Raw genomic sequence first — 144,179 nt, 5'->3', positions numbered from 1 at the left:
AATGACCGATATAGCTCATTATCATATAAGACTAATCTTATATAAAAAGAAACGTTAGATTTTCCCCCTATTTAAAGGATCGATATAACTTTGTAAACAAAAGTGACATAAAAGTTATGCTTCGTTTTAGTCGCAAAGGTTTCCTTAAAAAATTAAGTTTTTCAGTGTCTTCAATTGTCTGTGACTATTGTCCACCTCTTAATTTGTTCGTATGGCTTAAATATGAGGTCAATTAAAATGCTGCTACTGAAAGGATTAGTGAAGGTAGGTCACTTGGCGCCTGGAGACTAGACAAAACTTTGGATTGATATGGCACATCAGTCTGGGAAGACAACTCATATAAGAGAAGAAAACCTTGATCTATAACCTTCACTCGTTTATGGCCATACCCATTATTATGAAAGGCTTCAGAAGTTAATCCTGAAGAAAAAAATCGATGTTCCCAAGGCATCCTTGCGAACTCCTTCAATAGTACAAGAACGATGTATATTGTATATTTTAGTCACACATGCTTCCATAAAAAAATAAACTTTGATCGTATTTACTAATACTTAAAATGATCCTCCTCCCCTCAAGACACAAAGTTTTGTACACTCAAGAAAGCAGAAAACGGGAAGAAAATTTCAAAATCTCGTAGTCTGAGGCAACTATCAGAGTAGAAGGCTTTCTCGACAGTGAAGGCGTGGGATTTTGCTGCTTGTCAGGTTAGTCAGGAGTATGTATAGTATATTTTTTCCTTCCCTTATTTGTTTATTATTTTCATGCTAACAGTCACCAGATTATCTTAATTACTCTATTCTAGGCTACCCTACTTAAAATATTCTCAATAGTTTGAATTAAATTTTATTTATTTATGCATTTATAATTGTGTACAATACCATTGGAGGTGTAGGGAGTAGGACAATTGAATCCATTCTCAAGATAAAAAGAGAAATAAAGTAAAAATAAATTTAATTAAAAAAACAGGTTATTACAACTCTTCTTATTTGTTCTAAAAAAACAGACAAACCACAGTTTTGCAAGTCGATCTCTAAATAGAAGTGGGACTATAGTGGGGGGAATAAAATAAAATAGGGGTGGTGTTTTATGCATGCATTTTGATATCTCGCTTGAATACATTTGATTTCTCATTAATATCTTACCAAATGGCTAAATATGCAAATGAGTCAGATTACCTGGCAAAGTTCTGCGATTTCAGGTGAGCTGCACCAAGCTGAAGGAGGCAGGTTACATCCTTTGCTGGACACGAAGCTGACGAACAGAGCGAGGATTAATGAAGTGATCATGGTGACAGGAAAGAAATGACAACTCTTTGCGAGGAACGAATGATTTTATATCGACCTCATTATCTATAATTATTATCTCTTAACTTTATCAAAACCGCAGGAGTTTAAGTACGTGGAACCAAATATCCAGTTTTCAGGATATTTGGTCACATGAGGTTGACCTTTCAGGCCTTACTTCCTCTTTTAGAGGCAGCGAAAAGTTTGTTGCCTTTTAGCTCCTCCTCTTTCTCACTTTTTCGAAACTGGTGAAAGGTCCATTGACTTTCGTTTCCCTATTTGATAGGAAGGGGAGTTATTATGGGCGGCTTGATGCGGCTCTTATTTGTGAGAGAATACCAACAGGACAGTCAACTATCTTGCTGCCAGAGCAAATGGAACACCCCTCTTTTTTGTGGTGGTGTTAATTTTCTGCTATAAACATACATTGTATCTAGCCATGCCGGTTTGAGAGATGGATAAACAATTCTGCCAGTCAGGCTGGGATCACCATATAGTATCTGTTCTGTCCTTGGGCAAAAGTAGCAAACATCCTTTAAAAGTGAGTTTAATTTTATTTTCGTACTTATCCATTATACTTTTTAGTAGGGACGTGCAGAGGGGAAGGTGCTAGGGGTGCCCAAGTACCTGCTCCTTTATTCGTGCTTTAAAAGTGCCCTTTTCAAAAGAATGTGTTACAGACCTGTGCCCCACTGAGACACCGTTTTTTTTTTCACTTGAGCACCTGCCCTGGAGAAGTTCTCTGCATGTCACTAATTTTTTGTGAGTAGGATTTCCCAACAATGAAAGCCAGGCATGTAGACCAGTAAATAGAAATGTGCAATTTTCGTTAATAAATCGCCTATTTATAATATTTGGTTTCATTCAGTATGTATACATGTACGCATTTGGTATACGCGCGTACACACACACACACACACACACACACACATATTAAAGAAGATCTGAACAGTATCGCTACTGTCAGTTTCAAATCCAACAAATGGCTTCCTTTACTGGACTAGGCAATCTGTCGGACGGACCAATACCCTTTTTTTGGAAGGAGTGAAATTCTAGCTATGCATACATAATATTACATATAAAGATACAGATATATCCTATTTCTATGAAATTTAAATCATAAGTATAAATATTGCTGAAAAAGACAATGGGTGTTATTCTGAATCCCTATGTACCCTTTTGAGACATCTATGGAGGCAAAAACACTGTTGGTTTCAATGATCTATAACACAGAAACTAAGTGTTTCCAGACTTACATACACATACCACCAATAGCAATGGCCGCTGACTCCCTGTCTGAGAGTACATCTTTCAAACTGCTTGGCCTAACGTTCACAGGAAACATGAGTTGGAACAATTATATTGAAAACATTGCAAGGGCCGCTGCGAAAAAGATAGGCTTTCTCTACTGTGCTAGAAAACTACTGACACCTGAAAGTATCCTGTACCTCTATAAGGCCACCATTCGCCCATGTATGGAGTATTGTTGTCATATTTGGGCTGGTGCATCTGCTGCTAGTCTCTCACTCCTAGACAAGGTTCAAAAGAGAGTCGCCAATCTGATAGGCCCTGAACTGACATCTAAGCTTCAGCCTCTGTCCCATCGACGAAACGTTGCATCCCTCTGCCTGTTCTACAAGTATTTTAATGGTGAATGCTCTGACGAACTGCAGACACTTGTGCCCCCATGGCGTAGACACTCTCGACAAACCTGACAGGCAGATAAATCCCACCCCTACACAGTAGATATCCCTAGATGTAAAAGATCTTTCTACTCCAGTAGTTTCTTCACCAGAACCGCTAGACTCTGAAATTCCATTCCAGGTCCCTGCTTCCATAACTGTACTGACATGCAGAAGTTCAAGTGTAACGTGAACCGACATCTAGCTGCCCAAATCCCAACATAATGCCCCAGTAGTTGCTGCCCCTGATAGTAGCCCCCTACACCAAAGTGGCAATGTGCCTTGTTTGGGATGAAAATGTAATAACAAAAAAACAAAAAACAAAAACATAATCCTAAACTTATGTCAATAATTTTTCAAACACCCCGTAGAGAGTGGCTTGGAAACCTCTGAGTGTCTGGCAATTCAATTATGATAGTATGTGTATGCTTGTGTGCGCGCGTGCATGTGTGTGTGAAACTTGGGTTTAAGTGACGGATGATAAGACGGAAAGTATAAATGCATCCGATTTAGAAAAAACAACTCAGTCACGAAGTGATGTTTGTTGGACACGGGTAGATCTAATGTACTCAACCGATCAACATAAACAGGACAAATGTTTAATAAGAACAGTAAGTGATAAGGCGACAGTGAACAAAAAGAAATCAGGCTAATTTGAGGTTGTAGTGTCAAGCGGATAATGAACCGAAGTTTGTCAGCTAACTGGAAAGAAATAGGTGCTTGGTGGACAAGCAGGTTGACAAGAGAAAAATAATGCAATGCCATGACACTCACAATATCTACGTTTTTCTATAAACAGACGCTGCATGATCTATACACGGAAAAGATATGAGGATTTCTTTTTGGAGATGGGCATTCAAATTTTACTTGGGACTGAGAGGTTTTGGAGAGAAGAAAAAACAATAGTCTATGTTGATTTAACAATTTTACTTAAACAAGTAATAAAGAATGATATCCAACAGAAAATGTGAATACATGGAATGCGATTTTGCAAATATATTATTTCGTTTTTGCAAAACTTATGCTTGCATCTGTCAGTTCTAGTTCTTTTCATGATGAAAGAAACAGCTTTTGCATGTGAACTATCTCCTGGCGGCTTCTGTCACAATCAAGCCAAAGCTTCTGTCAATGCAATCAAACCGACGCCAACCACGGCGATAAAGCTGGAGATTATATAAGCCGGTTCAAGTGATCTGTAAAGGAGAAGCAGGTGGTTTACCTGTTGGCCACGGAGTCCTTCAATAGACAAATGAGACAATCATGAATCAATTAATAAGTTAATTATAAATTTTAATAAACAATGCAATCAAGCCGACGCCAACCAAGTCGATAAAGCTAAAAATAGAGACACCAGTAGCATAAAATGTTATATAAGCTGGCTCAAGTGATGTATAAAGGAACAGTGATAGACTTACATGTTGACTAATCCGCAGGACCCTTAGAAGGGCAAGTGAATCAACCACTAACAAATTAATAAGTACATTATAAATTTCAATAAGCTAGAGAGGATGCTGGAGAAGACAAAACAGAAAATTTTTCATTCTTCATCATGTATACTTCATTACACTCACCCACATCCACAACAATTAAATAATGCTACCGACTTGTAGACACATTCTTCTATCTACGTACCTACTCCAAATTTAATTCTTTCACTAGTTCTATCGTCTGCAAAGATATAGAGCCACTGTTGTTCCATCTACCCATTCCAAATCTAACCCTTTTACTTATTTCACCGTCTTGTAAAACTCTTGACCATGTATAAAATAAAATGGCTAAACCAAAAATCCATGAACATTATGGAAGCACAAAGGATATTGTCAGTAGTGAGATCCAAGAACAATTATAGGATGCTCGAGGAGTACAGCGTTCAAGACAATGATAGAATACATGATTATGAAAAGATTTGTTTATTAAAAATTAACTTTCCTTCTATGGCTCATAGAAAGCTCAGCTCTAGTTGGAATAAAAATGACGCTTCGGTTAGCAACATTAAATATCGAAGGTCTGAGGCCGGAGTTGGTGTTGATACTTAATTTACTTAATATTATTTTATTTCCAATGACGATGAAGGTGTTCTGTTTCTGTTGTCTTCTGTTCAAACCATTGTTATAATTACTAGAAAGACAAGTTTTTCATTTGTTTAGCAGATCTGAAGGGCAGATTGTACATTCTAGAAGCTCTCATAAAAGGTAAAGCGTTGAAATTTATTGGAAATTTTGATCCCAATAAACCGATTCAGAATGAGACATTTTCTCGGTGAAATGATCCGCTCATGAATTTGTTTCATCAAATAATGTTCACCGGTGCTTAGAATGAGGTTATTAATCTATATTTAGATTGCAGGGCTAGTGTACTAATAACCAGGATATCAAACCATTTGGTGAGTTTTTCCACAGATTTGTGCACGTCGTCAAATTTAGGAATGAGAAACTAATGAACGTATTAAGACTTGAATTGCAAGACATGGTTTAATGTAGCATTACAGCCACATTGAACAGTTTTAAATTAGAAGAGTCGATGTATGAATTTGTAACAAAAAATAAAAGCACTGTAAATGATGGCCTAAAGCACAAAAAAGAGCTTTTTTTTCAGAAAAAAAACCCTGGATGATATAAAAATCCACTGTAACAAAATACTCTCCTAGAATGAAAATGAATTAGCCCACAGATGGCATCTGAGAAGAATCTGGTGGCATTAACAAATCAAATATCAATAAATCACACGTAAGGAACTAATGCAACTGAAATACCTGAAATACAACTTGCTTGATACGACGTTTCTGTAATAAAAAAAAAATACACGAATTTTATTTTGCTTAAAACGTCAATGGAACAAATAATTTACATACTCATTTATCGTCATCCTGACAAATATATTTACGGACAGATTTTCACACCAACCCTGCTAAAGTATTTTCCGTATTTCCTCAATGAATCACACGAAACGTGTAGTGTTTTGTGGGGCAGCTTATCTTTACTTTTAATAGACTTCTCCAGATTTATATAAACTTAAATAGCACTAATGTACATGGATTGGCTATTAGAAGTTCAACACTGTTGTTTGGTGTGAAGAACAGTTGGTTACTACCTCTGACGGAGAGGTTGTTCAAAATAGGTAGCAGATACCTTAAGGCACAGATTCAGTTGTTTCCATTTGATTACAGTCGCAGGTCTACCGAGAATCTAAAACATTTAAACAAAGAGTTTACATTAAATCACATGGTAAAGGCGTGATTACACGGTTGAGTGCAACGTAAGGATAGTTAAGATAGAAGTGTTTGACTCCTAACATAATCATCTATTCTATAAACATGATGCATCATAAGATAGAGTATTGTTGTCACATGTGGGGAGCTGCCGCTCAAGATACTCTTCTTTGTGTTCCAAATCAACTTCAAAATCTAGTGGGGGATGATCTATTCTGTTCTTGACAACCTTTTTTTTCTCACATAAAATATGTTACTAATCTTTCTTTTTCTTATCATTATTTCCATGACATGAAAGGTGCTCGACTGAGCTTCAATATCTGGTTCTTCTTTGTAAATTATTAACAGCAAGAACTCACTTTGCTACAACAAGGAACCATTTTATTTTCTTTCTGCTTGTGACTAGTATCAACTAAAGTTTCCACAGAGTTGAGTGCAAAGTAATGCTAGTTCAGTTAGAAGCAGTTCTGTATCTGTATAAGAGACAGATACTCCTAAGATGGTGTATTGCTGTCAAATCTGGGGAGCTGCTGCTCAAAACACTTTTTTGCTTAGACTAACTTCAAAATTTACTTAGCAATCTAGTGGGAGATAATCTATTATGTTCCTTACAGCCCCTTTCTCATGGAAGAGGAGTTACTTATCTCTCTTTTCTATGGAAAGTACTCGACTGAGGTTCAATATCCCGTTCTCGACAGTAAGGTAACAAAAAACCTTTCCTTTGTTCCTCCATTTATTAGCATCAGCTGAAATTTCCACAATCAGAGCTTCTCCTCAAAAGCGTCCCAACCATGGAACATGTTACCACAGGATTACTTGCCTACATATTTCAACATCCTCATCTTTAAATCCAATGTCAACAGGTTCCTGTTATTGAACATCCTGTCTGGTTCTTGTAAACGGATAAAACACTCCGCTTTTACTTTTAGTGTTTTTTTTTAAAATAACTTGTACCTAGATGAAATTCTTGGATATAAAAATATGAAAAATTAAAAATTAATGGTGATAATTCTGTTAGTTTGAGTGTGAAAGGCTGTATCTCTACGTGTACATTTTAGTTGGATAGACATTATTAAACTTATTATGGCCAAATTATTAAAATAACTGTCTTCGACTATTTGTTGGCAATTTTAGATAACAGATTTCATGAGAAGATAAGCTTGAAACGTTTAAAAATATAATTGATAGCCGTTTTTGTTCCTGAGAAAGGTCGCACCTGTTATACATCTCCTGTAACTTGAAAGAAAATAACAAAAAAAAAAAGAAGTAAAACAAGTACTTTTTAAAATCTCATAAAAAGTTTTGTCTGAATTTCATCCACACCAAACATATAGCCACTAACGTGTAATAAGATATTGTAATAAGGGGATAACCTGGATGAAGAGATAATGAATCAAGATGTTTGTGCACATCACATTTAAATTTCTGTATACTGATATGATTGATCGAGCAGGTAGGTATTTCTAAGAGCAAGTAGTTTAGAAACTATTATTATTTCAACATTTAGGTCCCTTTACAGTGAAGGGGTAGGATTTTGCTGAAAGTTTAGGTGATTTTATTGTTCAGGTATAAGTACAGTTCATTGGAGCACATTCCATGTAAGTACTTGCAAAACAAACACAAGAATGCACCACTGCAGCGATGCAACAGGGGACGAAGCTTGGCAGAGAGTGCAGGATTTCTTTTTGCACCCTGTGCAAACGAGAGACACTAGGGGTTGGTGCACTAACACAGATATTTTTTTTTTCAAAGGAATCACCACTTATCAAGGCCCAGAGGCCACTCTAGGATAAGGGTTAAAGAGTGTACAGTGGTCAAAAGAACAATATCATAGTAATCGTTAGAAGTGTAAATTTGGTAAATTGGATTACTTAAGGGAAACGGCTCATCAAGAACTTGTTTACATTGGACTTGAAGACGGCCATATTCTAGTTAGCTGGAAAGCAGGTAAACGGAAGAGAGTAACACAGGTGTGCAGTTCTTAGAAAGAAACTTTGTTCATGGAATCTACGTTTAGGTTTAGGCACAGATAAAGAATGGGGGAAATTATTGATAGTGTTTACAACCAAACGAGTGTTTCTCATGAATGTTTGGCGATGGGGGACCATAGATTGGAGCTCAGACGAACACTTGCCATGAAAATAACGATTAAACAGAGACAGGCTCGCAACGTCTCTTCTGTGACAAAGAGGTTGGAGGGAAGAGAAAAGAGCATCCCCCACTAGGCTACGAAGTCTATTCTGAACTCTGTCGAGGAAGGATAAGATCTTCCTAGCAGCTCCTGGCCAGATGTGACAGCAATACTCCACCCTTGGATGTACCTGGCTCTTATATAGGTAGAGAATTGCATCAGCAGATAGATATCTACTGAATCGATAGAAGGATCTCCTCATTTTTCCAGTGACCTTGGCAACGGATTTGATGTACATATTCCATTTTAGATCAGGAGTAAAGATCAAGCCCAGAAGCTTGTCAAAACATGGAGCCTCCCCAGACGAGAGCCATTCATTTCAATTGATGCCAGATGTGGATCAGAATGTTGATGATGCAAAGATAGAAAGTTGGTTTAAGATGCAGCCACTTTTTTTCCCCATTGAACCATATGCTCAAGATCAGAGGAGAGAGAATCAGAGATAACTTGGCCGTTTACGTCCTTTGATGTGCTGCCATAGATGGTAGTGTCGTCAGCAAAAATGTCAATGGATGATCAAAGATGTTGCAATAATACTCCATGCACGAGCGAATATTGGCTCTGTAGAGAGATAGGCTACTTGCATGCATAAAAACAACACTAGCGAATAAATACTGGGAACTCAAAGAAAGTGGACATTCGCCGGTAGTCGAATGGAAAATAATAAGACAAGCTACCACGTATAGGCATTTAGACGACCCATGTAAATTATGCCTTCATGAAAAATTTGCTATCCTGTACTTTAAAGAACCCCAAAATCTATTAAACTGTAGAAGAGAAATAGCAAATAACTGTGTTCACAAAATAAAATTTACTCTAGGATAGCGGTACAAAATAGTTTTAAAACTAACAAAAACAATAGAAAATAAACAAATAAATAAATTAAATAAACATGAATATACATAAACGATCACACATATATGTATGTATATATATATATGTATATATATGTGCATATATGTATGTACACATATGTATATTTATATATATAAAAAAAAAAAAGAAAGAAATGTCTTCCATAAACCACTAAACTAGTTTTAAAACAGATCCTTTGTTCGATAAAATGCATGCCAATTGGCTGATAAGAAGGAGCGCGGTGAATACTAGAAAGCTGATTGGCTAACTAAAACCCTCAACAGCAGAGAACCATATAAAAACAATAAACAACCACAGAATTCGCGCATAAGCCTGACGAATCCTAGAGTAGATGAAACGCCGAATATTCAGTGTAGCTTAATCACCATATATATTTTATAAATTAATAACTAGCTCTACCTACGTATTGAGCACTTTTGAAATAAATACTTAAGGTTTATGCATAAATCTATACTTTCGTATATTAATTTTATGTGAGTAAATGAAGTAGTTATATATATATATATATATATATATATATATATATATATATATATATATACGTTAGAAAAGCATTTCATCCAAGGCATAAAAATTGTTAAACAAAATGTTTTTACTATAGGCTTTAAAAATAAAGGTACAAGATTCAATTTCAAATTTATTTATCTTCAAAGTGCACTTTTATAATTTTACAAAGTAAGGTATAAAAATTTAATTTAAATTGAATAAAAAAATTACCTTGGATTTATTTTATATAATGTACATTCTGTTGCACTTAAAAAAATAATTGAAAATTTTATATCTATATCATTAATTGCTAGATGAAAGTTAAAGCCTATAGTAAAAACATGTTGTTTAACAATTTTCATGCGTTGGATGAAATGCTTTTCTAACTTGTATCTTATCTTTTTAAGATTATATTTTAAAACTCTCTTTCTCTCTATTTCACTTTGTATTTCTCCTCATACCACAACTCATTTTTGCAACCCCCTCTTTGTATTATTACAGGTCTGAATATTCTCTGTTTCAGTTTGTATTTCTCCTCACACCACAATTCATTTTTTGCAACCCCCTTTTTGTAATACAGGTCTGAATAATGAGAAAATCTTATTTTATTTTTAACAAAAACTTTAAAATAACTTTTTTAGATTAAATTTTTTAAAACTTCTTTCAGAATAGAAAATCTTTAAAATTTAATAAGGAACATATTTTATATAGGTTTCATGAACAAATACTCAGTACATAACGAGAAAAATAGAGATGAAAATTTCAAAAGGAGTGTATAACTGGTTTCAGTCAATAGTAGTCCTCGCCAGAAAAAGTCTTTGTTATTGTTATTCTATTATTATTATTTAAAATATTTTGTGTCCTGCTCTTTCGTGCAAGGACTAATATATATATATTATAAGATATGTTGACACCTTCCGGATATAAAAACTCATTTAATTCCGATCACACAAGGAGACAAAATACATTTGGTGCGCCATATTTGAATTAATATGACCTAGTTTATATATATATATATATATATATATATATATATATATATATATATATATATATATATATATATATATATATATATATATTTATATATATATAATTATTGTTTACTATAATAATTAAATATATATATATATATATATATATATATATATATATATATATATATAATTTTCATTGAGTATTGGTCAATATGTGAGAAACGGAGAAGAATGTATTAACGGGAAATTAATAGTATACTTAATAATAATAACAATAACAATAATTGTTAATAAATGTAATAGTAACATAATAATAATATGACTGAATTACTAATAAACATATGTAAATAATATAATAAATAAAACATCAATAAATAATAAATAATAATGAATCAATGTAATTGTAATATACTATTAATTTCTAATTTTCCGTTGACACATTCTTTTCAGTCTCTCATTTATTCTATGTTACCAGTTATGGGATTTTGTTCACCATTTTTAAGGAGGCGGTCATTAATTTTAATATATATATATATATATATATATATATATATATATATATATATTAGTGTTGGGATGATTAATCGAAATCAGGAATTGTAAGCATCAGGACTTTTCAAAGTATCAAAATCGTTATCAGAATCGCAAAAATTTAGTCTAATTTCCTATTCCAAAAACGATTCCTTGACAAACATGTTGAACTTAATTTTACATTGTTGTCATTAATGTAGATTAGCTATTGATAATTAATTTACACTAACTGTAAATTGTCTGGGGATCATAAATGTAAACCTATACAGGTAGTGTAGCCCATAAACCATTGGACACTAACCCTAAGTCTCAGTGACTACACTTTTAACTAGTGATGGACCCTTCAAGGATGACCAGACTCTCACTGGTCACTGTAAAATATTGCTCAGATGCTCAGAACGCACAAAACGTGCACGACCCTAAGTCTGTGTGGCAACACTGTTTACTTTGGCTGGTTGTATGTCACTTCGACGTCGTACTGAGTTCTCTTCTTACAATGGCTTGGTCCATGTCTTCATTGTCTGGGCGTCAAGATAGACCGGAAATTAATTGCACCTTCAATTCGAGAACAAATAAATATAAACTAGTAGTAATTTTTCTTATAAGCAAAAATATAATTATTCACTGAAAGTTACAAAACTGATCTTTCATAAATTTCTGACTCTAAATACTTTAGGACTGGTGGCTTCCATTAGTAAAGTTGGGGCTTGTCTCTTCACAGTGTAAATTCAGGGGCTTAAAATAGGGTGAGACTTAAGATCACAAACAGGGAAGAGAGGTAGAACCTATCTTTGTCGGGTACTTCTTCGAAGAGCAATGACGCGGGCCTCACTCTCATGTGTACTCTCATCTGTAGATCAGCTTTCAATAGACACCTCATCAGTTGGGAGGTTACAAGCATCACTGTCAAGTGGATCCGATTTCAAATAGATAATCCACTGTTCTCAGAATCACTTTTGTCACTTGATAAGTGCCTCTGTATTACTGGTCAAAGGTCTTTAACGTGCTGAGGTACCCCATCAACTTTCACAGACTGTGGGTTGATCACTTCAGTAACGTGACCCATGTTACATTTTGTTGTGTAATGCCACGTGGATTTTTAACCCAAACGACGTCTGCTCTTTCATACTTCACTCCAATTACTTCTGGTTTGAGCAGTGGGTTAGCTTCAACACCTTTGATTCAAACATGATATCCATGTAACATGTCAGCGGCGAAAGGTGAAACATCATCTTTTGGAGTGACGTTGTGACAGTAAACCGCCTCCAATATTGAACAATTCTTTCTGGCTGTGATGGTCTTAACGATCCTATGACTTCATTCCACTATCCTATCTCCACTCGGTGAGTAGACACATCAAAACCGCAGATGTACATCCTATCTACAAACTCATTCAATTCCCGGTAGTTCTGCTCCTGTATGAACACCATTAAGGGAATTAGACTCTTGGGTGGGCCAACTTCTTCTTTTGAATATGGCAACAACCATCCATTCTGCTGCCACTGCTGGATCTTGTTCTCATAGACATTCCTAGCATGACAAAGCACTGTGTACTGGTATGAATAAAAGTTGTTTTTTTTTTAATTTATCTCTGTCAACTAATATTTTATCATTATTCACTTCCGTTTGCCTTGCATATTGACATTTTATAATTTTGTAATGTATTTTTGGCTTACATGGCTTAATATTGAATTCCTCCAATAAAACTGAATACATAACAAAAGGGAAAATAACACTCATTTAAAATTAATTGAACATTCAATATACAACAAACTAGCAGTACCTGCTAACAGGCGTTGTCCGATGGAGGCATGCCCCCTCCTCCTCGAAAGTATGGTTGTTGTTGTTGTTGCTGTTGCTGCCCAACTCCCAACCTCCTCATGTTACGAACGGCTTTCGGAATAGACACTCCTAACTCCTCATAGTAAGAACGGCTATTGGAATGCCAAGAACGAGTGAAGAGAGGTGGTGTAGTAAGGGTATTGAGCAACCCCCAGCCTTATAAAAAAAAAAAATAGCAGTGAGGGGAAAAAGAGAAAAAAATTAGACACAGTAGGCAGCTCAGGTGGAGAAAGGTGAAAAAAAAAAAACATTCATCAGCCATTGAAGCTGTGGTAATGTTGACTGGTTTCTTACCGGCCTCTGCGACTAAAAATAGTTTGTCTCAGTTTTATTAAGAAGCAGAAATTTATTTAAGAATGAAAATATGGAATCCTATCCTAAGGAAATGAAACAAAACTTCTTCCGTGTATTTATCATTTATTATTTTTTTTATTTATTAATTACTGCAATACTTGGTTTCAATTATTTCACTTAATTCCGTAACAAAAAAAAAAATAAATAAATAAATAAAAATAAAAATAAACCCGAAAAACAAACAAAAAGAAAACATCCCAAAAACAAATGAAGGTTTTTCGTTTCATTTTGATAATAAAAAAAAACAAATAAAAAGGATTAAAAAAACAAACAAACAAATAAAACTGTTTGAATTCGATAAAACAAACTGAGAAAATGAAAAAAAAATGAAATGTTATATGTATTTATCGCAAGGCATATGATGACTTTAGATAGGTAAGGAGGGAGTGAGATTATGAGTACGTAATTTATGACAGGTTGAATTCGTTGTGCTTTCAATAACGAAAATAAGGCAAAATGTTATCTAGTTGGGGTTGTCCGGGTGTGTATATGGTAAGGATACTGAGCAAGGGAAAATAGGAAAAGAAAGAAACGAAAAAAAAAAAAATCACATAAATAACCCTGTTTAAATGTCAAAACTTTCTACAAAAAAAAAAAAAACCAAATCCGTTACATAGGCGCGCACGTGAAACCTACAGATTATGACACGACCCAGGTATCCACTGCTCCACGATGACATCATCAAAGTAACGTGTTTTTTCATCTTAAAAGAAAGAACGCTAAATGCACATGCATGGTTGTCGAAGTTGGTTAAAAAAGAACGATTTTTTGCGACCCTCGTTGAATTCATTGTGTTTTCAATACCGAAAATAAGGAAACACGTTATCATACATTTATAAATAATGACCCCCCCCCTAAAAAAAAAGAAACGAAAAATAAAAAAAACGTGGATTATATATTTTGTGTTAAGTAGTTATGAATGATTTTTAGTTGGTTAAAATGTAATTGTATTTGTGTAGCAGTAAGCGAGGACAATACTGTAAAGTTGTTGAAGTGTTCATTAAATGCCTGGATTAGTTTCATTCTGGAATAGGAGAATGACACATCAGCTAATCATAAAAACAAGAACAGTTCGGGGAGACCTTATTATTTTTTTGTTTTGATGAATGGAAAGTGAATGCTATGTCTATGAGTTTACAGATCAGTTATGAAGAGTGTGGTCTCAATAAAAGTATTCTGTGTGTAAAATTACGCGGTGTAGGTGGGGAATGGTGAGAGGACTTAGTGATTAGGGAGAAAATTGGGAACTACTTCGTTTGTAGGTGATTGCGATGATGATGATGTCATTCCTAGGATTAAATCTAGGGTTTTAATATAACGAATTAATGTGTCTAAAATGTCGTTCTATAGTAACATAAGATATTGGCTAGTAGTGTAGACATAATAAATTTGTATGTGCTATCTGTTGTTGTAGACCTACGGTATTTTGGTCCAGAGGGGAAAAACTGCGACATTTTTATTATGTATATTGGGATAATTCAAATAAAAGCATACAAAAGCATCTGAAAAAACTTTTTTGTGAGATTTTAAAAAGTAATCGTTTTACTTTTTTGTTCTTTCCTTTCAAGTTACAGGAGATGTAGAACAGGTGCAACCTTTCTCATGAACAAAAACGACTATCAATGCTATTTTGGAACGTTTCAAGCTTATCTCCTCACGAAATCTGTTATCTAAAATTGCCAACAAGTAATAGAAAACAGTTATTTTAATAATTTGGTCATAATAATTTTAATAATGTCTGTCCAATCAGAATGTACAGGAAGGGATACATCCTTCTACGCTACATCAAAATTATCACCAATTATCTTAGTCTCTGTCAGTTTCTCATTCTGTGTTATTTTTATATTGAAGAATTTTATCTAGGCATTATCCGAGCTGAAGTTTCCTATCCTATAACCACTGTATTTTTTCTTATACCTCTACTTAAGTACACTCCTTTTAAAGAACTGGAGAATACTCCCATTCTTAAAGTAGGAGTAAAAATTCAATGCCAATCTATCTCACTCACTATAACAACCCTATTAAAAATACACAAAATAAAGACACACTAAAATACAGAAATAAAGAGTATTTCTACTATCCCCAGTGTTTTTTAGAATATGCTTACTAATATCAGCTAAATAATTTCACCAAAAGAACACACTCTAACTCCTATGTCAACACCCCCTACCCTCCTCTCCTCAATAGATTGATTTCTTCATATCATACTTAATTCCACTCTAGTCGGCGAGAGAGAGAGAGAGAGAGAGAGAGAGAGAGAGAGAGAGAGAGACGACCATGAGTGACCTTGAAGGTCCAAGAGTTAAGTATATTTTATCTGTCCATTTTGTATGAAACCATTACGTAAATCTAACATTAATTTCTCTTGTTTCTTGTTTATATTTTTCTTATATTGTTTCAGGTATGTTTTTTTTTTTTTAATCGAATTTTCACTCCAAACAAGGCACAGTGCCACTTTGAAATAAGGGGCTACTGTCAGGGACGTAAGTTGCAGGGACATTATGAAGGGAGATGAGCAGCAAGATGTCTGTTCACATTACACTTGAACTTCTGCATGTCAGTACAGTTGGGGAAGCAAAATCCCGGAAGGAAGTTCCAAAGTCTAGCAGTTCTGGGGAAGAAACTATTAGAGTAGAAGGCTTTCTTACATCTTGGGATCTCTACTGTGTAGGGGTGAGATTTAGCTGCTTGTTGTGCTTGTCAGGGGTATTTACGTCGAGGGGGTACAAGTGCTTGTAGTTCGTCAGAACATTCACCATTAAAATACTTGTAGAACAAGCAGAGGGATGCAACTTCATCGATGGGACAGAGGTTGAAGTTTAGATGACAGTTCAGGACCTATCAGGTTGGCGACTCTCTTTTGAACCTTGTCTAGGAGTGAGAGACTAGCAGCAGATGCACCAGCCCAAATATGACAACAATACTCCATACATGGGCAAATGGTGGCCTTATAGAGGTACAGGATACTTTTGGGCGTTAGTAGCTTTCTAGCACCTACCTTTTTTGCAGCGGTCCTGGCAATGTTCTCAATGTAATTTTTCCAACTCATGTTTCCTGTGAATGTTAGGCCGAGGAGTTTAAAAGATGTACTTTCAGATAAAGAGTATTTGGCCATTGCTATTTTTGGTAGAGAAGGTTTATTGTAGTTATTGAAGGAAACCAGTTTAGTCTTGGCAGAATTGAATGTGACCATCAATTTGTGTCCCCATTCCACTTCAGATTGGAGGTCGTCCTCTAGTGTTTCTGTCATTTCCTTAGATATGTGTTCATTTGTTTTCCTGTCGTGTCTGTTATAGAGCATGGTGTCGTCAGCATATATACCCATCTCACAGACAATTTTGTCAGGGAGGTCATTTATGAATATTAGGAAAATAGAGGTCCAAGGATAGACCCCTGAGGCACTCCCGCATTTATATAATACTGTTTAGATGTACGACTGTCGAGGACAACCTGGATTTTTCTCTTATCTAAGAAGGATTTAATTATGTTAAGTATTCTTCCAGTGATACCAGGTGTTAAAGATTTTGTGTCTTATTTATTTACTTCTTCTACTTATTAAACGTTCCTGCTGCTATTCTCTTTTACTTTTAAGATTCTTTTGCTTTAGGTACTTTTAGAGTCTGAGTGTGTTTTTATATATGTGTTCTTACTTATACGTGTGTGTGTGTGTGTGTGTGTGTTCTATTCTTAAACAGTTTCTTGCCTTGAAGGGTCTCGACATGTATGCGCAAATATATAATGTGTACATACTTGCTTGCCTTGTCCAGCGGATGATATCTTTTTTTTGCTGGCTCCATCTCATGGGGAGTGGTACTTACGGCTGCGGATGCATCGATAACACAAGATGGATTTAAGCTTCAGTTTGTTTTATTAAAAAGGCAAGCCTATGTCTCGAACCCATGGTTGTCGGAGGAGAGACCCTAATGTCACGTCTGCTTCATCTGCAGTCCAAAACCAACTCTCATATGTGGTCGCCAACCGGAAATCTACGACCACAATTCCCGTTACCCCTAATTTCCGGTGCATCTAACTAGGTTGACAAAAGATGACTTGAGTTTGACGAGTGTCAAATCTAACCTTCTGTGACCCCATTAAACTCGCTGATGGGAATCGAAAATATACTTACATAACTTACTATTTCTCCAAACTATCTAGATATCATTTAAGCTAGGATTCCCAATACTACACATGAGTGAGACACTAGTTGGTGAATGGTGACCTTATAGAGGTACAGGATACTTTTAGGTGTAAATAACTTTGTGTAATGGTAGAGAAAGCCCACCTTCTTTACAGTAGCCTTGGTAATGCTCTCAATGTATCTGTTCCAACTTATGTTTCCTGTGAATGTTAGGCCGAGGAGTTTAAAAGAAGTATTTTCAGGTAATGTGTTTTTGGCCATTGCTATTGGTGGTAGAGAAGGTTTCTTGTAATTATTGAAGGAAACATGCTTAGTCTTGGAATTGAATGTAAACATCCATTTTTATTCCAATTCCACTACAGATTGGAGGTCTTCTTCTAGTGTTTCTGCCATTTCCTTAGATATGTGTTCATTTGTCTTCCCCTTGTGCCTGCTATAGAGTGTGGTATCATCAGCAAATATACCTATCTCAGAGACAATTTTATCAGGGAGTTAATTTATGAATATTAGGAATAATAGAGGTCCAATGATAGACCCCTGAGGTGCTCTTGCATTTATATCATATTGTTTAGATGTACGACCATCGAGGACAATCTGGATTCTTCTCTTACTTAAGAAGGGGTGCTTTTCAGATCATCTAGTGTGGCGTCTCTCCGCAAAGGAAAGTCAGGGAGGGAGTGGTTTGCTGGGTCCAATGTGGAGTTTGAAGCAAACCGATTGGCAAGCATGTTAGTCTTCTTGATTGCTGTGCAAACAACCTCGCATTTGTTTTATAGTGGGGGAATTGTTGATTGCCCGTTATTTACTGCACTGTTGTAGATTTTCCAAAATCATGGGTTCCTAATTTCTGTGCTTCGATGCATTTTCTGGTGATTTCAGTATATTCTCTCTTAGCTGTCACTATTTCTCTCTTACAATTACTTCTAGCTTCTATAAACATTTGTGAACTGGTTTTATGTCGGTTAAATCTGCGGTACGCATGCTGCCTTTGAGCAATGGCTGTTGCACTAGTAGAAGTAAACCATTGGGGAGATTCACCATACTTAAACGATAATGTCACTTCTAACTATGGTTAGAGGAAAATCTATCTTTAATTTTTATGCTAATTTATTTAGAAGTTGACAAAACTTTATTTAAGTAAGTTACTTATTATCTTTCCAGCCATGCGGGGGTGCTCGAATACCTGGTCTTGAACCCTGGTGCATGTTTTTGTGTGATGGATTTGTAGATCTTGTTAGGTCACCCATCTTAGAAAGGGAAGGCTCTGATATAAAGCCTATGCTTTTAACTCCATATCACGGTGCCGAAACACTAGGGGAGAGAGACCTCCTCAGTGATTATCGGCAACCTTCCTAGAACTGGTGACATGAACAAATTCTCTAGTTTGCAAACTTAAATTGCTTAAGGAGTAGGTAAACTCTATCGCTTAACTTCCATACCTATTCTTTGTCTATTAGCACAGATTTACAATATCAGGGGCTCACTTGAAGCATTCTGTGCTTGGTGCTGATTTCTAACAATGAACCATTTCCTGTTTGTTTCTCTCACAAACTGAGCAAATGATTGAGCTTGCATGCCACTTATGTTCATGTAACTGCTTTGAGAGAAAAAATACCTTCTCTAATGAATCGAAAAGGTGTAATGTTTCATCAGAGCAATGCACGACCCCACACAGCAAGCATGAACTTGGTTGGGAGAAAATTCTCCATCCACCCTATTCTCCTGACCTTGCTCCTTCAGATTTGTTTCGTAGCTTACAAAATCATTTGTAAGGAACCGCTTTTGTAAAATTGTTGCTTATTGTACTTTTATTTAATTTCCCATCTTTATTTCCTGATAACATATATTATAAAATAAAATATTAAATTAAAAAGCTTCACAAAAAGATCCTCCCCCTGATGAGATGCTGACCACAGGTTGAAAACGAATAGAAACTCATTTAATCTCACACCTAGCTGCCCATATCTAATGTACCAGCAAGTCTTGGGAACATCAACTTGAAAGAACTGTTTGAAATGACTTATATACCATACAATACGACCATGTAATCCCTAGACCCACCTATCTTGAAAATACTCTGTCAAAACTGGCATAGCTATATGGAATAAGTCAGAGATAGAGAATGGCAACCTTGGTTAAAGTGAGTGTCCCTAATGATAAAGGTCTGAACAGAGCTGAAAGGGAGAAACAAACCAAATATTAAGTATATCATGTATAATATGAAAAGAAATTGGAACCTTAGGGAGATATCAATCATACCAGTTATTATAGGTACCACAGGGCTTATGAAGAAGGACTACCTAACTAATATTTGTGAACCAAGTGCAAGAGAGATCCAGACAATTGCATTTAAGGGAACAACGAGGATACTAAAAGAGCTCTCGGCTGGTATAAATAAAAAGTAGAGGAATATTCAGCAGCTGGTTTGGCTGCCCCATACCCTGCATTACCATCTTCAAAGAAAAAAAAAAAAAAGACTGAACGCAAAGTGTAGTTGAAACATTCGTTAAAGACAAGCCACTCTCCTTACTTGCTTATTAAGTATTGTAAAGTTATTTAAGTATTGTAAAGTTATTTAAGTATTGTAAAGTTATTGCTTATTCACTTTTTTTGAAACTCTTAAATTACCATTCTGTGACTCAATGTAAGCTTAAATATAAGGCATATGCAAGCCGTATGTATATGGTTCCTTATGTCTGATACTAAAATAACTGGAACAATTCTTTCCTAAATGTCAAGTTAAAAAGGTTAGTTACTTTGCCTCCAAGTTTTGTATGATAAATATTATTATAACCCTTATTCCTGTATATCCTAAGGTATATTAATATATGTGGGGCTACCTCTCTCAGTACTGATGGACCTGTAGATCTCGTCAGGTCATCCATATAAGAGAAAAAAATTAAACTTGTGCCACTGACCTCATATGTCTTGGAACCAAACGGGAGGGGACATTCTCAGTCTTGGTCGACAATCTCCCTACAGTTGGTGACGCGATCAAATCACCGCTTTGCAAACCTAAACAGCTTAAAGGGTCCCTATTTACAATGCATTCCCACAGGACAGTTAGACACCCGGGTCGTTTTTTAACGTGTAGAGAAGGAACAAAAATAAAAATTGTCTCAGTCGTGAAGGATTTCTCCTCCACTGATAGAGAACATTATTGCTTATTGTCCGGCTTCCATACTCCTTCTTTGCCTATTAGCCAGGAGCAGAGGTGCAATCAAAGGAACTCATTAAAGATGCCTTGTTTCCTGAGTAGGGCAATGAACGTTGTTCCCCACTTCTGCCTCATTCCCATATGCCAGCCGTATGTATATGTTTCCTTATGTCTGATACTAGAATAACTAAATGTCGAGTTAAAAAGGCTACTTACTTTGCCTCCAAGACGATTGCCTGTGTCTGTTTTGCATGATAAACATTATTATAACCCTAATACCTGTATATCCTAATGTATATTAATACTGTATTCACGTAAGATCACCTCTTTTGTTCTAACTGGACAAAAGATCAATTGCTCTGCTCCTCATGCTGCTATTGTACTTTGCACATGCCATGGGAAAGGGGGTTTATCTTCTAGTCCTTAACCTTAGAAGGCACAACCCTAAAAATCGATACTTAACATCTATAGTTATCTACATTGAGTAGACAAACATTATGCTCTATATCTTATTTATATAAGATAGATACTTATTTGCCATAATTTATACTTATATTTAAAGTTATCTATATTAAGTACAAACTCTCTCTATTTTTTTTTCCTTCGATGGATCAAAGTACTGATGATTATCTTTACATGAAAACTAAAATCTGAAGTTCGAAGCTCATTTTGAATCATACGCTAACTTTTTATACTATACTTTTTCAATGTTTTATCAATCCATAAACCATATTTAATACTCTTTTAACTCTATTAGATACTAATCTAAAATCTATGCCCCATACTCATACCTCACTTTTCCACTCAACGTGTGAATAACCACATCTTTCAATCTTATCTTAATTCTATTTTGAGGAGTTTAACTTCATAGCAGATACCAATTATCTTTGAAATTAACTTGAAACTAACCTACTCATGTGGGGGCATAGAAATACCCGACTCTGAAACCAGGCGTGGGGCTACCTCTCTCAGTACTGATGGACCTGTAGATCTCGTCAGGTCATCCATATAGGAGAAGGAAAATTAAACTTGTGCCACTGATCTCATATGTCTTGGCACCAAACGGGAGGGGATATTCTCAGTCTTGGTCGACAATCTCCCTACAGTTGGTGACGCGATCAAATCACCGCTTTGCAAACCTAAACAGCTTAAAGAGTACCTATTTACAATGCCTCCCACAGGACAGAGTTAGACACCTGGGTCGTTTTTTAACGTGGAGAGAAGGAACACAAATAAAAATTGTCTCAGTCGTGAAGGATTTCTCCTCCACTGACAGAGAACAAGAAATTGAAGTGTAGCATGTTCTGCTTATTGTCCAGCTTCTATACTCCTTCTTTGCCTATTAGCCAGGAGCAGAGGTGTAATCACAGGGACTCATGAGAGATGCCTTGTTTCCTGACTAGGGCAATGATGTCGTTCCCCACTTCTGCCTCATTCCCTTTCCCTAAAACTGGGCATCTTGGGGGTGCTTGTTTACTATATATACTCACACAATTGGACTCGGCCACTCTTGTCTGACAGGGTACCGGTTTGACAGTCTGGTTGCTGTATTTTGACTGACAATACAGGAACCCTAACTTTTTGGTAGCTCTTAGAGTGACTGTGCTATCATTAGTTGTATAATATTGGGATGGTTGTAATACCATGTCACACATGGAAAGGGATCATGCACTGATCTTCGCTGGGCATTTCTCAGGTCACATTCCTGTGAATGAAGAGTCGGCTAATGGTCTACTTGTGTTGTGTGATGGAGGCTATACAAATCCACTTTGTCTAGCCCCTCTCACCCTAAACTGAAATTATTAATGAAATGGCAGCACAATCCAAAATAACGATCAAACCAGATGCACACTCAAACAACAATCCTCCATTGAGGCTTGCATTCACAAATATCCGCAGAATTAAAACTAACTTAGATGATATAGAATCATTTCTCCTAGCAAACTCCCCTGATATCTTAACTCTAAGTGAAACTAACTTACACTCTTCCATCCCCTCTACCCACTTTAACATGTCTGGTTATCTCCCGCTTTGCCGTAAGGACTCTGACAGACACATGCATGAACTTGGAGTCTATATTCGTAAAACCTTCCCCATAACTAGCGAATCTAAACTAGAATCAGATGACCAAGCCTTCATATGCTTTAGACTAATTTTACAACATAGTTTTAGCTACTTGTATTTTTTCTACTGCTCTCCCACAACCCAGAGATTCTAATCAATTACGTCTCTGACAGCATAAATGTAGCACTCTCCTTAGACACTAGCATCTAAGTAGATGTATTTGGTGACTTTAATGTCAACCACACTAATTGGTTTGGCTTCCCTAACTAAACAGACACAGCTGGTAACATCAGCCATAACTTTTCTATATCCCATTCCCTGACACAGTAATGTTCCCGATCCATCTCCAAGATTGTCAGAACCAGCGAGCCTTACTTCTAGACCTATTTCTGACCACAGTTCCTGAGGATTGTGTAACAAATGCCCATTGCCCTCTCAGGAATGCTGATATGCTGTGATAATAAACTCTCGACTCCAAGTTGAAGAGCCATTGCTCAAAATGACAAGGTACTATAATAAGGCTGACTGGGAAGCCATCAGGGATCACATCAGAGATGCTCAATGGGGAAATATTAGGTTGGTGCAAAAATAATGTTTTTTTTTGACAATTAACTTCAAGTAAAAAAACGACATTATTTTTACACCAACCGAATATTTTTCTCTATCAAATGATACCACTGAATGGTTCAAGCAGTTACTGAAGCTATGTTTCGACACAAGAATTCTATAAAAAACACAATCTCCCCAATGGTTTACTTCTATTTGCACAGCTGCTATTGCTCAAAGGTGATATGCACTCCACAGATTTATCCAACATAACTCCAGTATAAATAGACAAAAATTTATAGAAGCTGGAAGTAATTGTAAGAAAGGAATACTGAGAATATACCAAAACGAAAAAAAAAATGCAAAAATGTGCAGAAATAAGAAACTTGTGATTTCTGGAAAAATTATAACAATGTAGTAAATAATGGGCAATCAACAATTCCACCACTATCCAACAATCTTGAAATTGTTTGCATGGCAACTGAAAAGGCTAACCCTGCTTGCATCTAACTCTATTTTGGACCCAGCAAACCACTCCCTTCCAAATTTTCCTTTGTGGACATTAAATGATCTGAAAATCATCCCTTCTCAAGTATTTGATATCATAAAAACCTAGGACCTTAAAAGCATGTAAATCTGATCTCATATCGGCTCTACTAATAAAAAAAAATGTTTCACTGAAGTTGCTCCAGTTCTCTTCAAACTTTTCAACAAATGCCTTAACAAATCTTGTTTTCCTGACTGCTGGAAAACGGCTTCTATGGTACCAGTTTAGAAAAATTTTGACACAAGAACTGACTCATTAAATTATTGCCCCATTAACCTCCTCCCTCTTTTCATCAAAATCTTTGAGCTTTTAATTAATCAAGCTCTAGCCCACTAGCTTACAACTGCTGTCCAACCAATAGTATGGATTTAGGCAAGCCTGTTCTACTGTAGATATCCTTTTTTTTTCTACAAGGTGGTCACCACTTATCAAGGCCCGGAAGCCACTCAGGGATAAGGGTTATTGTAAGTACAGTACGTCAGTGTGGATATTTAAAGTGTGTCAGGAATTTGTTTACGTTGGACTTGAAGGCATCCAAGTTGTAGTCAGAAAGGAAGCAGGCAGACGGAACAGAGTTCCACAGGCGTGCAGTTCTAAGAAAGAAGCCTTGTTCATGGAATCTACATTTTGATTTAGGCATAGATAAAGAGTGGGGAAAGTTTTTGACAGTGGATTCAGCTAGACGGGTGTTTTTTGTAAAAGACTGGCGAGGGGGGGACCAGAGATTGGAGTTCAGACGAGCACCTGCTATGGAAATAACGATAAAACAAAGATAGGCTTGCAACGTCTCTTTTGTGGGAGAGAGGTTGCAGGGAAGAGAAAAGGGTATCCCCCACTAAGCCACCAAGTCTATTTTGTACTCTGTCAATGCAGGAGAGGCTGTTTTTAGCAGTTCCTGCCCAGATATGGCAGCAGTATTCCATCCTTGGGCGTACATGGCTTTTATATAGATAGAGAATTGCATCAGTAGTGAGATATCTTCTGGAGCGGTAAAAGGATCCCACCATCTTTCCAGCGACCTTGGCAACAGACTTGATGTATCTGTTCCATTTCAGATCAGGAGTGAAGGTCAAGCCCAGAAGCTTGTCAAAACATGGGGCTTCTCCTAGACGAGAGCCATCCATTTCAATTGATGCCAGATGGGGATCAGAGCGTTGATGATGTAAAGATAGGAGTTTGGTTTTAGATGCATTAAAGGAAACCAGCCACGTTTTTCCCCACTGAACCACTCGCTCGAGATCAGAGGAGAGAGAATCAGAGAGAGCTTTGTCATTTACAGCCTTTGATGTGTTGCCGTAGATGGTCATGTCATCAGCATAGATGTCAACGAATGATTTAAGTATGTGTTTAGGGAGTTCATTGATGTAGATCAGGAAGAGAGTTGGGCCCAGGATTGACCGTTGAGGGACTCCAGCATTAATACTGCAGGCCTCTGATTTTTGTCCATCGACCACTACTCTTATGAGCCTATCGGAGAGAAATGATTTAATGATTGAGAAAACATTTCCAGTTATACCGTAGCTGGAAATCTTGTGAAGTAGACCCTTATGTCATACCTTGTTGAAGGCATTTGATATGTAAAGAGCAATTGCCCTAGAAAGGAAGCCTTTGTCAAGAGATTCACTAATCCTATGAGATATAACCGTTAGCACATCTGTGGTAGATCTTGCAGAACGGAAACCATATTGCGTGTCACTAAGAAGGTTATTTCTGCTGAGGTGGTTGACTATTTCTCTATTTAATATGGATTCCAGCAACTTACTCATGACACACAGGAGACTTATTGGTCTGTACTGATAGGGAGATGACTTATCACCTGAGTTCTTAAATACAGGGCATACTGATGAGGTTTTCTAGGGTGGTGGAAAGCACTTCTCCTTAAGGCAACGTTTAAACAGTTTCGTAAGTATGGGAGCAAGTTCTGGTTGAAGCTTTTTCAACACTATAATTGGGATGCCGTCAGGGCCAGTAGCTTTACTGGAATCAAGGTTCTTGATTAGCTTGACGACCTCATGCACAGATATTTGTATGTTACCTATCGTGTTCTGTGTTATAGGAGGAAATATGGGGAGTTGATGGCCTTCGTCGCATAGGGTAGAATTAGCTGCAAAGTTCTTGGCAAATAGTTTGGCCTTGTCTGAAGCTGACGAGATGACGTCTGGTCCGTTGATAATGGTTGAGATAGAACGCACACTTCTGTTCAGGATCCTATTTGTTATTTGCCAAAACTGGTGGGAACCAAGCCGCTGACCAGCTACTTTGGATTTAACAGACTGGGCATATAGCTCTCTTGCATTTTTTATTACTCTTTTACAGTGGTTTCTGGCATTCCTGAAAGCAGCTTTAGTCTCAGTGCATCTGTTACGTTGATAACTATGGAAAAAGTGATTGCTGTGCGCGATGACTGCAGCACATTCTGGAGAGAACTATGGCTGGCTGGTAGGTTTTTGTTGGAATTTTTTAGATGGTATGAATCGGTCTATGCCTACAATTAACCATTCGGTGAGGTCTGATACTATAGAGGACACATCCTTTTTAAACATGGAATGCAGAGGTAGATCAGATATAAATGTACGGAAGCTATCCCAGTCAGCCATGGAGTATCGGTATACAGTACGGTGGAGGGGTACGTCTGAGGACTTATTACATTTCATTTTTATCTTAACTGATACGACGGAGTGGTCGGAGGATCCTAGAGGAGAATGAACGGAACATGAACATAGCTCAGGGGAAGTTGTGAGGAAAAGGTCTAGGAGGCTTGCATATTGACCTGTAGTATCGGGCACACAGGTGGGCTCGCGAACAATCTGAGTGAGGTCATAAGCAATGGCAAAATCATGACAGAACCTCCCCTCATCATTCGTCTTATTTGAGTGGGTCAGCCATTCCACATTATGGACGTTGAAGTCACCATAGATGTGGATGTTAGCCGAGGGGTGTGCAGACAGAATGTGGTCTACTTTCTCAGATATGCTCTTAAAGATAGTAACTTCGTTGCTGTGGGGCCGATAGAGGGCAAATATAAATGCAGTGGTGTAAGCAAGTGCAACCCGGAAGCACATATAAAGTAAATTAGGATCTTCTCTAGAGATATCCCTGCCACACGGGAAGCCGTCTTTAATGTAGGCACATATTCTATGCCCATGGCGATCTTGGGGGTCACCTATGTAAACGAGAAGCTCCCAAATTAAAATCTTGAATAATTATCTAAACTCAAATGTAAATTAATATTAAGCCGACTTCACAAATTGATAAAAGTTAATTATTGGATTTTAATTATCAGGTGAAGCTTGAAGATTTCAATCCCGATAGATACAGAAAAAAAAATAAATAAAAATAGACAAAGAAATAAAATAGAATAAAAAATAAATAAAAGCATTACTCCCCCCCCCGCCTCCAACATACACACAAAACGTCCACCATATCCTTATGTAGCTAGAATGAGTCTGCCAGATTCCCACTTCCGATATGACCCTAAAAATGGGTAGGTCGCGTTTTCCAAACTCTTCAGCTAAGGTTAAAAATGTTTCCAACTTTTGAACCTAATTTGTACTAAAAATCCTAACTGTAATTTCTGAATGTATATACCATGCACTGGATAAGGTAGGGGAGGTTAGGGCAGTAGGCCTAGATATATCTAAGGCCTTCTCATGACAATTAGATCATACGGTATCACTGGACGAATACTTAACATGATTAAATCCTTCTTAAATAAGAAAGAATACAGGTTGTCCCCAATGATCGTATTTCCAAACAATATGATATAAATGCGGGTGTACTTCAGGGGTCGATCCTTGGACATTTATTTTTTCTGATATTTATAAATGACCTCCATGATAAAAGTGTTTCCGAGATCGGTATATTTGCTGACAGCCTACTCTGCCCTGTTGACATTCTCTCAAGAAGAAGGAGCACCTCAAGCAAAATGCAATAGCCTCTACTCCTCTGAAGTTGGGAAAAGAATGCCAATAGTAATTTGAAAGGCAATAAACCCTTGATCGCCTCTGAAAGCGGAAATAATGACTGAAAGGTCATCCTCATGTGATGAAGTAACTCGAAGGCTGCATATTTCCTACACTTATATGTCTTAGGTTTTGATAAAGTTAACAGATAATAATTATAGATAATGAGGTCGATATAAAATCATTCGTTCCTCGCAAAGAGTTGTCATTTCTTTCCTGTCACTATGATCACTTCATTAATCCTCGCTCTGTTCGTCAGCTTCGTGTCCAGCAAAGGATGTAACCTGCCTCCTTCAGCTTGGTGCAGCTCACCTGAAATCGCAGAACTTTGCCAGGTAATCTGACTCATTTGCATATTTAGCCATTTGGTAAGACAATAATGAGAAATCAAATGTATTCAAGCGAGATATCAAAATGTATGCATAAAAATTCCATCCCTATTTCATTACCAACTATAGTCCCACTCCCATATAAAGATCAACCTGCTTGTTTTCAAATTGCGAAACTGTGATCTGTTTATTTTTTAGAACAAAGAGTCTTAATATGCTTTCTTTCTTCTTCTTCTTATTATTTTATTTTTTATTTTTATCTGGAGAATGGATTCATTTGTCCCACTCCCTACACCGCTAATGAAATTGTACACATTTATAAATGCATAAATAATAAATGAAAGTTAATTCAAACTATTGAGGATATTAAAAGTAGGGTAGCCCATAGAATAACACATCCCTATTTCTATTCCACCACTATAGTCCCACTTCTATTTAGAGATCGACCTGCTTGTTTTCGGTTCTAAACTAACTTCAAGACTGCGTTTGGACTATTTTTAGGACAGGTTTGGATAGTCTTAATACCCTGTTTTTCTTATTTATAAATGTATAAATAAATAAAGTTTAATTCAAACTATTGAGACTATTTTAAGTAGGGTAGCCTAGAATAGAATAATTAAGATAATCTGGAAGCTGTTGACATGAAAATAATAAACAAATAGGGAAAGGAAAAAATATACTATACATACTCCCGACTAATCTGACAAGCAGCAAAATCCCACGCCTTCACTGTTGAAGTTCCTAGATGCCAGAAAGTCTTCTATTCTAATAATTTTTTTCCTCAGATTTCTAGACTTTGGAATCCCCCCACTATGTTTTCTGCTTCCATGAGTGTACTAACCTGGAGAAGTTTAAATGTAATGTGAACAGACATCTCGTTTCTCAACTCCCCACAGTCATTTAGACACAGTTTAACATGATATTAAATAATATCTCCTTACATTCAAGTGGTAATATGCCTTCATCGAGGTGAAAAAGTGTAAAAAAAAAAGAAAAAAAAAGAAAGACATAGCTGGGGCGAATGAATGGGTCAAAATACATCACATTAAAGTAAGACAGGCTGAGGATGACCATCAACCGGATTACTCCTTACATTTTGATGGCCTTGTGTCTAACTCTTACATGAATTACATTTTTTATTCATTTTTTTTTTTTGCAAACATTTTTCATATTGTAGTCTTTACTTCAGGTGGGAACTGGCTGATGTGATAACCATAACTTTGATTTATCTAAGTAATTTCAAACCTTCTAGATTCATCTTCAGGGATTAATTAAACTGATTTGACTTTTACTATTTAGATTTATGGATGCTTAATTTTTATTGGTTAATAAATTGTTTTTTTTATAAACACTTCAAAAGGTTAAGGCTATTAGTAAAGTTTATTTTGTTAATGTTAGGGTTTTTTTTTTTAGTTTTTATTAGTATAGCTTCGAGTATTTCAAGTTTATGTTTATTGTTACATTGTATAAGAATGTTGGTATTATCAACTATGAGCTTTCTAAACTGGCACAACGGAACAAAATGCTGGTTTGCCAGGTGTTTAAAGATGTCACTTTGTTCAGAGCGATGTAATATTAGTCTCCCGGACAATGTCGTGGAAGTCATACCTATGTGTATGTTTCTGTCGGAGGTACAGTCTCCCAATTGGCCTGTGAATTCATATACAAGGTTAGTCTTACCAAGTGACTCTGTCAAAAGGGAAGAATTATTGCTAATGATAAGGCTGGAAGTTGTAAATTTGTCATAGTAAATAGTCAATTTTACTTTTTTTATTAGTGCTAATACAGTGTACATTTTTATTAATACTACTTTATAGAGATTTTTTATCTATCCTGTAATTATGATGCATTTGATTTTTGTAAAACAGTTTCATATATTTAGAGGATGTTGGCTTTAAATCTATCTTATTCTGATTAACAGTTTTAAATTTCGTGATTTGTTGATCGATAAAATGGTCAAGAAATTCATTATTAACTATGGTTTGTTTAATGTTATTGATTTCTTGTTGGAAAATAGTTGGGGAAGAGGAGATTAAGGTGGCTATGGTTAGTAAATTGTTAATTACAGCAGTTTTATATCGAAAGGAACATTCACTAAGATAATTTAGAGTAGAAGGATCTTTATTGGTCGTTTCTTATATATGGGAGTGGAAAATTCATAATTATTAGCATCGATAAGAACATCTAGGAAAGGAATTATGTTTAATGCATATGTGAATTTTAATATGGAATTATTTTGGAAAGTTGTTTGTAATGTGTTAATTTCTTCTTTATTGTTAATAAGTATTAAAATATCATCGACATATCGTAAATAGATTGAAGGCTTTTTTTATGGCGTTGAATATTTTATTTTCAAGGTTACACATATAAAAATTGCTGAAAGTTGGACCAAAAGCAGAGCCCATGGCAACACCATCTTTTTATAAAAAGATATTGCCATAGTGATAAAAAAAATATGACTTCAGTTGTACAGGCCACGTAGCTTACGTAGGGTATTAGGGTCAATTTTAAGTGAGCATGGATTTGGGTTATTATATATATTTTAATGTCTATAGTTTCTAGGACTGGAAAATTAGTGAAAAGATTCTCAACATCTAAGGAAACAATAATACCGTTTTAGGTTTCATGCTCCGTAGGGTCTGAATAAGTTCGTTAGTCGATTGAATGTTATATTTATAAGGCAAAAAAGGGGATATCAATATATATATATATATATATATATATATATATATATATATATATATATATATATATATATATATATATGCACACATATATAATAGAATATGTCATAAAGATAAAGAGTAAAGTTACATAGGAACTTTATTACATTATCAAGTCAATAAGGATCACAGAAAGGGAAATAATGTAGAAACCTCTTTAGGTCATGGCATTTCGAAGCATTATATAATATACAATATAATGCCGGCTTTTTCTCCTCTTCTGACGAGAAGCGTTTGTTTGCTCCTCTTAACTGAGTAAGCATTTTATCAAGATAGGTTTGTCTTATCAGTGAAAATATATTTGTCAGCTTAACCTTATTACTATATATATAAAAAAATAAATACAATACAAACTTTGCTCAAACTCATAAATTTATGTCAACCCTGAACGGGCATTTCAAATGAAATGAGGTATATATGCATATATATATATATATGCATATATATATATATATACATATATATATGCATATATATATATGCATATATATATATACATATATATATGCATATATATATATACATATATATATGCATATATATATGCATATATATATACATATATATATGCATATATATATATATATGCATATATATATACATATATATATATGCATATATATATATATATATACATATATATATGCATATATATATATATGCATATATATATACATATATATATATGCATATAATGCTAGCTTTTTTTTTTTTTTTTTTTTTTCTCGTCCATAAATGTTTATCTACCAAGTTGATCTTAAATATTGTATAATCAATCCATTATATTATTATTTTCAGTCCCCCACCCCTAATTTCTGGCTCCCATCTTATCTCGCAATTACTTATAACGTCACCAACTAACTTCGGAAGAACCCCCCCCCCCCCCATCCGATTTTGTTTTATATCATAAGTTGCTTAAAACGTGATTAGTTAAAGTTCAGAATAAAATCACGCTTTCTCTTAACGGTTAATTTAAAAAAAAAAAAAATCTTCTGAACGCTATTAAAAGTTAAATTCTTCACTAGTTTGGAGACGGAATGCGTTGTTGTGATAAGTGATTTTTTTCTCTACTAATTCGCACTTTTTATTTTAAGATTCAAATATTAATAACTACATTTTATTTCAGTATTTAATTTATGTATTTCTGTTGTATTAAATGCTAGCTTTTTTTTTTTTTTTTTTTTTTCTCGTCCATAAATGTTTATCTACCAAGTTGATCTTAAATATTGTATAATCAATCCATTATATTATTATTTTCAGTCCCCCACCCCTAATTTCTGGCTCCCATCTTATCTCGCAATTACTTATAACGTCACCAACTAACTTCGGAAGAACCCCCCCCCATCCGATTTTGTTTTATATCATAAGTTGCTTAAAACGTGATTAGTTAAAGTTCAGAATAAAATCACGCTTTCTCTTAACGGTTAATTTAAAAAAAAAAAAAATCTTCTGAACGCTATTAAAAGTTAAATTCTTCACTAGTTTGGAGACGGAATGCGTTGTTGTGATAAGTGATTTTTTTCTCTACTAATTCGCACTTTTTATTTTAAGATTCAAATATTAATAACTACATTTTATTTCAGTATTTAATTTATGTATTTCTGTTGTATTAAATGCTAGCTTTTTTTTTTTTTTTTTTTTTTTTTCTCGTCCATAAATGTTTATCTACCAAGTTGATCTTAAATATTGTATAATCAATCCATTATATTATCATTTTCAGTCCCCCACCCCTAATTTCTGGCTCCCATCTTATCTCGCAATTACTTATAACGTCACCAACTAACTCCGGAAGAACCCCCCCCCATCCGATTTTGTTTTATATCATAAGTTGCTTAAAACGTGATTAGTTAAAGTTCAGAATAAAATCACGCTTTCTCTTAACGGTTAATTAAAAAAAAAAAAAAAATCTTCTGAACGCTATTAAAAGTTAAATTCTTCACTAGATTGGAGACGGAATGCGTTCTTGTGATAAGTGATTTTTTTCTCTACTAATTCGCACTTTTTATTTTAAGATTCAAATATTAATAACTACATTTTATTTCAGTATTTAATTTATGTATTTCTGTTGTATTAAATGCTAGCTTTTTTTTTTTTTTTAATTTTTTTTATTTTTCTCGTCCATAAATGTTTATCTACCAAGTTGATCTTAAATATTGTATAATCAATCCATTATATTATTATTTTCAGTCCCCCACCCCTAATTTCTGGCTCCCATCTTATCTCGCAATTACTTATAACGTCACCAACTAACTTCGGAAGAACCCCCCCCCCATCCGATTTTGTTTTATATCATAAGTTGCTTAAAACGTGATTAGTTAAAGTTCAGAATAAAATCACGCTTTCTCTTAACGGTTAATTTAAAAAAAAAAAAATCTTCTGAACGCTATTAAAAGTTAAATTCTTCACTAGTTTGGAGACGGAATGCGTTGTTGTGATAAGTGATTTTTTTCTCTACTAATTCGCACTTTTTATTTTAAGATTCAAATATTAATAACTACATTTTATTTCAGTATTTAATTTATGTATTTCTGTTGTATTAAATGCTAGCTTCTTTTTTTTTTTTTTTTTTTTTTTTTTTTTTTCTCTCGTCCATAAATGTTTATTTATCTACCGAGTTGATTGCAAAAATAGATTACCTAATTGTACTCATTTTTAGTTCGTGAGAGGGGAATCTATCATCATACTTTCCCTTAAACACGTCTGTTGGACTTTTATTAAGTACAATACTTAATAGTTATTTTTTATTTTTTATTTATTTTTTATTTATTTTTTATTTTTTTTAATGGAGAGTAGAAAACGCATTGTGGATGCGTTATCGGCAGCTCCTGTTACTCTCGCTTCTTCTTATTTGTCCCTCAGTCCTCATTTTTTAAATGAGTGATTTTTCTGACAAAGGGAGAAGAAAAAGCTGTTTTCTAGGTTGGCAGTATTTTTGCGCGAACAGTTGGCAGAGTTGGTGAAAATTTTCTGTTTCTATGTCTATCCTTGTAGCCATGTCACTAGTAAGGGTGCTGGAGGTAAACGTTTTGTCTGGGCTGACGTTATCCGCCTGATAGTCAGGGACCCGAACCTTGGATTAACCACTAAGGAGGCTGTCCTATCAGCAGGTGCAAAGTACTGGGGCTGCTGTATTGCCATTTGGTGAATGGAATCTGGACCATGCAGTAGCTTCTGGTGGGGCCTCTCGATGCCATACTAGTGGGTAATTGTTACGGCTTTACCTTATCATGTGGTACAAAAAAAAAATTCTTCGTTTCTTTTTCTCTCTTAGTTTCCCCTCTCTGTCCTGCTCTAAGTAAATCTGTCGACCTAGTCCACAAATTCCAAAATTTCATCATGACAAGTTTCAAGAAAAAATACACGATTAAACCCGGTTCTCCAACTTCCAACGTAGACCCCTACTACCATGTCTCCTTCTCCAACATCAGGGGTCTACGTTCTAACCTTCCAGAGGTTGAAACCCAATTACAGGAGACTAAACCAGACCTTTTATTTTTAAGTGAAACTGGCATTGGACAGGCTATTTCCCTAGATGAGTTTGCAATTACAGGATACTCTAACTTAACTTCTAAATCTGACCCCCAAGATCGCCATGGGCATGGAATATGTGCCTATATTAAAGATAGCTTTCCATGTGGGAGGGACATCTCCAGGGAAGATCCTAACTTACCCTATATGTGCTTCCGGGTTGCTTTAGCTCACACTACTGCATTTATATTTACTCTCTATCGCCCCCACAACAGCGGAGTTACTATCTTTCAAAGCATATCTGAGAAAATTGACCAAGTCCTTTCTACTTATCCTTCAGCTAACATTCACGTATGTGGAGACTTCAATGTTCACAACGTCGAATGGTTGACCCACTCAAACAAGACCGATGATGAGGGGAGGTTCTGTCATGATTTCTCCATTGCCTATGACCTCACTCAGATTGTTCAGGAACCTACCCGTGTGCCCGATAATGACGGCCAGTATGCGAGCCTACTAGACCTTTTTCTCACAACTTGCCCTGAACTATGTTCAGTTTCTGTTCTGTCGCCTCTTGGATCTTCCGACCACTCTGTTGTATCAATTAAGATAAAAATGAAATGTAATAAGTCCCCAGACGTACCACTTCATCGTACAGTATATCGATACACTAAGGCTGACTGGGATAGCTTCCGTACATTTATATCTGATCTACCTCTGCATTCCATGTTTAAAAAGGATGTGTCCTCTATAGTATTAGACCTAACTGAATGGTTAATTGTAGGTATTGACCATTTCATACCCTCTAAAAAGTTTCAGCAAAAACCTAACAGCCAGCCATGGTTCTCTCCAGAATGTGCTGCTGCCATTGCGCACAGAAATCACTTTTTCCACTGCTTCAAACGTAATAGATGTATGGAAACTAAAGCCGTTTTCAGGACTGCCAGCAACCATTGTAAGAAAGTAATAAGGAACGCAAGAGAGTTGTATGCTCAATCTGTTAAGTCCAAAGTAGCTGAGCAGCGGCTTGGTTCCCACCAGTTTTGGCAAATAGCAAACAGAATCCTGAACAGAAGCGTGTGCTCCATCCCAACTATTATCAATGGACCTGAGGTAATCTCGTCAGCATCAGACAAAGCCAAACTCTTTGTCAAGAACTTTGCAGCTAATTCTACCCTTTGCGACCAAGACCGCCAACCCCCAATATTTCCTCCTGTATCAGAAAACATGCTATGTGATATACGTATATCTGTACATGATGTTGCCAAGCTAATCAAAAACCTTGATTCCAGTAAAGCAACTGGCCCTGATGGTATTCCAATTATAGTACTCAAAAAACTTCAACCTGAACTAGCGCCCATACTTACAAAACTGTTTAAACGTTGTCTTAAGGAGAATAGTTTCCCATCTCCCTGGAAAATCTCATCAGTATGCCCTGTATTTAAGAATTCAGGTGATCGCTCATCCCCCTCTCAGTACAGGCCAATAAGTCTCCTGTGCGTCATGAGTAAGTTGCTAGAATCTGTGTTAAATACAGAAGTAATCAAACATCTCAACAAAAATAACCTTCTTAGTGACACTCAATATGGTTTCCGTTCTGCTAGATCTACAGCAGATGTCCTTACAGTTATATCGCATAGGATTAGCAAATCTCTCGACGGTGGCAATCTTTCTAGGGCAATTGCTCTTGACATATCTAAAGCCTTTGATAGGGTATGGCATAAAGGTTTACTTCATAAGATCGCTAGCTATGGTATAGCTGGAAAAGTCTTCTCAATTATTAAATCATTTCTTTCTGATAGGTTCATAAGAGTAGTAGTTGAGGGGCAAAAATCAGAAGCTCTCAGTATTAATGCCGGTGTCCCTCAGGGATCCATCCTGGGCCCAACTCTTTTCCTGATCTACATTAATGATCTTCCAAATCATATCCTTACATCATTTGTAGACATTTATGCTGACGACACTACCATTTATGGTACCACATCTAAGACAGTAAACGAGCAAGTACTCTCCAATTCTCTCTCCTCTGATCTTGAGCATGTAGTACAATGGGGAAAGGAGTGGCTGGTTACTTTTAATGCATCTAAAACCAAGCTTCTCTCTTTACATCATCAACATTTTAATCCACATTTGTCATCAATTGAAATGAATGGCTCTCGTCTTCAGGAGGCCTCAAGTTTTGACAAGCTTCTGGGCTTGACCATTACTCCTGATCTTAAATGGAACACGTATATCAAATCTGTTGCCAAGGCCGCTGGAAAAATGGTGGGATCTTTCTATCGATCCAGTAGATATCTCACTGCTGATGCTATTCTCTATCTATATAAGAGCCAGGTACGTCCAAGGATGGAATACTGTTGCCACATCTGGGCAGGAGCTGCTAGAAAGGACTTGTCCTGCCTTGATAGAGTTCAAAATAGACTTCGTAGCCTCGTAGGAGATGTCCTTTTCTCCTCCTTACAACCTCTATCTCACAGAAGAGATGTTGCGAGTTTGTCTCTGCTTTATCGTTATTTTCATGGAAAGTGTTCAACTGAGCTTCAATCTATGGTCCCCCCTCGCCAAACTTTCACAAGAAACACTCGTCTAGCTGTAAACACTATCAATAATTTCCCCCACTCTTTATCTGTGCCTAAACCTAAACGTAGATTCCATGAACAAAGCTTCTTTCTTAGAACTGCACGCCTGTGGAATTGTCTTCCGTTTTCCTGCTTTCCGGCTGACTACAATATGGTTGTGTTCAAGTCTAAGGTAAATAAGTTCTTGATGAGCCGTTCCATATAAGTTATTAAATTTACCAAATTTTCATTACTAATGATTACTATATTGACCAACTTCTACTGTACACTCTTTAACCCTTATCCTTGAGTGGCCTCTGGGCCTTGATAATGTGGTGATGCCTTTGTAAAAAAAAAAAAAAAAAAAAAAAATATGCATATATATATGCATATATATATATGCATATATATATATATATGCATATATATATATATGCATATATATATATGCATATATATATATATGCATATATATATATATGCATATATATATATATGCATATATATATATATGCATATATATATATGCATATATATATATGCATATATATATGCATATATATATGCATATATATATATGCATATATATATGCATATATATATATGCATATATATATGCATATATATATATATATGCATATATATATATATATGCATATATATATATATATGCATATATATATATATGCATATATATATATATGCATATATATATATGCATATATATATATGCATATATATATATGCATATATATATATATATGCATATATATATATGCATATATATATATGCATATATATATATGCATATATATATATATATATATGCATATATATATATATGCATATATATATGCATATATATATATGCATATATATATGCATATATATATGCATATATATATATGCATATATATATGCATATATATATATATATATATATATGCATATATATATATATATATATATATATATGCATATATATAAATATGCATATATATATGCATATATATATATATATATATGCATATATATATATATATATATATATATATATATATGCATATATATATATATATATATATATATATATATATATATATATATATATATATATATAAAGCTGAACGTGTGTGCATGTGTGTGTGTGTGTCTGGTCACGAATAGGCTCCTATATGGTTGACTATTTTAAAAAACTGATTGCATATAATGATAGAAGATGTATCGAGACACAAGAATGGGTATGTTTGATCTAGCAGAACGGTGGTTCATTAAAATTGTGGGGTCTGCGTTCACGCCTGGTCCACAAAGTATAGAAATGAAAAATTTAAAAACTAAAAAAAAAAAAAACGTCTACAAGTGTTTTTGATATAGATGTACATAAGAATACTGTGATAAGTATGTTTTAACTTAAATAGGGATGGTATAATAAAATTGTGGGGTCTGCGTTCGCGCCTGGCCTCAATAGAATGGAAATAGACACAAACTTTAATAAAGACTTTTCGTATCTATCTGCGTAACTATACTTTGATAATTATGCTTGTGTTTCAAGAAATATGGTATAATAAAATTATGGGGTGTTCGTTCGTGCCTGACCTCCATAGAATGGAAATATGTCACAAAGTTTAACAAGGTTTTTTTAATATAGATCCACAGAATATTGTGATAAGTGTTTCAGTGTGAACAGGTATGGTATAATAAATTATGGGGTCTATCTATTTTATTTTTACTTTCATCATATTTTGCTTTGGTTTTGATACCCCCAAATTCGAAGCTATCTCTTTACAACCCTTCCTTTTCACAACCTATCATACTTTAATAAATCAGAGTCCATTTTTTGTAGGCTGCTTTTGAACCCAGTCAACGACGGTTACTTTTGCTAGTATATATATATATATATATATATATATATATATATATATATATATATATATATATAATTTAGATAGCATTATTCTGAATAATAATATTATTAGTGAAAAAGTAGGATTAAAGTCAGAAGAAAAAAACAAAAAAACTTCCATGTATATATTGGATACCTAAAATGTACAAAAATCCAGTTAGTGCTAGGTTTATTGTAGGTTCAAAGACGTGCATTACTAAACCTTTAAGTAAAGCTATATCTAAAATATTTAAATTAATTATAAATCAAATAAATAATTTCAACCAGAAAAGAAAATTCTATAGTAATATAAATCTATTTTGGGTGGTAAATAATTCACAACCAGGGGAAAAAGATTCAATGGATTGCACAGACGTAAATGAATTCAAATGTTAAGAATTTGGGATTTTCCACTATTGTCTAACGGAATGTATAATTTGACCCAGAAATATGTGAGCAGATATCGGTCAAATGCTGAGACAATAGGCATAGGAAATATTAAAAATTCCAATGGGAAAGAATGTGTTTATAAACAAAATCTTTACAGAGAAAAAGTCAGTCAGAAAGAGTGGGGAGAGAGAGAGACAGAGAAAAAGTCAGTCAGAGAGATACAGAGAGAGAAATGTGGGACGGGCCACCCATCTCTTCATCACCAGACAACCGTCGTGCCTTCCAGTAAATGTCAAAACAGAATAACAATTTGTCACAGAATTGTTGAAATTAAATAAAAATAATTTTTGTAGATCAACTGTGTTGTGACTTTTACTTCGCTGTCAGTGTTTGTATACATTTTGTACCAGCGACAAAAAAAGTACATGTAAACATTATAGAAACTGGCAAAGCAACCGATTAAAGCGATTACGTAACATGTGTATGCCTATATGTTTGTTAGTGTGAATATGTTTGCGTGAGTAATAGGCAGCGTGGCATTATGTGTATGGTCCTATTATTATTGAAAAATTCCAGGTTTTAAAATGTGTGATGTTTTATCTCTTTTAATTCGTCCAGGTGAAAGATGCATGCAAAAGGTACCTGTATCCAGCTGCCAATGCCCCGAACGTTAACATCGACATTCACTATGAATCATTGTGTCCTGACAGCATCAATTTCATCATTGGACAAGCAACAAGAGCCTACAATAATGTCGGGTCTATCATGAACTTGACCTTATATCCGTTTGGAAAGGCTAATGTAAGTTGCAAGCAAACATTCTCTCTCTCTCTCTCTCTCTCTCTCTCTCTCTCTCTCTCTCTCTCTCTCTCTCTCTCTCACACACACACACGTGCGTTATTTTTTAAAACTTTTTTCAATTATATTTCACTCTTTATGCATACCAGTTCTTTTGCTTAGAAGCTCAATGTATCTCAAATATAACAATAGAGTATATAAAAGAATAACAGTATAGTTACATTTACAAGATCTAAATATTTACTTTTCATTCAAAACTGCTCCTCCAGCATGTTAACATTTTGGTACATGGATACCGGAACAAAATACTCACGCTGAGATCGAAATCAAAACCTAAAGACATGGAGTTAAGTACGATGTTGAATCATCTGTGAACTTTTTCCTTCTTGCAGCATTATATTGTCATGCATTTTTTTCTATCTAAGCAAAGAATTTCTAATTTTTCTGAAGAGTATATGCACGAAAAGAGACGGTGTTGACATAATGAAACGGATCTGTAAAATGTGTACCGAAATTTTAACATGCTGAGGGAATGTAACCTTAATGTAATGAAGTTTTATATTTTTTTTCACAGATCACAGAAAATCCTGATGGATCAACTACATATAAATGTCAACATGGACCGTTGGAATGCGAAGGTAATCTTATTGAAGTAGGTATTAAATTACAAATGAAGAATTGCATCAATATATATATATATATATATATATATATATATATATATATATACATACTAGACTACCCGTAACCCATTAGGTCAGTATGTTATATTAGCTATGGAATTCATGTAGTATATATATATATATATATATATATATATATATACTAGACTACCCGTGATGCGTTGGGTCAGTATGTTATATTAGCTATGGAATTCATGTATGAGCATGACACTTGTGACGTAAAGAAAATAGTGGTTTTTGACATAACAGAAACATTTCTATGAAAGTATATTAAAATGAAAAATCACGGACGGATCACTCAAACATGAAAAAAAAAATCCTCCCTATTCGTGTAAAGTTACATATTTTTCCAAATAATCGCTCAAAAATCGAAAATTAAACAAGATTTTCCTACAAATCGAACGCTGACGAAAGTCATTTAGCAGCAAAAACGCACATGAACCAACCGATGAGAAATATAAGAATGAAAAACCCATATTGGAATCCTTCAACCAAGTTATAGAAACTTAAAATCTAAAAAAAATAATTAATAAAACCTGAAGCAAAAAAATAAAATCTAAATAAATGAAATAAAATAAAACTAATATTGAAACAGATTAGTATATGTGTTAACAAATTCACCGTTCTCACACAACTATTTTGTATCTAGAAATATAAACAAAAAATAAAAAAGAAAGAAGGAAGGAAGGAAGGAAAAGGGACGGATAGAGAGTAGTAGTAGTAGTCTTGGCTTTACTACAATTGTTCTTATGTTTGTCAATGGGTTAAAGTTGTTTAGTTGTAAGAAAATAGCGACAGTATAGTTGTAATAAAGAATAGTTGCAAAACACCCCCACTCTTCCCATATTAAATAATAATTTCGAAATAATAACATTAATATTTCAGTGTGCAGATCAAAATCTGCAAAAGAAGCAATTTGTGTTTATTTGTTTATGCTGTTATGGGTTAATGTTTATGTGCGCATGCACAACTGGATGTCGTAAACCGGAAAGTGGGTTGCATCACTCGTTACAAGGTCATTTGAGTTTTATAATTATATATATATTTGCGTAGGTTGAGAGCATATTATGTCATGTTTATAGCATTTTAAAATAGCATTTTTATTGTGAAACGTGCAGATTGAATGAATGCATTTGTTTTTTATTATCATTAGTGGGGATGGCACCCGGCTTTGCCCAGGTGTAAAATACGCTTAAATATGCTATTTTAATTTGTCCAGATTTCGTATATATTATTTTAGAGTCGTCATTTCGAAAGTAAAAAAAAAATGCTTGGACTTTTTCCACCCCAAAAGTGCTATAATGTACTTTTTAAAAATTTGACAATTCTATGTTCCAGGAAAAAACCCAATTAAATGACCCCCCTCCTCCCCAACTTCGAGTGCTTTCCTTTTCTTGTTTTATTTCTTTTTCAGCTAATTTTAAATTTTCCGCGGAGAAGGCAGTTTGCTAGGTAAAGCAAGCCATCATTTATGCTGCCACACGTGTAGCGTAAACGGAAGTTGTAAAATGGCGGAAAGTAGTTTGTGGGTTCAGGGGTTAATACCATGCAAACGGTAAATTTTCCCCCAGTTTGAGCATCAGATACGTTGTCACCGACCACGATTACCCCATAAAAAACAAATTAGAGCGGTCGGTGTTCTGTTGTTACATAACCCTATATTTACCAGAATTTCATGGATCTTATGTCTATAGAAACAATAAGTGTACAGTTTGATACCAGTGTGGAAATTGTACATGCAATTATTCGCAAGGCGAGGAACTGAAGATGCAGAAGATATGCATGGATGCACCAGACCTCAACTTCATCCTTGTCACAGACTATTTGATCAAGATGAGCATCAAGACAGTTCCTTACCCTCCTCTAGTCTAGACCTTGCTCCCTGTGAATTGCAGCTGGAGAAGATTACTTTAAAGATGACTAGAGTTTCATGTGTGTACTATCAATAAAAGTGCCCATTCGAAAAAAGTCTGGAAACTTATTGAAGTTACCCTGTACCATAAGAAAATTGACAAAAAGATACAAAAAGGAATATTTTACCTAAGGAATATAATAAAGAATAATCGATTACTAAATCGGTTCTTTTCTCTTACTAATCGATTTTATTTCTTTTTTTTTTCAGAATTGTGCACTGAATCTCCTTTCAGAATCAAAAGGATTCCCTTACGTCAGTTGCGTCTCCCGACAAATTAAAGGTCGATACACCTCGTACATGTCTTATCTAATTGTAAGATTTTTATATTGAAATCCATGCTATACATCCAGCAACGTTCTGTATTGCTCTCTCTCTCCCCTCCTTGTGCTAATAATTGGGACATGCCATAGTTTTTTGACAAAATGAATAGCGATCAGATCGATCGCAGATCCATGATTTCATTATAATATATTCATTTATTTATAAGAAATTATAGTTTCTGTAGATTAAATAATATATATGATGGACTCTCCCATCGATTTCGATATATGAGGTTCCGGCACAACAACTAAGTTGCTCGGAAATCCACACAGATGATTTTTTTATAGTGGTGAAGGTGTTGTGTAGAACCAACCACAAATTTTGCTATTACTGCTTGTCGGTGCAGATGACTGCTGCAAGACAAAGCACACAGTACAACGCAGGTTTTTACATCAGAGTTACCTTCTCCTAGATGCATGGCTTTATGAAGACTGGAGGTGCACCACTGTCAGTGAATTATGCGCCCCCAAATACCAACCTGGAAATTTCTATGACTCAGTACGGAACATACAACACTTAGTCTTCCCAAACGATCACCCATCTGGTACTGGCCATGCTCAACATTGCTTAACTTTGGTGATCTGGCGAGAACAGGTGTGTCAACGTGATTGTGCTGTTATATATATATATATATATATATATATATATATATATATATGTATATATAGTGATCCACAAAAATACTGTTTCACTGTATCACAGCTTTTTAGTATTGCTTGAAAAGCTTGGGATCAAACTCACAACCATTGAATTGCTAGCCAGTAGCTCTACCTAACAGGCCACAGGATCGGCACTGCTGCCAAAGATATCTAACAATGCAGATTACAAAAGTCCATATTCTAAATTTCAAGATGTTGACCATCTTACCGTTTATTTTTTTTAAGTATGCTGACATGCACAATTCTTGACAGCACCTGTTTCATAGCACAGAATCGTTCATGTAATTATTATGTCAATTCTTGAATTTATTCTGCCCTTAACTCATCAGAAGAATAAGAATTTATCATTTTAAGAGAAAATAAAGGCATATGGACATGATTACAAAATCCGAAAATTGGGAGAGAAATTGCAATTATTTTTCATTTTGTTATGCTACCTTTGAACTTTCAAATTTCGTAAAGTCACCAGCTTCAAATTCCCATATTAATAAATTGTATTCATTTTGATATATATTTAAATAAAAATATTTTATTAAGTTACTATTTATAATTCGTCTATATTTATTCACTTAGATAATATTGATAACTGTTAAATCTATACTGTATGTACTTATATTTATTTTTATATAAAACTAATTATCTAATCTATTAATTTATTCATCGTAATAACCTTTTGATTAATTAGACCTAAATTTTACATGGCTGTAAATCTAATTTTATTGCATGCTAGCATGGGCGCCCGGCGTTGCCCGGGTGTTTGGATTTGTATGTTGTGCAAAAAAAAAAAAAAAAGTGATAGTAGGAAGGCAGGCTCGAACCCGTACCGCAAAGGAGGAAAGGAACGAGGTAAAACCTAACGTTTATGCTGTTACGACCACCGCCAAACCGGAAGCGATATTTTTTAAAATTAAGGCTAGACAATCTAAAGCAGAAGATAACTTTAAAAAATATCGGCAAAAAAAGTGTAGAAAAGTGCCTAGTTGAAGGGGAAGGTATTAATGTTTTTAGCCAATTTTTCGATATTTGTCGTATGAAAGATCGAATTTTAAAACGATACTGATCTTGGTAAAATCCGTCGCCTCTATTGAAAGTTTCAGACAGACATGCAAACAGACATACATACATACATTTATATATTGGTAACTAAAACTTTTCGACCCAAACTGATGAAAAAGCTTGCCCTATCTCTGAATACCCTTTATGTAAAATTTCAAATATTTAGACCAGAAATTGTCTGAGTAATTTGGAAGAGACCGCAGAGGTCATTTTTGTAAAACTTTGACCCCTATTATGACTCCTTAAAATTTATTGTTTTGGGTTCAAATCAAGTTATTAAGTTAGATCCATGTCCAAGGAACCTATATCTAAAATTTCAAGTGCGTAGACCCAAAATTGTCAGAGGAGTTTGGTAGAGTTCTCAAAGGTCAAATTGTTGAACTTTGACCCCTTAATCGCCAAGTTTCTGGCCAAAAACCGATCACATCGATTTTTCCAAATCTCAGTAACCTGTATATCAAATTTCGAGTCTGTAGACTAAAAATTGACAAAGTTATTGTGTAGGGAAATGTACACAGACACACAGATACATAGACACACACACCCACCCACACACACACACACACACACACACAGACACACACACACACACACACACACACACACACTTTCACTTTTATATATATATATAGATATAAATATTTTATGACATTTATTTTTACTAAAAACGTTTAGTAAGTTTTAATCAACCACTTTTAACATTAATATGAGAGATCACCTTAAATTTTCCTATCATTTGTTTATAATGTGTTTAAGGGAGCTTCATAAATTAAAGGATTGTTATAAATAAAAGGTGAAATATTATTGAATAAAATAGTTCCTCATATGCTATATTATAAAATGGTCTTTAATTATCCATTTGTCTTTTTTTATTTCTTTTATTTAACAGTTTGTTTAACTCTTTATCAGGTCGTGAACATCTAGGGTATAAGTCTGTCTTAATGGCTTTGCTCATCTAGTCTCTGAGTGTGGGTGCATGTACATCAGAACATAGAAGAATACACGAACATGACATACCTGTCTTCTGCTGGTGCCTCTGGGAGATTCATCAATCATCTTGGGAGAGCTGGAACCTGTTTTAACAAAGACGCTCCAAGACAGGAACCAAAGACGCTGTAGTTTTTATATATATTCTTTATTCACTCCTAGGCGTTTCGTCACAGTAGAAATGGAGAGAATAACGATATTTGACTTGTTTTTTCTCTATATACATTTGGAAACCATCGCCCCTGTTTCACCCATCTTGTTTCTTCGACGTCTTGAAACCAACCCACTAAAATTAACTCAGTTTATTTAAACTGGAACCCCTGACACATCAGATTTGGTCGCCACTTGCATACTTTCCGGTGCAACTTAATCGGCCACAGAGTTTGATTTATGTCACAACATGACCCCTTGACCCTTTCTGCGCCTGCAGTGCTCACTCAACTTAATTATTTTCCATGATTCAATCTATTGTTTACGCTGCTAGATAGACAATTTGATAGATAAATAAATCGATTTTTGCCGCGTTTCGTCCTTGTGAGGATTCGTCAGGCAATGACATGTATCTTTCCCTCTTTCATCTAAGCTCCACCTACATGTTGAGCTTTTTTATATCGATAAGTTTCCATTTAAAGAATCCTTCTATACTTCTTATATATATATATATATATATATATATATATATATATATATATATATATATATATATATATATATATTCTTTAATGAAATAATAAGTGTTAAATTTGGATTATTTGTCTGAGTAATTTCGTAGAGACTGCAGAAGTCAATTTTTAAGACTTTGACCCCAATTTTGGCGCCTTAACATTTATTGTTTTCCTCTCAAATCAAAATACAAAATTTTACCCATGTCCAAGTTACTTAGATCTAAAATTTCAAGTCTTTAGATCCAAAATTAGCGGAGGAATTTGGTAGAATCTGCAAAGGTCAACTCTTTCAACTTTGACCTTTTGGCAGCCAAATTTCCGCCACAAAACTAATTAAAATGCTTGCCGCATGCCTGAATACCCGTTAAGTATAAATTTCAAATGTTTAGACCCAAAATTGACAGATTAGTTTGCTAGACACCGCAAAGGTCAATAAAAGTGTTAACCTTTAAAAGGAAAGAACTTTATTTGCCTTTTTACATTTTGGAGTGAGTACATCTCTTGTTAATAATGTTTACCGGCAATATATGTCTCGTTGGTTTCGGGGCTAAGAGTGTACTGCCTACTCGCCTGTCATTCTGGCTAGGGATTGGTTAAGGAGAGAGAGAGAGAGAGAGAGAGAGAGAGGGAGGGAGGGGGAGGGAGATGGTGAGGGACTCTGGATAGAAGTTTCTGGTTTGTGTTCGGTTTATGAGAAGAGAAAAAGAGAGGCTAAGAAACTATTATTTCTTGGGGAATAGTATTATTTTCGTCCTAATTCTTGGCTTTTAAGGGTGACTCAGGTCAGCCCTACAGAATAAAGGCCATATAAAAATATAACTCGTTGTGGGTTTCCTTTGATTACAGAACTTCATGACAAAAAAAAAGCTGAGAAAAAGAACCATGCAATAAATCATGTCTACTTTGTCCATATGCCAAGCGGACAAGGATGTATTGTCCCGTTTGTGAACTGTGTAATTGAATAACATTTGTTTCCCTAAGTACGAACATTACACATTATTTAGGTGAACGCTTTGTATACACACAAGTATATAACATGTACGTTTAGATTATTTATACAACACATACGTTAATTAAACACTAGAGAGACACTAGCCCATACGAACAAGAAAAGAGGAACATTATAATGACTAGACGATGCACGAGCCCACATGCATTCAAGACACACATATATACAGACCCTGGCTATCCAACAAATGTAAATTAATAACCAATGTATATTTAAATATGGGAAAAGCATCATCGGACATTAATGGTAAATACACAAGAAGAGGATAATACAGAGAAACGTTGTATAAATATCAATGTTGATTAAGACAATAGTCCGAAGAAAAACAGTATAAATAAATAAAAACTCATTATATAAAAAGAATTCATACGTTTCTTAACTATTATATATGCAAAAGTAGCAACTTTTAATAAAAACGATCAGTGTTCGAATCACTGATTGGAAATTACATGGATTGAAATAAAATAAAATATATTTTGTTAACGTTCCTTGTCACCCACAATCTGTAAACGTATAAAATGGTCTATGTGGAAACAAAATAGTGAAAATAAAATAAAAATGTCGACAATAGTTGAGGGCTACTAAATAAATATGTAGGAAGAGACACTATTCCCTTGATTCTCACCTTATAACGCTGAGTGTTTAACAAGATGCATAAAAACTCATTTTGCGTTATGGTATGTTTCAACCTTGTATTGAACCCTGGCATTCCGGGATATTCATCCTTTTCTTAACTATTATATGTTTACAATAGCAACTTTTAATAAAAATTATGTTTTCGAATCACTGATTAGAAGTTACATGGATTCAAATAAAATATATTCTGTTACTTGATCCTCCAATCTATAAAGTTATAGAATAATCTGTGGAAATAAACTGATGAAAATAAAATAAAGATATCGACAATAGTTGAGAGCAAGCCAAAGCTCTCTCCCTCTTCGTTATCTACTCCATTAAGATGTAGGGAGGTGTACCACCCATTTCCCAGGATCACTTCATTCACCCTGGATTTTCACCTTATAATGCTGAGTATTTAGCAACAGGTATTAAAGAGGCATCTTTTATTCTTGTTAGCTCCTTACATAAAGTAGCTTCTTGCCTTGTCTCGATTAATTTCCATAGAAAAAGTACAATTTTTTGTGCCTTTAGTAAAATTCGATGATGATGCTTTTGTTAGCATTTTTTTTTTACATGGTAGTCACCACTTATCAAGGTCTGAAGATCACTCGAGGATAAGGGTTACTGAGTGTACAGCAGTTACTGAGTCAACAGCATATTAACAATTATTGGTGGAAATAGGGTAAAAATAGATTATATAAGGGCAGATTAATAAGAACTTGTTTACATTGGACTTAAATACGACCATGTTGTCATCAGCTGGAAAGCAGGCCAGCGGAACAGAGTTCCATAGGCGAGCAGTTTTAAGAAAGAAGCTTTGTTCATGGAATCTGCATTTAGATTTAGGCACAGATAGAGAGTTGGGGAAACTGCTGATAATAGTTGTAACTAGACGAGTATTTTTTGTAAAGGTTTTGAGAGACCAAAGATTAAAGCTCAGACGAGCACTTGCCATGAAAATAACAATAGAATGGCGATAGACTTGCAACGTCTTTTTTGTGGGCGAAAGATTGCAGGGAATCTATAAACTATAAAAAGAAGGGCATCACCTACTAGGTTTCAAAGCCGGTTTTGAACTTTGTCAAGGCAGGATAAGGTACTTTGAGCAGCTCACGCCCAAATATGGCAACAGTACTTCATTTTAAGACGTATCTGGCTCTTATACTGGTAGAGGATTGCGTCGGGAGTTAGATATCTTCTGGAGCAGTAAAATGACGCAACCATTTTTCCGGCGACCTTGGCAACGGATTTTATGTAAGTCTTCGATTTTAGGTCAGGATTAAAGGTCAGGCTCAGAAGTTTGTCAAAACAGGAAGCCTCTTTTAGCCGAGAGCCAATTATATCAATTGGAGCCAAGTGTGTATCAGAGTGTTTATGGTGAAAAGACAAAAGTTTGGATTCGGATGCGTTAAAATTAACCACTTTTTACCCCATTACACCACATGCTTAAGGTCTGAGGAGAGAGACTCAGAGAGATCTTTGTCATTGTTGGCCTTTGGAGTGTTTCTATAGTGTCATTGTTGGCCTTTGGAGTGTTTCTATAGTGTCATTGTTGGCCTTTGGAGTGTTTCTATAGTGTCATTGTTGGCCTTTGGAGTGTTTCTATAGTGTCATTGTTGGCCTTTGGAGTGTTTCTATAGTGTCATTGTTGGCCTTTGGAGTGTTTCTATAGTGTCATTGTTGGCCTTTGGAGTGTTTCTATAGTGTCATTGTTGGCCTTTGGAGTGTTTCTATAGTGTCATTGTTGGCCTTTGGAGTGTTTCTATAGTGTCATTGTTGGCCTTTGGAGTGTTTCTATAGTGTCATTGTTGGCCTTTGGAGTGTTTCTATAGTGTCATTGTTGGCCTTTGGAGTGTTTCTATAATGTCATCTGCATATATCTTGACAAATCAACTTGGAATGTGGTTTGGGATTCGTTTCTCCAATATCTTTCTAAAGTGAATTTAGAACGTTTTCTAGAAGCATACAGGGTATTCATGAGAGAGACAACACAAAGGTTGCCAACGTTCCTAAGTGAAAGTGATTCTCTGGAACAAACTGGGTTCGAACTTGGAACACCCAGGTTATCAGCTCGTGTTATTAACCACTTGGCCATCGTCACCTCCCTGCTGCTGTAGGCTCCTTTTACACACACATAAAACATCAACATATGTATATTGAATGTATATATGTTGAATTCAACATATATACATGTACATTTCATGTGTAGTCCACTATCTTCTTCTTTTAAAGAATTTATTATGTTTTCTTTTTTTCTTTTACAGTGTGGAAACAAATTAAAAATTGATGTCGATAAACTCTTTGAGTGCAGCCATTCTTCAAAAGGAATGGAGTTGCAAAAAGCTGTAGCTGAGAAGACAGATAATTTGGATCCTCCAATGACTAGTGTACCCTGGATAGTTGTAAATGGGGTAAGTAAAACTATTGTCTACATAATTTAAAAAAAAAAATGAAAGCTAAATAAGACAACTTGATCTTTGAATATTATTTATTTATTTTTAAAACATACATTTAAATTTAAAATATTTCGAAATGTTGTGTATATCTTAAAACTGTCGTTAAATAAAATAAATCTCGCCTGTGTTTAAATGTATGTATGCATGTATGTATGTATTTGTGTGTGTGTATATGTGTATTGGGGTGGAGAGGGCTCCCGTAAGACGTAGTGAAGGCAATCTTTCTAGGAGAAGCAAATCTCTGATTTAAAAAACCATAAAGCGGGAGACCAGTACCCGCATTAAGCTGGTCTGCAGTTTAATTTGTTGCTGGCTATCTTGCTCTTGCTTGTTGCTGGATCTCAACATTTTGAACCGAGAGAGAGACTTAGCTGTCGTACAAAGCTAAGACTCTGTAACATCATATTTGTATAGATACTCCCTCAGGCATTTGGGCTCATGGATTTGAATTTGAAAGTCCTGCAAATCAACATCAACACATGGGAAGAACTTACTCTGCCAAGGTCGAAGTGGCGAAAGCTTGTACATGAAAGGTGTGATGCTCTAGAGAAAAGAAATCTGAATCTGAAGTGAGAGCTTGGAAATGCGACACTTATGAACGAGTGCTTTTGTCAAAAGCTGGTTATGTCATCCACCTTAAATCACACAAAACTCATGTTCAAGTCAAATTTGTACCTATTGGTCTGAGGCAAACAATCTGTTTAATATGCAGCAAAGTTTGCAAATCTACTGCTCGTTTAAGAAGACATATGAAACACTCTTCAACCTTCAAAGGAAGTACACTCAGTAGAACTTGCTCAATTTGTATGTCACATCTGCTTCAAAATGTGCAAATCTGCAGCAAGTGCAGAATCATCTGAGATGGCATGGACGACGAGATAGGGAGAACTCAATGTGACCATGATCATCTGGAAAGATGCAGCAATCATCATGTATGTATGTATGTATTATAATTATTTAATATATCCACATAGAAAGTTATAAAGAGATATAATATTTTATGTATCGATTATCAGTATTTACTTCAACAGTGCTCAATACATGAGTAGAGCTAGATAGTAGGTTATGGAAATATATCTGAAATAAGGCCATACCGAGTCTTCTGCCTTTAAAGACCATAGGGACTCGCCAGCTTAAAATATATGGGATTCATGGGTGTTTTGTATAAGTTTAGCTAGCACCCCTATCAGATTCATTGTTATTCCTGTCCATGAGTTAATGTTTACATTCGTTAATGGCAGAGCTTCTCTCATACAAAGGTTCGGCTGATTTTTACCTTCTACTTCCTTTGCTCTGTTTTGAAGAAGGGGTTGCCTCACTTTTTATAAATTTGATAAGTTAATAAGTAATCTTTTTTCTCATTTTTGTTTTAGGTGTTTGATCAGTTTATTTTTTATTCAATAATTTTTTATTCATTTTTTGTGCAGGATGCCATGATAAAGTTGTCAACTTAGAGAAAACAACAGCATTGCTTTATTTTAAAACGTTTATTGAAAAAATCAATTCAGGTAACTTGAGTATGTATTAGAGCTGATATCTATTCAATGTAACCGGCTTTAGCCTCAATCACTGCCTCGATATGGCTTCAGAACTGGGAGCATGCCTTTTTCCACAAGTGCCAGCAGGAGAGCTCAGCGAATACTCAACAAATACTCAGCGAATACTCAGCGAATACTTGTTGGATGGTGGCAATCAGACTGGCTTTGGTGTGGAATGTCATGTTGGTGATTTTCCTGACATATGACCAAACGAAATAGTCCATAAGGTTCAGGTCAGGGAAGGAGGGGGGCATTGAGAGTTTATTTAATATTTTCACAAGAAAGTTGAATAATGTTATGAATATTATAACAATATTTTGATAATCATATTTTACTCCTAATTTTATGATGCCATTTTATAATTGTTCTCTTTTGCATATGAAAGTACGATTATTAGCGTAAGATATATTTTTTAATCATGAGAAAAAGAAAATTGAGACAATGGGCAGTTGAAGTTTGAAGGGCGACTGAAAAATACAGTTGTAGATTAATTAGAACCTCTATCCAGTCATGGCTGACAGAATGAGTCCATGCTATCATAACAAAGTAAATAAAATGGTTCCGTTCGAAATTCCATCCAGATTCCAGAGTATGACAAAAGCATTCCTGAGTTTGACAAGATACACCTGAAGAAAGTCGGAGGTTACATCGACCAAAACGTTGTGCAAATGGCACTCAAGATGAGAACAGCCGTCTGAAGATTACAAATAATACGAATAACCAATGCTCATCTAAAAAATTCAGAAATGTAATGTTGTTAATTCTATTATGAAATAAATTTACGTTCATAAAGAAATTCAGATGATCTCGTCTTTTGTTGCAGGTACACACCGAAGATTTGCAAAGAGAAGCACTGAACGATTTAACCGGTTTGGTATGCAACACATATACGGTAAATCTTTTAATACCTATCTTGTGAATGCCGCTTTTTTTAACCCCCTTTTAATGAAATTTGAATTCAGTGTATGTTTGTGTCTGTGTAGGGGGAAAGTTGGAGTCTTTAAACTTTCTCTGCCACAAAAGTCAGATGATACCAACGTTTTTATTTAGACATTTAAATCCCACCAACAAGATATCCTCTAAATCCCAATCCCCAAAATAATTTATTTATGAAAGGAGTTGTGTTTGAAGGCTATATCAATACAATTCATAGGAAGCACCATATTCACAAGTTAGTATATAAAAAATAAAACCAATATTAGAAAGAATTTTCAATAATTTTCGATCATATTACGTTTATTTATCAACATAATGTGTTGTACAAGATAGCAGGTGTTGATGTCCCTAATTTTCGAGAGTAGTATCTCTTCTTCAGGAGAGAAAATAAAAATAAAATTATTTAACTGTTCAGCGAGCATTTCTTTTTATTTGCCCCCTGAAGAAGAGATAATACTCTTGAAAATTAGGGACATCAACATCTACTATTTTATATGACACAATATATTGGTAAATAAACGTAATATAATCTTGTCATTATTCTTTTATATACTAACTTGTATCCATGGTGTTTCCTCCGAACTGCATTGATATAGCCTTCAAACACAACTCCTTTTATACTATGCACAATGCTTCAAGTAAACTACAACAGCCTTTTCATGATTTATTGTTTTATAAAGGAGTCATCACTTATCAAGACCTGAAGGCTACTCAAAGACAAGAGTCAATAAGTAGTCACTGAGACAAGATCGTTGGTGGTGGAAATTGGGTAGAATTTGATTATTTAATTATTTAAGGGGATGGCTCGACAAAAACTTGTTTACATCGGACTTAAAAGCAACTAAATTGTAATCAGTTGGAAAGCAGCCCAGCAGAACAGAATTCCACATGCTGTGAAGGTTTATGCAAGTTGAAAGTTTGAAGAATAAGAAACCAACTGATGAATTCTTGAGATTTTCTTTCTCTATTAGCTTAATTGAGTAACATTTTAGATTCGTCAGTAAGCAGCAGTCGGGTCCCACATGGCGGAACCCCTCTAACATATGTATGTTGCTGGGATCTTGAGCTCACCTGGCATCTCTATCATTGTTTCCTTCGGCACCCCAGTTAAATTCTTTTTCTTGAAGACTGTGGTGACTAGCGATACTATCCTTCTCACCAGTCTATCCCCAGCTCTTGGCACGGCTTTTATAACATTACCGTCAGTCAACTCCTTGTATGTCAAGTTGAACAACTGACGGTAATCTTCTGGTGGCAGTGTTCTCTGCCCTGTGGAATAGTTGAGCTCATAGAATCTTGTGTTTTGGTCTGTGAACTCCCTGGCAGTGACGGTCAATCCGCCAGTTTTTCCATTGGGGATGACATCTGCTCCTTGCTGAGGGTGACACCAACTACCACACTCTTTTTGCTTAGCTGAGCGACCCCCATCTTTTTCCTGGAATGAGAAATTCTTGCTCCAACCTTCTGCGACGGTTTTTTGCTTCTGCTGTCTTTACTGCTGCCATACCTCAGGTCTTTGTCCAGTGATTGGTTGAAGTCAGTAACTAGCTCGTTTATTTCCATGGCCTGTTCCCAGTTGCCTGGCTCATTGACTGGTGGGTTGGTGGTTCTCAAAATGGAGAAATCAACGGAGCCGTTTGATTTCATTCCCGACCTTAGGAGTCCTGGCCTCATATGGGTGGGCAGGCTGACAGTTAAAGCCCTCCTCCATCGATCTCACCAAGCTGGATCACCTCTCCCAGCTGGCCTATTTCTATCACTGTGGTGGACAGCAGAGTCAAAACTACAGGAGTAGATGCCTAGTGCAGCAAACTCCTCTATCGTTATGGTGCAGGGGGAAGCAGCACTGGCAGAGGTCCCTGATCTCGTTTTCTAGCCTGTTCCAATGTTTGTATCAGAGACACAGGCAGCAGAACCTGTGCCAGACGCTATCGCGGAGCCTGGACCATACGATGGTGGTGGAGAATTTCTGGACCCTGATCTTGCCCCCAGATTGGGCTGAAGCTCCCTTTGGGAACAGGACCCCAGGCTAGGCATTTCTACACTGGAGCCTGGACCAACTACCCCCCTCTCCTTCTCCATCCTCTCTCTGGCTCAGACCTGCCGATTTGGCCTGACTAAAGATTCTGTTCGATTTGACTCTAACCACTTCAGATACAGACCGGCCAGCTGTTTAAGTCGAGCCTAAAAAGAGAACAACCTGAAATAAATCCAAAAAAAGAAACAATTAATGGGTCAACAGGGGGAAGCAAACCAGGGAAGCAAAAGAGATGCTCCCCCCCCCAAAAAAAAACAAAACGCTGGACACGCTAGTCTTTGGGGTTCGGCAAGGGAAAATGATCCCGCGCCACGTTAGGAGATTGTGGCCACAAATGCGCTGTATTTATGAAAGAATATTGTTGCATCAGACATAATTCTAAGAAAAAAAAAAATGAAAATAAATGAATAGAATTAATTCCCAATTGAATTTGTCATCATAAAAAGAGTCTCAGATGTAAACTGATTGTGTTTATATTTGATTCGATTTGGAATTAAAAGTCTATTGTTAATTAATCATTTGAAACAAATCACATTTTATGTTTTTTCGTTTGCAGATGAAATGAAAAAGTCAACATAACATCCACTCACAAACAACGCCTATGCGCATAGACACACATGAGTCACATGTGAATCACGTGTGCTGGTCACGTGACTAACATTTTTGGTGCGAAATGCTGCCATTGTGTGTTTTCTTTATTCGAGTGGAAAGTTTAGAAACTTTAAAAAATAAATATGCAAATGAGGAATATTAGGATTTGTTTGAGAGAGTTTGGAGATTACTATATGTACGGTATTTGGAAATATTAATGTATCCTTAGAATTAAATCAGCTTAATCAGTTTGATGTTAATACAGTTAGGAAAGATTGAAAAAACGTTTTGCTTGTACCAACAAACAAATATGAAATTCGAAAAACAGTCAAACAAAAGATGTGCAAATATGTTACCTTTATTTTTTTCATCTTCCACATTTTTTCAATGACTTAAATTTTTGCTTTTCTATTTTCACAGGGTTCTGACAAACCGAAAGCGTGTAAAAATATTTACAATGTCACCTTTGAATAAGATGTAAACTGAAATTCAATCAAATAAATGATTTATCAGGTTAATATGTGTTGTGTATATTTGTCAGAATTTAATTCTTCCAACTACCCTTCTTTCTTTCTTTCTTTCTTTCTTTTCTTCTTTCTTTAACCCGCCCCTCTATGCAAGTAGTTGTAGACTGCTACTGATAGCACGTGACTGTTTCTTTGTTGACGATTGGTCGAGAGATTTTTTGCTCGCCGATTTAAGTGAAAATGGAAGTGAAAAAAAAAAGGCAGTTGCTGCCTTGGCCTTTGGGAGTGAAAGGTCGTTGTTTGAAAATGTCGGACTTGGATATAGTTACCCATCGTGGCGAGACACCAGGAGGCTCTAGATGAAGGTCCTATTTCGTCAGTTAAATTTTCGTCTAGGTGACGAAAATGAAGAGAAAAATGCTGGCGGAGTTCAGACAGAAAAGTCTTTAAAAAATCAATTCAAAAGTCTTGTGTAGAGGAAAAGAAATAAGTGCAAAAGTTAAACATCAGACGAGTGAAAAAGTGATATTGCAAACAGCAATAATTTGCTTGTTACTCAGGAAATATTCGAAGTGAAAGGAAAGTGTATAACCTTCGATGGTGCAGCAAGAAGAAAGAGCCTTCTCTAATAAGAAAAGAGTTTTTGTTCAACTAAGCTGTCGAAGCTTCATCAGATCAAGTAATGTTTTTTTCCAAGTAAAAGCCGACAAATATGAATAAAAGAAAGTCGAAGATATTTGATAAAAAAGAAGAAAATCCAACGAGACATTTTTTATTTTTATGCTATCTCCAGCAGAAATGGCAATTCTTCTCTCTAAAATTGAATTCTGTATAAATTATCCTTGCTTCTAAAAAAAAAAAAATATTCTTAGCTCAAAGTAAGTTTTGCCTCTTTCTTAATCTTTTCTTATCTTTTAATTCTATTCTTTCTCTCTCCTGAACTGTTACTAGAACCTTTAAGGTTCGCTAAAAGGGGACATTTTTTGGCAGTCAAAATACAGTCTTTTATACGAGTAAAAGGTGAACTTCAGACTTGATTATTTTTTTTCTCTTTCCACTTTCAATTTATTTTTCCCTCTTTAAATAAAAGATTATAATTATTTCAAGTGGTTTTACTTCTTCTTCTTTCTCATTGTCTTACGTGTAAATGGTTTTATGGAATTGGTTTTTACGTGTATTTAAATGCGTCTAATTTGGCCGTTACTAAGTTAAATTCGGACACACTCTTACATAAAGAGGCTTCTTTATACACAGAGAATATAACCCTGACGTTATGCAACTTGGATTCAATTAATCGTATACAATGAACAGTTTTCAATAAACATGCTTCCGGAATTAAATAACCCCAAAAGCATTGATAAACCTTCAAGCCGATGTCAAACAGGAACTAGAAAAAAAAAAAAAATTGATTTAATCGCCAGGTAATTAATAAATAAACAATATATTTTTTAAACGAGAATTTGAACATCACATATTTTCTGATTAAGTTTAGTACATAGAATTCAAATTCTAGTTTAATATTATGAATATACTAGCAAGAATAACCGACTTTGCCCGAGATAGAACAAGGAACCTTATGTCCCTTTTCGCCCAGCTCATAACACCATATTACACTTTTTATTCTTTATTTTTACATTTTAAAATATTCAATTTTAAGGTGGGATATAAGAATGTACCTGTTGTGATATTAATGAGTGCGGATGGTTAGGGATTAGATAAGGACGTGAAGAGGATAATGAAACACGTTTTATTCACAGAGTCTACAAACTGGAACTGCTCAACCATGAGCCTGAAACCGGAAGAAAGGATATGGGAGAGGAGTGGAAGGAGGACTGGATGGGACTGTTAATACTAATACTAAAACATCCCCTTCTGTATCGAACAAGAAGTACATTGGACTGTAATGGCTGGAAGCAGTTTGCGGGGAAGGAAAGGGAGATAGTTCATTTGTTCTATATCACAAGTCGAGCCTCTGCATAGTTTTGCTCGTCCTGCTTGATCTACGCAGTTTGGAACTGGTGGATGGATGCTTGGAATGGTTGATAGGTGACCATCGGCTGACCTTGGGCCTTGCGCTGGCATAGTATTGTGAAGATAAGGAACTAGGTGTGTGTCACAACAAATTTTTCAGTTGGTGCTGCCACTTCATATTGTCTGCCTTGCCCTTTGTTGGCCTTAATGACAGCAAGTTTTACCAGGTGTGACCTTGGCTTATCAGTAATCCACACAATCTTTCCGGGTTCCAAGAGTCTGATTCTTTTGTTCTGAACATGAACCTGTTGATGGCCATTCTTTCGGTCATACCTTTTTTATTCAGCTCTACCTTTGTTTGTTCATCCCCTAGTTGTTGTTTCGATACCCTTGGGGTCCTCATGCATCTTCCATTCAGTAACTCTGCTGGAAGTTAAACACCTCCCTTATGGAGATACAAGACTTCCAAGACCAGTTAAGAGAATTAATTAAAAAGGCACTAGTAGGGGCGATTACCGGGAGCAAGTGGTGGTTAGGTCTAAAAGCCAACATTAGAAGCTTCTCCGTCAAGTATGCCTAGCGTCTCGCACTAGATAAGGCTAAGACAAAGGAGCAGCTAGAGCAAAAAGTAGCCCGGGCTACGGGGGAGGGTGATAGGGTTAGTCAGGAACTAGCTAGGCAGGACCTTCTGCGCAAGACTAGCGAGCACTATGAAGGTCAAGTAATCAGAGCTAGGCTTAGAAAAATAGGAAACAAAGCAGTCAACTCTGATGCTGTCACACATCGTGAGATTTCTTGGCATGGCTCGGACAAATACATTGCAAAAGTTAGACACCCGGATGGATGCATCCTTGAATCGACTCAGGAGATCTGCGAGGGGTTTCAAGAACATTTCGAGGAGCATTTTATGTAGCAGCCCGATCTTCCAGTCCTTGAGTTTAGCAACTATTTGGCCGACTCTCCCCGTCTTGATGTGGCTAAAGCGGCTAGTTGCGAGGGCCGGGTGATGGAGCGGGAGGTCTTTACTGCGCTGAAGCAGGTCAGCTGTGACAGATTGCCGGGACTTGATGGTCTGCCATACAAACTGTATTTGAGGCTGTCGCCCATGTTTCTGCCCATTCTGACGGATGTTTTCAACCATTGATTTGCTCAGGGATCCATCCCAGGGCAGGTAATCAAGGGAGTGATCACATTGCTGAGGAAAGGTGATGGACATGGCAGGAAGAGTCCTGTCGAATTGGCTGCAGGTTGTTATCGACGGGTTGGTTGAACCAGAACAGAACTACGCTGTGAAGGGGAGATCGATTCAGAACAACTTGCACCTGATCCGCACGATCCTTGAGAGGGGAATAGATGATGACACAGAAGCCACGCTGATCAACTTAGATCAGTCCAAAGCCTTCAATAGGGTCGACCATCGTTTCCTGGCATCTGTCTTAGAGGCCGCTGGTTTTAAACCTGACTTCTGCAAGTGGATCTCCATGATGTATCAACAGCTTACAGCTGTCGTGCAAGTCAACGGAAATCACTCAGAACCCTTTGTTATCTCTCGGTCAGCTCGTCAGGGTTGTCTGCTGTCGCCCCTGTTTCATGTCCTGGCCGCAAGCTGAGACGTGGGGAGGCAAATTCGGACCAGCATGGAATGGCTCTGCCGGGCGGCCCAGTTGCCAAGGTATCCGCGTTCACTGATGATGTCACGGTGTTCGTGTTGAGCTTCAGAGACATCGAGGTCATGTCGGAGGCACTTGCACAGTACCAAAAAATCACGGGGGCCCAGATAAACCGCAGTAAGTCGGTCGGACTGCGGTTAAGCGCCTGGAGTGGCAATGCAAACCTCCCAGTGCCCTTCAGCTGGATGGATGGCCTGGTTCGGATCCTTGGCATGTGGTTTGGATCGGGTCTCCAGCTTGATAAAAATTGGTCGGAGGTACGGTCAAAGGTGGAGGCTGCGGTCAACGCGTGGCTTCCTAGGAAACTTTCCTTAAAAGGTAGAGCTGAGGTGTGCATGGCATACATCTTCCCTCTTATCCTTTACTGACTGGCTGTACTTCCTCTGCCTGCACAATACCTAACAGCTCTTGTCGAACTCTTGTCCTCACTCCTTTGGGACAGAGGAAGACACTGGGTGAACAGACAGGTCTGTATTCAACGTCTGTGTGAGGGAGGTTTGGGAATGCCGGACTTGAAGTGTCATTGAGACGCCGAGAGGCTGGCCTTCCTTAGCCATTATCTTCAAGATGATCAACCGTGGCACCCCGCGATCACTGCTGCCTTTCCTGACCTCATTTTCGACCCCGCTATCGAGAGTCGTCGGAGGCTGCGGGGAGATTCAGCCTTCCTGAAAGAGTGCCAAGCCACGATAAAATGACTACCAGGGTTCAGCGACCTTGTGACTGCCACCTGTAGGGAACTCCACAGGGGGGCCGCCGATGACTCGCTATGCGCGCGTTTGGGTTGGCAGCAGAGTGAGATCCGCTCCACGTGGATCTGGGTGCTGGGTTTGAGTTATCTGAACAATTCGGAATTCTCTCTGATCTGGCAATTGGCCCAAAACGTGCTTCCCCTCAACAATATACAATGCAGTTCTGGTTTCTTGGAGTCGCCGGCCTGTCCCCGTTGCGGGACAATGGCTGCAGAAACAACTGATCACATATTTTTTGATTGCCGCAAACTCCACTAGTACTGGTCGTATGTTGGCAAGGTTATGGCTTGCATCGACCCTGAGCATCCTCGCTCGATTACTGTATCAAGCGTAGTGGACAACGTGAGGCTGCCGTGGGACCAGAGAGACAAATGGTCTACATTGCAATCCTGGCCGTGGTGAGAATGGTGATTTGGACGTCAAGACTGCAAGATGCCCAGGGTGCTGCCTTTTTCTGATCAGGATCTGATCGCTTTCTTTAAACATCAACTACGGGTAAATATCAGATGTGACAGAAGGAAGCTGCATTGTGTGGCTTTTGAAAGAAGATGGATACAGGTAGCAAGTCTGTGTGTACGAAGAGGGACCAAATTTGAATACGTCTTCCCCGCTTAGGTATGGAGTGTGCGGTTCTGGGGTTTCTGTCGCCCCCCCCCTCCCTTTCCAATTCTACTTCCTTCAGACTCTTGTTTCCCTTATTAGAAAGCCTCCAAGACTCCCAACCTCCAAAAACAACAATTTTTTCTTTTGCCCCCCCCCCTCCCTTCGTCTCGAAATTCAACCCAGCTTGGAGGAAATCAAATCAAACACTAACACTCCCTGCCTTCACCGCCAATTTTCTCTTTTCTCCCCTATTTAGGACACAACTTCTCTCCCCTCCATTTAGAGGCTGCCCGTGAAACCCTGGTTCCTTTACAAACCAGAGTGGAACGGGTGGCCTAGCATTTCAGATAGGGTTGGAAGGGCCTTACTAACCGGGTTTTTTTTTGTCTCTCGACACAAATGAAATTTTATTAATATTGTTATCTTTTTTGTATTTTTTGATATAAATAAAAAATGTTTTAAAATTGGGTTTAAGTAGGACCCCCCCCCCCCCACAACACACACATAAATACAAATTTAAAGGCCGAGAGAAAAATCATTTAAAATTTACAACAGAGACGAGATGAATCAACCAACCTCACCATCCCCTCTTCTTTTTGAGTTGGCCTTGTGCCTAAGTTTTTTGTTCATTTTCCCAATTGTATTTTTTTTCCTGTGAATAAAAAAGTTAATATCTCAAAGTGTAGTATCTGTTCTGATACCTACATCGTGCGAGGCAGTGCTGTTCTGGCGACACATTCTCGTGCCCGGAACATCTGACAAGCTTTTTAGGTCGCGTTCTGTCCGCACCCCCACTTTGTCTGTCTTTCTCTGCTCTCCCCCCTCACGGGGGGATCCAAACTCATCATTTCTCTTCACTATTTTTTGTGACGTCATCTCACATGCAGCACCAGAGGGGGGGGGGATCACGCACGTGCTGCTTGTATTATATAATTCTATGTCTACAAATTTATTTCACTGTCTGTAATATATTTATACATATTTAAAACACACACACGCGATATGATTTGGGAATCTTAGGAAAGATGATCCTGGTGGGCGAATGAGAACTTAAGCTAGGATCAACATAGATTAGCAAAGGTACAATGACGAGGATGACCATAGACACCCGCTCCCCAATTGTTGAGTGGTCTTTAGGCACTACCAAAAATCACCACAGAATTACCCCCCCCCACCATATGTAAAACGATGCAACTTTATTATCTCTCTATATAAATAAAATGAACTCATTTTTTCCCGTCGGATTTTGACATTAATAGGATTAAAAATCAAGATATTTCATGCAAATATAATATGCACAAACGGCAGAACAATATCTGAGGTGTGTTATAGGCTTATTATTTCTCAAATTCCTCGATAATCTTAGATTTCTATACTTTTTCTGCTGAGAAGTCACGGCCAAAATCGGTTAAGATCAATGGAAGTAGTAAATATTTTCTCTCTAATAAATTCCTCCTCCCCCTGCCACCACTTAACACCGTTTGGGGATCGTTCACAAGGAACAGTTGAGAAGAGAACACCGGTTTGGCTTCGTAGTTCTTTCATGTGAAGTTATTTAAAATCACTAAACTAAGCTGCAGTGCTCTGCGGCGTAGTGGTTAGTGTGCTGGACAATTCACATTATATTTTCACGTTCGCGCCGACCTACCGTAGTCGTTTTTTTTTTGTTTTTTTTTTCCTAAACAACTGGAATGGACTTTTCTTCGTGGCCGAACTGTTACCGTTGCAGATGTTTTTTTTTTTTTTTTTCACACTTTATTTTCCTACTTTTACTCATGACTCCGAGTTTGATCCTTCCTACTTACCTACCATAACATTTTTTAAAACTCCCCCCCGTCCCGGAAACAAACACTCGGGCAACGCCGGGTACTCCCGCTAGTAAATTAATATTATCAATATAACTTTTGTACCATTTAAAAGAAGAAAGGCAAAATAAACCAGTAATAGTTTTTTTTTTAAATTTTCATCAAACGAAAAGAATGAAATTGCGAGACGAAAATCGTGTTTACATAATTGGCGCTTTAAAATAACGTTCCCATGTAGTAAGCATTTCGAACTGAAAACATACCCGTGTTTAATAAATCTAGCAAAAATCAACTAATGGTCAGATTTTCGTGAAATTTTCGATACTTATCCATTTTAAAATGAAATTACATATAAAATGCAGTTTCTATGAGATATACAAGGGAAAATAGTTTTTATTAGTGCGTGTCCCCCTCCATATTTATTTTTTTCGAAATTTGAACAAAATATATTTAAATCTATCGAAATTTCTATTTATTATGAAACATAAGAGTTCAAATAAGTAAAACATATTTATTTTTAAAAAATTTAAATGCACATATTGAACAAAAAATTACCTTGAAGTTGTAATTAAAAAAATGATATAAATTTAATATTATTATGTTTTTTTTTTTTTTAAATAGCGTTTTTTTTTAAATTAATATATACTATTTTAGGGAATTGAGTTAGTGCTTTTCGGGCACTCCCTAATAAAATAATAATTCGACACAAGCTACTGGATAAACGAACAAACAACTTTGTAAAACTTCACAAGGAAAAGGTTTATTGAAGCGAGTCAGGGTAAGATGCCCAAAAGATATAACTCGGATAGAACTTGTCTGCCTTTGCCTGGTAGTTATTCCCAAGTGGGAATTGTCGATACCGGTGTAGGCAGAGAGGGAGAGTGAGGAAACATGTCCGCTCTCTTTGGCGTCTGGCTGGAAAAGGGTGGAGTTTTTCTCGTCTGGAACGGAAGCAGTTAGAGTTCCTTAGGGGATAAGGAAGGTCCCTGTGCTATGTCTCTGATTGGTCAGTATGTGCCATATCGCACAGTCAACGGAGGCACTGACACACAAGAAAAGAATTCTATTTGTTTCTGCTACACTATAATCAGTTGAATTGCCAATAAAAAGAAACTTTCTAAAAATTAATTAATTTTTAAAAGATTAAAACGATTAAAATTCCATTATTTCAAAATGTTTCATTACAACATAGATTTTTAATTAATTGTGTTTAATTTTTTTTTTTAAATATTAAGTTTTAATATAAACATGACCCTTGTCAGCTATTTTATTGCCAGATTAAAACCCGCCTCATATTTTGTATGTCTTGTTTTACCTAACAAAATATGGAACCCCGTAGGTAACCAAATGAACATTCAATAAAACCGTATTTCATATTTAATATACAAATGTTTATAATATTATTAATCGTTAAACTGTGTAAATCTTAAAACCTAACAGAATTATAACAAAGATTAATTATTAATTGCAGTTTGAAGAAGATAAACACAGGTTTTAAAAAAATCATTAAGTCGCTTCTGCTTTTCCATAGTTCGTATAGTTAACGCAAATCTGACGTCACGGAAACATGCGGTCCATTTTTCACAATCGTTTGGCAGTCCCTAGTGGTCTTATGCCTCATTTTTTGTTTATTACTGTTTTGTTGTGAACTTTTCATGGTAAATAAAAAATATATAACTCAAGAAATTATATGCTTACGGAAAATAAAAAAATATATAACTCCAGAAATTATTTAATGTTTCTTAAATTTTATTTTAATAAAGAAGTCACAATTTGGACAAATAAACCTTTGTATTCACGAAAAATATTTCTTGCGTATGTTTTATCAAGGGAGATAACTTATCTCTATATGAAAACAAAATCTGAAAATAAGTTTGATGGATTATCTCCCTTGATAAAAGCCATGTAAGTATTTTTCATAAATTCAATTTAAGTTAAATTGATCAAATAGTTAAATTATTTAACTATTTGTGCAATAAGCACCCCCAAAGCGTATCACAGAACTACCCCCCTTATAATATGTAACACAATGTAAGTTAATATTATCATAAGTTTTGTACCATTTAAAAGAAACCGGAAATAAACTAGTAATGATTAATTTTTTTTCTGCGTATGAAAATAATTAAAATGTTAGACTATAATCAACGAGACCTTAGAACAACGTCTGTTCCTACTACCTTTTTCTTCACGTGAAGCAGATATCGTTGGTGCTGTTCCGGCGACACATTCTCGTGCCTGGAACACACTGATGATTTTTCTCGCTTTTGTTGGGTTAGCGTTCTGTCCACAACCCTCACTTTGTCTATCTTTCTCTGCTCTCCCCCAGCAAGGGAGGGTCCGAGCTGTTACTTACCACTCTCTCTTCCGATTAACTCCCCACTCCTTCTCTCAGTTCTATCACCGCTTTTGGCGCCACTTCTTTTTGGCGCCAAAGTCAGCTCCTCACTTTCCACGTTGGTCAAAAGTGTGATGTTGGGTTTTACCTTTACCCTTGGACTGACCATGGAGACCTCAGACACTGGAAAAGATGTTAGATAATAGCAGGGTTAAAAGTGTTAATTATCTATCTATCTATCTATCTATCTATCTATCTATCTATCTATCTAGTGATAAGTGAACAACGCCAGTGACCTTGCTAGGCTAAGAATAGAAATATTGTTTTGGTTAAATAAGTTTAGCTGAAAGTTAATTACGTAAATAGTTAAGTGATATGTTTATAGATTTTGCTGTAGTTAGCTATAAACACAAGAATTTAGAAATCCAAAACAATAATTGATAAATGACATTGATCACACCACATTAAGAAAGGAGGTCACATTAAGGAGACGTGTCCTTTAATTGGCTACATTATTGGAATTGACAGGTCAAAAAGATTAGAGCAGAGAGTTTGGGTTTTGTCACCAAGGTGTGCGGACGTGCTCCAAGAAACTAAAAAAAGGAAGTAGCATACAGCTCGGAACAACAATAAAGGGGCAGGAGCCCAAAAGACTTTGCTTGGGAAGATGCTCTCACAAAAGCAGCTCCCCTAAAGAAAGAGCTAAATTAAGAACTGAAGAGGCAAATCTCACAGAACCCCTAAACCAAGTGACGTCAGCCCAAAAGACCTTCTCTGAGGAGATGCTCTTCATGAGGACGGCTCTCCCAAAAAGGGAGCCAAACAACCAAACTGCCCAGAATCGCCTGAAAAAGGGGCAGTAGACCTAAAAGACATTGCTAAGGGAGAGGCTCTCCTAGAGGCTAGCTCCCTCAAAGAGGGAACCAAATCCCAAACCGATGGAGCATACTGTCCAGAGTCACAAACCAAGTGGGCAGCAGCTCCAGAAAATACAACTGAGGGAGAGGCGCACCAAAAAGGAAGCTTCTCTCAAAAGGAAGCCAAAACGAAACCCAAACCCACAAAGATCACTCTCAACCCACCACCAGCAAAATCAGCATAGGGAAGGACCTCGGACTCTAAACTGACCCCCGAGAAGTATAGGATCCTCTACCTGACTAAATACAGGCAATACATCAAGGGAAATGTGCTCTAGTGAATACAAGAGTTGTGGAAGGCAATTGCAGACAGGGCTCTGTAGTTTGTAATGCCAGACATCTGAGCTTCACCATGTGGGACTTTCTCCTCCCCAACAAAGAGATGGCAGAGGAGCTGGTTCAGAAAGAGGTAAAGAGTGACAAGGAAAGAGGAGGACCCAGGTCCGCATCTACTACAAACTCTGCACCAAATACCTGGGCACATTATTTAGCCAGTTCGTTGAGGTATAGCAAGTGGACCTGATAAGATCTAGGGTTGTCGAAGGAGGAGATCTGCTCCCACTGGAGCTGGGCGCCAGGTTCGAGTCATCTCAACAACTCTGAGTTTTCCTTAGCCTGGCGATTGGCCCAAAACACGTTGCTCCTCAATGCCATAGTAAAAGTGCCGGACTAGTAAGGTCGTCCAGGTGTCCCCGTTGTAGGACCCCAGCTAAGGAAACGCCAGAACATGTGTTCTTTGAATGCAGCAGACTCAGACAGTACTAGGCCTATGTCAATGACTTACATCGATCCTAAGCAGCCTTGCCTGCTAGATGCGTCCTACGTCATCCACAGTGGGACAGAATGGTGATATGGAATTCTAGAGTGCAAGAGAAGCGCAGGGTTGAATCTTTTGCTGATCAAGATCTGGTCCCTTTCTTTAAGCACTAGCTGAAGGTAAAGATCAGATGTGATAGGAAAAGATTACATCTAGCAGACTGTGACTGAAGATGGATTAAGATAATGAATCTTTGCATGCGTAGAGGTAGCAAGTTGGAGTTTGTGTACCCTGCCTAGACATGGCGCGCATGGACCAGATCCTGCCAGACTCGAGACCCCTAAAACAAGTGTCTAGATTAGGTTCTTAGCTCGTCGAGTGAATAGACTCCTCCATCCCCAATAGAAAGTCTCCAAGATGGCCACACCTTGATTTTCCCCAATAAGTGATCTTGGAGACCCCCCCCCCCCAGTTTCTTTGATCCTGGCTAGAATTCAGCCCCATGTAGAGAGCAACCTGCTTGTTTTCGGCCCAGACCAAGCCGGAAAACAGTGGTCATTCTGTCACCTAGAAGAGGGTTGGGAGAGTCCTACGAACATTTTCACTTTTTTTTTTTTTTTACTTTTTCCCCAACCCCAAAACCAATGAAATAAAACAAATGATTTTTTTAATAGAATTTTATGTTTACAAATTTATTTTATTTTTTGTTATGATAAAAAAACAAAAACATAAAAACACACACACGCACACACACGATATGATTTGTGAATCTTAAGAAGGACGCCCCCCCCCCCGATGTGTTTAAAATATTGTGGTGAATAAGAACTTTAGCTGGGATTAAGCATAGACTAGCAAAGGTACAGTGATGAGGATGACCATAGACAATCCCTCCCCAATTTTCGAGGCCTTGTGCCTAATTTTTTGTTTATTACTGTTTTGTTCCTTTTCTAACTCTTCAGAGTAAATAATAAATAATTCAAACTATGATCAGATTTTCATGAAATTTTTAACATCAGTGGACGTTTTTTCCTAATAAAACGGTCATTAACCATCTTTTTCTATATTTTTTTTATGTTTAACATATTTCAAACTGATATTACTGAAACTAATTGAATTAAAATGAAAATAATTTTTCTTATTTCGAATTATTTAATCAAATAAAACTTCCATTTTTTACTTGATTACTAAATTTAAAAACTATTTTTTTCCTATTATTTTCAAGTTAAATTCAATTTTTACAATATTTTAGCTTATTAAATTGTTAGGTATTTTGCTAGAATAACTTTTAAAATTTAGTATTATTGAAATAAAATATAAAAAGATGACGTTAGTGAGATATATACAATAAAACATAACAAAATTATACAAATATAAATAACACAATTAGTCTTTATTTGCACTTTTATTAAAAAAATTTATAAAAATAAAGTTTTTATTTTAAATTTTATATTTATGCTTTCAATAATTCATAATAAAAAAAAGATTGCAAAAAGTGTTTTCAATAATTCTTAATAATAATAAAAAAAGTGTAATAAAAAAAGAGTCCATGCACAGCTGCAACAGAAAAATAGTGAAGGAACTATTTTTCCTCTTCATCGGTTCTAGTAGCAGCCATGCGGGAAATTAGGGAAGACGTTAGCTGACTATAACCTAAGAGATAGATAGAAAGACAGACTGACATTTTTAAAATTAACTTTTTTTTTCCGGACTAGTATATTTTAAATATTTTTTTTGTATTTTTTTCCATATTATTGTGGTAGATTAGACATTGAGATACGATCTGAACGAATACCAAAATGCAAATCATTTTAATTGCTACCCTCTGTCTTTCTTTGCTTCATTTTGGTACGCTCTCTTCATCACTTCCTAAAGCTAATTTATTTTTCTGATCATTTTGTTCTAGTTGGTGGTGGGGCATCTTACCTGATGCCAGACATTCACCTGCTATCTCATCGATTTTAACCGAGCGATCTTTTTAAGATTCTAACCGCCCCTTTAAGTGCAATTGTTTGAATCTCTTTTGCACGGTTTACCTGGTATATTTGCCATGGAGTTTTTGAAATAGTTTTTCACAAGTATATTACTGGAATGATCGAGATCTTCCTTAGATTCCAATTTCTTTTTAAGTCATACATAAGACCTTGATATTTTGTTATCTTTTTCCTCTCAGCTCTGTTTAACCCAGCATCATTGAAGATACTAACTTCTACTAAGGTTGCTTCTTTCTTGTTCTTATCCCATATCACTATGTCAGCTTCGTTTTCTAGGTATGTAGCTGTGGAAATCGCATAACCATAGTAGACAGTGTATGACTTATTTCCAACTGTTCTTTTCTGGTACATGCTTCCAGAACTTGCTGATGCATTCGATATTCAACTTTTTACATATGTTTTTTTTTTTTACAAGGTGGTCACCACTTATCAAGGCCCGCAAGCCACTCAGGGATAAGGGTTATTGTAAGTACAGTACGTTAGTGTGGATATTTAAAGTGTCTACTTAAGGGGGCGGTTCATCAGGAATCTGTTTACGTTGGACTTAAAGACATCCAAGCTGTAGTCAGGAGGGAAACAGGCAGACGGAACAGAGTTCCACAGGCGTGCAGTTCTAAGAAAGAAGCTTTGTTCATGGAATCTACGTTTTGATTTAGGCATAGATAAAGAGTGGGGAAAGTTTTTGACAGTGGATTCAGCTAGATGGGTGTTTTTTGTAAAAGATTGGCAAGGGGGGGGGGACCAGAGATTGGAGTTCAGACGAACACCTGGTTCAGTCGAGATATTTATTTATTTGTGTTGCATTGTATAGTAGCCGTCCCTCAGCAGAACCTTACGTCTGGATATCAGGTGACTTACACTGGTCACTTTTGTGTGGCAGAACTTGTACTTGTTGTCATTGTTGAGACCACTCATTTTCTTAAAAGTATTGGTCATGGGGACAGCTGTCTGTGTCATGACACCGTCAATATTCGTTCCTGGTACCCAACCCTAAATTACTACAATAGCCTTGAGATTAGTTAGTTTAAATTGAGATTAGTTAGTTTAATTTGAGATTAGTTAGTTTAATTTGAGATTAGTTAGTTTAAATTGAGATTAGTTAGTTTAAATTGAGATTAGTTAGTTAAAATTGAGATTAGTTAGTTAAAATTGAGATTAGTTAGTTAAAATTGAGATTAGTTAGTTTAATTTGAGATTAGTTAGTTTAAATTGAGATTAGTTAGTTTAAATTGAGATTAGTTAGTTTAAATTGAGATTAGTTAGTTTAATTTGAGATTAGTTAGTTTAAATTGAGATTAGTTAATTTAAATTGAGATTAGTTAGTTTAAATGCCCAATGATTGAGGACTGTCTTCAATGCTTACTATTTACAGGAGACCCACTTTATTCTTGGCTCGTTAAACAGACTCTAAATGCGTTGTGTGACTCAGTATTTGCAGATCCAAAAGGCAAAGTGTGTTACCATAAACGATGTGGCATCTCAACTTATTGGGGTTTATGCGCCTAATTATCATGCTGAGCTGTGCACTTTTTCAGTGGATCGAGCCTTTCATAAATTTAACTTGTCGGATAATTCTAGCGGGAGACTGGGATGCAGTCCTGGACCTTGTTTTAGATCATGAGGAAACTCTTCAAGGGCTACTAACTAAAGTGGTGATATAAAGACATTTCAGGATCTTATCAATAAGTTCTGGAATGACAAACCTCGTGATGTATGACTAACAGAATGAAAGCATGCTAATTCCGTGGATTAAATAAAGGATTCTGTTCAAAATTCTGTACAGAATATTGAGTTCAATCAGATACACCTGAAGAAGGTCGTAGTTTACATCGACTGAAACGTTGTAAAATAAGACTAAAAATGAGAACAGTAGTCCGAAGTATTCAAATAATACAAAGCATAGCAGATAGAATAAAATGTATCCAAGAATATATAAAAAAAAAAAAAAAAAATTAAGAGATCATTTTTGAGAATTATCGGATGATGTATTTAGAAAAGATTTAATCTTTGACATTCTATTAATACTGTAAATGTTCTTGGAGTTTTTTAAAGAGAAAAACATAAAAAGATCCTGCCTAAGGAACATAAAAAATAATCTTAATCGATTGATTCTTTTTTTTTTCTTTTTTTTTTTACCAATCGATTTTTCTTTCTTTTCAGACTTGTGCACTGATCTCTTACCAAAGTCAAAAGGATTTCTTTACGTCAGTTGAATCTCCGGACAAATTAAGGACAATTATACCGCGTACAAGTTTTATCTAATTGTAAGATTTTTATATTGAAATTTGTTATACAAATACTGGCTATTCATCAAGGTTCAGTATTGTTCTCTCTCTCTCTCTCTCTCTCTCTCTCTCTCTCTCTCTCTCTCTCTCTCTCTTGTATTAATAATCACGGCATACTAGTGACAACATATTTTTTGCACCAAATACGTACCGATCAGATAGAGAAAATAGCTCACAGATAAAAAAACAAATTATTTCAATGTGAATTTTGTTCTTTATATTTGCTGGTTTATCTACTTATGTATTATAAGTGTACAATTGTATTGATGTTCCATAAATAAACTGAGCCACTGTTAAGTAACAATCTTGATGATAACAATAGTCCAAAGACAATGTAAATAAACACCACCGCGAGAAAAATAATTCATGTTCTATTCAATTAAAAAGCACTCGTTAAGCTACAACCACTACCAACAATTTCCCTTACTTCTATCTGTGCCTAAATCTAAACGCAAATTCTATGAACAAAGCTTCTTTCCTAGAACTGTCCATTTGTGGAACTTTGTTCTACTGATTTGTTTCCCAGTTGACTACGACATGGTCATCTTCAAGTCCAATGTAAACAATCATCTTATTTTTTAAATAAATTTACTTTTAAATTTTGATGGGGAGATTTAACACATTTCAACATGTGGCATATATCTAATATATCTTATTAAATAGAAAAAAAAACAAACTTTTTACATACTTTTCCTTGAAACTATTAGTACATTTATTTTACATATACAAATTATTACATTTAGTCCGACCAAAACGCTCTGTGTTCCCATAAAGACGGTGGCAAAAACTTTCGTTCTCTGTCCATCAAATCCTCTCATTCTCCCCCAAAAAAAGAAAAGAAAAGAAATATCTCCTCCACATTTTTTTATGTCATTTTCTTGTTAAATTACATTTGAAACGTATCTTCTGTTTTTTTTTCTGTTGAAATAGTAACTTCAAAGTAAACCGATTCAATACACGATTTTAAAAAAGCTCACAAACAAACAGGCTGGTTCTGTATTATTTGAACCGAAAAATTTCTGTTGCATTTCAGTCATAGACGATTTTGAAAAATTATAATCATTTACTTTATTTTTAAAAGTTACAAACTTCGTTACATACATTTACAAAATATGTGTTAAATCCTGTTGTGACATAAATTACTGATTAGTATGTTTACAACGTTTACATTTCTAGTCCTTGTTTAATTTTCTGTCATAAAATAAATTATGAACTCATGTTTAAACCTCTCTATTTTTCCTTTCCGAAATATGTTACATTGTGTTATGAAGTAATTTATTGACTTGCGCATTTTAACACCATGCTTTTGTATTATTTCTGAAATGTGTTATATGGGGTTATAAAGCAAATTATTGTCGTGTATTTTTTTTTTTCATTCAAAGGAGTCGCCACTTATCAAGGTCCGGAGGCCACTCAAGGATAAATGTTAATGAGTGTATGGTAGCCAATGGAACAATATCGTAGTAATCATGAGTAGTGGAAATTTGGTAAATTGGATTAATTATGCGGATGACTCGTCAAGAACTTGTTTACGTTGGACTTGAAGACAACCATATTGTAGTCAGTTGGAAAGCAGAAAAACAGAAGTGAATTCCACAGGCGTGTAATTTTAAGAAAGAAGCTTTGTTCATGGAATCTACATTTAGGTTTAGGCATAGATAAAGAATGGGGCAAATTATTGATAGTGGTTTCAGCTAGATGAGTGTTTTTTGTGAAAGTTTGACAAGGAGAGACTGTAGCTTGGAGCTCAGACGAGCACACCATGAAAATAAAGATAAAGCAAAGACAGGCTCGCAATGTCTTCTGAGAAAGAGGTTGCTGGGAAAAGAAAAGGACATCCCCCACTAGGCTACAAAGTCTATTTTAAACTCTCTCAAGGCAGAGTTAGTGCTTCTGGCAGCTCCTGCCCAGATGTGGAAACAGTACTTGGACGTAATTGGCTCTTATACAGGTAGAGAATTGCATCAGCAGGTTGATATCTACTGGAATGGTAGAATGATCCTGTCATTTTTCCAGCGACCTTGACAACGGATTTGATATACGTGTTCCATTTCAGATTAAGACCCAGAAGCTTGTCCAAACATGGAACCTCCCCAAGACGAGAGCTGTTCATTTCAATTGATGCCAGGCAGTGATCAGAGCATTGATGATATAAAGATAGAAGCTTGGTTTTGGATGCATTAAAATTAACCAGTCATCTTTTTCCCTACTGCACCACATGCTGAAGAACAGAGGAGAGAGAATCAGAGAGAACTTGGTCATTTACGGCCTTTGAAGTGTTGCCATAGATAGAAGTGTCATCAGCATAAATGTTTATAAATGATCTTAGAATGTGATTTGGGAGATCATTGATATAGATCAGGAAGAGAATTGGGCCCAGGATGAACCCCTGACAGTCATTAATACTGTGAGCTTCTGATTTCTGCCCATCAACCACTACTCTTATGAACCTATCAGAGAGAAATGATTTAATAATTGAGAATACATTTCCAGCTATACCATAGCTGGAGATCCTGTGGAGTAGACCGTTATGATATACACTATCAAAGGTCTTTGATATGTCAAGAGCAATTGCCCTAAAAAGAAAACCTCTATTGAGAGATTCACTAATCCTATGAGATATAACTGTAAGCACATCTGCTGTAGATCTAGCAGAACGGAAACTATATTGCATGTCACTAAGAAGGTTATTTTTGCTGAGGTGGTTGACTATTTCTCTATTTAACACAGATTCCAGTAACTTACTCATGACATACAGTTGACTTATTAGTCTGTATTGAGAGGAAGATGACCGATCACTCGAATTTTCAAATACAGGACATACTGATGAGGTTTTCAAGGGTATTGGGAAGTAATTCTTATGACAATGCTTAAACAATTTTGTAAGTATGGAGGGAAGTTCTAGTTGAAGCTTTTTCAGCACTACAATTGGAATGACATCAAGGCCAGTTGCTTTACTGGAATCAAGGTTTTTGATTAGCTTGGCAACATCACACACATATATTTGTATGTCACACTGTGTTTTCAGACCCAGGAGGAAATACAAGGTAGAGTTAGCTGCGAAGTTCTTGGAAAAGAGTTTGACTTTGTCCGATGCTGACGAGGTGATTATGATGGTTTGGATACAGCACACAACTTGTTCATTCCTTCTCTTTTGAAATGTGTTAAAATCTGTTATGAATTAATTTTACATAAATTTTATGTAAAAATGTTTATACCGATGTTGTATTTATTGTAGGTAGGCACTAATAGCTTGGAAAGTCTGATATATAGAGCAAACATTTTTACAATCTAGCTTTGTCCGTATTGTTTCTTTATTCTGTTTGATTAAATTTTGAGATTCCATGTGAATTAAATGTATATTTGTGTTTCATAGGGGCGAGTTTAAACTTTCTTCTCTACAAAAAGCAGACGTTCTTATTTAGACATTCAAATCCTATAGGCTTCCATACCATTCAGTTTAAACAATTATTCTTTATTAGTAGTATTTATCTCCCTTCTATAGTGGGTGGATTAGACATTAGATTTGGAAAATCAGGTTGAAAAAAAAGAAACACTCTGGCCTTGAAAAAATGCCCTAGTAGCCCTGTCAGAATTCTCTAATAGGGGTACCTCCGGCGATTATCAATAAACTAACCCCTTTCTAAAGAGAGCCTAGTAAAACCGTTCCTGTAAAGCCTAGGAACATGGACCTCCTAGAACTGCATACGACCAGCAATTTGCCACAGTGAACAGAGAAAATTCCATTTCAGAAGTAGCTTAAATTCTTGATTTTGTTGGCGAAGGCAAAATCCCCATGTAAGTGTGAATATTCTTTATTAGTAATTTTCAAGTTTTATTATGGAGTTGTAGCGGATATATGCGTTCTACTGAGCGCCATTTTAATTGGCTTCTTAATTCCGCCAAACTCCACATTAAATATGGTTTTTATCTAAAAGGTCAAGTTGTCTGTTTCTGATTTCATTGATTTTGTTCGAACTTCATCAACGAATTCAACTCTTCAGAAAGAGATCGATTTGTTATCAAAGGAAATGTTCGGAGAAATTGTCAGCCATTTGTATTTGTCCGCAGATTTATATCAATTATATATATAATTCTTTTCATTTATATTTTAAACAAATCACAACTGACTATTATTTTGGTAGGTATTTAATTAGCTGTAAGCTAAATAGTTTATAAATTAGAGTCACTGCACAACTGGAGTTCCATATAAAGTATGGAGGGGGACAGTATGTAAGGCAGCCAAAAGAAGGGAGCGTTTGGGCATAAAGTCCTGTTATGTGGGTACGTTAAATATCAATGTCAGTGGCAAAGTATGTGTGAAAAAAATTAACGATTGCCAGAAATGTTCACTTTAAGATGTGAAAATGAGAAAGAAAAAAAAAAGATACAAATTCTTGAAGAGCAACTTTTGGAAGGATGAAGGTGAGTATCGTGTTTAGTGAGTTTTTAAGTCACTAGTGGACGCAACTTGTTGATGAGTAAGTAGGTTTAGAGGTTGTTGTTTAAATTCTTCTTCATAGGCTCACAAAACAAACTACTGGTACTTAAGAGGTAAAGCTCAGATGTGATAGGAAAAGATTACTCTTTGAGGCCTGTGAACTGAGATGGATAAAGATAACGAGTTTGTGCATTCGTAGAGATGCCAAGTTGGAGTTCTTATTCCCTGCCTAGGCATGGCACGCACGGTACCAGATCCTGCTGGACTCGAGGCCTCAAAAACAATTGCTTAGACTAGGTTCTTAGCTAGCCGAGTGAATGGTCCCCTCCATCCTCGATAGGACACCTCCAAGATGCCCATACCCTGACTTTTTCTATTTTCGTCCCCAGCCACCCAATAAGTTACCTTGAAGCAACTTCACATTCCCGCCTCCCAACCCCACTTTTTAAAATCCTACCTAAAATTCATGTAGAGAGCGACCTGCTTATTTTTCGTCTCACACCAAGCATAGAGAGGATTGAGAGGTTCTTACTAACATTTTGATCTTATTTATTGGACCCTTTTTTTCCCCTCCCAAGCCAATGAAATACAACAAAACGACTTTTGAAATAGTTCTATGTCTACAAAGTTATTTTATTGTCTGTTAAATATATATGCATAAAAAATATCACACACACACACACACACACACACACACACACACACACACACACACACACACACACACACACACACACACACGATATGATTTGGGAATCTTAAGTAGGACAAACTTCCGGTGTGGTGAATGAGAACTTAAGCAAGGATCAGCATAGACAAGCAGTGACGAGGATGGCCATAGACGACCCTCCCCAATTTTTGAGTGGCCTTGTACCTCATTTTTTGTTTATTACTGTTTTGTTGTCAACTTTTCAAAGTAAGTAAAAATATAACTAAAAAATATAACAGAAACTTTTGGAATTGGATTAAAGTATAAACATGTTTGCATTTATTGGTTTCATCGTAAGTTCTGTGTGAGATGATATGCCTAGGTTCATTTTGAACATTTTTATTTAAAAGTCGTAATGTGAACATTTGGTTCTCTGCAATTCACTACAAAAACACGTGGCTGTTAAGTCCAGTCAGTAGCGTTACTAGATTTTGGCCGGGCAACACCGAAATGATAGTTATTCATATTTTCAGATAAAATTATTTATGATGAAATATTTTCATAGAAAGTAATGTTAGTTTACATAACTAGCACAAACAAAAACGTTAACTTGATGGTAATTTGATAGATGGAATTTAAGCTAACCATATTATAAACAAAGATACGTGACAAAACCTCAGCAAGGACCTTTAGTAATGACGTAATGAAAAAGGTAGATTTTGAGACGTAGAGTTTTAGTTACGAAGGAGATTAGTTCGATATGCAACACGTTAGCAAACAGACGTTTTTTTTTTTGGACAGGATGACTATGGAAGTCAGAAAGGGGCGAATTAGCAAAATGTAGTCTTATACAAAGCGTACCTACTATAAAAAGGAACTCAGCAAGGAATAAATGATTAGTTCACGCCTGAACGTTTTCAATTTCGGAGAAAAGCACCTTTAATTTTAAGACGCATGGAAGGAAGATTGGAGGTATGTGTTTTTGTTGGTGTGCCAACCGACACCGGTGTCGGTCTCTTGTTTACACCCTGTCTATAAACTGTTAATACATGCATACACGCATCAACACACACTAGAGAATACACTAAATGAATCACATATCAGAACGTTTAACACTCATAAGTTCAAAGAGACTCATTATAGAGAGCACACACACACACACACACACACACACATATATATATATATATATATATATATATATATATAAGATTTTCGCAAAATCAAGACGAAAATAAAAAATGAGAGCATCATCTTGTGTATTTTCATATTCGTTACAATTGTTTCATGAACATTCGGGCAATTTCAAACATTATGTCATTCAAAAATATTCCAAAACAGCCTCTCTTTAGACGGCGAATTACACTATTTATACATACGTCGACACATTTCTAATCTCTATTTAAGAGAGCAAGCAGTTGAACCTACTACCGCCCACTCTTCTTTGTTTCTTTGTTTAATAATTTTTTTGTTAGCCATGGAATTTATAAAGCGTCCCATTTCCATATTTTTACTTTGTAAATTATATTTCAATGAATTGCCTATCTTAATATTGCATTAATCCTCTGTGTGTTTCTTTATTTCAGTAATTATTTTTGTTCTCCAAGTTATTTATTTAATTGATTTATTTTCTAAATACTAAACAACACCCACCAAATTTTAATTTAAATTTATATGTCTCAACTATATTCCCATCAATCTACAATAGTTTCGTATCAATTTTGTTTACATTTACGATCTCATAATTGATTTTGCTTAACGTTTTATTTTTTGAGAAGGAATTGTAATTAAAAGGTTCATTAAAAATTATTAATTAAAATTTATCTTCATTCCACACTTGTGTCAGTAATTTAAATTTTAAATTCATGTTTTTAATTTTTTATCAATTATATAAGTATTCTATCTTAATCGGTTTTACTGTTCTCTTCAATAACATTCTTAAAGTTTTCACGTTGTAAAGGAGATAACTCTGTTTATTAAATTTTTATCAATTTACCAATTTCTTTATGTTTTAGGCATTCATATTCTAATATTTTGATTTTAGTATTTATTAATCCCCCTCGTTTAATTTTAAACTTATAATTCTAACATTAACTTCTTTATGCCAATCCCAGTTTAATTTCTCATTTATTGTTAACTTTATAATTTTATTAAGTTTATTTACTCCATCTTAGCCTACCTGTCTCAATATCTTGCAGTTATTTAATGTTAGATTTTTTTCCATTCTTGTGCTGTTGAAATTACTCAGGTATAATTTTATTAATATTATCTATAACGATTATTAAAACCCAAACTACTTCTATTTCTTCTATTTAGGTTATAATTATTTGTTTTCCCATATGTCAAGATGAAGATCTACTAATTTATTTATTTATTGCACCATTTTAAAATTAAATTTAAGAATTATCTTTGTACACTTACATTTCACCCTCAATATATTCTGTAAATGTTTCCTTTCTTTCAATCAGGTTTTATTTCCTTATTTCAATCAGGTTTTAGGTGTGATAACAGGAATTTATTTCGATGAAGACAGCTTTGTATAGAATCTAACTTTTTGTTTAAGATTTCCTCTTTAAAATCCACTATGTAGTATACTTCAAATAATTACAGATTACTTCCCCATTTAAACACGGTATTTTTTTTTTAATATATATATCCTCTTCAGTATGTACAGACCCACCAGGTCAATTACCAAAGCCGTGTCTGGAGATCTCATCATGATATCAAAGTGGTTCTCTAAGTTTGAATTCTCTGAGTTTAATTAAAATGGTCAATAGTATATAAGGCTAGAAAGTATAAACCGAATAAATCAAAAAGCATACCACATAGTGGTTGTTGCATTTGGTAGTTGATTAGTCAATTCCGTACATTGGGATGGTATCACGGTCCCACCCACCCTTTGCTATATAGTAAATGACAACATCTAACATTGGTTAGTCCTAGATCGTATTCATTCTGGGAGGCGACAGAATTCTTCTTTATTTAATCCACAGGAGTAGATTCTTCTCATTCAAATTACCGGGAGATTACGGTGGTTTAGTGGTTAATGACATAGACTGATGATTTGGGTGTTCCAAGTTCGAATCCAGTTCATTCCACGAAACCCCTTTCACTTAGGATGTTGGCAACCTTCACCTGGCTCCTCCTGTAATCCCTGATGTCTTTCTAGAAAGAATTCTGACTAGAAAAATACCAATGCCAACAATAGAATTTTTGGATTCACACGGTACGATTATGATATTCATTTTAAGTAGTTCTGAAAAATGGAAAACAAAAAAAAAAAAAAGAAAAAAAAAAGAAAGGGAGCCAACGTGTTTGATTAATGAATACCGTTGTGATTTATGGAATTAGTTATCTTATAAGAACATTTACTGTTATCTCTTTATCTTTCATTTTCAAAAGAGTTATCTCCCCTTTTTACCAAAGCCTGGAAGCCATAACAGTCATGTGTGTGTGAGGGGGGGGGGAGGTGAATGTACGAATGTTCGTAGTATGCTGCCCCACAATCTCTAAATTAAGTTTAAACCTTTTCGCGCGCACACACACACACACACACACACACACACACTCGAGATAAAATAATGAAAATTCAAAAGTGAGAGAAATTTCATTCTTAAAAGAGACGAAAAGAAAAGCTGAAAACAGATAATAAAAATGTAACCCCTCAAAGATGATCCAGTGCATCCTCTCCCTCTCGTCATCTGGGGAGTATATTGAAAGCCAGGAATAGCTTTAAAATATTCATTGCTGTATACCAGACATTTTTATATTGATCATCTCTTCGTTCGCTTCGTACCTGGTGGCATTTCTGCAACACTCCATAAATAACTCTACAGACAGTTTGAATTGTTTGTGTGTTCAAATAGTTGGAAATCGATAAAACCCATGGATGTGTCCAATGATAATTATTGTGACCATAAAGCCATTAGCGGATATTGACAAAGGAAAGAAACGTGCTTACTTGACACAGCCGCAGGGTTTGGGAAAAAAAAGGCGCGGAAACTTTAAATCGATGAATAAAACTGGTTTAACTTTAAGGAATAGCAGGAAAAGAGAAGGAAAAAATATTGAAAAAAATACACACATCCAATTGTTACAAATGGAATGTTGACTATGTAAACTAAGCTACGTTAAAAGTATTTGTCATTTTACATGTGGAATTATACACACACATGCTATATATATATATATATATATATATATATACATATATACATATATACATATATATATATATATATATATATATAGTGAAGAAATGACAAAAAACTATATTCCAAAATTCATGATGTTGACCATCTTATTATTTATTCATTTAATTCAGTTGACATTTACAATTCTTGACAGTATCTGTTTCGTAGCGCAAAATCAATCACTTAATTATTATATCAATCAGTGAATCTATTATGCACTTAAGTCATCAGAAGAAATAGCAACAATCAATCCATCAAAAGGAAATAAAGTGTGATTTGACATAATTAAAATCTGAAAATTGGAAGAGAAACTGCAAATACCTTTAATATGTTTCCATTACATCATTTTTAATATATATATATATATATATATATATATATATATATATATATATATATATATATATATTTACCAGTGGTGAAAAAACCGGACTAGAGTGCTCAATGTGTAGCCAGAGCAGTATATAGGAAATTTATTACTGTGAGTCCAGAATGAGTTTACATATTGTTTCAGCTAGAGGAAGATCCTCGAAGAGAGGAAATATCCACCTAGCATCGTCAGAATTCATAGATGGACTAAGTTATAGTATCAAATAAGAATGGAAAAATCGTAGATGAAGGGGAGTTAGAAAAGAAGAGGGGAGTGGAAGGGAGAGGACGTTGGAATTTAAAGTAGTAGGAGTGTATATAATAAGAGAGGGGTTTATAATTAAATATTAATTATGTGTTAATTCTTATATACGTTTTTTTTTAAATTTATAACGGTTTAAAATTAAAAGACGCTATTCTTATTTATAACGGCATAAGTAACAGTTAATTTAAATGATCACCATGGCAACAGGTTGGAGAGTTAATGTTAGTGGGCATGGTGTGGTGGGGGGAGGAAAGAACGGGTTGCAAATGGGGTTTAAAGTGATTTAGCCGGGCAGGGAGAGATTGAAAAATATTTATTGTTTATTATTTATAAAAAAAGGAAAGAAAAAGAGAAGGAAAAATAGGAGGATATATTAATGAATTATACGTTACAGCTTTATTTTGATAGTATAATGATAGGTAAGAATATCAGTAAGTTAATAAAATAAATTAAAAATTAAAAAAATTAAGGAATTGTTTATGATAAATAAATAATACACACACACATACACACCCATAAATACACATACACGCGTACACCTGTACAACGTACGGAGACACATCAATGGGGGGAGAACACATGCCTAAGTATATATAAAAACATAAAAACGTAAACATAAAAATATATATATACATATATACATGCATATATATATATATATATATATATATATATATATATATATATATATAAATATATAAATAAATAAATTAGCCGGGCAGGTAGAAATTATACGTTACAGGTTTATTTTAATAAAATAAAATAGGTGAGAATTTCAGTAAGTAACTTAAAATATATATGTATATGAATTTGCTTTTTTTTTTGTTTATTGATATCCATATTAAAAACCCGTTTTTCTATTTATTTAAAAAGAAAATACAACTTCGTTATATATGAGCTGTGGAATTGCATTTATCTGCAAAAGATCTGGCTAATTTGCATTTTTTTTTTAAACATTCATTTTAATTAATTCCCTATTATTCTTTTTCGGTTTTCTTATCTTTAGTTAACTATTACATGTAATTATATTCATGCAGATATTCTACATGATTTATACTTGCATAACATTTGCGTAAAAAGAGTATAATAAACACAAACCTCTTTCTATATATATTTATGTATGCTTATATATTTTTGTTTAAAAAATCTTGCCTACCATACTCCTCCGTCAGTTTTCGGTCTACAGATATGAAACTTCATATATAGGGTATTTGAACCCATGCAAAACTTTATATTGTAGTCCTTGATATATTCAAAGCCTTTGACAAGCTCTGGCATGAAAAGCTTCTCATGAAAATAAAATCATATGGTATTAATGGACGAATACTTAACATAATAAAAATCTTTACTAGACAAGAGAAAAATCCAGGTTTTCCTCGATGGCCATAGGTCTAAACAACATGATATTAATGCAGGTGTGTCCCAAGGATCGATCCGTTGCCTTGTATCATTCCTGATATTCATAAATAAGTTCCCTGATAAAATTGTGTCTGAGAGGGATATATTTGCTGATGAAAACACGCTAACTAATGCACTCAATCTCAGTCAGTAGTAAATTGGACTGTCAGTGGTAACATTTAATGCTATTAAGACTAAGCTTTTTTTCTTTTACAACATTTTCCATGATAAATAACATCTTACCTGAGAGCTCATCGTTCAAACCCCTCTATTTAGCATTCACAGGCAACTTGCTTTGGAACAAGTACATTGAGGACATTGCAAATGCTGCAATAAAGAAGGTGGGCTCCCTCTACTGTGCTCAAATATTGTGGCTACCGATGTTTACATCTCAGCATAAAAATAAAATGACTAAACTTGTTTGTGTGCACATCGTCTGTGCATACACTATCCTAGATATTTTGGATTAATCAGAGAATTTTCTGAATTTATTCAAAATGGTCTTTCTGGGAGGCACTTTGATTCCTTAAAAAGCCAGACTTTTTTCTTCAATAAACCAGTTGAACCGACATCCGTGAACCAACACCTTCAGCGACATTTCATTGGCCTTTGAGCCTGCTGACATGTCAACTCACGCATACTCACACTTACAAAGCACGAAACACACACACACACACACACACACACACACACACACACACACACACACACACACACACTAACTGCTAGAATCCTTTCAATGTCGTCTGCTCACTTATAACCAACTCTTACATCGAAATATCCTCAACCTTTTTCACTAAGCTTTCTTTCTAATATGAAAAACAATGAATAATCATCCTCATTAATAACTTTTAATGAAATAGAATTTATATAAGCGAGGGGAGAAGTTTTAATTATGATTTTCTGACCCGTGTAACGCACGACTCTTAAACTATCGATTGACTTCTTTGATGCAACGAAATAATTGTGCAGAGAGAGATAAAATATTGAGACTGTTTTTGGGAGGGAATGGGAGAACTAAAGTGATCCTCCTATATCACAGAGATCACTTTAGTTCTCCCATTCCCTCTCTAAACAGTCTCAATATTTTATCTCTCCCTGCACAATTATTTCGTTGCATCAAAGAAGTCAGTCGATAGTTTAAGGGTCGTGCGTTATTTCGCTTCTAATGTAACTATTATTAGACGTCGCATCCCTGTTATGTTACCTAACATCTTCTCTCCTCTTCTGATGAGAAGCATTGGGATTCAAAATACCATGATATAAAGTGTTATACTTATTCCACTTCTCTAATTGATGCATCATCCTTACTGAATAAATGAATAAATCTATATACATTAGTATATATTTTTATATATTGTTGTTTTCTTATTTTATTGATATCCTATATAAGCTCCAAAACAATTTGCATTATCCCGATAAGTCTCATCTTAAAAAATCGATTTTATTCTTATTTTTTTAACTTCCCATATATATATATATATATATATATATATATATATATATATATGTGTGTGTGTGTGTGTGTGTGTGTGTGTGTGTGTGTGTGTGTGTGTGGGAAGTATCGCAAAAACAAAAACAAACAACATCTAAGTAAATCGCGATATATTCAAACGTGCGTGGTGGATGAGCGGTAAGGGCTTAGGCCCCTTACCATGGGGTCCCGATTTCGAATCTCGCTAGATTCAGCCACTCTGATGAGTCGTAAACGACAAAACATGTGTCAGTGGATAATTATATTTTAAAAATTATATATATATATATATGTGTGTGTGTGTTTGTGTCTATGTCGGCGATGTGTGTTTGTGTATAGGAATATCTGTTTACTTGCTTTTTCCCGAGAGTACAGTTAGACACAAGGTCAGTTTTTAATGCCCCCCCCCCCCATCCGCGAGGGAATTCTGGATTGAAACAAAAAAAGTTGTCTCAGTCTACAAAGAGGAAACAGATGAAATGTATTGTCAAAATAGATCTTACATTTATATCTTAGTCAAAAGCCAAGTTGTATTATTGTGAAAATTGTTGAACATAAGTTATGATCAAAAGACAGAGGAGATACTTAAGTGTTTTTGTAGAGATGAGTTTGGGTTGATGACGTTTCATGTCAAAGAGAAGTTCATGTCGAACAAGGTGTTCTATGTTCAAAGTCGATGAAATCGTATTGATTGAATATTGGAATTTGTCTGACTTTTTATAAACGTGCTAACATTTCAGAGATCTCCACAAACAAATTTGTCTTTAAGCAGAGAGACTTTTTATTGAATTAAAATGAAATATTTTTTGTATCTACTGATTTTTATTAAAATAAATTCTGCGTTGAACAACTTGCGTAAGGACTCTTTTTATTGGAATGTCACACATTGTTCTCCATACATCAATCCAGAACCCAAGGGAAACAGGAACAACGTTTATGATGTTACTGCTTGACTACCATGCAAGTAAATGATTGCTGAGCTGAACGTAACTACTACTCTTTGGCCTTTTGGCCAAGATCAAAGTGTAGTATCTTTTTTGTTTTTACACGCTAATAAAAAATGTTTTAAAAATTGAGTGCTTAGTAGGACGCCCCCAAGTACGAAAGTGTGAATGCGGTGTTATGGTGGAAGAAGATTCTAGCTATGAGAAAATTTTGTTTAGTTCTAGAGTGATAAGGATGACCAACGACCCCAATTTTCCCCCCTTTTGAGTTGGCCTTGTGCCTAAGTTTTTTGTTCATGTTTATTTTTGCTTGAATAAAAGATTTAATATCTCAAAGTGTAGTATCTGTTCTTCGGATGCTACACTTCAATTTCTTGTTCTCTTTCAGTGGAGGGACAGTCCTTCACGATCGAGACAATTTTTATTTTTATACCTTTTTTCCCACGTTAAAAAACGACCCTGGTGTCTAACTCTGTCCCGTGGGGAGGCATTGTAAATAGATACACTATTATTATACAAATGTCGGGGATCAACAAGATGCGATCTAATGGCGGTTTTAAACGTTCTTCATATTTGTGCATTCAATTTTCATTGCAATTCAGCGACTGTGCTGTAAAGGCGGTCAAGAGAGAGAGAGAGAGAGAGAGAGAGAGAGAGAGAGAGAGAGAGAGAGGTATTTCAGGATAACAAATCATCTATGAATTCGGCTGATTTCGTCGATTGAAGAAGCACAACAAATGATCTGCCTACCGTTTCAAGAGGCCAACCAACGCAATGCCACGGGTAAGCTATTATTGCAAAGAAAATAAATGAATTCCTTCAAGGACTTCGATCGTAAGTTTACTGAATGAACGTTGGTTAGGGAAAGGGACATAAGGGAATGAATACTGAAAAATATTTATCAAATACTTCGTATATATATATATATATATATATATATATATATATATATATATATATATAAATTTATGCGTAAACTTTAAGTATTTACTTAAAAAGTGCTCAATACGTACGTAGAGCTAGTTAGTAAGTTATAAAATATATATGGCGATTAAGCTACACTGAATATTCCGCGTTTCATCCACTCTATGACTCTTCAGGCTTATGCGCGAATTTTGTGGTTGTTTGTCGTTTTTATATACGCATCTTCTATTGAGATTTTAGTTAGCCAATCAGCTTTCTACTGCGCCCTTCCTATCAGCCAATGACCATGCACTTATCGGACAAAGGCCTATTTGACCTCTGGTTGACCTGTTCCTTTGTGTGTGCTCTATTTAGCCTGGATATCTAGTTTCTTGATCTGTTTTAAATCTAGGTTAGGGTTTTTTTTTATTTATAAATATATATATATATGTACATACATATATGCACATATATATGCATACATATATGTGTGATCGTTTATGCATATTCATGTTTATTTCATTTATTTACTTATTTTCTATTGTTTTTGCTACTTTTAAAACTATTTTGTATCGCTATCCTAGAGTAAATTTTATCTTGTGAACACAGTGGTTTGCTATTTCTCTTCTACAGTTTAATAGATGTTGGGGTTCTTTAAAGTACAGGATAGCAAATTTTTCATGAAGGCATAATCTACATGGGTCGTCTAGGTCCCTACACGTGGTAGCTTGTCTTATTATTTTCCATTCGACTACCGGCGAATGTCAACTTTCCTTGAGTTCCCAGTATTTATTTGCTAGCATTGTTTTGATACGGTGTTTTTCATTGTTGGATGTACTTTTGTGGTCATAATATCGAGTTTTGAAATCTAAGGAAGTCATACCTACATAATATTTCTTGTTAGTATTTTTATTTCTAGTATGGTTGTTCTTGTCCAGGGTTGGTTTATTATTATTATTATTATTATTATTATTATTATTATTATTATTATTATTTCTGCTAGTGTTAGTTTTATTTTTGTCATGGTGTCTACTTTTTTATTGTTTATTTTGTTGCTGTTTATATTGTTTTTATTTAATATTTTGTTATTATGTGCTTTAATTATCATCTCTAAATTTTCGCAACAACTGTACGATAACTTTAAGGTATTTTTATTGAAATTTTGTGTGTTTCATAGATATTGGTTGACCTGTTAAATGCATCTTCATCGCTTGAGTTATTACTGAGTCTACTTATGATCGAGTTAGGAATCTGTTTTATAATTGATGGTGGGTGATTGGACTTAGGTTTTACGTATATTGGAGTAGCGTTATCTTTTAAGTAGGGTTCATATGTGTTTTTATCTAAATTTAATGTGACGCCCAGGAAGTTTGTTATTTTTATGTTAGCTGATACGTCTGCTTTTAAGCCTAATTGTTTCATTTCCTTGTGTATGATTTTCTTAAAATTATCTCCCTTGACTTTGTTGGAGTTTTTTTTTTATTATAGCTAGTCCGTCATCTGTATATAGGCCGACATCCGTAGTATCAAATATGCTTGTTAAAAACAAAACTTGGCAAGAAATTTCTAGATCTTATTGAAAAACACCTTCCCGCAACTAACCCCTTACACAAAATTTTCAATAAAGATACCTTACAGTTATCCTACAGTTGTTGCGAAAATTTAGAGATAATAATTAAAGCACATAAAAACAATGTAAACAACAACAAAATAAACAATAAAAAAAGTAGACCCCATGACAAAAATAAAACTAACACTAGCAGAAATAATAATAATAATAATAATAATAATAATAATAATAATAATAATAATAATAAACCAACCCTGGAAAAGAACAACCATACTAGGAATAAAAATACTAATAACAAACAAGATAAATGCAACTGTAGACACCGCACCCTTTGCCCACTTCAAGATAAATGTCTAACCAAAAGCGTAGTTTACCAGGCCACAATATTTGCGAAAGAAAACCCGAATAACAAGAAATATTATGTAGGTATGACTTCCTTAGATTTCAAAACTCGATATTATGACCACAAAAGTACATTCAACAATAAAAACACCGTATAAAAACAATGCTAGCAAATAAATACTGAGAACTCAAGGGAAGCGGACATTCGCCGGTAGTCGAATGGAAAATAATAAGACAAGCTACCACGTGTAGGGACCTAGACGACCCATGTAGATTATGCCTTCATGAAAAATTTGCTATCCTGTACTTTAAAGAACCTCAACATCTATTAAACTGTAGAAGAGAAATAGCAAACCACTGTGTTCACAAGATAAAATTTACTCTAGGATAGCGATACAAAGTAGTTTTAAAACTAACAAAAGCAACAGAAAATAAACAAATGAATAAATGAAATAAACATGAATATACATAAACGATCGCACATATATGTATGTATATATATTTATATATATATGTATATATGTGTGCATATATGTATGTACATATGTATATATTTGTATATAAAAAACCCTAACCTAGATTTAAAACAGATCAAGAAACTAGATAGATATCCAGGCTAAATAGAGCACACACAAAGGAACAGGTCAACCAGAGGTCAAATAGGCCTTTGTCTGATAAGTGCATAGTCATTGACTGATAGGAAGGGCGCGGTGGATACTAGAAAGCTGATTGGCTAACTAAAATTTCAATAGAAGATGCATATATAAAAACGACAAACAACCACAAAATTTGCGCATAAGCCTGAAGAGTCCTAGAGTGGATGAAACGCGGAATATTCAGTGTAGCTTAATCGCCATATATATATATATATGCATATATATATATATATATATATATATATATATATATATATATATATATATATATACACACTAGTGGGACCTGTGGAAATTCTAGGAGATTCATTCATATGTAATATACTGATGTTGGCAAAACCCGGTTGTAAAGTCCGCTTAACTATGATATTTTAATTCTTGCATATTTCGTATATATTATTATAGAGTTAATGTTCTATCGAATTTTGTATATTATAAAGTTTAGTTTATAAAATTTTTCAATAAGGTTAAAAAAAATTTAGCTTATGCCATTAAAAAAGCACAGTTTCACTATTTAAACTGACTTCACACTAATAAAAATAACACAGTTTCACCATTTCAGCCTATGTCACATTTACCAATTTTCCTAAGATCACTAACAGCTAAACAATTACATTTCTTCTTACATAAAAATCAGCATAATCTATATATAACTACGCTTGTTGCTTTGACCGTTATCATTCTGACCACCCCTTAGATTGAAAATGGAATATTCTAATATTCAATGCTCAAATAAAAAAGAAAACTAATGTCGTTAATAAGTCAAACTCTACACACATTCTGACTGAATGATACCGCATTCTCATTGGATAAAAGCAATCTTGCTAATCAACCAAAAAACAAAAAAACAAAAAACAAAAAAACAAAAAACAAAAAATCAAAACAAAAAAACAAAAACAAGTTAGCAGTTTAAGCTTTCAGTTCAAATAAAAATAATCACCACAGACTCGTCAAATTTACAGATAAAATATTGGGTTACAATTTTTATGTATGCGCTAGCGTTTATTTATCATTCAAACACTACCTGGTTTGAATATATGATTAAGTAGCAGTTTTAGTCATTTAGAACTACTTTAAAGTAGTTCATTCAAGTCACTCATTTTTCGACCAAATTTCAAACAATTATTACAGTTTTTAGATCATTTTCTCAGCTATATTGTGAAAAAAAAGTTTCAATTTTCATTCAGTAAAACAAATGTTATGATGAATTTACTGGTGTTCAAAATCGTAAAAAATGTAAGTAGGTGAGCGACGTTTTTTATAACTAGTTTCTATAGCAACCACGTCACTTCAGCGACCACTGTTGCTACCAATTCACCGCTCTCGCAAAAAAAAGAAATAACAAGTGAAACAGAGAGAATGAAAGAATGAAAGGGAGATAACTAGGGGATTTTATTGAAAGCAGACGAGTGCCGTACATTGTTATTACATATATGTATGTTATGTTTATGTGGGCAAAAAATAAGACTGAAATTAAACAAAAAACAAATGAATTTACTGAAGCCTAGAAAAATCATGGATTACAATAGAAAATTAGGGCATGAAAAGTAATATGGTTAAGCTTAAACATGGAGAAGTAAAGGTCTAGTTGTTAAAACTGGAAAAGAAAAGAACAAGATATTTTTGTAAAAAACATAAACTTATAAATTAAAATATTGCAGCATTAAGAACTTTTTAAAAATACAATTTATAACATTATATCATTAATTCTTAATACTGCAATATTTTAAGTTATAAATTTATTGTTTTTTTTTATTAGAATATCTTGTGCTTTTCTTTTCCAGTTTTAACAACTAGTCCTTTAGTTTTCCATGTTTTAGCTTAACCATATTACTTTTCATGCTTGCATTTTTCTATTGTAATATAACTTTATTTTAAGCTCTAAATTTTTATGTAAAATTAAACAAATGCATTCCTTTATGCAATCTCGGAATACAAATGGACTATTCTTGCTGATTAAGAATTGTTTGTTCATCCATTTTATTTTATATCCAAAAAAACAAAAATTTATAGAGTATAAAGCTATTAATAGTTAAAAGTAATTTTTACGGAAAACTAGGTAAAATTGCATTTTCATAGATGTTATAAAGTAGACAGATGTTATAAAATTCACAGAGGACATAACTCCGAACGAATATTTTAGATTGTTCATGGCGTGCAATATTTGTTATCTATAGCAGTAGACTTTTTTACTAAAAAAAAAAAAAAAGCAGTTGTTATACTCTATGGATTTTCGTAATTTTTGGATATACTACTATTTTAGGCATGACAATTGAGTACGTAATATTGTTTTTGCTTAAAATGACATATTTTAACAAATCACTTTGTTCTATCTTAGCAAGCAACGATTTTTCACATTTTTTCCAAATAAAATTCATTTGCATATTTTTAGTTGCTTGTTAAGATCGAGTTTTTTTTTTTTTTTTTTTTTTTTTAAATGTCCTTGTAACGAAAAACAATATTACTTACTAAATTGTTTCGAAAGTAGTAATATATCAAAATGTTATGAAATTTTCCCAAGTAGAAAAACAGCTATTGGGTTTTTGATAAAAAAAATGTTTATCACTAAAGGCTTAAATGTTGGCCATTATTCAACGTGGGCCAACATTGTCCTTTTGGCTGGGAACAAAGTGTAGTATCTGTTCTTATACTACACTTCATCTTTTCTGACCTCGATTCAGAGTGCCCCTTTGCAGGGAGCTGGATTTTCCCCAAATTAAAAACCGCAATTGTGTCTAACTCTGCCCTCGAAGGGAGGCAAGTAAATAGGAACATTTAAGTCTCTGAATTACATTATTTGCATATATATATATATATATATATATATATATATATATAAGCTGAACGTGTGTGCATGTGTGTGTGTGTGTCTAGTCACGAATAGGCTCCTATATGGTTGACTATTTTAAAAAACTGATTGCATATAATGATAGAAGATGTATCGAGACACAAGAATGGGTATGTTTGATCTAGCAGAACGGTGGTTCATTAAAATTGTGGGGTCTGCGTTCACGCCTGGTCCACAAAGTATAGAAATGAAAAATTTAAAAACTAAAAAAAAAAAAAAACGTCTACAAGTGTTTTTGATATAGATGTACATAAGAATACTGTGATAAGTATGTTTTAACTTAAATAGGGATGGTATAATAAAATTGTGGGGTCTGCGTTCGCGCCTGGCCTCAATAGAATGGAAATAGACACAAACTTTAATAAAGACTTTTCGTATCTATCTGCGTAAGTATACTTTGATAATTATGCTTGTGTTTCAAGAAATATGGTATAATAAAATTATGGGGTGTTCGTTCGTGCCTGACCTCCATAGAATGGAAATATGTCACAAAGTTTAACAAGGTTTTGTTAATATAGATCCACAGAATATTGTGATAAGTGTTTCAGTGTGAACAGGTATGGTATAATAAATTATGGGGTTTATCTATTTTATTTTTTACTTTCATCATATTTTGCTTTGGTTTTGATACCCCAAATTCGAAGCTATCTCTTTACAACCCTTCCTTTTCACAACCTATCATATTTTAATAAATCAGAGTCCATTTTTTGTAGGCTGCTTTTGAACCCAGTCAACGACGGTTACTTTTTCTAGTATATATATATATATATATATATATATATATATATATATATATATATATATATATAATTTAGATAGCATTATTCTGAATAATAATATTATTAGTGAAAAAGTAGGATTAAAGCCAGAAGAAAAAAACAAAAAAACTTCCATGTATATATTGGATACCTAAAATGCACAAAAATCCAGTTAGTGCTAGGTTTATTGTAGGTTCAAAGACGTGCATTACTAAACCTTTAAGTAAAGCTATATCTAAAATATTTAAATTAATTATAAATCAAATAAATAATTTCAACCAGAAAAGAAAATTCTATAGTAATATAAATCTATTTTGGGTGGTAAATAATTCACAACCAGGGGAAAAAGATTCAATGGATTGCACAGACGTAAATGAATTCAAATGTTAAGAATTTGGGATTTTCCACTATTGTCTAACAGAATGTATAATTTGACCCAGAAATATGTGAGCAGATATCGGTCAAATGCTGAGACAATAGGCATAGGGAATATTAAAAATTCCAATGGGAAAGAATGTGTTTATAAACAAAATCGTTACAGAGAAAAAGTCAGTCAGAAAGAGTGGGGAGAGAGAGAGACAGAGAAAAAGTCAGTCAGAGAGATACAGAGAGAGAAATGTGGGACGGGCCACCCATCTCTTCATCACCAGACAACCGTCGTGCCTTTCAGTAAATGTCAAAACAGAATAACAATTTGTCACAGAATTGTTGAAATTAAATAAAAATAATCAATTTTGTAGATCAACTGTGTTGTGACTTTTACTTCGCTGTCAGTGTGTGTATACATTTTGTACCAGCGACAAAAAAAGTACATGTAAACATTATAGAAACTGGCAAAGCAACCGATTAAAGCGATTACGTAACATGTGTATGCCTATATGTTTGTTAGTGTGAATATGTTTGCGTGAGTAATAGGCAGCGTGGCATTATGTGTATGGTCCTATTATTATTGAAAAATTCCAGGTTTTAAAATGTGTGATGTTTTATCTCTTTTAATTCGTCCAGGTAAAAGATGCATGCAAAAGGTACCTGTATCCAGCTGCCAATGCCCCGAACGTTAACATCGACATTCACTATGAATCATTGTGTCCTGACAGCATCAATTTCATCATTGGACAAGCAACAAGAGCCTACAATAATGTCGGGTCTATCATGAACTTGACCTTATATCCGTTTGGAAAGGCTAATGTAAGTTGCAAGTAAACATTCTCTCTCTCTCTCTCTCACACACACACACGTGTGTTATTTTTAAAAACTTTTTTCAATTATATTTCACTCTTTATGTGTACCAGTTATTTTGCTTAGAAGCTCAATGTATCTCAAATATAACAATAGAGTATATAAAAGAATAACAGTATAGTTACATTTACAAGATCTAAATATTTACTTTTCATGCAAAACTGCTCCTTCAGCATGTTAACATTTTGGTACATGGATACCGGAACAAAATACTCATGCTGAGATCGAAATCAAAACCTAAAGACATGGAGTTAAGTACGATGTTGAATCATCTGTGAACTTTTTCCTTCTTGCAGCATTATATTGTCATGCATTTTTTTCTATCTAAGCAAAGAATTTCTAATTTTTCTGAAGAGTATATGCACGAAAAGAGACGGTGTTGACATAATGAAACGGATCTGTAAAATGTGTACCGAAATTTTAACATGCTGAGGGAATGTAACCTTAATGTAATGAAGTTTTATATTTTTTTTCACAGATCACAGAAAATCCTGATGGATCAACTACATACAAATGTCAACATGGACCGTTGGAATGCGAAGGTAATCTTATTGAAGTAGGTATTAAATTACAAATGAAGAATTGCATCAATATATATATATATATATATATATATATATATATATATATACTAGACTACCTGTGACCCGTTGGGTCAGTATGTTATATTAGCTATGGAATTCATGTATGAGCATGACACTTGTGACGTAAAGAAAATAGTTTTTTTTTTTACATAACAGAAACATTTCTTTGAAAGTATATTAAAATGAAAAATCACGAACGGATCACTCAAACAGGGAAAAAAAATCCTCCCTATTCGTGTAAAGTTACCTATTTTTCCGAATAATCGCTCAAAAATCGAAAATTAAACAAGATTTTCCTACAAATCGAACGCTGACGAAACTCATTTAGCAGCAAAAACGCACATGAACCAACCGATGAGAAATATAAGAATTAAAAACCCATATTGGAATCCTTCAACCAAGTTATAGAAACTTAAAATCTAAAAAAAATGATTAATAAAACCTGAAGCTAAAAAATAAAACCTAAATAAATAAAATAAAATAAAACTAATATTGAAACAGATTAGTAAATGTGTTAACAAATTCACCGTTCTCACACAACTATTTTGTATCTAGAAATGTAAACAAAAAATAAAAAAGAAAGAAGGAAGGAAGGAAAAGGGACGGATAGAGTAGTAGTAGTAGTAGTCTTGGCTTTACTACAATTGTTCTTATGATTGTCAACGGGTTAAAGTTGTTTAGTTGTAAGAAAATAGCGACAGTATAGTTGTAATCAAGAATAGTTGCAAAACACCCCCACTCTTCCCATATTAAATAATAATTTCGAAATAATAACATTAATATTTCAGTGTGCAGGTCAAAATCTGCAAAAGAAGCAATTTGTGTTTATTTGTTTATGTTGTTATGGGTTAATGTTTATGTGCGCATGCACAACTGGATGTCGTAAACCGGAAAGTGGATTGCATCACTTGTTACAAGGTCATTTGAGTTTTATAATTATATATATATATTTGCGTAGGTTGAGAGCATATTATGTCATGTTTATAGCATTTAAAAATAGCATTTTTATTGTGAAACGTGCAGATTGAATGAATGCATTTTTTTTTTTTATTATTATTAGTGGGGATGGCACCCGGCTTTGCCCAGGTGTAAAATACGCTTAAATATGCTATTTTAATTTGTCCAGATTTCGTATATATTATTTCAGTGTCGTCATTTCGAAAGTAAAAAAAAAATGCTTGGACTTTTTCCACCCCAAAAGTGTTATAATGTACTTTTTAAAAATTTGACAATTCTATGTTCCAGGAAAAAAACCAATTAAATTACCCCCCCCCCTCCGCCCCAACTTTGAGTGCTTTCCTTTTCTTGTTTTATTTCTTTTTCAGCTAATTTTAAATTTTCCGCAGAGAAGGCAGTTTGCTAGGTGAAGCAAGCCATCATTTATGCTGCCATGCACGTAGCGTAAACGGAAGTTGTAAAATGGCGGAAAGTAGTTTGTGGGTTCAGGGGTTAATACCATGCAAACGGTAAATTTACCCCCAGTTTGAGTATCAGATTCGTTGTCACCGACCACGATTACCCCATAAAAAACAAATTAGAGCGGTCGGTGTTCTGTTGTTACATAATCCTACATTTACCAGAATTTCATGGATCTTGTGTCTATAGAGACAATAAGTGTACAGTTTGATACCAGTGTGGAAACTGTACATGCAATTATTCGCAAGGCGAAGAACTGAAGATGCAGAAGATATGCATGGATGCACCAGTCCTCAACTTCATCCTTGTCACAGACTATTTGATCAAGATGAGCATCAAGACAGTTCCTTACCCTCCTCTAGTCTAGACCTTGCTCCATGTAATTTTGATTATTCTCTAATCTCAAGGAAAACCTTGGAGGCTGCCCTCATGAGGCAATTGAGGAGATGAAAGAGGCTGTGATGAGGATCATTGAAACGCTTACACTTTTCCATAGGGCCATCTAGAAGTTGTTTAAACAGTACAACAAGTGAATTGCAGCTGGAGGAGATTACTTTAAAGATGACTAGAGTTTCATGTGTGTATTATCAATAAAAGTGCCCATACGAAAAAAGTCTGGAAACTTATTGAAGTTACCCTGTACCATAAGAAAATTGACAAAAAGGTACAAAAAGGAATATTTTACCTAAGGAATATAATAAAGAATAATCGATTACTAAATCGGTTCTTTTCTCTTACTAATCGATTTTCTTTCTTTTTTTTTTTCAGAATTGTGCACTGAATCTCCTTTCAGAATCAAAAGGATTCCCTTACGTCAGTTGCGTCTCCCGACAAATTAAAGGTCGATACACCTCGTACATGTCTTATCTAATTGTAAGATTTTTATATTGAAATCCATGCTATACATTCAACAACGTTCTGTATTGCTCTCTCTCTCCCCTCCTTGTGCTAATAATTGGGATATGCCATAGTTTTTTGACAAAATGAATAGCGATCAGATCGATCGCAGATCCATGATTTCATTATAATATATTCATTTATTTATAAGAAATTATAGTTTCTGTAGATTAAATAATATATATGATGGACTCTCCCATCGATTTCGATATATGAGGTTCCGGCACAACAACTAAGTTGCTCGGAAATCCACATAGATGATTTTTTTATAGTGGTGAAGGCGTTGTGTAGAACCAACCACAAAATTTGCTATTACTGCTTGTCGGTGCAGATGACTGCTGCAAGACAAAGCACACTGTACAACGCAGGTTTTTACATCAGTTACCTTCTTCTAGATGCATGGCCTTACGAAGACTGGAGGTGCATCACTCTCAGTGAATTATGCGCCCCCAAATACCAACCTGGAAATTTCTATGACTCAGCACGGAACATACAGCACTTAGTCTTCCCAAACGATCACCCATCTGGTACTGGCTATGCTCAACATTGCTTAACTTTGGTGATCTGGCGAGAACCGGTGTGTCAACGTGATTGTGCTGTTTATATATATATAGTGATCCACAAAAATACCGTTTCACAGCTTTTTAATATTGCTTGACAAGCTTGGGATCAAACTCGCAACCATTGAATTGCTAGCCAGTAGCTCTACCTAACAGGCCACAGGATCGGCACTGCTGCCAAAGATATCTAACAATGCAGATTACAAAAGTCCATATTCTAAATTTCAAGATGTTGAACATCTTACCGTTTATTTTTTTTAAGTACGCTGACATGCACAATTCTTGACAGCACCTGTTTCATAGCACAGAATCGTTCATGTAATTATTATGTCAATTTTTGAATTTATTCTGCCCTTAACTCATCAGAAGAATAAGAATTTATCATTTTAAGAGAAAATAAAGGCATATGGACATGATTACAAAATCCGAAAATTGGGAGAGAAATTTCAATTATTTTTCATTTTGTTATGCTACCTTTGAATTTTCAAATTTCGTAAAGTCACCAGCTTCAAATTCCTATCTTAATAAATTGTATTCATTTTGATATATATTTAAATAAAAATATTTTATTAAGTTATTATTTATAATTCGTCTATATTTATTCACTTAGATAATATTGATAACTGTTAAATCTATACTGTATGTATTTATATTTATTTTTATATAAAACTAATTATCTAATCTATTAATTTATTCATCGTAATAACCTTTGATTAATTAGACCTAAATTTTACATGGCTATAAATCTAGTTTTATTGCATACTAGCATGGGCGGCCGGCGTTGTCCGGGTGTTTGGATTTGTATGTTGTGCAAAAAAAAAAAAAGTGATAGTAGGAAGGCAGGCTCGAACCCGTACCGCAAAGGAGGAAAAGAACGAGGTAAAACCTAACGTTTATGCTGTTACGACCACCGCCAAACCGGAAGCGATATTTTTTTAAATTAAGGCTAGACAATCTAAAGGAGAGGATAACTTTAAAAAATATCGGCAAAAAAAGTGTAGAAAAGTGCCTAGTTGAAAGGGAAGATATTAATGTTTTTAGCCAATTTTTCGATATTTGTCGTATGAAAGATCGAATTTTAAAACGATACTGATCTTGGTAAAATCCGTCGCCTCTATTGAAAGTTTCAGGCAGACATGCAAACAGACATACATACATACATTTATATATTGGTAACTAAAACTTTTCGACTCAAACTGATGAAAAAGCTTGCCCTATCTCTGAATACCCTTTACGTAAAATTTCAAATATTTAGACCAGAAATTGTCTGAGTAATTTGAAAGAGACCGCAGAGGTCATTTTTGTAAAACTTTGACCCCTATTATGACCCCTTAAAATTTATTGTTTTGGGCTCAAATCAAGTTATTAAGTTAGATCCATGTCCAAGGAACCTATATCTAAAATTTCAAGTGCGTAGACCCAAAAATTGTCAGAGGAGTTTGGTAGAGTTCTCAAAGGTCAAATTGTTGAACTTTGACCCCTTAATCGCCAAAGTTTTGGCCTAAAACCGATCACATCGATTTTTCCAAATCTCAGTAACCTGTATATCAAATTTCGAGTCTGTAGACTAAAAATTGACAAAGTTATTGTGTAGGGAAATGTACACAGACACACAGACACACACACCCACACACACACACACACACACACACACTTTCACTTTTATATATATATAGACATAAATATTTTATGACATTTATTTTTACTAAAAACGTTTAGTAAGTTTTAATCAACTACTTTTAACATTAATATGAGAGATCACCTTAAATTTTCCTATCATTTGTTTATAATCTGTTTAAGGGAGCTTCATAAATTAAAGGATTGTTATAAATAAAAGGTGAAATATTATTGAATAAACATAGTTCCTCATATGCTATATTATAAAATGGTCTTTAATTATCCATTTGTCTTTTTTTATTTCTTTTATTTAACGGTTTGTTTAACTCTTTTTATCAGGTCGTGAACATCTAGGGTATAAGTTTGTCTTAACGGCTTTGCTCATCTAGTCTCTGAGTGTGGGTGCATGTACATCAGAACATAGAAGAATACACGAACATGACATACCTGTCTTCTGCTGGTGCCTCTGGGAGATTCATCAATCATCTTGGGAGAGCTGGAACCTGTTTTAACAAAGACGCTCCAAGACAGGAACCAAAGACGCTGTAGTTTTTATATATATTCTTTATTCACTCCCAGGCGTTTCGTCACAGTAGAAATGGAGAGAATAACGATATTTGACTTGTTTTTTCTCTATATACATTTGGAAACCATCGCCCCTGTTTCACCCATCTTGTTTCTTCGACGTCTTGAAACCAACCCACTAAAATTAACTCAGTTTATTTAAACTGGAACCCCTGACACATCAGATTTGGTCGCCGCTTGCATACTTTCCGGTGCAACTTAATCGGCCACAGAGTTTGATTTATGTCACAACATGACCCCTTGACCCTTTCTGCACCTGCAGTGCTCACTCAACTTAATTATTTTCCATGATTCAATCTATTGTTTACGCTGCTAGATAGACAATTTGATAGATAAATAAATCGATTTTTGCCGCGTTTCGTCCTTGTGAGGATTCGTCAGGCAATGACATGTATCTTTCCCTCTTTCATCTAAGCTCCACCTACGTGTTGAGCTTTTTTATATCGATAAGTTTCCATTTAAAGAATCCTTCTATACTTCTTATATATATATATATATATATATTCTTTAATGAAATAATAAGAGTTAAATTTGGATTATTTGTCTGAGTAATTTCGTAGAAGTCAATTTTTAAGACTTTGACCCCAATTTTGACGTCTTAATATTTATTGTTTTCCTCTCAAATCAAAATACAAAGTTTTACCCATGTCCAAGTAACTTAGATCTAAAATTTCAAGTCTTTAGATCCAAAATTAGCGGAGGAATTTGGTAGAATCTGCAAAGGTCAACTCTTTCAACTTTGACCTTTTGGCAGCCAAATTTCCGCCACAAAACTAATTAAAATGCTTGCCGCATGTCTGAATACCCGTTAAGTATAAATTTCAAATGTTTAGACCCAAAATTGACAGATTAGTTTGCTAGACACCGCAAAGGTCAATAAAAGTGTTAACCTTTAAAAGGAAAGAACTTTATTTGCCTTTTTACATTTTGGAGTGAGTACACCTCTTGTTAATAATGTTTACCGGCAATATATGTCTCGTTGGTTTCGGGGCTAAGAGTGTACTGCCTACTCGCCTGTCATTCTGGCTAGGGATTGGTTAAGGAGAGAGAGAGAGAGAGAGAGAGAGAGAGAGAGAGGGGGGGGAAGGGAGGGAGGGAGGGGGAGGGAGATGGTGAGGGACTCTGGATAGCAGTTTCTGGTTTGTGTTCGGTTTATGAGAAGAGAAAAAGAGAAGCTAAGAAACTATTATTTCTTGGGGAATAGTATTATTTTCGTCCTAATTCTTGGCTTTTAAGGGTGACTCAGGTCAGCCCTACAGAATAAAGGCCATATAAAAATATAACTCGTTGTGGGTTTCCTTTGATTACAGAACTTCATGACAAAAGAAAAAAGCTGAGAAAAAGAACCATGCAATAAATCATGTCTACTTTGTCCATATGCCAAGCGGACAAGGATGTATTATCCCGTTTGTGAACTGTGTAATTGAATAACATTTGTTTCCCTAAGTACGAACATTACACATTATTTAGGTGAACGCTTTGTATACACACAAGTATATAACATGTACGTTTAGATTATTTATACAACACATACGTTAATTAAACACTAGAGAGACACTAGCCCATACGAACAAGAAAAGAGGAACATTATAATGACTAGACGATGCACGAGCCCACATGCATTCAAGACACACATATATACAGACCCTGGCTATCCAACAAATGTAAATTAATAACCAATGTATATTTAAATATGGGAAAAGCATCATCGGACATTAATGGTAAATACACAAGAAGAGGATAATACAGAGAAACGTTGTATAAATATCAATGTTGATTAAGACAATAGTCCGAAGAAAAACAGTATAAATAAATAAAAACTCATTATATAAAAAGAATTCATACGTTTCTTAACTATTATATATGCAAAAGTAGCAACTTTTAATAAAAACGATCAGTGTTCGAATCACTGATTGGAAATTACATGGATTGAAATAAAATAAAATATATTTTGTTAACGTTCCTTGTCATCCACAATCTGTAAACGTATAAAATGGTCTATGTGGAAACAAAATAGTGAAAATAAAATAAAAATGTCGACAATAGTTGAGGGCTACTAAATAAATATGTAGGAAGAGACACTATTCCCTTGATTCTCACATTATAACACTGAGTGTTTAACAAGATGCATAAAAACTCATTTTGCGTTATGGTATGTTTCAACCTTGTATTGAACCCTGGCATTCCGGGATATTCATTCTTTTCTTAACTATTATATGTTTACAATAGCAACTTTTAATAAAAATTATGTTTTCGAATCACTGATTAGAAGTTACATGGATTCAAATAAAATATATTCTGTTACTTGATCCTTCAATCTGTAAAGTTATAGAATAATGTGTGGAAATAAACTGATGAAAAGAAAATAAAGATATCGACAATTGTTGAGAGCAAGCCAAAGCTCTCTCCCTCTTCGTTATCTACTCCATTGAGATGTAGGGAGATGTACCACCCATTTCCCAGGATCACTTCATTCACCCTGGATTTTCACCTTATAATGCTGAGTATTTAGCAACAGGCATTGAAGAGGCATCTTTCATTCTTGTTAGCTCCTTACATAAAGTAGCTTCTTGCCTTGTCTCGATTACTTTCCATAGAAAAAGTACAATTTTTTGTGCCTTTAGTAAAATTCGATGATGATGCTTTTGTTAGCATTTTTTTTTTACATGGTAGTCACCACTTATCAAGGTCTGAAGATCACTCGAGGATAAGGGTTACTGAGTGTACAGCAGTTACTGAGTCAACAGCATATTAACAATTATTGGTGGAAATAGGGTAAAAATAGATTATATAAGGGCAGATTAATAAGAACTTGTTTACATTGGACTTAAATACGACCATGTTGTCATCAGCTGGAAAGCAGGCCAGCGGAACAGAGTTCCATAGGCGAGCAGTTTTAAGAAAGAAGCTTTGTTCATGGAATCTGCATTTAGATTTAGGCACAGATAGAGAGTTGGGGAAACTGCTGATAATAGTTGTAACTAGACGAGTATTTTTTGTAAAGGTTTTGAGAGACCAAAGATTAAAGCTCAGACGAGCACTTGCCATGAAAATAACAATAGAATGGCGATAGACTTGCAACGTCTTTTTTGTGGGCGAAAGATTGCAGGGAATCTATAAACTATAAAAAGAAGGGCATCACCTACTAGGTTTCAAAGCCGGTTTTGAACTTTGTCAAGGCAGGATAAGGTACTTTGAGCAGCTCACGCCCAAATATGGCAACAGTACTTCATTTTAAGACGTATCTGGCTCTTATACTGGTAGAGGATTGCGTCGGGAGTTAGATATCTTCTGGAGCAGTAAAATGACGCAACCATTTTTCCGGCGACCTTGGCAACGGATTTTATGTAAGTCTTCGATTTTAGGTCAGGATTAAAGGTCAGGCTCAGAAGTTTGTCAAAACAGGAAGTCTCTTTTAGCCGAGAGCCAATTATATCAATTGGGGCCAAGTGTGGATCAGAGTGTTTATGGTGAAAAGACAAAAGCTTGGATTCGGATGCATTAAAATTAACCACTTTTTACCCCATTACACCACATGCTTAAGGTCTGAGGAGAGAGACTCAGAGAGATCTTTGTCATTGTTGGCCTTTGGAGTGTTTCTATAGTGTCATTGTTGGCCTTTGGAGTGTTTCTATAGTGTCATTGTTGGCCTTTGGAGTGTTTCTATAGTGTCATTGTTGGCCTTTGGAGTGTTTCCATAGTGTCATTGTTGGCCTTTGGAGTGTTTCTATAGTGTCATTGTTGGCCTTTGGAGTGTTTCTATAGTGTCATTGTTGGCCTTTGGAGTGTTTCTATAGTGTCATTGTTGGCCTTTGGAGTGTTTCTATAGTGTCATCTGCATATATCTTGACAAATCAACTTGGAATGTGGTTTGGGATTCGTTTCTCCAATATCTTTCTAAAGTGAATTTAGAACGTTTTCTAGAAGCATACAGGGTATTCATGAGAGAGACCACACAAAGGTTGCCAACGTTCCTAAGTGAAAGTGATTCTCTGGAACAAACTGGGTTCGAACTTGGAACACCCAGGTTATCAGCTCGTGTTATTAACCACTTGGCCATCGTCACCTCCCTGCTGCTGTAGGCTCCTTTTACACACACATAAAACATCAACATATGTATATTGAATGTATATATGTTGAATTCAACATATATACATGTACATTTCATGTGTAGTACACTATCTTCTTCTTTTAAAGAATTTATTATGTTTTCTTTTTTTCTTTTACAGTGTGGAAACAAATTAAAAATTGATGTCGATAAACTCTTTGAGTGCAGCCATTCTTCAAAAGGAATGGAGTTGCAAAAAGCTGTAGCTGAGAAGACAGATAATTTGGATCCTCCAATGACTAGTGTACCCTGGATAGTTGTAAATGGGGTAAGTAAAACTATTGTCTACATAATTTAAAAAAAAAAATGAAAGCTAAATAAGACAAGTTGATCTTTGAATATTATTTATTTATTTTTAAAACATACATTTAAATTTAAAATATTTCGAAATGTTGTGTATATCTTAAAACTGTCGTTAAATAAAATAAATCTCGCCTGTGTTTAAATGTATGTATGCATGTATGTATGTATTTGTGTGTGTGTATATGTGTATTGGGGTGGAGAGGGCTCCCGTAAGCCGTGGTGAAGGCAACCTTTCTAGGAGAAGCAAATCTCTGATTTAAAAAACCATAAAGCGGAAGACCATTACCCGCATTAAGCTGGTCTGCAGTTTAATTTGTTGCTGGCTATATTGCTCTTGCTTATTGCTGGATCTCAACATTTTGAACCGAGAGAGAGACTTAGCTGTCGTACAAAGCTAAGACTCTGTAACATCATATTTGTATAGATACTCCCTCAGGCATTTGGGCTCATGGATTTGAATTTGAAAGTCCTGCAAATCAACATCAACACATGGGAAGAACTTACTCTGCCAAGGTCGAAGTGGCGAAAGCTTGTACATGAAAGGTGTGATGCTCTAGAGAAAAGAAATCTGAATCTGAAGTGAGAGCTTGGAAATGCGACACTTATGAACGAGTGCTTTTGTCAAAAGCTGGTTATGTCATCCACCTTAAATCACACAAAACTCATGTTCAAGTCAAATTTGTACCTATTGGTCTGAGGCAAACAATCTGTTTAATATGCAGCAAAGTTTGCAAATCTACTGCTCGTTTAAGAAGACATATGAAACACTCTTCAACCTTCAAAGGAAGTACACTCAGTAGAACTTGCTCAATTTGTATGTCACATCTGCTTCAAAATGTGCAAATCTGCAGCAAGTGCAGAATCATCTGAGATGGCATGGACGACGAGATAGGGAGAACTCAATGTGACCATGATCATCTGGAAAGATGCAGCAATCATCATGTATGTATGTATGTATGTATGTATGTATTATAATTATTTAATATATCCACATAGAAAGTTATAAAGAGATATAATATTTTATGTATCGATTATCAGTATTTACTTCAACAGTGCTCAATACATGAGTAGAGCTAGATAGTAGGTTATGGAAATATATCTGAAATAAGGCCATACCGAGTCTTCTGCCTTTAAAGACCATAGGGACTTGCCAGCTTAAAATATATGGGATTCATGGGTGTTTTGTATAAGTTTAGCTAGCACCCCTATCAGATTCATTGTTATTCCTGTCCATGAGTTAATGTTTACATTCGTTAATGGCAGAGCTTCTCTCATACAAAGGTTCGGCTGATTTTTACCTTCTACTTCCTTTGCTCTGTTTTGAAGAAGGGGTTGCCTCACTTTTTATAAATTTGATAAGTTAATAAGTAATCTTTTTTCTCATTTTTGTTTTAGGTGTTTGATCAGTTTATTTTTTATTCAATAATTTTTTATTCATTTTTTGTGCAGGATGCCATGATAAAGTTGTCAACTTAGAGAAAACAACAGCATTGCTTTATTTTAAAACGTTTATTGAAAAAATCAATTCAGGTAACTTGAGTATGTATTAGAGCTGATATCTATTCAATGTAACCGGCTTTAGCCTCAATCACTGCCTCGATATGGCTTCAGAACTGGGAGCATGCCTTTTTCCACAAGTGCCAGCAGGAGAGCTCAGCGAATACTCAACAAATACTCAGCGAATACTCAGCGAATACTTGTTGGATGGTGGCAATCAGACTGGCTTTGGTGTGGAATGTCATGTTGGTGATTTTCCTGACATATGACCAAACGAAATAGTCCATAAGGTTCAGGTCAGGGAAGGAGGGGGGCATTGAGAGTTTATTTAATATTTTCACAAGAAAAGTTGAATAATGTTATGAATATTATAACAATATTTTGATAATCATATTTTACTCCTCATTTTATGATGCCATTTTATAATTGTTCTCTTTTGCATATGAAAGTACGATTATTAGCGTAAGATATATTTTTTAATCATGAGAAAAAGAAAATTGAGACAATGGGCAGTTGAAGTTTGAAGGGTGACTGAAAAATACAGTTGCGAATTAATTAGAACCTCTATCCAGTCATGGCTGACAGAATGAGTCCATGCTATCATAGCAAAGTAAATAAAATGGTTCCGTACGAAATTCCATCCAGATTCCAGAGTATGACAAAAGCATTCCTGAGTTTGACAAGATACACCTGAAGAAAGTCGGAGGTTACATCGACCAAAACGTTGAGCAAATGGCACTCAAGATGAGAACAGCCGTCTGAAGATTACAAATAATACGAATAACCAATGCTCATCTAAAAAATTCAGAAATGTAATGTTAATTCTATTATGAAATAAATTTACGTTCATAAAGAAATTCAGATGATCTCGTCTTTTGTTGCAGGTACACACCGAAGATTTGCAAAGAGAAGCACTGAACGATTTAACCGGTTTGGTATGCAACACATATACGGTAAATCTTTTAATACCTATCTTGTGAATGCCGCTTTTTTTAACCCCCTTTTAATGAAATTTGAATTCAGTGTATGTTTGTGTCTGTGTAGGGGGAAAGTTGGAGTCTTTAAACTTTCTCTGCCACAAAAGTCAGATGATACCAACGTTTTTATTTAGACATTTAAATCCCACCAACAAGATATCCTCTAAATCCCAATCCCCAAAATAATTTATTTATGAAAGGAGTTGTGTTTGAAGGCTATATCAATGCAATTCATAGGAAGCACCATATTCACAAGTTAGTATATAAAAAATAAAACCAATATTAGAAAGAATTTTCAATAATTTTCGATCATATTACGTTTATTTATCAACATAATGTGTTGTACAAGATAGCAGGTGTTGATGTCCCTAATTTTCGAGAGTAGTATCTCTTCTTCAGGAGAGAAAATAAAAATAAAATTATTTAACTGTTCGGCGAGCATTTCTTTTTATTTGCCCCCTGAAGAAGAGATAATACTCTTGAAAATTAGGGACATCAACATCTACTATTTTATATGACACAATATATTGGTAAATAAACGTAATATAATCTTGTCATTATTCTTTTATATACTAACTTGTATCCATGGTGTTTCCTCCGAACTGCATTGATATAGCCTTCAAACACAACTCCTTTTATACTATGCACAATGCTTCAAGTAAACTACAACAGCCTTTTCATGATTTATTGTTTTATAAAGGAGTCATCACTTATCAAGACCTGAAGGCTACTCAAAGACAAGAGTCAATAAGTAGTCACTGAGACAAGATCGTTGGTGGTGGAAATTGGGTAGAATTTGATTATTTAATTATTTAAGGGGATGGCTCAACAAAAACTTGTTTACATCGGACTTAAAAGCAACTAAATTGTAATCAGTTGGAAAGCAGCCCAGCAGAACAGAATTCCACATGCTGTGAAGGTTTATGCAAGTTGAAAGTTTGAAGAATAAGAAACCAACTGATGAATTCTTGAGATTTTCTTTCTCTATTAGCTTAATTGAGTAACATTTTAGATTCGTCAGTAAGCAGCAGTCGGGTCCCACATGGCGGAACCCCTCTAACATATGTATGTTGCTGGGATCTTGAGCTCACCTGGCATCTCTATCATTGTTTCCTTCGGTACCCCAGTTAAATTCTTTTTCTTGAAGACTGTGGTGACTAGCGATACTATCCTTCTCACCAGTCTATCCCCAGCTCTTGGCACGGCTTTTATAACATTACCGTCAGTCAACTCCTTGTATGTCAAGTTGAACAACTGACGGTAATCTTCTGGTGGCAGTGTTCTCTGCCCTGTGGAATAGTTGAGCTCATAGAATCTTGTGTTTTGGTCTGTGAACTCCCTGGCAGTGACGGTCAATCCGCCAGTTTTTCCACTGGGGATGACATCTGCTCCTTGCTGAGGGTGACACCAACTACCACACTCTTTTTGCTTAGCTGAGCGACCCCCATCTTTTTCCTGGAATGAGAAATTCTTGCTCCAACCTTCTGCGACGGTTTTTTGCTTCTGCTGTCTTTACTGCTGCCATACCTCAGGTCTTTGTCCAGTGATTGGTTGAAGTCAGTAACTAGCTCGTTTATTTCCATGGCCTGTTCCCAGTTGCCTGGCTCATTGACTGGTGGGTTGGTGGTTCTCAAAATGGAGAAATCAACGGAGCCGTTTGATTTCATTCCCGACCTTAGGAGTCCTGGCCTCATATGGGTGGGCAGGCTGACAGTTAAAGCCCTCCTCCATCGATCTCACCAAGCTGGATCACCTCTCCCAGCTGGCCTATTTCTATCACTGTGGTGGACAGCAGAGTCAAAACTACAGGAGTAGATGCCTAGTGCAGCAAACTCCTCTATCGTTATGGTGCAGGGGGAAGCAGCACTGGCAGAGGTCCCTGATCTCGTTTTCTAGCCTGTTCCAATGTTTGTATCAGAGACACAGGCAGCAGAACCTGTGCCAGACGCTATCGCGGAGCCTGGACCATACGATGGTGGTGGAGAATTTCTGGACCCTGATCTTGCCCCCAGATTGGGCTGAAGCCCCCTTTGGGAACAGGACCCCAGGCTAGGCATTTCTACACTGGAGCCTGGACCAACTACCCCCCTCTCCTTCTCCATCCTCTCTCTGGCTCAGACCTGCCGATTTGGCCTGACTAAAGATTCTGTTCGATTTGACTCTAACCACTTCAGATACAGACCGGCCAGCTGTTTAAGTCGAGCCTAAAAAGAGAACAACCTGAAATAAATCCAAAAAAAGAAACAATTAATGGGTCAACAGGGGGAAGCAAACCAGGGAAGCAAAAGAGATGCTCCCCCCCCCCAAAAAAAAAAAAAAAAACGCTGGACACGCTAGTCTTTGGGGTTCGGCAAGGGAAAATGATCCCGCGCCACGTTAGGAGATTGTGGCCACAAATGCGCTGTATTTATGAAAGAATATTGTTGCATCAGACATAATTCTAAGAAAAAAAAAAAATGAAAATAAATGAATAGAATTAATTCCCAATTGAATTTGTCATCATAAAAAGAGTCTCAGATGTAAACTGATTGTGTTTATATTTGATTTGATTTGGAATTAAAAGTCTATTGTTAATTAATCATTTGAAAAAAATCACATTTTATGTTTTTTCGTTTGCAGATGAAATGAAAAAGTCAACATAACATCCACTCACAAACAACGCCTATGCGCATAGACACACATGAGTCACATGTGAATCACGTGTGCTGGTCACGTGACTAACATTTTTGGTGCGAAATGCTGCCATTGTGTGTTTTCTTTATTCGAGTGGAAAGTTTAGAAACTTTAAAAAATAAATATGCAAATGAGGAATATTAGGATTTGTTTGAGAGAGTTTGGAGATTACTATATGTACGGTATTTGGAAATATTAATGTATCCTTAGAATTAAATCAGCTTAATCAGTTTGATGTTAATACAGTTAGGAAAGATTGAAAAAACGTTTTGCTTGTAACAATAAACAAATATGAAATTCGAAAAACAGTCAAACAAAAGATGTGCAAATATGTTACCTTTATTTTTTTCATCTTCCACATTTTTTCAATGACTTAAATTTTTGCTTTTCTATTTTCACAGGGTTCTGACAAACCGAAAGCGTGTAAAAATATTTACAATGTCACCTTTGAATAAGATGTAAACTGAAATTCAATCAAATAAATGATTTATCAGGTTAATATGTGTTGTGTATATTTGTCAGAATTTAATTCTTCCAACTACCCTTCTTTCTTTCTTTCTTTCTTTTCTTCTTTCTTTAACCCGCCCCTCTATGCAAGTAGTTGTAGACTGCTACTGATAGCACGTGACTGTTTCTTTGTTGACGATTGGTCGAGAGATTTTTTGCTCGCCGATTTAAGTGAAAATGGAAGTGAAAAAAAAAAAAAGGCAGTTGCTGCCTTGGCCTTTGGGAGTGAAAGGTCGTTGTTTGAAAATGTCGGACTTGGATATAGTAACCCATCGTGGCGAGACATCAGGAGGCTCTAGATGAAGGTCCTATTTCGTCAGTTAAATTTTCGTCTAGGTGACGAAAATGAAGAGAAAAATGCTGGCGGAGTTCAGACAGAAAAGTCTTTAAAAAATCAATTCAAAAGTCTTGTGTAGAGGAAAAGAAATAAGTGCAAAAGTTAAACATCAGACGAGTGAAAAAGTGATATTGCAAACAGCAATAATTTGCTTGTTACTCAGGAAATATTCGAAGTGAAAGGAAAGTGTATTCTTCTTCGATGGTGCAGCAAGAAGAAAGAGCCTTCTCTAATAAGAAAAGAGTTTTTGTTCGACTAAGCTGTCGAAGTTTCATCAGATCAAATAATGTTTTTTCCAAGTAAAAGCCGACAAATATGAGTAAAAGAAAGTCGAAGATATTTGATAAAAAAGAAGAAAATCCAACGAGACATTTTTTATTTTTATGCTATCTCCAGCAGAAATGGCAATTCTTCTCTCTAAAATTGAATTCTGTATAAATTATCCTTGCTTCTGAAAAAAAAAAAACTATTCTTAGCTCAAAGTAAGTTTTGCCTCTTTCTTAATCTTTTCTTATCTTTTAATTCTATTCTTTCTCTCTCCTGAACTGTTACTAGAACCTTTAAGGTTCGCTAAAAGGGGACATTTTTTGGCAGTCAAAATACAGTCTTTTATACGAGTAAAAGGTAAACTTCAGACTTGATTATTTTTTTTCTCTTTCTCCTTTTAATTTATTTTTCCCTCTTTAAATAAAAGATTATAATTATTTCAAGTGGTTTTACTTCCTCTTCTTTCTCCTTGTCTTACGTGTAAATGGTTTTTACGCGTTCTAGTATTTAAATGCGTCTAATTTGGCTGTTATTAAGTTAAATTCGGACACACTCTTACATAAAGAGGCTTCTTTATACACAGAGAATATAACCCTGACGTTATGCAACTTGGATTCAATTAATCGTATACAATGAACAGTTTTCAATAAACATGCTTCCGGAATTAAATAACCCCAAAAGCATTGATATGCCTTCAAGCCGATGTCAAACAGGAACTAGAAAAAAAAAAACAAATCTTTATTTGAAAAAATAAAAATGGTTGATTTAATCGCCAGGTAATTAATAAATAAACAATATATTTTTTAAACGAGAATTTGAACATCACATATTTTCTGATTAAGTTTAGTACATAGAATTCAAATTCTAGTTTAATATTATGAATATACTAGCAAGAATAACCGACCTTGCCCGAGATAGAACAAGGAACCTTATGTCCCTTTTCGCCCAGCTCATAACACCATATTACACTTTTTATTCTTTATTTTTACATTTTAAAATATTCAATTTTAAGGTGGGATCTAAGAATGTACCTGTTGTGATATTAATGAGTGCGGATGGTTAGGGATTAGATAAGGACGTGAAGAGGATAATGAAACACGTTTTATTCACAGAGTCTACAAACTGGAACTGCTCAACCATGAGCCTGAAACCGGAAGAAAGGATATGGGAGAGGAGTGGAAGGAGGACTGGATGGGACTGTTAATACTAATACTACAACATCCCCTTCTGTATCGAACAAGAAATACATTGGACTGTAATGGCTGGAAGCAGTTTGCGGGGAAGGAAAGGGAGATAGTTCATTTGTTCTATATCACAAGTCGAGCCTCTGCATAGTTTTGCTCGTCCTGCTTGATCTACGCAGTTTGGAACTGGTGGATGGATGCTTGGAATGGTTGATAGGTGACCATCGGCTGACCTTGGGCCTTGCGCTGGCATAGTATTGTGAAGATAAGGAACTAGGTGTGTGTCACAACAAATTTTTCAGTTGGTGCTGGCACTTCATATTGTCTGCCTTGCCCTTTGTTGGCCTTAATGACAGCAAGTTTTACCAGGTGTGACCTTGGCTTATCAGTAATCCGCACAATCTTTCCGGGTTCCAAGAGTCTGATTCTTTTGTTCTGAACATGAACCTGTTGATGGCCATTCTTTCGGTCATACCTTTTTTATTCAGCTCTACCTTTGTTTGTTCATCCCCTAGTTGTTGTTTCAATACCCTTGGGGTCCTCATGCATCTTCCATTCAGTAACTCTGCTGGAAGTTAAACACCTCCCTTCTGGAGATACAAGACTTCCAAGACCAGTTAAGAGAATTAAAAAAGCACTAGTAGGGGCGATTACCGGGAGCAAGTGGTGGTTAGGTCTAAAAGCCAACATTAGAAGCTTCTTCGTCAAGTATGCCTAGCGTCTCGCACTAGATAAGGCTAAGACAAAGGAGCAGCTAGAGCAGAAAGTAGCCCGGGCTACGGGGGGAGGGTGATAGGGTTAGTCAGGAACTAGCTAGGCAGGACCTTCTGCGCAAGACTAGCGAGCACTATGGAGGTCAAGTAATCAGAGCTAGGCTTAGAAAAATAGGAAACAAAGCAGTCAACTCTGATGCTGTCGCACATCGTGAGATTTCTAGGCATGGCTCGGACAAATACATTGCAAAAGTTAGACACCCGGATGGATGCATCCTTGAATCGACTCAGGAGATCTGCGAGGGGTTTCAAGAACATTTCGAGGAGCATTTTATGTAGCAGCCCGATCTTCCGGTCCTTGAGTTTAGCAACTATTTGGCCGACTCTCCCCGTCTTGATGCGGCTAAAGCGGCTAGTTGCGAAGGCCGGGTGATGAAGCGGGAGGTCTTTACTGCGCTGAAGCAGGTCAGCTGTGACAGATTGCCGGGACTTGATGGTCTGCCATACAAACTGTATTTGAGGCTGTCACCCATGTTTCTGCCTATTCTGACGGATGTTTTCAACCATTGATTTGCTCAGGGATCCATCCCAGGGCAGGTAATCAAGGGAGTGATCACATTGCTGCGGAAAGGTGATGGACATGGCAGGAAGAGTCCTGTCGAATTGGCTGCAGGTTGTTATCGACGGGTTGGTTGAACCAGAACAGAACTACGCTGTGAAGGGGAGATCGATTCAGAACAACTTGCACCTGATCCGCACGATCCTTGAGAGGGGAATAGATGATGACACAGAAGCCACGCTGATCAACTTAGATCAGTCCAAAGCCTTTGATAGGGTCGACCATCGTTTCCTGGCATCTGTCTTAGAGGCCGCTGGTTTTAAACCTGACTTCTGCAAGTGGATCTCCATGATGTATCAACAGCTCACAGCTGTCGTGCAAGTCAACGGAAATCACTCAGAACCCTTTGTTATCTCTCGGTCAGCTCGTCAGGGTTGTCTGTTGTCGCCCCTGTTTCGCGTCCTGGCCGCAAGCTGAGACGTGGGGAGGCAAATTCGGACCGGCATGGAATGGCTCTGCCGGGCGGCCCAGTTGCCAAGGTATCCGCGTTCACTGATGATGTCACGGTCTTCGTGTTGAGCTTCAGAGACATCGAGGTCATGTCGGAGGCACTTGCACAGTACCAAAAAATCACGGGGGCCCAGATAAACCGCAGTAAGTCGGTCGGACTGCGGTTAAGCGCCTGGAGTGGCAATGCAAACCTCCCAGTGCCCTTCAGCTGGATGGATGGCCTGGTTTGGATCCTTGGCATGTGGTTCGGACCGGGTCTCCAGCTTTATAAAAATTGGTCGGAGGTACGGTCAAAGGTGGAGGCTGCGGTCAACGCGTGGCTTCCTAGGAAACTTTCCTTAAAAGGTAGAGCTGAGGTGTGCACGACATACATCTTCCCTCTTATCCTTTACTGACTGGCTGTATTTCCTCTGCCTGCACAATACCTAACAGCTCTTGTCGAACTCTTGTCCTCACTCCTTTGGGACAGAGGAAGACACTGGGTGAGCAGACAAGTCTGTATTCAACGTCTGTGTGAGGGAGGTTTGGGAATGCCGGACTTGAAGTGTCATTGAGACGCCGAGAGGCTGGCCTTCCTTAGCCATTATCTTCAAGATGATCAACCGTGGCACCCCGTGATCACTGCTGCCTTTCCTGACCTCATTTTTGACCCCGCTATCGAGAGTTGTCGGAGGCTGCGGGGAGATTCAGCCTTCCTGAAAGAGTGCCAAGCCGCGATAAAATGACTACCAGGGTCCAGCGACCTTGTGACTGCCACCTGTAGGGAACTCCACAGGGGCTCCGCCGACGACTCGCTATGCGCGCGTTTGGGTTGGCAGCAGAGTGAGATCCGCTCCACGTGGATCTGGGTGCCGGGTTTGAGTTATCTGAACAATTCGTTCTCTCTAATCTGGCAATTGGCCCGAAACGTGCTTCCCCTCAACAATATACAATGCAGTTCTGGTTTCTTGGAGTCGCCGGCCTGTCCCCGTTGCGGGACAATGACTGCAGAAACAACTGATCACATATTTTTTGATTGCCGCAAACTCCACTAGTACTGGTCGTATGTTGGCGAGGTTATGGCTTGCATCGACCCTGAGCATCCTCGCTCGATTACTGTATCAAGCGTAATGGACAACGTGAGGCTGCCGTGGGACCGGGAGAGACAAATGGTCTACATTGCAATCCTGGCCGTGGCGAGAATGGTGATTTGGACGTCAAGACTGCAAGATGGCCGGGGTGCTGCCTTTTTCTGATCAGGATCTGATCGCTTTCTTTAAACATCAACTACGGGTAAATATCAGATGTGACAGAAGGAAGCTGCATTGTATGGCTTTTGAAAGAAGATGGATACAGGTAGCAAGTCTGTGTGTACGAAGAGGGACCAAATTTGAATATGTCTTCCCCGCTTAGGTATGGAGTGTGCGGTTCTGGGGTTTCTGTCGGACCTCCCCCTCCCTTTCCAATTCTACTTCCTTCAGACTCTCAGCCAGCCAAATAAATCTTGTTTCCCTTATTAGAAAGCCTCCAAGACTCCCAACCTCCAAAAACAACAATTTTTTCTTTTGCCCCCCCCCCTCCCTTCGTATCGAAATTCAACCCAGCTTGGAGGAAATCAAATCAAACACTAACACTCCCCGCCTTCACCGCCAATTTTCTCTTTTCTCCCCTATTTAGGACACAACCTCTCTCCCCTCCATTTAGAGGCTGCCCGTGAAACCCTGGTTCCTTTACAAACCAGAGTGGAATGGGTGGCCTAGCATTTCAGATAGGGTTGGAAGGGCCTTACTAACCGGGGTTTTTTTTTTGTCTCTCGACACAAATGAAATTTTATTAATATTGTTATCTTTTTTGTATTTTTTGATATAAATAAAAAATGTTTTAAAATTGGGTTTAAGTAGGAACCCCCCCTCCCACAACATACACATAAATATAAATTTAAAGGCCGAGAGAAAAATCATTTAAAATTTACAACAGAGACGAGATGAATCAACCAACCTCACCATCCCCCCTTCTTTTTGAGTTGGCCTTGTGCCTAAGTTTTTTGTTCATTTTCCCAATTGTATTTTTTTTTCCTGTGAATAAAAAAGTTAATATCTCAAAGTGTAGTATCTGTTCTGATACCTACATCGTGCGAGGCAGTGCTGTTCTGGCGACACATTCTCGTGCCCGGAACACCTGACAAGCTTTTTAGGTCGCGTTCTGTCCGCACCCCCACTTTGTCTGTCTTTCTCTGCTCTCCCCCCTCACGGGGGGATCCAAACTCATCATTTCTTCACTATTTTTTGTGACGTCATCTCACATGCAGCACCAGAGGGGGGGGGCACGCACGTGCTGCTTGTATTATATAATTCTATGTCTACAAATTTATTTCACTGTCTGTAATATATTTATGCATATTTAAAACACACACACGCGATATGATTTGGGAATCTTAGGAAAGATGATCCTGGTGCGAATGAGAACTTAAGCTAGGATTAACATAGATTAGCAAAGGTACAATGACGAGGATGACCATAGACACCCGCTCCCCAATTGTTGAGTGGTCTTTAGGCACTACCAAAAATCACCACAGAATTACCCCCCCCCACCATATGTAAAACGATGCAACTTTATTATCTCTTCTCTCTATATAAATAAAATGAACTCATTTTTTCCCGTCGGAGTTTGACATTAATAGGATTAAAAATCAAGATATTTCATGCAAATATAATATGCACAAACGGCAGAACAATATCTGAGGTGTGTTATAGGCTTATTATTTCTCAACTTCCTCGATAATCTTAGATTTCTATACTTTTTCTGCTGAGAAGTCACGGCCAAAATCGGTTAAGATCAATGGAAGTGGTAAAATATTTTCTCTCTTAAAAATTCCTCCTCCCCCTGCCACCACTTAACACCGTTTGGAGATCGTTCACAAGGAACAGTTGAGAAGAGAACACCGGTTTGGCTTCGTAGTTCTATCATGTTAAGTTATTTAAAATCACTAAACTAAGTTGCAGTGCTCTGTAGCGTAGTGGTTAGGTTGCTGGACAATTCACATTATATTTTCATGTTCGCGCCGACCTACCATAGTGTTTTTTTTTTTTTTTTTTTTTTCCTAAACAACTGGAATGGACTTTTCTTGGTGGCCGAACTGTTAACGTTGCAGATGTTTTTTTTTTTTTTTTTTTCACACTTTATTTTCCTACTTTTACTCATGACTCCGAGTTTGATCCTTCCTACTTACCTACCATAACATTTTTTAAAACTCCCCCCGTCCCGGAAACAAACACTCGGGCAACGCCGGGTACCCCCGCTAGTAAATTAATATTATCAATATAACTTTTGTACCATTTAAAAGAAGAAAGGCAAAATAAACCAGTAATAGTTTTTTTAAAAAATTTTCATCAAACGAAAATAATGAAATTGCGAGACGAAAATCGTGTTTACATAATTGGCGCTTTAAAATAACGTTCCCATGTAGTAAGCATTTCGAACTGAAAACATACCCGTGTTTAATAAATCTAGCAAAAATCAACTAATGGTCAGATTTTCGTGAAATTTTCGATACTTGTCCATTTTAGAATGAAATTACATATAAAATGCAATTTCCATGAAATATACAAGGGAAAATATTTTTTTTTTAGTGCGTGTCCCCCTCCATATTTATTTTTTCGAAATTTAGACAAAATATATTTAAATCTATCGAAATTTCTATTTATTATGAAACATAAGAGTTCAAATAAGTAAAACATATTTATTTTTAAAAAATTTAAATGCACATATTGAACAAAAAATTACCTTGAAGTTGTAATTAAAAAAATGATATAAATTTAATATTATTATGTTTTTTTTTTTTTTAAATAGCGTTTTTTAAAATTAATATATACTATTTTAGGGAATTGAGTTAGTGCTTTTCGGGCACTCCCTAATGAAATAAATAATTCGACACAAGCTACTGGATAAACGAACAAACAACTTCGTAAAACTTCACAAGGAAAAGGTTTATTGAAGCGAGTCAGGGTAAGATGTCCAAAAGATATATCTAGGATAGAACTCGTCTGCCTCTTTGCCTGGTAGTTATTCCCAAGTGGGAATCGTCGATACCGGTGTAGGCAGAGAGGGAGAGTGAGGAAACATGTCCGCTCTCTTTGGCGTCTGGCTGGAAAAGGGTGGAGTTTTTCTCGTCTGGAACGGAAGCAGTTAGAGTTCCTTAGGGGATAAGGAAGGTCCCTGCGCTATGTCTCTGATTGGTCAGTATGTGCCATATCGCACAGTCAACGGAGGCACTGATGCACAAGAAAAGAGTTCTATTTGTTTCTGCTACACTATAATCAGTTGAATTGCCAATAAAAAGAAACTTTCTAAAAATTAATTAATTTTCAAAAGATTAAAACGGTTAAAATTCCATTATTTCAAAATGTTCCATTACAACATAGATTTTTAATTAATTGTGTTTAATTTTTTTTTTAAATATTAAGTTTTAATATAAACATGACCCTTGTCAGCTATTTTATTGCCAGATTAAAACCCGCCTCATATTTTGTATGTCTTGTTTTACCTAACAAAATATGGAACCCCGTAGGTAACCAAATGAACATTCAGTAAAACCGTATTTCATATTTAATATACAAATGTTTATAATATTATTAATCGTTAAACTGTGTAAATCTTAAAACCTAACAAAATTATAACAAAGATTAATTATTAATTGCAGTTTGAAGAAGATAAACAAAGGTTTTAAAAAATCATTAAGTCGCTTCTGCTTTTCCATAGTTCGTATAGTTAACGCAAATCTGACGTCACGGAAACATGCGGTCCATTTTTCACAATCGTTTGGCAGTCCCTAGTGAGTGGTCTTATGCCTCATTTTTTGTTTATTACTGTTTTGTTGTGAACTTTTCATAGTAAATAAAAAATATATAACTCAAGAAATTATATGCTTACGGAAAATAAAAAAAATATATAACTCCAGAAATTATTTAATGTTTCTGAAATTTTATTTTAATAAAGAAGTCACAATTTGGACAAATAAAACTTTGAAATCACGAAAAATATTTCTTGCGTATGTTTTATCAAGGGAGATAACTTATCTCTATATGAAAACAAAATCTGAAAATAAGTTTGATGGATTATCTCCCTTGATAAAAGCCATGTATGTATTTTTCATAAATTCAATTTAAGTTAAATTGATCAAATAGTTAAATTATTTAACTATTTGTGCAATAAGCACCCCCCAAAGCGTATCACAGAACTACCCCTCTTATAATATGTAACACAATGTAAGTTAATATTATCATAAGTTTTGTACCATTTAAAAGAAACCGGAAATAAACTAGTAATGATTAATTTTTTTTCTGCGTATGAAAATAATTAAAATGTTAGACTATAATCAACGAGACCTTAGAACAACGTCTGTTCCTACTACCTTTTTCTTCACGTGAAGCAGATATCGTTGGTGCTGTTCCGGCGACACATTCTCGTGCCTGGAACACACTGATGATTTTTCTCGCTTTTGTTGGGGAAGCGTTCTGTCCACAACCCTCACTTTGTCTATCTTTCTCTGCTCTCCCCCAGCAAGGGAGGGTCCGAGCTGTTACTTACCACTCTCTCTTCCGATTAACTCCCCACTCCTTCTCTCAGTTCTATCACCGCTTTTGGCGCCACTTCTTTTTGGCGCCAAAGTCAGCTCCTCACTTTCCACGTTGGTCAAAAGTGTGATGTTGGGTTTTACCTTTACCCTTGGACTGACCATGGAGACCTCAGACACTGGAAAAGATGTTAGATAATAGCAGGGTTAAAAGTGTTAATTATCTATCTATCTATCTATCTATCTATCTATCTATCTATCTAGTGATAAGTGAACAACGCCAGTGACCTTGCTAGGCTAAGAATAGAAATATTGTTTTGGTTAAATAAGTTTAGCTGAAAGTTAATTACGTAAATAGTTAAGTGATATGTTTATAGATTTTGCTGTAGTTAGCTATAAACACAAGAATTTAGAAATCCAAAACAATAATTGATAAATGACATTGATCACACCACATTAAGAAAGGAAGTCACATTAAGGAGACGTGTCCTTTAATTGGCTACATTATTGGAATTGACAGGTCAAAAGATTAGAGCAGAGAGTTTGGGTTTTGTCACCAAGGTGTGCGGACGTGCTCCAAGAAACTAAAAAAAGGAAGTAGCATACAGCTCGGAACAACAATAAAGGGGCAGGAGCCCCAAAAGACTTTGCTTGGAAAGATGCTCTCACAAAAGCATCTCCCCTAAAGAAAGAGCCAAATTAAAAACTGAAGAGGCAAATCTCACAGAACCCCTAAACCAAGTGACGTCAGCCCAAAAGACCTTCTCTGAGGAGATGCTCTTCATGAGGACGGCTCTCCCAAAAAGGGAGCCAAACAACCAAACTGCCCAGAATCGCCTGAAAAAGGGGCAGTAGACCTAAAAGACATTGCTAAGGGAGAGGCTCTCCTAGAGGCTAGCTCCCTCAAAGAGGGAACCAAATCCCAAACCGATGGAGCATACTGTCCAGAGTCACAAACCAAGTAGGCAGCAGTTCCAGAAAATACAACTGAGGGAGAGGCGCACCAAAAAGGAAGCTTCTCTCAAAAGGAAGCCAAAACGAAACCCAAACCCACAAAGATCACTCTCAACCCACCACCAGCAAAATCAGCATAGGGAAGGACCTCGGACTCTAAACTGACCCCCGAGAAGTATAGGATCCTCTACCTGACTAAATACAGGCAATACATCAAGGGAAATGTACTCTAGTGAATACAAGAGTTGTGGAAGGCAATTGCAGACAGGGCTCTGTAGTTTGTAATGCCAGACATCTGAGCTTCACCATGTGGGACTTTCTCCTCCCCAACAAAGAGATGGCAGAGGAGCTGGTTCAGAAAGAGGTAAAGAGTGACAAGGAAAGAGGAGGACCCAGGTCCGCATCTACTACAAACTCTGCACCAAATACCTGGGAACATTATTTAGCCAGTTCGTTGAGGTATAGCAAGTGGACCTGATAAGATCTAGGATTGTCGAAGGAGGAGATCTGCTCCCACTGGAGTTGGGCGCCAGGTTCGAGTCATCTCAACAACTCTGAGTTTTCCTTAGCCTGGCGATTGGCCCAAAACACATTGCTCCTCAATGCCATAGTAAAAGTGCCTGACTAGTAAGGTCGTCCAGGTGTCCCCGTTGTAGGACCCCAGCTAAGGAAACGCCAGAACATGTGTTCTTTGAATGCAGCAGACTCAGACAGTACTAGGCCTATGTCAATGACTTACATCGATCCTAAGCAGCCTTGCCTGCTAGATGTGTCCTACGTCATCCACAGTGGGACAGAATGGTGATATGGAGTTCTAGAGTGCAAGAGAAGCGCAGGGTTGAATCTTTTGCTGATCAAGATCTGGTCCCTTTCTTTAAGCACCAGCTGAAGGTAAAGATCAGATGTGATAGGAAAAGATTACATCTAGCAGACTGTGACTGAAGATGAATTAAGATAATGAATCTTTGCATGCGTAGAGGTAGCAAGTTGGAGTTTGTGTACTCCGCCTAGACATGGCGCGCATGGACCAGATCCTGCCAGACTCGAGACCCCTAAAACAAGTGTCTAGATTAGGTTCTTAGCTCGCCGAGTGAATAGACTCCTCCATCCCCAATAGAAAGTCTGCAAGATGGCCACACCTTGATTTTCCCCAATAAGTGATCTTGGAGACCCCCCCCCCAGTTTCTTTGATCCTGGCTAGAATTCAGCCCCATGTAGAGAGCAACCTGTTTGTTTTCGGCCCAGACCAAGCCAGAAAACAGTGGTCATTCTGTCACCTAGAAGAGGGTTGGGAGAGTCCTACGAACATTTTCACTTTTTTTTTTTTTTTTTACTTTTTCCCCAACCCCAAAACCAATGAAATAAAACAAATGATTTTTTAATAGAATTTTATGTTTACAAATTTATTTTATTTTTTGTTATGATAAAAAAATAAAAACATAAAAACACACACACGCACACACACGATATGATTTGTGAATCTTAAGAAGGACGCCCCCCCCCCCCGATGTGTTTAAAATATTGTGGTGAATAAGAACTTTAGCTGGGATTAAGCATAGACTAGCAAAGATACAGTGATGAGGATGACCATAGACAATCCCTCCCCAATTTTCGAGGCCTTGTGCCTAATTTTTTGTTTATTACTGTTTTGTTCCTTTTCTAACTCTTCAGAGTAAATAATAAATAATTCAAACTATGATCAGATTTTCATGAAATTTTTAACATCAGTGGACGTTTTTTCCTAATAAAATGGTCATTAACCATCTTTTTCTATATTTTTTTAATGTTTAACATATTTCAAACTGATATTACTGAAACTAATTAAATTAAAATGAAAATAATTTTTCTTATTTCGAATTATTTAATCAAATAAAACTTCCATTTTTTACTTGATTACTAAATTTAAAAAGCTATTTTTTTCCTATTATTTTCAAGTTAAATTCAATTTTTACAATATTTTAGCTTATTAAATTGTTAGGTATTTTGCTAGAATAACTTTTAAAATTTAGTATTATTGAAATAAAATATAAAAAGATGACGTTAGTGAGATATATACAATAAAACATAACAAAATTATACAAATATAAATAACACAATTAGTCTTTATTTGCACTTTTATTAAAAAAATTTATAAAAATAAAGTTTTTATTTTAAATTTTATATTTATGCTTTCAATAATTCATAATAAAAAAAAGATTGCAAAAAGTGTTTTCAATAATTCTTAATAATAATAAAAAAAGTGTAATAAAAAAAGAGTCCATGCACAGCTGCAACAGAAAAATAGTGAAAGAACTATTTTTCCTCTTCATCGGTTCTAGTAGCAGCCATGCGGGAAATTAGGGAAGACGTTAGCTGACTATAACCTAAGAGATAGATAGAAAGACAGACTGACATTTTTAAAATTAACTTTTTTTTTCCGGACTAGTATATTTTAAATATTTTTTTTGTATTTTTTCCATATTATTGTGGTAGATTAGACATTGAGATACGATCTGAACGAATACCAAAATGCAAATCATTTTAATTGCTACCCTCTGTCTTTCTTTGCTTCATTTTGGTACGCTCTCTTCATCACTTCCTAAAGCTAATTTATTTTTCTGATCATTTTGTTCTAGTTGGTGGTGGGGCATCTTACCTGATGCCAGACATTCACCTGCTATCTCATCGATTTTAACCGAGCGATCTTTTTAAGATTCTAACCGCCCCTTTAAGTGCAATTGTTTGAATCTCTTTTGCACGGTTTACCTGGTATATTTGCCATGGAGTTTTTGAAATAGTTTTTCACAAGTATATTACTGGAATGATCGAGATCTTCCTTAGATTCCAATTTCTTTTCAAGTCATACATAAGACCTTGATATTTTGTTATCTTTTTCCTCTCAGCTCTGTTTAACCCAGCATCATTGAAGATACTAACTTCTACTAAGGTTGCTTCTTTCTTGTTCTTATCCCATATCACTATGTCAGCTTCGTTTTCTAGGTATGTAGCTGTGGAAATCGCATAACCATAGTAGACAGTGTATGACTTATTTCCAACTGTTCTTTTCTGGTACATGCTTCCAGAACTTGCTGTTGCATTCGATATTCAACTTTTTACATATGTTTTTTTTTTTTTACAAGGTGGTCACCACTTATCAAGACCTGCAAGCCACTCAGGGATAAGGGTTATTGTAAGTATAGTACGTTAGTGTGGATATTTAAAGTGTCTACTTAAGGGGGCGGTCCATCAGGAATTTGTTTACGTTGGACTTGAAGACATCCAAGTTATAGTCAGGAGGGAAACAGGCAGACGGAACAGAGTTCCACAGGCGTGCAGTTCTAAGAAAGAAGCTTTATTCATGTAATCTACGTTTTGATTTAGGCATAGATAAAGAGTGGGGAAAGTTTTTGACAGTGGATTCAGCTAGATGGGTGTTTTTTGTAAAAGATTGGCGAGGGGGGACCAGAGATTGGAGTCCAGACGAACACCTGGTTCAGTGGAGATATTTATTTATTTGTGTTGCATTGTATAGTAGCCGTCCCTCAGCAGAACCTTACGTCTGGATATCAGGTGACTTACACTGGTCACTTTTGTGTGGCAGAACCTGTACTTGTTGTCATTGCTGAGACCACTCATTTTCTTGAAAGTATTGGTCATGGGGACAGCTGTCTGTGTCATGACATCGTCAATATTCGTTCCTGGTACCCAACCCTAAATTACTACAATAGCCTTGAGATTAGTTAGTTTAATTTGAGATTAGTTAGTTTAAATTGAGATTAGTTAGTTTAAATTGAGATTAGTTAGTTTAAATGCCCAATGATTTAGGACTGTCTTCAATGCTTACTATTTACAGGAGACCCACTTTATTCTTGGTTCGTTAAACAGACTCTAAATGCGTTGTGTGACTCAGTATTTGCAGATCCAAAAGGCAAAATGTGTTACCATAAACGATGTGGCATCTCAACTTATTGGGGTTTATGCGCCTAATTATCATGCTGAGCTGTGCACTTTTTCAGTGGATCGAGCCTTTCATAAATTTAACTTGTCGGATAATTCTAGCGGGAGACTGGGATGCAGTCCTGGACCTTGTTTTAGATCATGAGGAAACTCTTCAAGGGCTACTAACTAAAGTGGTGATATAAAGACATTTCAGGATCTTATCAATAAGTTCTGGAATGACAAACCTCGTGATGTATGACTGACAAAATGAAAGCATGCTAATGCCGTGGATTAAATAAAGGATTCTGTTCAAAATTCTGTACAGAATATTGAGTTCAATCAGATACACCTGAAGAAGGTCGTAGTTTACATCGACTGAAACGTTGTAAAATAAGACTAAACATGAGAACAGTAGTCCGAAGTATTCAAATAATACAAAGCATAGCAGATAGAATAAAATGTATCCAAGAATATAAAAAAAAAAAAAAAAAATTAAGAGATCATTTTTGAGAATTATCGGATGATGTATTTAGAAAAGATTTAATCTTTGACATTCTATTAATACTGTAAATGTTCTTGGAGTTTTTTAAAGAGAAAAACATAAAAAGATCCTGCCTAAGGAACATAAAAAATAATCTTAATCGATTGATTCTTTTTTTTTAAATTTTTTACCAATCGATTTTTCTTTCTTTTCAGACTTGTGCACTGATCTCTTACCAAAGTCAAAAGGATTTCTTTACGTCAGTTGAATCTCCGGACAAATTAAGGACAATTATACTGCGTACAAGTTTTATCTAATTGTAAGATTTTTATATTGAAATTTGTTATACAAATACTGGCTATTCATCAAGGTTCAGTATTGCTCTCTCTCTCTCTCTCTCTCTCTCTCCTCTCTCTCTCTCTCTCTCTCTCTCTCTCTCTCTCTCTTGTATCAATAATCACGGCATACTAGTGACAACATATTTTTTGCACCAAATACGTACCGATCAGATAGAGAAAATAGCTCACAGATAAAAAAACAAACTATTTCAATGTGAATTTTGTTCTTTATATTTGCTGGTTTATCTACTTATGTATTATAAGTGTACAATTGTATTGATGTTCCGTAAATAAACTGAGCCACTGTTAAGTAACAATCTTGATGATAACAATAGTCCAAAGACAATGTAAATAAACACCACCGCGAGAAAAATAATTCATGTTCTATTCAATTAAAAAGCACTCGTTAAGCTACAACCACTACCAACAGTTTCCCTTACTTCTATCTGTGCCTAAATCTAAACGCAAATTCTATGAACAAAGCTTCTTTCCTAGAACTGTCCATTTGTGGAACTTTGTTCTACTGACTTGTTTCCCAGTTGACTATGACATGGTCATTTTCAAGTCCAATGTAAACAATCATCTTATTTTTTAAATAAATTTACTTTTAAATTTTGATGGGGAGATTTAACACATTTCAACATGTGGCATATATCTAATAATAGTACATTTATTTTACATATACAAATTATTACATTTATTCCGACCAAAACGCTCTGTGTTCCCATAAAGACGGTAGCAAAAACTTTCGTTCTCTGTCCATCAAATCCTCTCATTCTCCCCCAGAAAAAGAAAAGAAAAGAAAAGAAATATCTCCTCCACATTTTTTTATGTCATTTTCTTGTTAAATTACATTTGAAACGTATCTTCTGTTTTTTTTTTCTGTTGAAATAGTAACTTAAAAGTAAACCGATTCAATACACGATTTTAAAGAAGCTCACAAACAAACAGGCTGGTTCTGTATTATTTGAACCGAAAAATTTCTGTTGCATTTCAGTCATAGACGATTTTGAAAAATTATAATCATTTACTTTATTTTTAAAAGTTACAAACTTCGTTACATACATTTACAAAATATGTGTTAAATCCTGCTGTGACATAAATTACTGATTAGTATGTTTACAACGTTTACATTTCTAGTCTTTGTTTAATTTTCTGTCATAAAATAAATTATGAACTCATGTTTAAACCTCTCTATTTTTCCTTTCCGAAATATGTTACATTGTGTTATGAAGTAATTTATTGACTTGCGCATTTTAACACCATGCTTTTGTATTATTTCTGAAATGTGTTATATGGGGTTATAAAGCAAATTATTGTCGTGTATTTTTTTTTTCATTCAAAGGAGTCGCCACTTATCAAGGTCCGGAGGCCACTCAAGGATAAAGGTTAATGAGTGTATGGTAGCCAATGGAACAATATCGTAGTAATCATGAGTAGTGGAAATTTGGTAAATTGGATTAATTATGAGGATGACTCGTCAAGAACTTATTTACGTTGGACTTGAAGACAACCATATTGTAGTCAGTTGGAAAGCAGAAAAACAGAAGTGAATTCCACAGGCGTGTAATTCTAAGAAAGAAGCTTTGTTCATGGAATCTACATTTAGGTTTAGGCATAGATAAAGAATGGGGCAAATTATTGATAGTGGTTTCAGCTAGATGAGTGTTTTTTGTGAAAGTTTGACAAGGAGAGACTGTAGCTTGGAGCTCAGACGAGCACACCATGAAAATAAAGATAAAGCAAAGACAGGCTCGCAATGTCTTCTGAGAAAGAGGTTGCTGGGAAAAGAAAAGGACATCCCCCACTAGGCTACAAAGTCTATTTTAAACTCTCTCAAGGCAGAGTTAGTGCTTCTGGCAGCTCCTGCCCAGATGTGGAAACAGTACTTGGACGTAATTGGCTCTTATACAGGTAGAGAATTGCATCAGCAGGTTGATATCTACTGGAATGGTAGAATGATCCTGTCATTTTTCCAGCGACCTTGACAACGGATTTGATATACGTGTTCCATTTCAGATTAAGACCCAGAAGCTTGTCCAAACATGGAACCTCCCCAAGACGAGAGCTGTTCATTTCAATTGATGCCAGGCAGTGATCAGAGCATTGATGATATAAAGATAGAAGCTTGGTTTTGGATGCATTAAAATTAACCAGTCATCTTTTTCCCTACTGCACCACATGCTGAAGAACAGAGGAGAGAGAATCAGAGAGAACTTGGTCATTTACGGCCTTTGAAGTGTTGCCATAGATAGAAGTGTCATCAGCATAAATGTTTATAAATGATCTTAGAATGTGATTTGGGAGATCATTGATATAGATCAGGAAGAGAATTGGGCCCAGGATGAACCCCTGACAGTCATTAATACTGTGAGCTTCTGATTTCTGCCCATCAACCACTACTCTTATGAACCTATCAGAGAGAAATGATTTAATAATTGAGAATACATTTCCAGCTATACCATAGCTGGAGATCCTGTGGAGTAGACCGTTATGATATACACTATCAAAGGTCTTTGATATGTCAAGAGCAATTGCCCTAAAAAGAAAACCTCTATTGAGAGATTCACTAATCCTATGAGATATAACTGTAAGCACATCTGCTGTAGATCTAGCAGAACGGAAACTATATTGCATGTCACTAAGAAGGTTATTTTTGCTGAGGTGGTTGACTATTTCTCTATTTAACACAGATTCCAGTAACTTACTCATGACATACAGTTGACTTATTAGTCTGTATTGAGAGGAAGATGACCGATCACTCGAATTTTCAAATACAGGACATACTGATGAGGTTTTCAAGGGTATTGGGAAGTAATTCTTATGACAATGCTTAAACAATTTTGTAAGTATGGAGGGAAGTTCTAGTTGAAGCTTTTTCAGCACTACAATTGGAATGACATCAAGGCCAGTTGCTTTACTGGAATCAAGGTTTTTGATTAGCTTGGCAACATCACACACATATATTTGTATGTCACACTGTGTTTTCAGACCCAGGAGGAAATACAAGGTAGAGTTAGCTGCGAAGTTCTTGGAAAAGAGTTTGACTTTGTCCGATGCTGACGAGGTGATTATGATGGTTTGGATACAGCACACAACTTGTTCATTCCTTCTCTTTTGAAATGTGTTAAAATCTGTTATGAATTAATTTTACATAAATTTTATGTAAAAATGTTTATACCGATGTTGTATTTATTGTAGGTAGGCACTAATAGCTTGGAAAGTCTGATATATAGAGCAAACATTTTTACAATCTAGCTTTGTCCGTATTGTTTCTTTATTCTGTTTGATTAAATTTTGAGATTCCATGTGAATTAAATGTATATTTGTGTTTCATAGGGGCGAGTTTAAACTTTCTTCTCTACAAAAAGCAGACGTTCTTATTTAGACATTCAAATCCTATAGGCTTCCATACCATTCAGTTTAAACAATTATTCTTTATTAGTAGTATTTATCTCCCTTCTATAGTGGGTGGATTAGACATTAGATTTGGAAAATCAGGTTGAAAAAAAAGAAACACTCTGGCCTTGAAAAAATGCCCTAGTAGCCCTGTCAGAATTCTCTAATAGGGGTACCTCCGGCGATTATCAATAAACTAACCCCTTTCTAAAGAGAGCCTAGTAAAACCGTTCCTGTAAAGCCTAGGAACATGGACCTCCTAGAACTGCATACGACCAGCAATTTGCCACAGTGAACAGAGAAAATTCCATTTCAGAAGTAGCTTAAATTCTTGATTTTGTTGGCGAAGGCAAAATCCCCATGTAAGTGTGAATATTCTTTATTAGTAATTTTCAAGTTTTATTATGGAGTTGTAGCGGATATATGCGTTCTACTGAGCGCCATTTTAATTGGCTTCTTAATTCCGCCAAACTCCACATTAAATATGGTTTTTATCTAAAAGGTCAAGTTGTCTGTTTCTGATTTCATTGATTTTGTTCGAACTTCATCAACGAATTCAACTCTTCAGAAAGAGATCGATTTGTTATCAAAGGAAATGTTCGGAGAAATTGTCAGCCATTTGTATTTGTCCGCAGATTTATATCAATTATATATATAATTCTTTTCATTTATATTTTAAACAAATCACAACTGACTATTATTTTGGTAGGTATTTAATTAGCTGTAAGCTAAATAGTTTATAAATTAGAGTCACTGCACAACTGGAGTTCCATATAAAGTATGGAGGGGGACAGTATGTAAGGCAGCCAAAAGAAGGGAGCGTTTGGGCATAAAGTCCTGTTATGTGGGTACGTTAAATATCAATGTCAGTGGCAAAGTATGTGTGAAAAAAATTAACGATTGCCAGAAATGTTCACTTTAAGATGTGAAAATGAGAAAGAAAAAAAAAAGATACAAATTCTTGAAGAGCAACTTTTGGAAGGATGAAGGTGAGTATCGTGTTTAGTGAGTTTTTAAGTCACTAGTGGACGCAACTTGTTGATGAGTAAGTAGGTTTAGAGGTTGTTGTTTAAATTCTTCTTCATAGGCTCACAAAACAAACTACTGGTACTTAAGAGGTAAAGCTCAGATGTGATAGGAAAAGATTACTCTTTGAGGCCTGTGAACTGAGATGGATAAAGATAACGAGTTTGTGCATTCGTAGAGATGCCAAGTTGGAGTTCTTATTCCCTGCCTAGGCATGGCACGCACGGTACCAGATCCTGCTGGACTCGAGGCCTCAAAAACAATTGCTTAGACTAGGTTCTTAGCTAGCCGAGTGAATGGTCCCCTCCATCCTCGATAGGACACCTCCAAGATGCCCATACCCTGACTTTTTCTATTTTCGTCCCCAGCCACCCAATAAGTTACCTTGAAGCAACTTCACATTCCCGCCTCCCAACCCCACTTTTTAAAATCCTACCTAAAATTCATGTAGAGAGCGACCTGCTTATTTTTCGTCTCACACCAAGCATAGAGAGGATTGAGAGGTTCTTACTAACATTTTGATCTTATTTATTGGACCCTTTTTTTCCCCTCCCAAGCCAATGAAATACAACAAAACGACTTTTGAAATAGTTCTATGTCTACAAAGTTATTTTATTGTCTGTTAAATATATATGCATAAAAAATATCACACACACACACACACACACACACACACACACACACACACACACACACACACACACACACACACACACACGATATGATTTGGGAATCTTAAGTAGGACAAACTTCCGGTGTGGTGAATGAGAACTTAAGCAAGGATCAGCATAGACAAGCAGTGACGAGGATGGCCATAGACGACCCTCCCCAATTTTTGAGTGGCCTTGTACCTCATTTTTTGTTTATTACTGTTTTGTTGTCAACTTTTCAAAGTAAGTAAAAATATAACTAAAAAATATAACAGAAACTTTTGGAATTGGATTAAAGTATAAACATGTTTGCATTTATTGGTTTCATCGTAAGTTCTGTGTGAGATGATATGCCTAGGTTCATTTTGAACATTTTTATTTAAAAGTCGTAATGTGAACATTTGGTTCTCTGCAATTCACTACAAAAACACGTGGCTGTTAAGTCCAGTCAGTAGCGTTACTAGATTTTGGCCGGGCAACACCGAAATGATAGTTATTCATATTTTCAGATAAAATTATTTATGATGAAATATTTTCATAGAAAGTAATGTTAGTTTACATAACTAGCACAAACAAAAACGTTAACTTGATGGTAATTTGATAGATGGAATTTAAGCTAACCATATTATAAACAAAGATACGTGACAAAACCTCAGCAAGGACCTTTAGTAATGACGTAATGAAAAAGGTAGATTTTGAGACGTAGAGTTTTAGTTACGAAGGAGATTAGTTCGATATGCAACACGTTAGCAAACAGACGTTTTTTTTTTTGGACAGGATGACTATGGAAGTCAGAAAGGGGCGAATTAGCAAAATGTAGTCTTATACAAAGCGTACCTACTATAAAAAGGAACTCAGCAAGGAATAAATGATTAGTTCACGCCTGAACGTTTTCAATTTCGGAGAAAAGCACCTTTAATTTTAAGACGCATGGAAGGAAGATTGGAGGTATGTGTTTTTGTTGGTGTGCCAACCGACACCGGTGTCGGTCTCTTGTTTACACCCTGTCTATAAACTGTTAATACATGCATACACGCATCAACACACACTAGAGAATACACTAAATGAATCACATATCAGAACGTTTAACACTCATAAGTTCAAAGAGACTCATTATAGAGAGCACACACACACACACACACACACACACATATATATATATATATATATATATATATATATATAAGATTTTCGCAAAATCAAGACGAAAATAAAAAATGAGAGCATCATCTTGTGTATTTTCATATTCGTTACAATTGTTTCATGAACATTCGGGCAATTTCAAACATTATGTCATTCAAAAATATTCCAAAACAGCCTCTCTTTAGACGGCGAATTACACTATTTATACATACGTCGACACATTTCTAATCTCTATTTAAGAGAGCAAGCAGTTGAACCTACTACCGCCCACTCTTCTTTGTTTCTTTGTTTAATAATTTTTTTGTTAGCCATGGAATTTATAAAGCGTCCCATTTCCATATTTTTACTTTGTAAATTATATTTCAATGAATTGCCTATCTTAATATTGCATTAATCCTCTGTGTGTTTCTTTATTTCAGTAATTATTTTTGTTCTCCAAGTTATTTATTTAATTGATTTATTTTCTAAATACTAAACAACACCCACCAAATTTTAATTTAAATTTATATGTCTCAACTATATTCCCATCAATCTACAATAGTTTCGTATCAATTTTGTTTACATTTACGATCTCATAATTGATTTTGCTTAACGTTTTATTTTTTGAGAAGGAATTGTAATTAAAAGGTTCATTAAAAATTATTAATTAAAATTTATCTTCATTCCACACTTGTGTCAGTAATTTAAATTTTAAATTCATGTTTTTAATTTTTTATCAATTATATAAGTATTCTATCTTAATCGGTTTTACTGTTCTCTTCAATAACATTCTTAAAGTTTTCACGTTGTAAAGGAGATAACTCTGTTTATTAAATTTTTATCAATTTACCAATTTCTTTATGTTTTAGGCATTCATATTCTAATATTTTGATTTTAGTATTTATTAATCCCCCTCGTTTAATTTTAAACTTATAATTCTAACATTAACTTCTTTATGCCAATCCCAGTTTAATTTCTCATTTATTGTTAACTTTATAATTTTATTAAGTTTATTTACTCCATCTTAGCCTACCTGTCTCAATATCTTGCAGTTATTTAATGTTAGATTTTTTTCCATTCTTGTGCTGTTGAAATTACTCAGGTATAATTTTATTAATATTATCTATAACGATTATTAAAACCCAAACTACTTCTATTTCTTCTATTTAGGTTATAATTATTTGTTTTCCCATATGTCAAGATGAAGATCTACTAATTTATTTATTTATTGCACCATTTTAAAATTAAATTTAAGAATTATCTTTGTACACTTACATTTCACCCTCAATATATTCTGTAAATGTTTCCTTTCTTTCAATCAGGTTTTATTTCCTTATTTCAATCAGGTTTTAGGTGTGATAACAGGAATTTATTTCGATGAAGACAGCTTTGTATAGAATCTAACTTTTTGTTTAAGATTTCCTCTTTAAAATCCACTATGTAGTATACTTCAAATAATTACAGATTACTTCCCCATTTAAACACGGTATTTTTTTTTTAATATATATATCCTCTTCAGTATGTACAGACCCACCAGGTCAATTACCAAAGCCGTGTCTGGAGATCTCATCATGATATCAAAGTGGTTCTCTAAGTTTGAATTCTCTGAGTTTAATTAAAATGGTCAATAGTATATAAGGCTAGAAAGTATAAACCGAATAAATCAAAAAGCATACCACATAGTGGTTGTTGCATTTGGTAGTTGATTAGTCAATTCCGTACATTGGGATGGTATCACGGTCCCACCCACCCTTTGCTATATAGTAAATGACAACATCTAACATTGGTTAGTCCTAGATCGTATTCATTCTGGGAGGCGACAGAATTCTTCTTTATTTAATCCACAGGAGTAGATTCTTCTCATTCAAATTACCGGGAGATTACGGTGGTTTAGTGGTTAATGACATAGACTGATGATTTGGGTGTTCCAAGTTCGAATCCAGTTCATTCCACGAAACCCCTTTCACTTAGGATGTTGGCAACCTTCACCTGGCTCCTCCTGTAATCCCTGATGTCTTTCTAGAAAGAATTCTGACTAGAAAAATACCAATGCCAACAATAGAATTTTTGGATTCACACGGTACGATTATGATATTCATTTTAAGTAGTTCTGAAAAATGGAAAACAAAAAAAAAAAAAAGAAAAAAAAAAGAAAGGGAGCCAACGTGTTTGATTAATGAATACCGTTGTGATTTATGGAATTAGTTATCTTATAAGAACATTTACTGTTATCTCTTTATCTTTCATTTTCAAAAGAGTTATCTCCCCTTTTTACCAAAGCCTGGAAGCCATAACAGTCATGTGTGTGTGAGGGGGGGGGGAGGTGAATGTACGAATGTTCGTAGTATGCTGCCCCACAATCTCTAAATTAAGTTTAAACCTTTTCGCGCGCACACACACACACACACACACACACACACACTCGAGATAAAATAATGAAAATTCAAAAGTGAGAGAAATTTCATTCTTAAAAGAGACGAAAAGAAAAGCTGAAAACAGATAATAAAAATGTAACCCCTCAAAGATGATCCAGTGCATCCTCTCCCTCTCGTCATCTGGGGAGTATATTGAAAGCCAGGAATAGCTTTAAAATATTCATTGCTGTATACCAGACATTTTTATATTGATCATCTCTTCGTTCGCTTCGTACCTGGTGGCATTTCTGCAACACTCCATAAATAACTCTACAGACAGTTTGAATTGTTTGTGTGTTCAAATAGTTGGAAATCGATAAAACCCATGGATGTGTCCAATGATAATTATTGTGACCATAAAGCCATTAGCGGATATTGACAAAGGAAAGAAACGTGCTTACTTGACACAGCCGCAGGGTTTGGGAAAAAAAAGGCGCGGAAACTTTAAATCGATGAATAAAACTGGTTTAACTTTAAGGAATAGCAGGAAAAGAGAAGGAAAAAATATTGAAAAAAATACACACATCCAATTGTTACAAATGGAATGTTGACTATGTAAACTAAGCTACGTTAAAAGTATTTGTCATTTTACATGTGGAATTATACACACACATGCTATATATATATATATATATATATATATATACATATATACATATATACATATATATATATATATATATATATATAGTGAAGAAATGACAAAAAACTATATTCCAAAATTCATGATGTTGACCATCTTATTATTTATTCATTTAATTCAGTTGACATTTACAATTCTTGACAGTATCTGTTTCGTAGCGCAAAATCAATCACTTAATTATTATATCAATCAGTGAATCTATTATGCACTTAAGTCATCAGAAGAAATAGCAACAATCAATCCATCAAAAGGAAATAAAGTGTGATTTGACATAATTAAAATCTGAAAATTGGAAGAGAAACTGCAAATACCTTTAATATGTTTCCATTACATCATTTTTAATATATATATATATATATATATATATATATATATATATATATATATATATATATATATTTACCAGTGGTGAAAAAACCGGACTAGAGTGCTCAATGTGTAGCCAGAGCAGTATATAGGAAATTTATTACTGTGAGTCCAGAATGAGTTTACATATTGTTTCAGCTAGAGGAAGATCCTCGAAGAGAGGAAATATCCACCTAGCATCGTCAGAATTCATAGATGGACTAAGTTATAGTATCAAATAAGAATGGAAAAATCGTAGATGAAGGGGAGTTAGAAAAGAAGAGGGGAGTGGAAGGGAGAGGACGTTGGAATTTAAAGTAGTAGGAGTGTATATAATAAGAGAGGGGTTTATAATTAAATATTAATTATGTGTTAATTCTTATATACGTTTTTTTTTAAATTTATAACGGTTTAAAATTAAAAGACGCTATTCTTATTTATAACGGCATAAGTAACAGTTAATTTAAATGATCACCATGGCAACAGGTTGGAGAGTTAATGTTAGTGGGCATGGTGTGGTGGGGGGAGGAAAGAACGGGTTGCAAATGGGGTTTAAAGTGATTTAGCCGGGCAGGGAGAGATTGAAAAATATTTATTGTTTATTATTTATAAAAAAAGGAAAGAAAAAGAGAAGGAAAAATAGGAGGATATATTAATGAATTATACGTTACAGCTTTATTTTGATAGTATAATGATAGGTAAGAATATCAGTAAGTTAATAAAATAAATTAAAAATTAAAAAAATTAAGGAATTGTTTATGATAAATAAATAATACACACACACATACACACCCATAAATACACATACACGCGTACACCTGTACAACGTACGGAGACACATCAATGGGGGGAGAACACATGCCTAAGTATATATAAAAACATAAAAACGTAAACATAAAAATATATATATACATATATACATGCATATATATATATATATATATATATATATATATATATATATATATATAAATATATAAATAAATAAATTAGCCGGGCAGGTAGAAATTATACGTTACAGGTTTATTTTAATAAAATAAAATAGGTGAGAATTTCAGTAAGTAACTTAAAATATATATGTATATGAATTTGCTTTTTTTTTTGTTTATTGATATCCATATTAAAAACCCGTTTTTCTATTTATTTAAAAAGAAAATACAACTTCGTTATATATGAGCTGTGGAATTGCATTTATCTGCAAAAGATCTGGCTAATTTGCATTTTTTTTTTAAACATTCATTTTAATTAATTCCCTATTATTCTTTTTCGGTTTTCTTATCTTTAGTTAACTATTACATGTAATTATATTCATGCAGATATTCTACATGATTTATACTTGCATAACATTTGCGTAAAAAGAGTATAATAAACACAAACCTCTTTCTATATATATTTATGTATGCTTATATATTTTTGTTTAAAAAATCTTGCCTACCATACTCCTCCGTCAGTTTTCGGTCTACAGATATGAAACTTCATATATAGGGTATTTGAACCCATGCAAAACTTTATATTGTAGTCCTTGATATATTCAAAGCCTTTGACAAGCTCTGGCATGAAAAGCTTCTCATGAAAATAAAATCATATGGTATTAATGGACGAATACTTAACATAATAAAAATCTTTACTAGACAAGAGAAAAATCCAGGTTTTCCTCGATGGCCATAGGTCTAAACAACATGATATTAATGCAGGTGTGTCCCAAGGATCGATCCGTTGCCTTGTATCATTCCTGATATTCATAAATAAGTTCCCTGATAAAATTGTGTCTGAGAGGGATATATTTGCTGATGAAAACACGCTAACTAATGCACTCAATCTCAGTCAGTAGTAAATTGGACTGTCAGTGGTAACATTTAATGCTATTAAGACTAAGCTTTTTTTCTTTTACAACATTTTCCATGATAAATAACATCTTACCTGAGAGCTCATCGTTCAAACCCCTCTATTTAGCATTCACAGGCAACTTGCTTTGGAACAAGTACATTGAGGACATTGCAAATGCTGCAATAAAGAAGGTGGGCTCCCTCTACTGTGCTCAAATATTGTGGCTACCGATGTTTACATCTCAGCATAAAAATAAAATGACTAAACTTGTTTGTGTGCACATCGTCTGTGCATACACTATCCTAGATATTTTGGATTAATCAGAGAATTTTCTGAATTTATTCAAAATGGTCTTTCTGGGAGGCACTTTGATTCCTTAAAAAGCCAGACTTTTTTCTTCAATAAACCAGTTGAACCGACATCCGTGAACCAACACCTTCAGCGACATTTCATTGGCCTTTGAGCCTGCTGACATGTCAACTCACGCATACTCACACTTACAAAGCACGAAACACACACACACACACACACACACACACACACACACACACACACACACACACACACTAACTGCTAGAATCCTTTCAATGTCGTCTGCTCACTTATAACCAACTCTTACATCGAAATATCCTCAACCTTTTTCACTAAGCTTTCTTTCTAATATGAAAAACAATGAATAATCATCCTCATTAATAACTTTTAATGAAATAGAATTTATATAAGCGAGGGGAGAAGTTTTAATTATGATTTTCTGACCCGTGTAACGCACGACTCTTAAACTATCGATTGACTTCTTTGATGCAACGAAATAATTGTGCAGAGAGAGATAAAATATTGAGACTGTTTTTGGGAGGGAATGGGAGAACTAAAGTGATCCTCCTATATCACAGAGATCACTTTAGTTCTCCCATTCCCTCTCTAAACAGTCTCAATATTTTATCTCTCCCTGCACAATTATTTCGTTGCATCAAAGAAGTCAGTCGATAGTTTAAGGGTCGTGCGTTATTTCGCTTCTAATGTAACTATTATTAGACGTCGCATCCCTGTTATGTTACCTAACATCTTCTCTCCTCTTCTGATGAGAAGCATTGGGATTCAAAATACCATGATATAAAGTGTTATACTTATTCCACTTCTCTAATTGATGCATCATCCTTACTGAATAAATGAATAAATCTATATACATTAGTATATATTTTTATATATTGTTGTTTTCTTATTTTATTGATATCCTATATAAGCTCCAAAACAATTTGCATTATCCCGATAAGTCTCATCTTAAAAAATCGATTTTATTCTTATTTTTTTAACTTCCCATATATATATATATATATATATATATATATATATATATATATGTGTGTGTGTGTGTGTGTGTGTGTGTGTGTGTGTGTGTGTGTGTGTGGGAAGTATCGCAAAAACAAAAACAAACAACATCTAAGTAAATCGCGATATATTCAAACGTGCGTGGTGGATGAGCGGTAAGGGCTTAGGCCCCTTACCATGGGGTCCCGATTTCGAATCTCGCTAGATTCAGCCACTCTGATGAGTCGTAAACGACAAAACATGTGTCAGTGGATAATTATATTTTAAAAATTATATATATATATATATGTGTGTGTGTGTTTGTGTCTATGTCGGCGATGTGTGTTTGTGTATAGGAATATCTGTTTACTTGCTTTTTCCCGAGAGTACAGTTAGACACAAGGTCAGTTTTTAATGCCCCCCCCCCCCATCCGCGAGGGAATTCTGGATTGAAACAAAAAAAGTTGTCTCAGTCTACAAAGAGGAAACAGATGAAATGTATTGTCAAAATAGATCTTACATTTATATCTTAGTCAAAAGCCAAGTTGTATTATTGTGAAAATTGTTGAACATAAGTTATGATCAAAAGACAGAGGAGATACTTAAGTGTTTTTGTAGAGATGAGTTTGGGTTGATGACGTTTCATGTCAAAGAGAAGTTCATGTCGAACAAGGTGTTCTATGTTCAAAGTCGATGAAATCGTATTGATTGAATATTGGAATTTGTCTGACTTTTTATAAACGTGCTAACATTTCAGAGATCTCCACAAACAAATTTGTCTTTAAGCAGAGAGACTTTTTATTGAATTAAAATGAAATATTTTTTGTATCTACTGATTTTTATTAAAATAAATTCTGCGTTGAACAACTTGCGTAAGGACTCTTTTTATTGGAATGTCACACATTGTTCTCCATACATCAATCCAGAACCCAAGGGAAACAGGAACAACGTTTATGATGTTACTGCTTGACTACCATGCAAGTAAATGATTGCTGAGCTGAACGTAACTACTACTCTTTGGCCTTTTGGCCAAGATCAAAGTGTAGTATCTTTTTTGTTTTTACACGCTAATAAAAAATGTTTTAAAAATTGAGTGCTTAGTAGGACGCCCCCAAGTACGAAAGTGTGAATGCGGTGTTATGGTGGAAGAAGATTCTAGCTATGAGAAAATTTTGTTTAGTTCTAGAGTGATAAGGATGACCAACGACCCCAATTTTCCCCCCTTTTGAGTTGGCCTTGTGCCTAAGTTTTTTGTTCATGTTTATTTTTGCTTGAATAAAAGATTTAATATCTCAAAGTGTAGTATCTGTTCTTCGGATGCTACACTTCAATTTCTTGTTCTCTTTCAGTGGAGGGACAGTCCTTCACGATCGAGACAATTTTTATTTTTATACCTTTTTTCCCACGTTAAAAAACGACCCTGGTGTCTAACTCTGTCCCGTGGGGAGGCATTGTAAATAGATACACTATTATTATACAAATGTCGGGGATCAACAAGATGCGATCTAATGGCGGTTTTAAACGTTCTTCATATTTGTGCATTCAATTTTCATTGCAATTCAGCGACTGTGCTGTAAAGGCGGTCAAGAGAGAGAGAGAGAGAGAGAGAGAGAGAGAGAGAGAGAGAGAGAGAGGTATTTCAGGATAACAAATCATCTATGAATTCGGCTGATTTCGTCGATTGAAGAAGCACAACAAATGATCTGCCTACCGTTTCAAGAGGCCAACCAACGCAATGCCACGGGTAAGCTATTATTGCAAAGAAAATAAATGAATTCCTTCAAGGACTTCGATCGTAAGTTTACTGAATGAACGTTGGTTAGGGAAAGGGACATAAGGGAATGAATACTGAAAAATATTTATCAAATACTTCGTATATATATATATATATATATATATATATATATATATATATATATATATAAATTTATGCGTAAACTTTAAGTATTTACTTAAAAAGTGCTCAATACGTACGTAGAGCTAGTTAGTAAGTTATAAAATATATATGGCGATTAAGCTACACTGAATATTCCGCGTTTCATCCACTCTATGACTCTTCAGGCTTATGCGCGAATTTTGTGGTTGTTTGTCGTTTTTATATACGCATCTTCTATTGAGATTTTAGTTAGCCAATCAGCTTTCTACTGCGCCCTTCCTATCAGCCAATGACCATGCACTTATCGGACAAAGGCCTATTTGACCTCTGGTTGACCTGTTCCTTTGTGTGTGCTCTATTTAGCCTGGATATCTAGTTTCTTGATCTGTTTTAAATCTAGGTTAGGGTTTTTTTTTATTTATAAATATATATATATATGTACATACATATATGCACATATATATGCATACATATATGTGTGATCGTTTATGCATATTCATGTTTATTTCATTTATTTACTTATTTTCTATTGTTTTTGCTACTTTTAAAACTATTTTGTATCGCTATCCTAGAGTAAATTTTATCTTGTGAACACAGTGGTTTGCTATTTCTCTTCTACAGTTTAATAGATGTTGGGGTTCTTTAAAGTACAGGATAGCAAATTTTTCATGAAGGCATAATCTACATGGGTCGTCTAGGTCCCTACACGTGGTAGCTTGTCTTATTATTTTCCATTCGACTACCGGCGAATGTCAACTTTCCTTGAGTTCCCAGTATTTATTTGCTAGCATTGTTTTGATACGGTGTTTTTCATTGTTGGATGTACTTTTGTGGTCATAATATCGAGTTTTGAAATCTAAGGAAGTCATACCTACATAATATTTCTTGTTAGTATTTTTATTTCTAGTATGGTTGTTCTTGTCCAGGGTTGGTTTATTATTATTATTATTATTATTATTATTATTATTATTATTATTATTATTTCTGCTAGTGTTAGTTTTATTTTTGTCATGGTGTCTACTTTTTTATTGTTTATTTTGTTGCTGTTTATATTGTTTTTATTTAATATTTTGTTATTATGTGCTTTAATTATCATCTCTAAATTTTCGCAACAACTGTACGATAACTTTAAGGTATTTTTATTGAAATTTTGTGTGTTTCATAGATATTGGTTGACCTGTTAAATGCATCTTCATCGCTTGAGTTATTACTGAGTCTACTTATGATCGAGTTAGGAATCTGTTTTATAATTGATGGTGGGTGATTGGACTTAGGTTTTACGTATATTGGAGTAGCGTTATCTTTTAAGTAGGGTTCATATGTGTTTTTATCTAAATTTAATGTGACGCCCAGGAAGTTTGTTATTTTTATGTTAGCTGATACGTCTGCTTTTAAGCCTAATTGTTTCATTTCCTTGTGTATGATTTTCTTAAAATTATCTCCCTTGACTTTGTTGGAGTTTTTTTTTTATTATAGCTAGTCCGTCATCTGTATATAGGCCGACATCCGTAGTATCAAATATGCTTGTTAAAAACAAAACTTGGCAAGAAATTTCTAGATCTTATTGAAAAACACCTTCCCGCAACTAACCCCTTACACAAAATTTTCAATAAAGATACCTTACAGTTATCCTACAGTTGTTGCGAAAATTTAGAGATAATAATTAAAGCACATAAAAACAATGTAAACAACAACAAAATAAACAATAAAAAAAGTAGACCCCATGACAAAAATAAAACTAACACTAGCAGAAATAATAATAATAATAATAATAATAATAATAATAATAATAATAATAATAATAAACCAACCCTGGAAAAGAACAACCATACTAGGAATAAAAATACTAATAACAAACAAGATAAATGCAACTGTAGACACCGCACCCTTTGCCCACTTCAAGATAAATGTCTAACCAAAAGCGTAGTTTACCAGGCCACAATATTTGCGAAAGAAAACCCGAATAACAAGAAATATTATGTAGGTATGACTTCCTTAGATTTCAAAACTCGATATTATGACCACAAAAGTACATTCAACAATAAAAACACCGTATAAAAACAATGCTAGCAAATAAATACTGAGAACTCAAGGGAAGCGGACATTCGCCGGTAGTCGAATGGAAAATAATAAGACAAGCTACCACGTGTAGGGACCTAGACGACCCATGTAGATTATGCCTTCATGAAAAATTTGCTATCCTGTACTTTAAAGAACCTCAACATCTATTAAACTGTAGAAGAGAAATAGCAAACCACTGTGTTCACAAGATAAAATTTACTCTAGGATAGCGATACAAAGTAGTTTTAAAACTAACAAAAGCAACAGAAAATAAACAAATGAATAAATGAAATAAACATGAATATACATAAACGATCGCACATATATGTATGTATATATATTTATATATATATGTATATATGTGTGCATATATGTATGTACATATGTATATATTTGTATATAAAAAACCCTAACCTAGATTTAAAACAGATCAAGAAACTAGATAGATATCCAGGCTAAATAGAGCACACACAAAGGAACAGGTCAACCAGAGGTCAAATAGGCCTTTGTCTGATAAGTGCATAGTCATTGACTGATAGGAAGGGCGCGGTGGATACTAGAAAGCTGATTGGCTAACTAAAATTTCAATAGAAGATGCATATATAAAAACGACAAACAACCACAAAATTTGCGCATAAGCCTGAAGAGTCCTAGAGTGGATGAAACGCGGAATATTCAGTGTAGCTTAATCGCCATATATATATATATATGCATATATATATATATATATATATATATATATATATATATATATATATATATATATACACACTAGTGGGACCTGTGGAAATTCTAGGAGATTCATTCATATGTAATATACTGATGTTGGCAAAACCCGGTTGTAAAGTCCGCTTAACTATGATATTTTAATTCTTGCATATTTCGTATATATTATTATAGAGTTAATGTTCTATCGAATTTTGTATATTATAAAGTTTAGTTTATAAAATTTTTCAATAAGGTTAAAAAAAATTTAGCTTATGCCATTAAAAAAGCACAGTTTCACTATTTAAACTGACTTCACACTAATAAAAATAACACAGTTTCACCATTTCAGCCTATGTCACATTTACCAATTTTCCTAAGATCACTAACAGCTAAACAATTACATTTCTTCTTACATAAAAATCAGCATAATCTATATATAACTACGCTTGTTGCTTTGACCGTTATCATTCTGACCACCCCTTAGATTGAAAATGGAATATTCTAATATTCAATGCTCAAATAAAAAAGAAAACTAATGTCGTTAATAAGTCAAACTCTACACACATTCTGACTGAATGATACCGCATTCTCATTGGATAAAAGCAATCTTGCTAATCAACCAAAAAACAAAAAAACAAAAAACAAAAAAACAAAAAACAAAAAATCAAAACAAAAAAACAAAAACAAGTTAGCAGTTTAAGCTTTCAGTTCAAATAAAAATAATCACCACAGACTCGTCAAATTTACAGATAAAATATTGGGTTACAATTTTTATGTATGCGCTAGCGTTTATTTATCATTCAAACACTACCTGGTTTGAATATATGATTAAGTAGCAGTTTTAGTCATTTAGAACTACTTTAAAGTAGTTCATTCAAGTCACTCATTTTTCGACCAAATTTCAAACAATTATTACAGTTTTTAGATCATTTTCTCAGCTATATTGTGAAAAAAAAGTTTCAATTTTCATTCAGTAAAACAAATGTTATGATGAATTTACTGGTGTTCAAAATCGTAAAAAATGTAAGTAGGTGAGCGACGTTTTTTATAACTAGTTTCTATAGCAACCACGTCACTTCAGCGACCACTGTTGCTACCAATTCACCGCTCTCGCAAAAAAAAGAAATAACAAGTGAAACAGAGAGAATGAAAGAATGAAAGGGAGATAACTAGGGGATTTTATTGAAAGCAGACGAGTGCCGTACATTGTTATTACATATATGTATGTTATGTTTATGTGGGCAAAAAATAAGACTGAAATTAAACAAAAAACAAATGAATTTACTGAAGCCTAGAAAAATCATGGATTACAATAGAAAATTAGGGCATGAAAAGTAATATGGTTAAGCTTAAACATGGAGAAGTAAAGGTCTAGTTGTTAAAACTGGAAAAGAAAAGAACAAGATATTTTTGTAAAAAACATAAACTTATAAATTAAAATATTGCAGCATTAAGAACTTTTTAAAAATACAATTTATAACATTATATCATTAATTCTTAATACTGCAATATTTTAAGTTATAAATTTATTGTTTTTTTTTATTAGAATATCTTGTGCTTTTCTTTTCCAGTTTTAACAACTAGTCCTTTAGTTTTCCATGTTTTAGCTTAACCATATTACTTTTCATGCTTGCATTTTTCTATTGTAATATAACTTTATTTTAAGCTCTAAATTTTTATGTAAAATTAAACAAATGCATTCCTTTATGCAATCTCGGAATACAAATGGACTATTCTTGCTGATTAAGAATTGTTTGTTCATCCATTTTATTTTATATCCAAAAAAACAAAAATTTATAGAGTATAAAGCTATTAATAGTTAAAAGTAATTTTTACGGAAAACTAGGTAAAATTGCATTTTCATAGATGTTATAAAGTAGACAGATGTTATAAAATTCACAGAGGACATAACTCCGAACGAATATTTTAGATTGTTCATGGCGTGCAATATTTGTTATCTATAGCAGTAGACTTTTTTACTAAAAAAAAAAAAAAAGCAGTTGTTATACTCTATGGATTTTCGTAATTTTTGGATATACTACTATTTTAGGCATGACAATTGAGTACGTAATATTGTTTTTGCTTAAAATGACATATTTTAACAAATCACTTTGTTCTATCTTAGCAAGCAACGATTTTTCACATTTTTTCCAAATAAAATTCATTTGCATATTTTTAGTTGCTTGTTAAGATCGAGTTTTTTTTTTTTTTTTTTTTTTTTTAAATGTCCTTGTAACGAAAAACAATATTACTTACTAAATTGTTTCGAAAGTAGTAATATATCAAAATGTTATGAAATTTTCCCAAGTAGAAAAACAGCTATTGGGTTTTTGATAAAAAAAATGTTTATCACTAAAGGCTTAAATGTTGGCCATTATTCAACGTGGGCCAACATTGTCCTTTTGGCTGGGAACAAAGTGTAGTATCTGTTCTTATACTACACTTCATCTTTTCTGACCTCGATTCAGAGTGCCCCTTTGCAGGGAGCTGGATTTTCCCCAAATTAAAAACCGCAATTGTGTCTAACTCTGCCCTCGAAGGGAGGCAAGTAAATAGGAACATTTAAGTCTCTGAATTACATTATTTGTGTTTGAAATCTTACCGTCTATGTTAAAACACTTACGAAAAATGCAAATTTCCCCTAATTGTTCGTAAAAATTACTTTCAAATATAAATAACATTCTACTCAATGAATTTTCGTAATATGTGGATATACAACTATTTTTTTTACCTGAAAATTAATTAAGTAATATTATTTTTGCTTACAAGGACAAATTAAAAAATCGATCTGTTGGTTCTATCTTAACAAGCACCTATTTTTTTTTAATATGTTTATTTACTAGTGATGGGATGATTCCAATATATTTCCCGATTTCGATACAAGATATAGAGATGAAAAAAATGAACGAATCTCTTAGTAAAAGAGAGTTGTCTTTCTCAGAACAATGACAAATCGTAAAACAGTGCCAGAATTTTGACGGGTCCTGCTAGTTATTATCACTGTCTGTATTGCTCCTCTACGTATACATGTCGGCTTCGTATTTATTTTCACTTTAACAATTTAGCGATTTGCTTATAATCTCAAGTATTGTAGACACTTATATTTGCTGATTCAATCTTTTATATAAAGAAATATGAAACGATATACAAGGGATGTAACCCTGATTCTCGACCAAAGAATTACTTCCCCTGACTATTTTG

The 144,179-nt window shown here is 35.1% G+C and overlaps 3 protein-coding genes across 3 annotated transcripts in view; 2 read left to right on the top strand and 1 right to left on the bottom strand.

Annotated features, from left to right (window-relative positions):
- Nucleotides 1-1,331, bottom strand: part of LOC145253337 (gamma-interferon-inducible lysosomal thiol reductase-like) — a 20,925-nt gene extending 19,594 nt beyond the window's left edge. The window contains exon 1 of the mRNA XM_080112924.1: nt 1,176-1,331. Coding sequence (XP_079969050.1) covers nt 1,176-1,286 — 111 coding nt within the window. The 5' untranslated portion in view covers nt 1,287-1,331. The remainder of the gene's footprint in view (nt 1-1,175) is intronic.
- A 26,711-nt stretch (nt 1,332-28,042) lies between these two features.
- Nucleotides 28,043-56,036, top strand: LOC145263269 (gamma-interferon-inducible lysosomal thiol reductase-like). Its single transcript, XM_080120353.1, has 7 exons — nt 28,043-28,179; nt 39,813-39,995; nt 40,567-40,644; nt 42,798-42,902; nt 50,170-50,316; nt 52,723-52,791; nt 55,885-56,036. Exons 1-7 carry the CDS (start codon nt 28,069-28,071, stop codon nt 55,936-55,938), a joined length of 747 nt encoding a protein of 248 aa, XP_079976479.1. The 5' UTR covers nt 28,043-28,068; the 3' UTR covers nt 55,939-56,036.
- Nucleotides 56,037-66,336: 10,300 nt separating this feature from the next.
- Nucleotides 66,337-109,354, top strand: LOC145252645 (gamma-interferon-inducible lysosomal thiol reductase-like). Its single transcript, XM_080112387.1, has 7 exons — nt 66,337-66,393; nt 92,833-93,015; nt 93,545-93,622; nt 95,835-95,939; nt 102,955-103,101; nt 105,518-105,586; nt 108,685-109,354. The coding sequence occupies exons 1-7, from the start codon at nt 66,337-66,339 to the stop codon at nt 108,736-108,738; spliced, it is 693 nt and encodes a 230-aa protein (XP_079968513.1). The 3' UTR covers nt 108,739-109,354.
- Nucleotides 109,355-144,179: the final 34,825 nt, after the last annotated feature.

The sequence above is a fragment of the Euprymna scolopes genome, chromosome 3, assembly GCF_053919585.1.
Source record: "Euprymna scolopes isolate OS-2025 chromosome 3, ASM5391958v1, whole genome shotgun sequence".
In the NCBI taxonomy this organism is placed as follows: Eukaryota; Metazoa; Mollusca; class Cephalopoda; order Sepiida; family Sepiolidae; genus Euprymna; species Euprymna scolopes.
Note: the sequence above shows the minus strand (reverse complement) of the source record. Positions and strands in the feature narration are given on the sequence as shown.

Bases quoted from the DNA above. Each gene is read 5' to 3' on its own strand.
- LOC145252645 (XM_080112387.1), top strand. From the start codon at position 66,337: ATGTGGGACTTTCTCCTCCCCAACAAAGAGATGGCAGAGGAGCTGGTT. The intron at 66,394-92,832 runs GTAAAGAGTGAC...TAATTCGTCCAG, and splicing joins AGGAGCTGGTTCAGAAAGAG to GTAAAAGATGCATGCAAAAG. The intron at 93,623-95,834 runs GTAGGTATTAAA...TTTTTTTTTCAG, and splicing joins GCGAAGGTAATCTTATTGAA to AATTGTGCACTGAATCTCCT.
- LOC145263269 (XM_080120353.1), top strand. From the start codon at position 28,069: ATGATCACTTCATTAATCCTCGCTCTGTTCGTCAGCTTCGTGTCCAGC. The intron at 39,996-40,566 runs GTAAGTTGCAAG...TTTTTTTCACAG, and splicing joins ATCCGTTTGGAAAGGCTAAT to ATCACAGAAAATCCTGATGG. The intron at 50,317-52,722 runs GTAAGTAAAACT...CTTTTGTTGCAG, and splicing joins CCTGGATAGTTGTAAATGGG to GTACACACCGAAGATTTGCA.